Source organism: Microcaecilia unicolor, chromosome 5 (genome assembly GCF_901765095.1).
Source record: "Microcaecilia unicolor chromosome 5, aMicUni1.1, whole genome shotgun sequence".
Taxonomy (NCBI): Eukaryota; Metazoa; Chordata; class Amphibia; order Gymnophiona; family Siphonopidae; genus Microcaecilia; species Microcaecilia unicolor.
The window spans coordinates 18,827,800-18,943,913 of record NC_044035.1 but is presented as its reverse complement, the minus strand read 5'-3'; the positions used below and the strand labels follow the sequence as shown (position 1 = coordinate 18,943,913).

The window sequence follows — 116,114 nt, the reverse complement described above, 5'->3', positions numbered from 1 at the left end:
TTAGTAAAAGGAGGGTCTATATGCTTTAACTAATGGGAGTCCTGAGAGCTTCAGTGGGGTGAGGTCTCTTGAAAAAGCACAAGGCGAAACGGGTCCCCGTCGGGACCAACACTGATTCGCTCTGGTGCCTGTGTTTATGTGACGCTGTGCAGAAGAACAGCAGAGCGGTACAACGGCGTTTTGAATTCATGTGAAGATAAGTACTTTTTTCAGTGCCCCCTTAACTGATACGCTGTGGAAACCACCAGCAGAACATGGGGTTTCGAATTCACACGAAGATAACGTTTGCAGCATCTTTTTAGTGATTGTAGACGTTATGGACAATAAACACGAATATGCGATGTTTTGGGGAGGTTTTGCAGACCAGTGATTACTTTTTCAACTGAGGGCTGCAAGAATCACAATATAGTAAAGTTGTTGTCTCAGTTTGTTGAGGTCTTTTCCTCCCGTTTTTTTTTTTTGTATTTTTATACATACATTGGATAGTTACACAATTATATTGAATTTAATCTACCCAATGTTTGCTTTTTGAATTCAAAATCTAATATTTCTATTGCAAACTATAAAGTACCACACAGTCTCTTATTAAGAGGTAAGAGACTTCAGATACCCGGTGCAAATTCACTCTGTTTTGAAAAGCACCGCTCCACCTCTGGTTCGTTGATTTACCAGTGCGGCTACAGGCGGGCATCCTCATCAGTCTAAAATCCTCTTTATGTTGCTAATTCGCATACACTTTTTAAATTTTATATGCAGCTATTAGCACGTATCTTTTGGGGCATTTTCTAGTAGGTTCGCTCTACAGCGAGCTCCTGTTTCTCATTCGCCTCGTTAGGAGCTGAACCTCGGCTATTGTTGCCCTCTCGCAGTGTCTGCAGTTTTATTGCTCTCCACCGCTGTACAATTATATTGAAAAAAATCCAAACATTTAACTGTGAGGTTGATATATAAACCCTAAACCTTTTTCCAGTATTGATTTCGAATTCACTCTTTGATGTGAGGTTGTTCACCTGCTATGTTAAAGTGAAGGAGATCCTTCACGTTATGTATCGTTGCCTATACAAAGCAGCCAGGTACAGGGGGTCCTTCTAAACTTTGAGGCCTGCTGTTCCCTCCATCCCCAACCCTACGGAGGAGTAGCCTAATGGTTTATGCAGTGGGCTGCAGACTAGGGGAACTGGGCTCGATTCCTTTTGCAGTTCCTTGTGACCCCGGGCAAGTCACTTAGGGGTCCTAACCCGCAATAGGCACCTACGCTCGCCCAATGCTCGCCAGTTCAGAACTACCGCCTGGCTACCACGTGGCACCGGGCGGTAATTTCAGTTTTTACGCGTGCCAGAAAATATATTTTATTTTCCGGCGCACAGCACTAACCAGGCGGTAATCGGCATTGTATGCACACTGATGATTACCACCCGGTTAACGTGTGAGATCTTACCGTAAGTCAATGGGTGGCGGTAAGGCTCAGGCCCAAAATGGACATGCAACAATTTTGATTTTGCCGTACATCCATTTTTGCCCCCCCCCCCCCCAAAAAAAGGCCTTTTTTTTGCATGTGCGCTGAAAAATGGACCTGCGTGTGCCCAATACACGCGTCTACACCAGCGCAGGCCACTTTTTGGCGCCCCTTAGTAAAAGGACACCTAAACCTCCATTGTCCCAGGTATAAAACTTAAATTGTGAGTCCACCTAAGGACAAAGAAAGTACCTGTACACTGCTTTGGTTGTACCACAGAAAGGTGGGTTATCAATCCCCTTACCCTTTTGCCTTCTTCATTAACTGCAGTCTCATGAATTTTTAAGTGTTAAAATAGGGTAAAATTGGATTAAAGTTTAGAAAGTATTCGGAAATCTCGGAAAATGTAGGCAGTCCAGGAAAGAGCTGGTCGGTTTATGAGCGAGTTTAAAGGTGGCAGAATTGTAAGAGGAACTGGGTAGCAGAACACAGAGCCCAGTTCCCCCACCCCCAACCCCAGTAGGCTGTGGTCAGTGTGTGTGCTGGATGTACCATTGTTTCATCAGATTCATTTGGAGGAGGTTCATTCTTGTGTTTTTCTCGTGGTAGAACCTAGGTTGTAGAGTGCACTCCCTTCCGAATTGCGCCAAATTCCTTCATAAAGCTTTCTTCTGGAAGGGAGATTAGGCTATGGGAGGTCGTAGACAGGTCATCTGCTCTTGGATTTTGTATGTGTATATTTTTAGTCATGTTTGTCATAGATTTTATGACTGTTTGTTGTAACCCGCTCAGATAGTTTTAATGAGCGGGCTATAAATTTGTTAAATAAATAAATAGCACTCAGCTTTTCTTTTTCGGCGCCTGGATAACACTTATACATCCTGCTGGCTCTTTTGTGGATTAGTGTATGATTATATGCTTAAGTGCTAAAATTCTATACATTTACACATACAAATGGTGTGTAAATGCGGGCACTTAAATTAAAGAATTGCCTTTTATATGTACTGGATCGATTGATTCTTCTGTGAAGAGTATGTTGACAGTAATATGTAGAGCCATTAACTTGTTTCTTGCTCTCTAAAATCTTTCTGGTCAATATTCAGGACACCTGAAGAGTCTGAAGGTTGTCTTAAGATTTGGATCCGATTCATAGTCTGAAAGCCATCCTAAGCATCAGGTCCAGCAGAAAGAGATGTTCTCTAGCAAGAGCGTTACTGAACCCCATGGTAAAAGTCGTCACAGGGTATTTCGTATTCCCACCAAGCCCTTAGAAGTAGAGTTTGCATAGTCACATAGTAAATGACGGCAGATAAAGACCTGTACGGTCCATCCAGTTTGCCCAACAAAACAAACTCATTTTACATGGTACGTGATACTTTATATGTATACTTGAGTTTGATTTGTCCTTGCCATTTTCAGGGCACAAACCGTAAAAGTCTGCCCAGTACTGTTCCTGTACTACAAGTTCTGAAGATTCTGGAATGCTAAAGAGTTACAAGATTCCGGAATCCCAATTAGTAGCAACATTCCATGTAGAACCCCAAACAGTAACATAGTAAATGACGACAGATAAAGACCTATACGGTCCATCCAGCCTGCCCAACAAGATAAACTCATTTACATGGTATGTCATACTTTATATGTATACCCAAGTTTGATTTGTCCTTACCTTTCTCAGGGCACAGACCTTAGATGTCTACCTGGGGGGCCCTTTTACTAAGCTGCGTAGGCGCCTATGTGCGCCCAACGTGCACCAATTCAGAACTACCACCCGGCTACAGTATGACCCGGGCAGTAATTTCAATTTTTTATGCACGTCCACTACGCACACCACAAAATTTCCGGCACGCGGCGCTAACCGGGCAGTAATCGACATTGTACGCGCGCTGATGATTACCGCCCGGTGAACGAGTGAGACCTTACCGCTAAGTGAATGGGTGGCGGAAAGGTCTCAGACCCAAAATGGACGCATGCCAATTTTCATTTTGCCACACGTCCATTTTCAGCTCCCCCTCCCCCCCAAAGGCCTTTTTTTGCAGGTGCGCTGAAAAATGGACCTGACCACGCCCAATACACACGTCTACACCAGCGCAGGCCACTTTTCGGTGCATTTTAGTAAAAAGTCTGGAAAGAAGCTGTGGACTCTGTCTGGCAAGAAAAGGAAACTTGACTGTAGCTGCTTTAGTTGATTTCCAAGTAGTAAATACGTATTCTGTCTACCTCGGATAATTGCAAGTTGTGATGGACCAGCCTGGACTGATGTGATCTTTGCATCGCCTCGACTTTTGGGCCAGGAGTAGCTACATTAGTTCAACATGTTGTTGTGTTGCATAAGTATTGCCACACTGGGACAGACCAAAGGTCCATCAAGCCCAGAATCCTGTTTCCAACAGTGGCCAATCCAGGTCATAAGTACCTGGCACAAACCCAAATAGTAGCAATATTCCACTAGAACCCCAAAGAGTAGCAAGATTCTAGAATTCTCAAGAATAACAAGATTCCATGCAGAATTTCAAAGTGTAGCAACATTCCATGTAGAACTCCAAGGAGTAGCAAGATTCCATTCAGAATCCCAAGTACATAAGTATTGCCACACTGGGACAGACCAAAGGTCCATCAAGCCCAGAATCCTGTTTCCAACAGTGGCCAATCCAGGTCACAAATTTATTTATTTGTTGCATTTGTATCCCACATTTTCCCACCTGGCGAGATCCCGAAAAAGTTCAATATATTTTATGCTGCTTATCCCAGAAATAAGCAGTGGATTTTCCCCAAGTCATTTTAATAATGTATCTATGGACTTTTCCTTTAGGAAGTTGTCCAAACCTTTTTTAAACCCCGCTAAGCTAACCACCTTTACCACATTCTCTGGCACCGAATTCCAAGGTTTAAGTACAGGTTGAGTGAAGAAACATTTTCTCCAATTCATTTTAAATTTACTACTTTGCAGCTTTATCGCATGCCCCCTAGTCCTAGTATTTTTGGAAAGAGTAGACAAGAAGTAAGCTGACTTGTTTCTGCCTGTACTTAAAAAGAGAAGTTTCGGTTTGCTTAAGAGTCTCAATGTCTGTTGAGCTACTTCCTGGTGCAGCTTTCTGGCTGACCTTGCATGCATCCCAGTTTAATAACACAACAGCTGCTATTGAGTGAATACCCCTGATATAAATCACTGTGTACATTGTTAATCCTATATGCACATCAACATCCCTTCCTTCTGCTTCCATTCAATGTTGTTTTTAATTCATAGAGTTGAGTTAAATATCATTGTTCTAATATTTATTTTATTTTATTTTATTTATTTATTTAATGGGATTTATTAGCTGCCTTTACGAGCAGTTTCTCCCAAGGCGGTGTACAGCAGGAACAGTTTAACATAAAACTTACAATTTTGTTAACAACATAACAATAGTAAAATGACCAAATATAAATGTAACCCTGGTTCCACTCACTCAGTTCACAGGCACCGGCTAAGCTCCTGGGGTCAGGCAACCCTGGGACCAGGATATACAAAAACAGATTTCAAAATGTTGAGCCGGACATAGGCCGGGGCGGGCAGGGCTAAATCCTAGTAGGCTGAAGCGTACTCTTTTCTTGGCATTCTTTATTTAATTCACACACAAAACACACAACTTCCTTTTGAAAACCCCCTAGTGGTGGAGCGGGTAATTACAATAAGTAACGAAATAAATATATACCGTAGGAATGTCACAGTTTCAAATAGGGTTCCCAAATAAACTCCACGCAACCAAGGGATTTCACAAGAAAAATATTAAATATTTTATTAAATGGTAAAGTAAATAGAAACACTTGATTGTGTTCCTTAATGTTGGTACCAATTGTTAAAGTTTGCTAGTATTAAATAAAAAATAGTGCAAGGTGTTAAATACTTTGTGATAAGTTACAAAGGCAATACAAAGTAACATAGTAAATGACGGCAGATAAAGACCTGTACGGTCCATCCAGTCTGCCCAACAAGATAAACTCATTGTACACGGTATGTGATACTTTATACCCGAGTTTGATTTGTCCTTGCCTTTCTCAGGGCACAGACCGTAAAAGTCTGCCTAAGTTCTGAAGCTAATGTCGAAGCCCCTTAAAATTTACACTCCAGCCCATCCATATCTATTCAGTCACAATCAGGGTGTAGACCGTAGAAGTCTGCCCAGCTCCCGTTTTGTTTCCCAATTACCGGCATCGCCACCCAATCTCCGCTAAGATTCCACAGAACCATTCCTTCTAAACAGGATTCCCACGCAAGTTTGAATTCCATTACCGTTTTCATCTACACTGCCTCCCGCGGGAGGGCATTCCACATATCCACTACCCTCTCCGTGAAAAAATACTCCCTGACATTAGTCCTGAGTCTGCCCCCCCCTTGAACCTCAATTCATGTCCTCTAGTTCTACTGCCTTCCCGTCTCCGGAAAAGGTTCGTTTGCTGATTAATACCTTTCAAATATTTCAACGTCTGTATCTTATCACTTCTGTTTCTCCTTTCCTCCAAGGTATACATGTTCAGGTCAGCAAGTCTCTCCTCATACGGTTTGCAACGCAAATCCAATAGCATTTTCGTAGCTTTTCTTTGCACCGCTTCCAGTCTTTTTACATCTTTAGCAAGATACGGCTTCCAAAACTGAACACAATACTCCAAGCGGGGCCTCACCAACGACTTGTGGAGGGGCATCAACACCTCCTTTCTTCTGCTGGTTATGCCCCTCTCTATGCAGCCTAGCATCCTTCTGGCCATAGCCGTCGCCTTGTCGCATTGTTTCTTCACCTTTAGATCCTCAGACACCAACACCCCAAGGTCTCTCTTCTGAGTCGAGCTTACTAATCTCTCTCCTTCTATCTGGTATCTCTCTTTTGGGTTTCCGAACCCTAAGTGCATCACTCTACACTTTTTGGCATTAAATTTTAACTATGCACATTAAGACTCCAGAATTGTATCACAAATACAAATTTTATTACATCTGTGTCTTTACAAACCAAATGACACATCTATAGAACACATACCACTACACCACCATTCATTCATCATTCACACTTCACACATCTATAGAACACATACCACTACACCACCATTCATTCACCATTCACACTTCACACATCTATAGAACACATACCACTACACCACCATTCATTCACCATTCACACTTCACACATCTATGGAACACATACCACTACACCACCATTCATTCACCATTCACACTTCACACATCTATGGAACACATACCACTACACCACCATTCATTCACCATTCACACTTCACACATCTATGGAACACATACCACTACACCACCATTCATTCACCATTCACACTTCACACATCTATAGAACACATACCACTACACCACCATTCATTCACCATTCACACATCTATAGAATACATACCACTACACCACCATTCATTCACCATTCACACTTCACACATCTGTAGAATACATACCACTACACCACCATTCATTCACCATTCACACTTCACCAGCAATAACAACCAGTGCAAAATACATATAATTGAACATCATAAATGTATTTCATGTAATGTAGCTGTTACAGTGCACAAATATTCATCAACAAATGTCCATCAAAAATAAACTGGCCCTCATCTTCTTGTGTACTGTTTTTTCTATAAGCGCATTCAATAGCGCTAATCATGAGTTCATGCAGCACAAAGCCTATCCTTGCTTGTGCTCCACAGCCGGTGTGACTCACAATCGTCAACATCAACAGTTGCGTTCATTAACGCTCAAAATGAATACATCTGCTGAACTCAGATGGTACATTACCAGTTTTCAATTTTTACAACCAGTTGCAGGTCGCGGGTGAAGGGTGACTAAAACCACCATCAAGGCAGCTACTTTTCATACTTGCCACAATTCCTCAGATGTACCATCTGAGTTCAGCAGACTCCAGAGGGTGGTGGTAATTGGAGTTCGCTCGGAGGAGGGAAAGGTGAGTAGTGGAGTGCCTCAGGGATCGGTGCTGGGGCCGATTCTGTTCAATATATTGGTGAGTGACATTGCCGAAGGGTTAGAAGGTAAAGTTTGCCTTTTTGCGGATGATACCAAGATTTGTAACAGAGTGGACGCCCAGGAGGGAGTGGAAAACATGAAAAAGGATCTGCGGAAGTTAGAAGAATGGTCTAAGGTTTGGCAGTTAAAATTCAATGCGAAGAAATGCAAACTGATGCACTTAGGGAGTAGAAATCCACGGGAGACGTATGTGTTAGGCGGTGAAAGTCTGATATGTACGGACGGGGAGAGGGATCTTGAGGTGATAGTATCTGAGGATCTGAAGGCGACGAAATAGTGTGACAAGGCGGTGGCTGTAGCGAGAAGGCTGCTAGGCTGTATAGAGAGAGGTGTGACCAGCAGAAGAAAGGAGGTATTGATGCCCCTGTATAAGTCGTTGGTGAGGCCCCACCTGGAGTATTGTGTTCAATTTTGGAGGCCGTATCTTACTAAGGATATTTAAAAAATTGAAGCGGTGCAAAGAAAAGCTATAAAAATGATATTGGATTTGCGTTACAAAACGTATGAGAAGAGACTTGCTGACCTGAACATGTATACCCTGGAGGAAAGGAGAAACAGGGGTGATATGATATAGACGTTCAAATATTTGAAAGGTATTAATCTGCAAATGAACCTTTTCCGGAGATGGGAGGTTGAACGGGGGCAGACTCAGGACTAATATCAGGAAGTATTTTTTCACGGAAAGGGTGGTGGAAATGTGGAATGCCCTCCCAGCGGGAGGTGGTGGAGATGGTAACAGAATTCAAAAAGGCGTGGGATAAAGATAAAGGAATCCTGTTCAGAAGGAATGGATCCTCAGAAGCTTAGCGGAGTTTGGGTGGCAGCACCGGTGGTTAGGAGGCAGGGCTAGTGGTTGGGAGGCGGGGCTAGTACTGGGCAGACTTCTTCGGTTTGTGCCCTGAAAATGGCAGATACAAATCAAGGTCAGGTAGACATATAAAGTAGCACATATGAGTTTATCTTGTTGGGCAGACTGGATGGACCGTAGAGGTCTTTTTCTGCCGTCACCTACTATGTATGTACTATGTAATTATGAATGAGATCTATGGGTTTTCAGGACTATCACTGGGAAGTTGGCACATAGAGGTTCCAGTAGTTTATAGAAGTTAAAGAAAACTCTGCTCCCAATATCAGTTACCGTATAGTAAACTTCCAGAAGGGTGGCTACATACCCCAAGGAATGTAGGCACAAAGGACTAGGGGGCCCTTTTAGAAATGCGTGGGAGGGCTAATGCACCAAATCGAGGCTACCGCGCCCAACGTGCGCCAAAATGAAGTTACCGCCTGACTACCGCATGGCTCTTGCGGTAATTTCATTTTTGGCGCATGTCCGATACGCGCTTCTGAAAAATATTTTTTATTTTCGGACGCGCCTAGCGGACGCATGCCAAGTGGCATCTGATGGGCGTAGATCCTTACTGCCCAAATTCTTTACCACTACGTCTATGGCTGCTGCCTGTCTCGTCTTCCGCCAGGGTCGCTTTACTCATACTACCCCTCTCCTCAAGTCGCTTCGCTGGCTCCCTATCCGTTTTCGCATCCTGTTCAAACTTCTTCTACCAACCTATAAATGTACTCACTCTGCTGCTCCCCAGTATCTCTCCACACTCGTCCTTCCCTACACCCCTTCCCGTGCACTCCGCTCCATGGATAAATCCTTCTTATCTGTTCCCTTCTCCACTACTGCCAACTCCAGACTTCGCGCCTTCTGTCTCGCTGCACCCTACGCCTGGAATAAACTTCCTGAGCCCCTACGTCTTGCCCCATCCTTGGCCACCTTTAAATCTAGACTGAAAGCCCACCTCTTTAACATTGCTTTTGACTCGTAACCACTTGTAACCACTCGCCTCCACCTACCCTCCTCTCTTCCTTCCCGTTCACATTAATTGATTTGATTTGCTTACTTTATTTATTTTTTGTCTATTAGATTGTAAGCTCTTTGAGCAGGGACTGTCTTTCTTCTATGTTTGTGCAGCGCTGCGTACGCCTTGTAGTGCTATAGAAGTGATAAATAGTAGGTTAGTAGTCTCTTGTAACCAGAGCTAATGTTGTGATGTCATAATGCCTCAGGCCACCAATAAGAGCCAACCTCATCAGTGATGTCACAATGGCTTGATTGTCCTATACTTGGCTCACTTTTATTACATAGCTCTTTGAGCAGGGACTGTCTTTCTTCTATGTTTGTGCAGCGCTGCGTACGCCTTGTAGCGCTATAGAAATGCTAAATAGTAGTAGTAGTAAAATTATGGATTGATGACGATTACATGCTCATCCTATGTATTGCCTGGCTCAAGTGAATTAGCCTTGTGGATCATAGCATGTGTATCTGATGAATCCAACAACAAATTCATTAGCCTAATGTTTGCTGATGAAAAATATCTAAGAAATACACTGCCGAATCCCATTAAAACAACACATGATTTGGCAGCCTTTCGGAAACTATTAAAGACTAATCTGTTCAGAGAGACTTATCAAAAGGACCCTTCTTTAAAAACACATGACATCAGAACTGTACCAGAATTAGTTAACATTGAATTACTCTGATTTCGGATACTTTATCACATTGTCTTTATTGAATGCTTTTTACTACACTTGATTTAAACACCTGAAATGTATTGATTACCGACTTTCTTCTAATGTACTGTATATTTGCTATACTCTAACTGGAATATTACTCTGTATTTCTTATTCCGGAAACGGCGGTCGGCACTACGATATTTGTAAGCCACACTGAGCCTGCAAAGAGGTGGGAAAATGTGGGATATAAATGCGGAAAATAAATAAATAAGGAGCTGGGCTTATTAATAAAAAAAATTGCATCTCAGATTTTGGCATTAAGCCCCTAATCTAATGCCTACACCATACAGGGAAAAGGGGATTTCCTGCGTTTTCAGATGTCGAAAAAGATGGAAAAAAAGGGGAAGTTTGAAAGAATCCTGGCCACAACTCAAAGGACAGAAATCTGAACTCATTTCGAAGGGGTTTAATTGGCTACCTGTTGTGTCACTGGAAAAAACTGTTTCAGACCTATTGCACCATATTATCCCAAAAGTCGTTCTAGGGGCTTCCCCTCTTCTGTGAACCATTATTTTATGTACCTGCTGAAACAAAATTCCCTGAAAGCAATGCACCTACGGCAAAGTTTACAGCTGGCGGGTTTCCTCATACCTGAGCTTTTATTTAAACCTGCACAGAGAGGAAGTGAGACACAGTGTCCTTGAGCAGCCTGTCGTGAAAAGAACAGAGAGAGCAGCCTTGGAGCGACGAAGCTGATTTGGCCTGTAAGTGGGGTGCAGGATTGAACCGAACACTTTGCAATCTGCCATATCTATCACTGGATTTGGCATTCGCAGAGCCCCCCTCCTCTGTTCTGACAAAGCTGTAATATGATCAAAGTAATATGACCGACCTAGCTGTTATGTCTGCGGAGAGAGGGGTGGGTGGGAGGTGAATAGAGTTGTGACTTTTCGCGTGCAGTGGGACAAAATGGGCCTGACTCAGCCTGTGACCGCTTGACATGGTCACCCTTAATCAATGTTCTTTGATTCTCATTTTTTCCTGGCGCGTGTGTGCATGAGAAAACGCGCTGTGTGCGTTTTCAGACTCTCGGAGATGCCAAGTTGCACAGTTCCAGGCTGGAAAGTTTGGGGCCACTCCTGGATTTCTAACCATCTCGTCCTGGTGCAATATGGAGCTCGCAGCACTGATGTCAATGAACAGGATCAGGCACCACAAATGTATTTATCTGTTACATTTGTATCCCACATTTTCCCCACCTATTTGCAGGCTCAATGTGGCTTACATAGTACCGTAAAGACATTCGCCAAGTCCGGTAGAGAAACATATACAAGGTGATGTTGTGGTCGATTAAAGGTACATGTGTTTCAGGAATGATGGGGATCGAGGAGAGGAAAGGTTATATAGTGTCCATTACGAGCTTTGGTATTGCTGTGTTGCAGAGTGTGGGTATTTATGTTGGGTCGGTGGGATATGCCTTTTTGAACAGGGTGGTTTTTAGTCATTTCCTGAAGTTTAGGTGGTCGTAGGTTGTTTTCACAGCTTTTGGCAATACGTTCCATAGTTGTGTGCTTATACAGGAGAAGCTGGATGCATAGGTTGCTTTGTCCCACACAGCTTTGGAATGTAAATTCAAAACCAGAACTGGCTCAAAACCTCCAGCCTGGAACTGTGTAACTTGGCATCTCTGGACTCAGCTCGATGTGTGTGGTGTAGCCTATATTCACAATGAAGAAAGTCAGCAAAAATTTTGTGCGTTCGGTGGGTAGGCGTGGGCATGCACACGGACACAGCGTAGAGCAGGGCTTCTCAACCCAGTCCTTGGGACACACCAAGCCAATCTGGTTTTCAAGACAGCCACAAAGAATATACAGTAATACCTCGGTTTTCGTTGACTTCGGTTCTTGTCAATTTTTTTCCGCGAAACATTTGTCTCGGATTTCGTCGGCGTGCCCACACGTGACCTCGCTGCTAATTTTGCGAAAACAAAGGGCGACCCACGCGTTCTCCGGCTCAGGGTGGTGTTGTTTCTCGTTGCGTGAGCATCACCCCGCGCGTCTAGCCAAACAATTCCATCGCTTTCCAGTGTTGATGCATATGGAAATAATTGCCTTGGTTTTTGTCGGTTTCGGATTTCGCCGATTTGTTTTTGGACGGATTGTCGACCAAAACCGAGGTATCATTGTACTTAAGATAAATTTGCATGCGCTGCCTCCATTGTATGCAAATCTATCTCATGCATATTCGTTGTGGGTATCCTAAAAACCTGACTGGCTTGGTGTGTCCCGAGGACTGGGTTGACAACCCCTGGCTAAGAGACCACTGTCCTCAATAAAATATTGGCTTTTGAAAGGGAATGTCCTTTAACATAAGAAGCTAATCACTTCAGGAGTAGCCTAGTGGTTGGTGCAGCAGTCTTTGATCCTGGGGAATGTGGTTTTAATTCCCACTGCTGCTCCTTGTGACTCTGGGCAAGTCACTTAACCCTCCATTGCCCCTGGTACAAAATAAGTACCTGAATATATGTAAACCGCTTTGAATGTAGTTGCAAAAACCACAGAAAGGCAGTATATCAAGTCCCATTTCCCTTTCCCTATTTGAGGTTCTACATGGAATGTTGAAGTTGCTACTATTTGAGATTCTGGAATGTTGCTACTATTTGAGATTCTACATGGAATGTTAATGTTGCTATTCCACTAGGAACATTCCATGTAGAAGCCTGCCCTTGCAGATCAGCAACGCGGCCGCGCAGGCTTCTGTTTCTGTGAGTCTGAGGCTTCTACATTGAATGTTGCTAGTGGAGGAGTAGCTTAGTGGTTAGAGCAGCGGGCTCTGATTCTAGGGAACTGCGTTCAATTCCCACCGCAGCTCCCTGTGGGTCTGGGCATGTCACTTAACTCTCCATTGCCCCAGGTACAAAAATAAGTATCTGAATATATGTAAACCGCTTTGATGTAGTTGCAAAAACCACAGAAAGGCAGTATATCAAGTCCCATTTCCCTTTCCCTATTTGAGATTCTACATGGAATGTTGCTGTTGCTACTATTTGAGATTCTGGAATGTTGCTACTATTTGAGGTTCTGTTGCTACTATTTGAGATTCTACATGAAATGTTGCTAGTGGAGGAGTAGCCTAGTGGTTGGTGCAGCAGTCTTTGATCCTGGGGAACGTGGTTTTAATTCCCACTGCAGCTCCTTGTGAATCTGGGCAAATCGCTTAACCCTTCATTGCCCCAGGTACAGGTACATACTATGTAAACCTCTTTGAATGTAGTTGCAAAAAAACACAGAAAGGTGGTATATCAAGTCCCATTCCTATGTCCAGTTAAATACAAAGAAAAATAAATTTTTCATTTTCTGTGAAATATTACAGGGGAGAGGGAAGTTTAAGAGCTGGTTTAGAATAAACCAACTATATTAGAACTACATTAGAATAAACCAACTCCCAATGAGCTGGAAAACAAAAGCTGGAATACACATTATCTTTACTACATTTTCCAGGTTCTACCAGATCATAATCTAATTTAACTTTGTATTTTTCTATGTTGACAGAGGTATGATTTAAAAGAGCTTTAGAGAGATTGTTCCCTTATATGGCTGCCCCTGATTGGAACTCCCTTCCTCTGCCTCGGAGACTAAATTCTAATCATTTCACTTTTCGTACAGAGTTGAAGACATACTTATTTATTACTTTAATAATGGGTGTTTTCCATTATTAATCTGTAAGATTATACTTCCCAGTTACATCTGGTCTCTCTTTGTTGTAAACCGCCTTGATCCATGATTAAGAAGGAGTTAATGAGCTTATAAAACACCAAGATAAACGATGTTTTAGCATGATTCAAAATTTGTAACAAAATCCCTAAACCTCCTGGTAATGGTTAAACACAATAATACTATTAACCAGGGAATGAAAATCACCAATAGCAGTAACCAAATTAATAGTGAAAAGGGAGGAGTCCTCCGATATTTCTCTTTGCCCATGTCACGGTGCAAAAACTCACAACTATCTTGCATGTCTTTTCATCAGGCCATTGTCCAAAATGAGTGCAAGAGTGCAAATATGTAAATGTGATTTCTATCATAAGCTTAATTATAGTCTGTAAAAGTCTATATGAAAAATGATCTGTCACAGTCGCAAAAGCCTTAGATGCAAACTTCATTAGCACAATATAGAGAAGCAATCGGGTAACACCCTTTAATCAACGCCGTACTGTGCAAATCGAAATTTCATAAGGCCATTTTTTTACTGCAGTTTGGTAAAACGGACTCTTGCATTGAGCTCACACTGTCCTCCGTAGTTCGAGCTGAGTGACATTCAGATACATTAGATATTTCCCATCCTTGCAGGGTTGGGATCTAAGGGGTCCCTTTTACTAAAGAGTTGGTGTGTGGCAACCCGCAGGAGCCTGGCGGTAGTTCCCACCCCCAGTGTGCGCCATTTCCAGCCCTGTTACCGCTGGGTTAGCGCGGGACAGCTTACCACCACCTCAATGGGTGGTGGTAAATGCTCCCCTCCGAAATGGCTGCACAGCAAGTGGTTCATTTACTGCCAGGGGCGTAGCTACTATGGGGCCACGGGGGCCTGGGCCCCCGTAGATTTGGCCCTGGACCCCCCTGCTGTGACCCACTCGACACCCCCTTCCCGCCACCAACCCTCCCCCACCGCCGTCACGTACCTTTGCTGGTGGGGGACCCCAACTCCCGCCAGCCGAAGTTCTCTCAGCCGCGCGGCGTTGCTTGCTGAATGATCTGATCAAGTTTCTGTGCGTGCGTCTGACATCCTGCACGTGCATGCACCGAAACTTGATCAGATCATTCAGCAAGCAACGCCGTGTGGCCGAGGAGAGAACTTCGGCTGGCGGGGGTTGGGGGTCCCCCGCCAGCAAAGGTACACGGCGGGAGAGGGTTGGTGGCGGGAAGGGGGGTCGAGAGGGTTGCGGTGGTGGTGGCGGCGGCGGGGGTGTGAAAGTCGGCGGCACCGGGGGGGGGGGGTGTTGGGGCTAAAATGTGCCCCCTCACCTCGGGCTCTGGACCCCCCTCCCGTCGAAGTCTGGCTACGCCCCTGCTTACTGCATGCTTTTGAGAAAAAGACATCCTTTTACCCGCTGTGGTAAAAGGGCGCCTCGGTGCATGCCAAAAACACACGCATACGCTAGCACAGTCCACCTTTTACTGCAGCTTAAGTTTGTACCTGAGACAAAAGAAGGTTAAGTGACTTTACTATACAGTGGTGGAAATAAGTATTTGATCCCTTGCTGATTTTGTAAGTTTGCCCACTGACAAAGACATGAGCAGCCCATAATTGAAGGGTAGGTTATTGGTAACAGTGAGAGATAGCACATCACAAATTAAATCCGGAAAATCACATTGTGGAAAGTATATGAATTTATTTGCATTCTGCAGAGGGAAATAAGTATTTAATCCCTCTGGCAAACAAGACCTAATACTTGGTGGCAAAACCCTTGTTGGCAAGCACAGCGGTCAGACGTCTTCTGTAGTTGATGATGAGGTTTGCACACATGTCAGGAGGAATTTTGGTCCACTCCTCTTTGCAGATCATCTCTAAATCATTAAGAGTTCTGGGCTGTCGCTTGGCAACTCGCAGCTTCAGCTCCCTCCATAAGTTTTCAATGGGATTAAGGTCTGGTGACTGGCTAGGCCACTCCATGACCCTAATGTGCTTCTTCCTGAGCCACTCCTTTGTTGCCTTGGCTGTATGTTTTGGGTCATTGTCGTGCTGGAAGACCCAGCCACGACCCATTTTTAAGGCCCTGGCGGAGGGAAGGAGGTTGTCACTCAGAATTGTACGGTACATGGCCCCATCCATTCTCCCATTGATGCGGTGAAGTAGTCCTGTGCCCTTAGCAGAGAAACACCCCCAAAACATAACATTTCCACCTCCATGCTTGACAGTGGGGACGGTGTTCTTTGGGTCATAGGCAGCATTTCTCTTCCTCCAAACACGGCGAGTTGAGTTCATGCCAAAGAGCTCAATTTTTGTCTCATCTGACCACAGCACCTTCTCCCAATCACTCTCGGCATCATCCAGGTGTTCACTGGCAAACTTCAGACGGGCCGTCACATGTGCCTTCCGGAGCAGGGGGACCTTGCGGGCACTGCAGGATTGCAATCCGTTATGTCGTAATGTGTTACCAATGGTTTTCGTGGTGACAGTGGTCCCAGCTGCCTTGAGATCATTGACAAGTTCCCCCCTTGTAGTTGTAGGCTGATTTCTAACCTTCCTCATGATCAAGGATACCCCACGAGGTGAGATTTTGCGTGGAGCCCCAGATCTTTGTCGATTGACAGTCATTTTGTACTTCTTCCATTTTCTTACTATGGCACCAACAGTTGTCTCCTTCTCGCCCAGCGTCTTACTGATGGTTTTGTAGCCCATTCCAGCCTTGTGCAGGTGTATGATCTTGTCCCTGACATCCTTAGACAGCTCCTTGCTCTTGGCCATTTTGTAGAGGTTAGAGTCTGACTGATTCACTGAGTCTGTGGACAGGTGTCTTTCATACAGGTGACCATTGCCGACAGCTGTCTGTCATGCAGGTAACGAGTTGATTTGGAGCATCTACCTGGTCTGTAGGGGCCAGATCTCTTACTGGTTGGTGGGGGATCAAATACTTATTTCCCTCTGCAGAATGCAAATAAATTCATATACTTTCCACAATGTGATTTTCCGGATTTAATTTGTGATGTGCTATCTCTCACTGTTACCAATAACCTACCCTTCAATTATGGGCTGCTCATGTCTTTGTCAGTGGGCAAACTTACAAAATCAGCAAGGGATCAAATACTTATTTCCCCCACTGTATGTATTTATTTATCACCAGCCTATCCGCAGTTCAAGGCAAGGAACACAGCATCACAAGCATAACACAAGGAGCAGTGGGTTTCGAATGTAGTGTGTGTGTTGGGTCTCTCAGTCTGCTGCTCTAATCATTAGGCTACTCTTCCATTCAGTGGCCAGAGGGTGTGAGAACAGAGGGAAGAGACTTTGGTGAGTAATATTTTACTTGATATTTGTGTAAATTACTCTTAAAGGTATTGTGGGAATGAATGACTGCCTTCAGCAATGCTACGTTTATTGTTTTACTCATTGTGACATTTTGCAAAATGACTTAGCCAAGAATGGGCACAATATAAATGTGAAATTTGATTAATGTGGAGAGGCATAATCGAACGGGGGCGCCCATCTCTAAGGACGGCCCCGTAAATGGGTGTCCCCGACCGTATTATCGAAACAAGATGGGCACCTATCTTTCGTTTCGATAATACGGTCGGGGACGGCCAAATCTCAACATTTGGGTCGATCTTAGAGATGGCCGACCTTGGTTTTCGCCGATAATGGAAACCAAGGACGTCCATCTCAAAAACGGCCAAATCCAAGCCATTTGGTCGTGGGAGGAGCCAGCATTTGTACTGCACTGGTCCCCCTCACATGCCAGGACACCAATCGGGCACCCTAGGGGGCACTGCAGTAAACTTCACAAATTGCTCCCAGGTGCATAGCTCCCTTACCTTGGGTGTTGAGCCCCCCAACCCCACCCCACCCCAGGTCCGCCTGCCTGAAGTACATTGCACCCACTACAACTGCTCCAGGGACCTGTATACTGCTGCGATGGACCTGAGTATGGCATTTGAGGCTGGCAAAAAAGTATTTTTAACCTGTTTTTTATGGTGGGAGGGGGTTAGTGACCACTGGGGGAGTAAGGGGAGGTCATCCCCGATTCCCTCCGGTGGTCATCTGCTCAGTTCGGGCATCTTTTCACGGCTTGGTCATGAAAAAAATGGACCAAGTAAAGTTGGCCAAGTGCTCGTCAACGACGCCCTTCTTTTTTCCATTATCGGCCGAGGACACCCATCTCTTAATTACGCCCCAGTCCCGCCTTCGCTATCCTGCTAACACGCCCCCGTGAACTTTGGTCGTCGCCACGATGGAAAGCCGTCGAGGGTGTCAAAAAATCGGCTTTCAATTATGCCGATTTGGGCGGCCTTGCGTGAAGGGCGCCCATCTCCAGATTTGTGTCGAGATATGGGCGCCCTTCTCCTTCGAAAATAAGCTGGACAGTAACCTAGTAGATGAAAGCAGATGAAGGCTAAAACAGCCCATGTAGTCTACCCCATAAGGTGCTTTGTGTTCTTACCACCAGGGGCGGACTGACCACTGGAACAATAGGGCACTGCTCGAGGGTCCACAGCAAAAGGGGGGCCCACTCTCCCCTAGCTTCCTTCTAAATTAATCACTTTTGATAGGTGGTTAGGGGCAGTGGCAATCCTCCCCGGGTGCAGCATGACCTCCCCCCCCCCCCAATGCATCAAGGCCCCCCCCTTGTGCAATGACACCCCGCTCCCCGGCGCATCAAGCCCCCCCCCCCCCAGGTGCATTCTTGGCTGCTGGAGGGTGCAGAGAGCAGCCACGCGCCTGTCAGCTCCGCTGGCTCCCTGCTCCCTCTGCCCCGCCCTTCCTACGCCACTGGTTAGAGGCCCAAGACCCTTATTCCCCGAGGGCTCAGATCACTGTCAGTCTGTCCCTGCTTATTACCCTTCACTGCAGGTTACCCTGATGTCTCTGTTGAGGGTTGAAACTTCTGCTTTGTGCAGGTTACCTCCATATCTTTGTTTAGGCTCGTAACTGCTGCCTCATGTGAGTTACCCTCGATGTTTTCGTTGAGGGTTGTAACTGCTGCTCCCTGCAGGTTACTCCCCACCCCCAGTGTCTTTGTTTAAGGTGACTTGGCTTAATACACTACCCTTGGTAACACAGAGCCACCTGTCTGTGATGTGATTATAAACTGGATTATATCTGCATGTTTGATTTAGATAAAGCCTGTTTAAAAGGTCTGACTACATAATAGGTTTATGCTGCCAAATAAAGTTAGGTCTGTCGAATTTTATCAACACATGAGCAACTTTGAAATGCAGTGACCCATAGAGACGTGCACGGATTTGTTTGTTTGTTTGTTATGGGCTTTTTTGCTGTTCTTGTTGTTTAAAACACAACCAAAAAAAGTTTGGGGCCCAGGAATATTGCTCTGCCTTCATTGCAATAACTGGCCGCTAATAATCAATTGTTTGGCGCTAACCGGCAGCAATTATAATTTATACGTGCATTTTCCTAGTCGGGATTCTGTGAAGATGCGTGCGTACATTTTCTGTGTAGAGCCAAAAAGGGGGCAACGCCACGAGAGGGGGATGGGCAGATCAGGGACATTCCTCGAAATTGCCCTCTGCAGTGGCGTACCAAGGGGGGGGGGGCGGTGGGGGCGGTCCACCCCAGGTGCACGCCGCTGGGGGGTGCCGCGGTGCGCGCCTGTCAGCTGAGTTCGCTAACTTTGCTGCAGCTCCCTCTGCCCCGGAACAGGTTACTTCCTGTTCCGGCCGGGGCAGAGGAAGCTGCAGCGAAGTTAGCGAACTCAGCTGACAGGCGCGCGCCGCGGCACCCCCCCCCCAGCGGCGTGCACCCGGGGGGGTGTGTCATTTCGCCAGGGGGGGAGGTGTCATTTTGCCGGGGGGGGAGGTGTCTTTTCGCCGGGGGGGGGGAGGTGTCTTTTCGCCGGGGGGGGGGGCCATGCTGCACCTGGGGGGGTGCATCGGCGATCCGCCCCAGGTGTCATGCAGGCTAGGATCGCCACTGGCCCTCTGTATTATAGAACTAGTAAAAAAAAGCCCGTTTCTCATTGAAATGAAACGAGTGCTAGCAAGGTAATTTCCCTCCGAGGGCGGGGCAGTGAGAGCGAGTGCGATTGCCTGTGGTTGGTCCCTTCTCCTTCTGAAGTTGCGTTACCATGCAGCCTTCCCTGCCCTCGGAGAGCGGGGCACTGACAGCGATTACGATTGCCTGTGGTTGGTCCCTTCTCCTTCTGATGGCGCGTTTCTTTCCCTGGCAACTATACAGAGTTCCTTCGAGGGTGGGGCAGTGATCAGGAGTGCGATTATGAACCCTACGAACACTACACGGCTTCACTGCCATGCTGCCACGGAGTCAGCTTCAGAACGTTGGAGGTGCGAATTATTATATTAGATATGGCAGATCTGCACCTAATGTAAGCCCGAGGATTTACATCGGGTTTCAGATGGTGTAAATCCTCGGGGCCTGGATCCTAGAGCTAAGCGCTATTGCTCATGTCATTTTACAGAATCCAGTCCTAAATGGAAAATGTCACTTTGGGCAGGGAATGGGAATACCTGTTGAAAAAAACTGCAAACGGCTCAAAACATTGCAGCCAGGCTCATATCCAAAATCTCTCGTTTGGAAAGCACCTCCCCTTTATTAATCAAATTACATTGGCTTCACATCAAAGCAACAATTACCTTCAAATGATGTACCTTTATCTTTTAAATCCTGAATGGCACAGCTTCAGACTATATGGTACCATTAATAAACTTACCTCAAAGAAACACTAAATATGAGGCAAGAAACTATCTCAGACTACACCTCCCAAATTGCAAAAAAAGTGATCTACAAAACCGTCCACTCTGCAGACTTCACTTACCAAGAACTCCTTACCACCCAAAATAAGAAATATACAGGAATATAGTAGATTCCGCAAAATCCTCAAATTGTTCCTATTTAAACAAAGCCCCACAAAGAGCAACCATATCTCAAACAGCTAATTATTACCTGGATTGATTATTACACACATCTACACTAGTACAGCCCATTTTTGACACACCTTAGTAAAAGGATCCCTACGAGAGGTCTCCAATTTGACTGTGAATAAGATATCCAGCAGATTGCCAAGACCTGTCGTTTTTTTCTTTACAACATCCGTAAAATCCGCCCCTTTCTTTCCGAGCACTCTACCAAAACCCTCATCCACACCCTTGTCACCTCTCGTTTAGACTACTGCAATCTGCTTCTTGCTGGCCTCCCACTTAGTCACCTCTCCCCTCTCCAGTCGGTTCAAAACTCTGCTGCCCGTCTCATCTTCCGCCAGAGTCGCTTTACTCATACTACCCCTCTCCTCAAGACCCTTCACTGGCTCCCTATCCGTTTTCGCATCCTGTTCAAACTTCTTCTACTAACCTATAAATGTACTCACTCTGCTGCTCCCCAGTATCTCTCCACACTCGTCCTTCCCTACACCCCTTCCCGTGCACTCCGCTCCATGGATAAATCCTTCTTATCTGTTCCCTTCTCCACTACTGCCAACTCCAGACTTCGCGCCTTCTGTCTCGCTGCACCCTACGCCTGGAATAAACTTCCTGAGCCCCTACGTCTTGCCCCATCCTTAGCCACCTTTAAATCTAGACTGAAAGCCCACCTCTTTAACATTGCTTTTGACTCGTAACCACTCGCCTCCACCTACCCTCCTCTCTTCCTTCCCGTTCACATTAATTGATTTGATTTGCTTACTTTATTTATTTTTTGTCTATTAGATTGTAAGCTCTTTGAGCAGGGACTGTCTTTCTTCTATGTTTGTGCAGCGCTGCGTACGCCTTGTAGTGCTATAGAAGTGATAAATAGTAGTAGTAGTAGTAGTAGTCTCTTGTAACCAGAGCTAATGTTGTGATGTCATAATGCCTCAGGCCACCAATAAGAGCCAACCTCATCAGTGATGTCACAATGGCTTGATTGTCCTATACTTGGCTCACTTTTATTACATAGCTCTTTGAGCAGGGACTGTCTTTCTTCTATGTTTGTGCAGTGCTGCGTACGCCTTGTAGCGCTATAGAAATGCTAAATAGTAGTAGTAGTAGTAGTAGTAGTAGTAGTACTCTATTTACCATTAATTTTCTCTTTGCCTCATGTGCAATTTCTCATTCATAATAGATTTTCTAAATGTTAAACTTCCATAGCTATCCCAGTATGTTTATGACACTGTATTGTAAAATTGGATTCTTAGAACAAATTACTTTCTTATGCATAGATCTTCAAGGCCCTGAAAGGAAATGACCCTGAGTACCCGAAAAGATAATATTTAACCATCTCTCTGACCTCATATGCAACTTTCTTTAAATCAATCACCTTACTTTCTAACTCTTCCTACTTTCTTACCCTTCTATATGTTACATCTTTGCTTTACCCTATAATGTTCTATTACGTATTGTGTTGTCATTGCGAGTGGTATACCATGCCATACTTTGTATTGTTTTTGAATATTTTTACTGCTCTAATTGCCTCCTGCTCATGTTTGATCTATTCTTACTGTACACCGCCTTGTGTGAATTCCTTCATAAAGGTGGTAAATAAATCCTAATAAATAAATAAATAAATAAATAAATTCTTCTTTGTTATGTATCCTATACTGTTTATTGTAAACCACATTGAGCTCAAACTTGTTTGAGATAATTTGGGATATAAATGTCACAAATAAATAAACTAACACAGGAGATAGGTTAAGGCAGTTAACAGCACCTCAAGCACTGTTTCCTCTAAGCTGAGCGGGAGTCCTCCACCTACGGTCCTGCCAGCAGGAGGTGCTGTTTCACTATTACATTTTCAATAGTGAGGGACAGGAAATTTCTGCAGGATTCCATGGAATCTCCCAGGGCCTAGCAATTGACAACATAATATTGAAGCACCGCCTCCTACTGGTAGCAATGCAGTTGGAGGACTCCAGCTTAGAGGAAACAGTGACTGCATCATACATCATACATTTAGGGGTAGATTCTAGAAAGGGCGCTGTGACACTAAGCTCTGATTGGCCTGGAGTTTGAATTTACCCAGGAGTTACTGGTTTTGTTTCCAGTCTTAGCCAGAAAGAAAAGAGTAGGAAATCTTTGCTTAGGCTCTGTGAAACAGTTTTATGCCCTGATCTTCCCAGGTACTACTTAGATAGTATACAAATGTTTAGATAGTGTTATAATTGATCCATATTTCAGTTACCTGTTATTGTTCTGTTGATTGCACCTTTTCTGTTTCACTGTTCAAGTTCTGTGATGATAAACACTATTAGTTTGTTGACTCAGCTTGTCTAGACTGATAAGAATCCTGGTGATTTGTGTGTTGGGTCTGTGAGTGCTTTCTGGGAACTGTGGAACCACTGGGAGTGTGGCCTCCAGTAACCTAGAAATCACTGGGAATAATTTGAGAGCAGGAAACTTGCCCAGAAGCGGTTGTGACCCAGTCGGTGGGAGGAGGGTGCTACTGTACAGCACAAGTGGCAGGTGCAGGTGAGCCTGTACTGTGCTGGGGATAGACCCTCTAAGTGGCCACAGGGTAGCCCCAGGCAGGTGGCTAGGCATTTCATGACAGGCATCAAGAATTAGGTGTCAAAAACATGGGCACTAAGGGCTAGATTCTATATATGGCGCCTAAAAAATCAGTGCTGAACAAAATGCTATTTTATAAACCAGGCTTAAAGTTAGGCGCCATTTGTAGAACAGTGCTTATGCCTAGGAATTGCATCTAACTTTAGGCACAGTCATTTGCACCAGCTGAAACGTGATGCAAATCGTCATGCCTAAATTAGGTGTGTATCCCTCTTATTCTATAATTACACATAAATTCTAGGAATGCCCTTGAACTGCCCATGGCCCTCCCATTTCCGGCCCCCTTTTTGAACTCACGTGTAAAATTTAGACACAGATCCGCGCCTAAACTTATGCAAATAAATGCCAATTAAATCTAATTAGTGCCAACAATTGCTTGTTACGCTAATTATCGGCGCTAATTCGCTTGTTAATTAAATTGCACACAATTTTTAGTGCTTATTATAGAATTTGGGGGAAGTGCCAATTCTATAACAGCGATTGCATGCAAAATTTATCTTATAGAGTAGTGTCAGTCAGCATGTACATGCCGAGTTTTGGCGTGAGTATTCACACCGTGTCAAAGGCTGGTGTAAATGGTCACGCCTAAAGTTGGCAGTTGCATGCATGATAGTATTCTATAATGCAACTGCAAGATACGCCTCTGACCCACCCATGGCCACGCCCCTTTGTAGTTCTGCACTAAGGCATTTAGGCACTAACTGCCGGATTCTAGAGATCCGCAGCGAAAACCAGGCATATTCTATAACAATGCGCATAACTCAATTGGCTTGACAAGCTAACCAGCATTGATAACAGCACTTAACAAGCAATAATGAACACTAATTAGCAATAATGAGAATTTACGTGCCTAACTCACTAAGAGGAAAACAAACCAGCAGATCAGTATAACATCCCAAAAAAACTATTGAAGATACCGTGTATGAAACAAATGCCCGACACAGGCCGTGTTTCGCCCAACAATAGGGCTGCGTCAGGGGCTAGTCTATCTTTCTTAAATAAGATCGGTATCAAATTATATATCAGAACAAGGATATAAGGAACCTGTTCCGGGGCAGAGGGAGCATGGAACGAGTGAAGCAGTCAGGCACGCGGCACCCCCCCCCCCCCCAGCAGGTAAAAATGCACCCGGGGAGGTGGCCTTTCGCCGGGGGGGGGAGATGGCTTTTCACCGGGGGGTGGGGGGGTCACGCTGCACTTGGGGGGGGCGCATCGGCGATCCGCCCTGGGTGTCAGCCACTCTAGGAACGCCACTGGAAGGCTTTCATTTTCGCCGGCATACGCTCCCTACTAAAAAAATGATCAAATAGTTGCCCCGGGGTGGGTTTCCAGGATGTGCGCCAACACGCAGATACTTGCGATACCACATCTTTCCAAAATTGCTGCACTCCAGGACACTCCCAGAACATGTGGCTTAGGTGAGCTCCCCTAGATTTGCATTTTAGACAGGTGTCATCCTCTCTCAGCGTCGCCTTCCATGCTCTATGAAGAGAAATGTAGAGTCTCAGAATAAATTTGAACTGAATCTCCTGCCAGACCACATGCTCCGTGATTTTACGAACAGTTAATAATTTTGTCTCTTCAATTGGTCATTATGGAGCGTGATGCCCAGTTCAGTACTCCATTGCTGTGCCACTCCCGAGAAATCGAAATCCGGTGTATAATCTCTTAAATTAGAATGAAAATATCGCAGGGGGACTCTCAATTGGGCTTCCAAGCCCAGCAGCACATTGTAGCTCTCCCATGCCTCTGCTGTTAAAGAGTGTTTCGGCAACGATTTAACATAGTGGCTCAGCTGGAGATAAGCGAAAGTATTTTTGTTTTCTATGTGAAAGTCAGTGCATATATCATTCAAAGATTTTATCTCGCCCTGGTCCAAGTACGCCTACATTTTATAGAATAGGCTTAAAATTTCAGCACGATATACAGAATACTCTGAGTGTCTATCCATGCGACCAAATTTAGTCGTGGCCATTTACACCATGTTTTACTTGGCATATATCCCGCTACCTAAATTAGGCACAGATCAGGTGTATTCTATAACGTGCGTATATTTTAGAAATGCCCATGCCCCACCCATGGTCACGTCTGTTCTCAACTATGTAACTCAGAATTTACGTGCACCACGTTACAGAATATACTTAGCAATTTGTGCGTGTAAATCTTAACTAATGCCAATTAGTGCTGATAATTGCTTATTAACATCCAATTGACTGCGCTGATTAGCTAGTTAACCAATTAAGTTATGAACATTGTTATAGAATGTGCTTCAATTTCCACGCGGAATTAAGGCGCGATATAAAGAATCCGGCAGTATGCTCATAAAATAATGTTCTATCCTCCGACAGCCTCACACTAGTTTATAACGTGATCCTAAAATGTGTGTAATGCTTTTACTGTTATTCTCAGTTCTAAGGACTATCATTGCTGCAGTTTCTCACTGCAAAGATACATGAGCAATGCACTGTGGGTAATGTAGTTCACAGGCAGTGCAACCACACTTGCTTGGCTGTGTAAGAACTGTTACCACTGGTTGTGAGGCTGCCCAGACCTCTTCTCTCTCTCTGCCAAGCTTGGCTCTTTTGTCTTCCTGCTATCATTTCCTGGTCATTCTCACTATCTCTGTCCTGGGAGGTCAGCCAGGTATGACCTTTCCCTCCAATCGAGAGCCATCCTCTAGGACTACCCTTTGCTACCCGATGGCAGGCTCTGTCCCCGTTGGTCTCTATCTGCTCCTCCCTGAGCCTGTGTGAAGCCTTAACACCTCTTTGTCCTTTCAGCACGAGGCTTTCCGACCACCTAGCCAGAGACATGGAGCACGTACCATCTCATTCCAGACAGCTCTGTCCTGCTGAAACTTCTTGTAACGAACCTGTTTTTTTTACCTTGAAAATATCTCCTCTCTAATGAGATATTGCACATTCCAGTCACCCAGTTTTGAACCATTTCTACCTGTTCAACTATCCTTCCCCCCCCCCTGCAATATATCTACCTCTCTTCAGATCTCCACCCCCAACAGCTCTCAGATTAAGGAGTATCTGTGTCCTGGAGCAGCACCTCTGAACATCTGTCTGTGAGTAAATTATCTGTGATTTATTCAATAAAAGAGACTTCATAAAAATAATAGAGACTTCGGGTGATTGGTGTGCCAAGGTTATACTCCAAGATATTGGGGCCTCAAGTTATCACGCCTCAAGAGTCTTGACAAATAACACCTAAGTGCTGTTATCTTTCAGCGAGTATTTAATCTCGCTTCCTAATGGCGTTTTCTCTTGCCCTGATCGTTATCGGTAATTTCCAGATTTGTGTTGGTTTTAGAAGATAGTTGTCTGTGTTGTGAGTTTTGTGATATGTGAATTTATGATTACGAGTGTAAATCGTTCCCCGCTCACAATGGCTGATATCTGGGCTATAATGTTTTTAAATAATTAAATTAGCACCAATTATGCCACCCAAGGATTATTATTGGTACTTGAAGCCAATTGTGCATAATTTAACAATTAAGTTAGACACACAACTGACAACATTCTATAACTTTTGCACTAGTTGGAAATTTGAGTGCCCAACTTCACAGAATCCAGAGGTTGATACACAATAACAACTTTGTCCCTGCACTAACTACACAGCAAAAATGCTGTACATGTCCCTAACCATTAAAGAAAAGGTTTTGTACTTATTTATTTATTAGGGTTTATTTACTGTCTTTTTGAAGGAATTCACTCAAGGTAGTGTACAGTAACAATAAATCAAACATAAGCAATAGACAATTACAGCAGTAAAAATACTCAAATAACAATACAAAGTATGGCATGGAGGGGCTTAATCGAACGCGAACGCCCATCTCCATGGGTGTCTATGCCCGCGAACGGGTACATGAAGGGGCGGTTTGAACCGTATTTTCGAAAAAGATGGGCGTCCATCCTTCGTTTCGAAAATACGGGTTTTGTACGGACCAAATGCCATGAATTTGGTCCTGAGATGTGCGTTTTTGTTTTTTGCGATAATGGAAACTAAAAACGCCCAGCTCAGAAACGTCCTAATCCAAGCCATTTGGTCGTGGGAGGGACAACTGTACAACAGTACCATAGCTCTTAGGGGTGAAGGGGGCAAGTGCATGTGGGTTTTAGAGGCCTCCCATTTACCACCACAAGTGTTACAGGGAGGGGGAGATGGGCCTGGGTCTGCCTGCCTGAAGTGCAGTGCAGTACCCACTAGAAGTGCTCCAGGCACAGGACTTGTTGCTGCTGTATAACCTTGGCACAGCAGTTGACACCTGAAGACTAATCTCGCTGAAAACATCCTTTATTTGAATAAGCACCTTTACTCACAGTTAACTGCAGATCAGAGGTTGTGCCCCACTGGCAAAGAGTCTCCCTGGTACTGAGATTAGCAGTAGGTCAGAGCTAGCAGAATGGTGTACAATGCCCACTTTCAGTAACGTAGATAACACATGAAAGGGAGCTAAAACTGGCCACTACCGCATGGACTACCGGAAACACAACAGGGCACACTCTGACCCAGTAAGCAGGGGGAAAAGCACCATGGGAGTAGAGCCTACCAACTACCAACATCGTGAACATTGAACACAAGCTAGTGGAATCATGGAGCCCACTACCCTACACCCACCCACCACAATGCATTGCTGATATGACTGCAGTGCACATAACAGAAAAGGTGTCACACTCACCTGAGAGCCACATCAGAACCAGGGAAAGGCTGTTACAGGATAGAACACATTCTACTGTCATGGAGGTGGGTATGGCATTTGAGGCTGGCATACAGGCTGGGAAAAAAACTTTGTAAAGTGGGTTTTTTTTGGTGGGAGGGGGTTAGTGACCACTGGGGGAGTCAGGGGAGGTCATCCCCAATTCCCTCCGGTGGTCATCTGGGCATTTAGGGCACCTTTTTTGGGACTTGTTCGTGAAAAAATAGGGTCCAAAAAAAGTGACCCAAATTCGCGCTAAAAATGCCTTTTTTCGATTATCGGCCGAGGATGCCCATCTCTCCTCGGCCGATAACCACGCCCCAGTCCCGCCTTCACCGCGCCTCCGACACGCCCCCGTCAACTTTGGCCGTTTCCGCGACAGATTGCAGTTGAAGATGACCAAAATCGGCTTTCGATTATACCAATTTGGGCGCCACGGGAGAAAGACGCCCATCTCCCGATTTGGGTCAAAATATGGGCGTCTTTCACTTTCGATTATGAGACGGATAGTATACTACTTACAATGTCAACACACTACATAGTAACATGATGGCAGATAACAGCCAAATGGCCTATCCAGTCTGCCCTTCCTCAGTAACCACTAACTCCTCCTTTTCCTAAGAGATTCCACATGCCTCTCCCACACTTTCTTAAATTCTGACACAGTCCTTATCTCTATGACCTCCACCGGGAGGCCATTCCACACCTCCATCACCCTTTCCGTGAAAGAGTATTTTCTTAGATCCCTCCTAAGCCTATTTCCTCTTAACGTCATCCTATGCCCTGTCATTCCAGAGTTTGCCTTCATTTGAAAAAGGCTCTCCTCCTGTACATTAATGCCACTGAGATATTTAAACATCTCTATCATATCCCCCCCTCTCCTGCCTCTCTTTCAGCGTCTACATGTTGAGGTTCATGAGTCTGTCCCTATATGATTTATATCTAGAAGAATTGGGAGATTCAAAATACCAGGCATCAAAATCATTGACACAGGCTTAAATCGCTCAAAAGGTCAGAGTATTTAAACAGAGGAAAGGCCTTAAGAAGCCCCCAGCATACATTATTTTACTTCGGGGGGGCTGGACTTCTTCATCATTGGCCAGAAAACCTCTGTATTTTGATAACATGCAGACCACCGAACCCTGAGGCAGGTGTTCGAAACGACGGCCATCGTAGGTCAGGGGTCGTGAAGTAGAAAGGATCCGCACAGAGATAGTAGTGACGAACACCTGAAAAGCTAAGTAAATTTTTGGTGTGAGTTCATGAATATCGAGTGAGATTGGATAGTTATACAAACTAGAACAATCAAAATACAGAGGTTTTCTGGCCAATGATGAAGAAGTCCAGCCCCCAGAATTAAAACAATATATGTTGGGGGCTTCTTGAGAGAAGAAATCCGCTGAAACACGGAGAACTCAAACGCCCCACGGAAAAAAAGGGGGTAAAAAAAGTGGGAGAGCGACCAAGGATACCAGAAACTGGAAGATGTTCGTTAATAAACAACTTTATTAATAATTTGAAGACTCGACACAACGTCGTGTTTCGGCCGTCAGGCCTGCATCAGGAGTCTGCTTTACACAGTGCTGCGGAGCAAAAGTAATGACAAACCTTTGGAGATCCTGCAGCAGACTCTAGGGCAAAGTATTGCTGAGTAACATTGAAGATGATCCTTCAGGTGTGACGTAGTAGTCTTTAGAAAGAGTGTTTTTTAAAAAAAGAGAGAAAAGGACCATCAAAAGCACTGCACGCGCTGCTTGTAATACAGTAATACAGGCTTCTTGAGGCCTTTCCTCTGTTTAAATACTCTGACCTTTTGAGCGATTTAAGCCTGTGTCAATGATTTTGATGCCTGGTATTTTGAATCTCCCAATTCTTCTAGATATTAGTTCCATTTATAGGGAGATTACCTCTATCTATTTATAGCCCTATATGATTTATGACAGAGACTGCTGACCAATTTAGTAGCCACCCTCTATATCAACTCCATCCTGTTTATATCTTTCCATTGGTGCGGTCTCCAGAATTGCACGCAGTATTCTAAATGGAGCCTCACCAGAGACTTGTACAAGGGCACTATCACCTCCTTTTTCCTGCTGGTCATCCCTCTCCTTATGCACCCAAGCATCCTTCTGGCTTTGACCATCGCCTTTTCTACCTGTTTGGCCACCTCACATTTACATTGCATTTACAGCTTCCATCAAAGAAATAAATCTTTGAACAGGAAACAAACATTTAAAAAAGAAATAGGATATCTATTAATCAATGGTACAGAACAAATATAATATAAAAATAATAAATACGAGGGAATCTTGTTTCCTCCCTCTCCAGTTATCGCAAATAGCCTCTCCTGAATATGTTACCAGATCAAACAACCCAACTTTTTTCCTCAAGTGCACTTGACTCCTACCTGTAAATTTAATTGCCAGGATTTTGTAAGTCCAACTTTATACTGCAAAAACTAAACAATATAAAAATGACAACTATAACAATTCCATGAATAAAACAAAGCAAAAATATATACATTAATCCCCATAGATTACAATAGATATATATACACGCACACAACTGTCTAATTATTAGCATGCACGATCAAACGTAACTAAATTATTGTTTTTCACAGGTAAACGTAATCATGAAACCGTCAATGACTAGAAGAAGATCTTCCACAGGTATCAAACAGAAGCATACTGTCAAATTCACTGAACCTGTTTGTTAAGCAATTTCACTGGAGGTATTTGTTAAATTATGATCACAAAATTTAAATGTGACAAGTTGTAGGGAATATTTTGGAAAGAGTTTTATTGGAATCTTTAGGAATTCTTCATATATGAGTAAAATAAATACAGAATAAAACTAATAAATGTACAGTGGATGTTCTGCTCTCTCTCCTGATAGGCTGTCTCTACTCAGGAGATTAGCATGCAGTTAACCAGAGTATACAACATCACTATAAAGACTCGGAACTCTTGAACCAAAATCTTCTTTAATGCAAATTCAACAAAAGGAAATAAACTTACCGTTAGATATGCTGGACAGGAGTCTCTGCCTTGCAGAACTGGGAGTTTCTTCTCTAACAACTCACCCTGTATACAAAGGGAGCTAGGAGGTCTCAACACCAAGCTGAGGGCTTCTTTTACAAAGCTTCGCTACCAATTCTCAGAGCGTCAAATGAGAGAAAGCCCATTCAATTCCTGTGGGCTTCCTCTCATTTGCCACGCAGGAATTGCTAGTGCAGCTTTGTAGAAGAAGCCCTGAGAGAGTAGATGCTGTGAATACTTTTAAACTGGTAAAAACTTGGTTATTTTACAGTAGCTTGAAGGGGGCGCAAACAACAAGGTACAGCAAGTCAACTTACAGTTCTTAGAAAAACATGCTGCAGACACTCTCGCAATCTCACTGGAGCCCAATATACACAGGAACAATGACCACCCAATAGGAAAAGTCCCATAAGGCATAGGGAACAGGTACATGTGCTCAGGAAAAGCCTACCAGAGAGCTAAGATCTAAGATTTGTAGTCCAAATGCACTTCCTGCCTTTCTTAAGGGCACAAGCACTGTAAACTGATATAAACAATGTTCAACTTAAACATATAAGCAATGTGCGCCCTGCTTCCATTCAAATGGGGGCAAAACAGTGCATAAGCATAACGCCATGAACCATAAAATTGTGGGCTGAAACTTGCCCACCCCCCCTCCTCTGCGAGTACAAGCAGCCTGAAAAATGTTTGCAGTGCTGCTAAGGTTAGGGTTACCATGTTTTGTCCCCCAAAAAGGAGGACACATGCCCCACCCCCTTTCACGCCCTCGCTCCGCCCCCTGTCACATTTTCCTCTCCCCCCTGTCACACACCCCGTCACCCCCCCCTCCCCTTACCTTACAACTGCCCTTGTGGTCTAGTGACCTCTTTGGGGCAGGAAAGAGCCCCCTCTTTCCTGCCCAGAGCGCTGCCCTGCATGCCCCCTTCCTGTTGGTGATCTTGGCAAGGTCACTTCAACTCTCTGTGGGGGTTCGGGTGGAAAGGGGCCCGGTGGCGGAGGCAGGTGAGACCGTGGCGCCGGGCCCGGGGGTGGGGGTGGGGCTGGGGGCCCGGGGGCTGCCCTGTCCCGGGCCCGGCCCAGTCTCTCGGCGGCCCTGCCGAACTGGCGAATGCCTCTACGGTACTATGTAAGCCACATTGAGCCTGCAAATAGGTGGGAAAATGTGGGATACACGTGCAACAAATAAATAAATAAATAACTAAGTTATGTGCCTTGTTACAGAATATCATTTATCATTTCATTTATCATTTATTCATTTTATATACCTTTTCTTATTGCTATTGCAAAACAGAACGGTTTACATTAAAAAGAAATACTTCTCATACAAACAAATAAGAACTCCAATCATTGACAGAAAAGCACAGCAAGCCAAAAAAAACTTGCCCACATTTGCTTATTTCCGATCTGAGGAAGAAGGGCAACCTTCGAAAGCTAATCAAGAAATGTATTAAGTTATGTCCAATAAAAAAGGTATCATCTTATTTTCTTTTCCATCTTTTATTTTGTTTGATTTCTATTGATAAAAAAAACAAAGAAATACATTTCTAGTAGAATCTACTACTACTACTACTACTTATCATTTCTATAGCGCTACTAGACGTACGCAGCGCTGTACACTTGAATATGAAGAGACAGTCCCTGCTCGACAGAGCTTACAATCTAATCAGGACAGACAGATAAGGGATAAGGACAAAGAGTAGTAAGATTCCGGAATCCCAAAGAGTAGCAAGATTCCATGCAGAATCCCAAAGGGTAGCAAGATTCCGGAATCCCAAAGAGTAGCAAGATTCTGTGCGGTATCCCAAACACTACTACTACTACTACTTATCATTTCTGTAGCGCTACTAGACGTACGCAGCGCTGTACACTTGAACATGAAGAGACAGTCCCTGCTCAACAGAGTTTACAATCTAATTAGGACAGACAAACAGGACAAACAAGAGATAAGGGAATATTCAAGTGAGGATGATAAAATAAGGGTTCTGAACAAGTGAATCCTAGGCACAAAGCAAAGTAACAATGAAGTGATTCAGAAGCAAGTGAAAGTTCAAGTAACCCAGTTGTAGTTCACAGATCATCCCTAGCCAACTTGAAGAGCTTGAGTTATTCTAAAAGGAAGGATGGGCAAAAACTGTATCAACCCACTGTGCAAAATTAGTTGATACTTACCCTGAATGATTTCTGGCTACTCCAAAAAAAAAAAAACCAATTACCTATAATAAATATAATTTACCAAAACTTCTACACCTCCCCTGCTATCATAAATTCTGTTCAATACAGTTTGTAAAAAGAAAAGTTTTCAGAAGTTTTCGAAAGTGAATGTAGGAATCCTCTAATCTAATCTCTTTTGGAAGTCCATTCCAAAGAGAGGGAGACAGAAAAAAAGAACGCCGATGCACGCGTAGATTCCCATCGAGCCTTAGCTGGCGGCGGAATGACTAACCTATTATCTGTTAGTGATCTAAGAGTTCGCATAGGAGAATAGGGAATAGTCAGATTAGATAGGTAACTAGGAGTGAGTAAATGAAAAGCCTTATGTGTCAAAGTGAGTAAATTTGACTCTTGCTTCAATCGGAAGCCAATGAAGTTGGTATAATAAAGGCGTTATCCTTTGGCGCAGATCTCTAATGTTCTATAACCAGCATGCATAAATGCTTACAATTAGACGCAGCACAAAAGAAAGAAAGAAAAAAAAAAAAAAAAGAACCCCACAGAGTGCAGACAGCAGTAACAGTAGTGTGGGAATCACTAGGCAAATGAGTAGGTAATCCAAATGAAAAAGCTCCATATTCGCACACAGGATCGGATCACACGTATGCGTCAATTTAATGCATAGCAGTGGCATAGCTAGGTGGGGCCACAGGGGCCACAGGGGCCACAGGGGCCTGGCCCCCCCCCCCAAAGTTCTTCTGGGCCCCTGGCTTTGCTCAATTTCACTAAAAGGAGCGTTCAGGACGTGAGGGGAAGAGAGAGCAGGGCAGGCAACGCGGCGGCGCCAGAGACTGGCGCTGGACGAAGGTTTCAGCTGGTGGAGGTTGGGGACCCCCGCCAGCCAAGGTATTTGCAGCGGGGAGCGGCAAGGCAGTGGCAGAGGGGCGCGGTGAGGTGGCAGCACACCAAAACATGCCCTCCCACCGCAAGGTCTGGCTGCGCCCCTGATGCATAGGACTCGACACGGGCTGTGTTTTGGAGCAACTGCTTTCCTCAGGAGTCCACACAGCACGATGAAATGCTCAAATCCTTTAATTAATTAATTTATTTATTTGTGGCATTTATACCCCGCTCTTTCCCGCTCAATAGCAGGTTCAGTGCGGCTTACAAAGTGTGGTACAACGTATCAAGGAGGTAATTCAGGTTTTGGAGCAATGTATCAATGAGATGAACATAATTACATAAAGTAGGTTCAGTGCGATTTACAGAGTATATCGCATGGATGATACAAAGTATAGAACAAAGTATGGAACAAAGTGTTGTAGTGATGACATAATTACATAGAGTATCACATGGATGATACAAAGTATGGAGCAAAGTGTCGTAGAGATGACTTAATTACATAGAGTATGACAATAGTAATTGATGTGGGGAAGGGATTGGAGTGTGGATAATACTAGTGGTGTGGAATTATCTGTGGAATTATGTTTGAGAAATTAGGTCGGGTCATTTGGGTAGGCTTGTTTGAAGAGGTAAGTTTTCAGCAGTTTTCGGAAGGGTAGGTGTTCAGTGGTTTTTCGGATGTGTCGAAGTATGGCGTTTATAAACGATTGCAGAGCCTTGTCGAATAAAAGAACGACAGTTCCTCCCAAGCGCGATTCAGCAATCACAAAGTGGAATCAGCCCGTGTCGAGTCCTATGCATCAGCTGGAAGCTTACGTGCGATCAAGTCCTATGTGCGAATAAAGCTTTTTCGTTTGGATGACTTGCTCGTTTGCCTGGTGATTCCCACTCTGTTTTTGTTACAGCTGGATGCAAACATTTACACCATCCATTTGGCTGACATAAGCGCTGACTTCTAAGGTTAGGCGCAGAATTGCAGACTCGTGGTAATATTCTATAACGCAGTTCTGCATGGATCTGCTGTTGTAGAATTTGTGCTTTGCAAGCATCATCCCGGCACCTAAATTTCATTGACCTTTTGAGAGTTTACCTCTTTATGCATACACACGTTGAAATAATGAACGGCATAACAGTATGAATCTGGCAGCTTCCACATGGAAGGATCGGAATCTACAAAATGTAACTGCCCCATTTATCCAAACCCACCCATGTAAGTACAGCCAATTAACTACCGAGAAAACAGCAGGGTAACCGATCTGCAACCTCCAAGATGGAAAAAATACAAAGCAGATACGTATATGAAAAAAATAGTATTTAATGGAAATTGAAATTAGAAAGCCCGACACAGGCTGTGTTTCACCCAACTGGGCTGCATCAGGGCTATGTGTTGCACTCACAAATGCAAAGTGGAATGAAAGAACTACTTAACCGAATCATTTTTTTGTGATAGGCGTAGACCTACGGCTTTGGAGTGACTCTTCTCTTTGAAGTGCCTTAGGTTAAGTAGTTCTTTCATCATTCCACTTTGCATTTGTGAGTTCAATAAGATTGAAAGTCACCAGTTGGAGTGTGGGCTATCAAGCCAGCTATGAGAAAGCTAAGTTTATTTACTTAAGCCATGCTGTAGCTTGGAAAGTTTATCGTACTCAGTAATGTTTTGAGCAATCAGTTCTATTTGAAAATCTGTGGGAAAATATACCCTATGAAAGAGACAAGATCACAGGCACAAAAATCTTGTGTAGATATCAGTGTTCTGTTGGTCAGACCTTGGCAGAGACCTTGGTTTCTGAGGGTATTTCCCATTTGTTTGTCATTGCTGACATTTATCCTTTCCACAACCCTTTGAGATTGTGTTTGGCTGTTTTCCAGTCTGTTTTCCAGCCTGGAATAAACTTCCTGAGCCCCTACGTCTTGCCCCATCCTTGGCCACCTTTAAATCTAGACTGAAAGCCCACCTTTTTAACATTGCTTTTGACTCGTAACCACTCGCCTCCACCTACCCTCTTCTCTTCCTTCCCGTCCACATTAATTGATTTGATTTGCTTACTTTATTTATTTTTTGTCTATTAGATTGTAAGCTCTTTGAGCAGGGACTGTCTTTCTTCTATGTTTGTGCAGCGCTGCGTATGCCTTGTAGCGCTATAGAAATGCTAAATAGTAGTAGTAGTAGTAGTAGTAGTATAGTTCAACAAATAGCCCCTGATGCAGCCCAGTTGGGCGAAACACGGCCTGTGTCGGGTTTTCTAATTTCAGTTTCCATTAAATACTATTTTGTTCATACAATTAACTACCGAGGCCATAATTTTAATATGGTTACAGTTGGGAGGTGGAAATAAACTACATGAAATTAATGAATTGAATAAGCGCTAATGGATGTCTATCCCTATGAGCTGCAAAAACCAGAAGAGACTGGATAATTTCTATTACTCCCTCCAGAATGTTGAACGGAGGTCAGCTGAGGTACAGGGTTATTTGAAATGTCAGACCGCACAGACTTCCAGCCTACTTTTCACATTGTTTGCATGCAACTTGTTTCTTTAGGAAATAATTCAATGTTTTATGAGGGAAATGAAGTCTGCAAGCAGGGGCACCTCAGAAAATCACCACCCTCGAATCTTTTCAGCTCGCAGGTACTGTCACTCCATTCTTTTTTAATGTTTTTGCCTTTATGCTTTAATATATTGCCTGCGGGGGGAGGGGACTGCACTTCAGATATACATGGTAAGGTGGGGCAAAATCCCTTGGGTTATGTTGGGCAGAGGGAGAGTGAACTTGCAAAGCTGTGGGAATTTCCTTCAGGCCAGCAACACTGGCACACCTGAAAATCCATGGTCCACTCCAGTTATCCTTGGAATTAAAAGTAAATGGAACGATTTCTTCAGAATAACACAGAATCCAAAACCCAAAGTATAGCTGAGTCTTGATTCTTTCTCACCAGCTTCAGCAATTTCTCTCGCTTGTTCCTCTTTCACACTTTGCTCTCTCTTTTTTGGTTCTGGTCTCTATCTCTGGACTCCTAAAGGTGATATACAGTCACTCAAAAGTAATACCAAGGAATACCTGGAAAGCTGGATCTGGTCATTTAGTGACCTCGGTCACAATAGGTTGCATCTCAAATACTTGTTTCTATTCCACAGAGTTCCTGGAAAAAACGACTTTTTATCCTCACCAAATCCAAGCAGAACGCCTACGCTCTTCACTATTACAAAAATCAGAATTTGGAGAAACGGGGCCTCATTGAAATAAGCAAGTACGTGTGAAATGCAGACATTGCCTAGGGTTACCATATTTGCGGAGACAAAAAAGAGGACAGAAAAAATAAAAATGGTTGCTACCTTTGCTAGAGAAATATTTAATCGTAACCTTTAGTTAATGAACACACATCAAACAGTGACGTACACTTACAGTACAGCAGTAGACAATCTACTTTTCAAGAACTTCCGGATATGAGTTTGAAGGAGTCTGAGCCCAAGCGCACTTGTCAGAAGAGCGCATATCCCTTAACAAGTCTGGCTGGCTTCTGAGATACCTGTCAGTGTTGCCAGGTGGAAATTTTTTTCCCACCCAATCCAGCACAAAAACCGCCCAAAACCCGCCCAAACTCAAACCCCGCCCCTGACACCCCCACCCCCGCGTCATCACCCCCGCCCCCGCCGTCATCAACCCCGCCTCCCCCGTCACCGGCCCCGCCTCCCCCGTCACCGGCCCCGCCTCCCACGTCATCGGCCACGCCTCCCACGTCACTAACCCCGCCCAAAACATCACTAACCCCGCCCAAAAACGTCACTAACCCCGCCCCCCGCGGCCAAAAAAACCGCCCTGAAGCCCAAAAAACAGCCCAAAAAACCGCAACCCACCGCGGGCAAAAATTTCCCGCGGCGGGTCGCGGAAAACCGCCCAATTGGGCGGTAAAACCGCCCACCTGGCAACACAGATACCTGTGAAAGTCTTTGCATGACGTATGCTTAAAGTTGTGTTGCACAAACAAAATTCCTTTGAAAGAGTCAACCAACAGGGGAACAGAGAGGGGAAAAGCAATGCCTTTCTTTCTCTTTAGCACCCCCATGTGTCCAGACTGACTAATAGGTCATAAATGGTTTCTCTCATTATGTGGGTAGGTGTGTTGGTCATCTATATATATAAAACTCACCCTCAACGTTCTATTGGCTGCTGACATCACTGAAGCCAAGGTTCGTATGTTCGAAGCTCTGAAGCCTCGAAAATCACAGTCTCTGGGCCCTGCCCTCGCGTCAAACATTATGATGTTGAGGGCGGAGGCGGAGCAATTCACCGCCCTCGCGTCAAACGTTATGATGTTGAGGGCGGAGGCGGAGCAATTCACCCACATCGACGACGGGTGGGGAGGGGGCCACAGGAAAGCCTTGCTAGCGCCCGTTTCATTGGCTCCAGAAACGGGCCTTTTTTTACTAGTAAGCACATAAAAGAAAAAGAGGACATTTCCCTAAAAATTAAAAATCCTGGAGGATATATCTAAAGAAGTCCAAAAAGAGGACATGTGGTAACCCTAATTTTGCTTTATGTATCACCAACAAGAGAGGACTGAGTAGAGGGGCTGAGAGTTAACACGTGGAGGGGCATAATCGAACGGGGCACCCAAGTTTTCCTGAGAGCGTCCTCGCAGGACATCCTGGCAAAGGGGTGGGGAAACCCGTATTATCAAAACAAGATGAGCGTCCATCTTTCGTTTCGATAATACAGTCGGGGACGCCCAAATCTCAACATTTAGGTCGACCTTAGAGATGGTCGTCCTTAGAGATGGTCATCCCCGGTTTTCGACGATAATGGAAACCGAGGACGCCCATCTTAGAAACAGCCAAATCCAAGCCCTTTGGTCATGGGAGGAGCCAGCATTCGTAGTGCACTGGTCCCCCTTACATGCCAGGACACCAACCGGGCACCCTAGGGGGCACTTCAGTGGACTTCAGAAATTGTTCCCAGGTGCATAGCTCCCTTACCTTGTGTGCTGAGCCCCCCAAAACCCGCCCAAAACCCACTACCCATAACTGTACGACACTACCATAGCCCTAAGGGGTGAAGGGGGGCACCTACATGTGAGTACAGTGGGTTTCTGGTGGGTTTTGAAGGGCTCACATTTACCACCACAAGTGTAACAGGTAGGGGGGGATGGGCCTGGGTCCGCCTGCCTGAAGTGCAGTGCACCCACTAAAACTGCTCCAGGGACCTGCATACTGCTGTCAAGGAGCTGGGTATGACATTTGAGGCTGGCATAGAGGCTGGCAAAAAATGTTTTTAAAGGTTTTTTTGAGGGTGGGAGGGGGTTAGTGACCACCGGGGGAGTAAGGGGAGGTCATCTCCGATTCCCTCCGGTGGTTATCTGGTCAGTTCGGGCACCTTTTTGAAGCTTGGTCACAAGAAAAAATGGACCAAGTAAAGTCATCCAAGTGCTCGTCAGGGACGCCCTTCTTTTTTCCATTATCGGCCGAGGACGCCCATGTGTTAAGCACGCCCCAGTCTCGCCTTCGCTATGTTTCCGACACGCCCTTGGGAACTTTGGTCATCCCTGCGATGGAAAGCAGTTGACGGCGCCCAAAATCGGCTGTCGATTATACCGATTTGGGCGACCCTGGGAGAAGGACGCCCATCTCCCGATTTGTGTCGAAAGATGGGCACTCTTCTCTTTCGAAAATTAGCCCAATAGTGTATTACCATTGTAATGAGTAATAGTGTATTACTCATTTTGAATTTCTGGGCAACAAAACTCTGATCGTCGCCGGCTGACTATTGGGGCCACTGTTTATAGAATAGCGACTTGCACCTATGCACACAACTGTCAATTATTGGTGCCAGTCCCACGCATAAGCGTTTGTATTTTTTAGAAAAGATGGTAAATATCATGCCTGTGGGCGTGTTAGACTCGCATTGTGACGCAAGTGATTAGTCATCTTACAAATGTCAATGTGAAGGAGTAGCCTAATGGTCAGTGCAGTGAGCTGAGAACCTGGGGAACTGGGTTCAGTTCCCACTGCGGCTCCTTGTGACTCTGGGCAAGTCACTTAACCCTCCATTGACCCAGGTGCAAAACCTTAGATTGTTAGCCCACTAGGGACAGAGAAAGTACCTGTATATAATATACATAAAATGCTTTGGTTGTACCACAGAAAGGCGGTATATTAATAATAATATACATAGAAATTTCAGTGTAACTCTGATGTGCTGTGCTAAAAACAGGGCAATATGACATTTATAGATTGTTATACAAACAGGTGGATAGACAAATGGGCACTATACTATGTGAAATGTCCAAAAAGGGACCCATTTCACTGCTGGAAAAGGTGGTTAAGGCGGTTAACTTAGCGGACTTCAAAAAAGGGTTGGACGGCTTCCTGGAGGAAAAAGCCATAGAATGTTATTGAATGGACGGGGGAATAATACAGTATTTCTAGGATGGGCGGGACAAATTGCTTGTTCTTTTGGCCGCTGTTGGTGACAGGGTGCTGGGCTCGATGGACCCTTGGTCTGTCCCAGCATGGCGATGCTTATGTACTAAGGAGCGTTATAGGCGTTAATGGTTTACTAGGATGGGTGGGACAAATTGCTTGTTCTTTTGGCCGCTGTCAGTGACAGGGTGCTGGGCTCGATGGACCCTTGGTCTGTCCCAGCATGGCGATGCTTATGTACTTATGTCACCATAGGCACCAGGGGTGACTTTCTAAAACAGGGACCCAGAATCAGTCACAGTGCATGCAAATTCTCATGCACAGATTTACTCATGCCCCATAAAAGATGCAAAAGTTTGCGTGTACTCTACACATGGATGCAGATATGTAGTAAAAGCTACATGTACACCAACTCCACCGGGAATACCTACACCTGGTGTGTGCACAACAGGCAAAAGAGAAAGGGGAAGGGGATGGGATTTGATACACTGCCTTTCTGTGGTTACAACCAAAGCGGTTTACATATTATATACAGGTACTTATTTTGTACCTGGGGCAGTGGGGGGGTTAAGTGACTTTTGCCAAGATTGTGTCAGCACACATGCTTACATGCACTTATTTGACTTGTGCCATTTCCTGAGCCCTTTTCCTCATCTAAAACCTGCTTTACATGCAGAAAAGGTTTTTATCAAATTACCACCAAAGATGTGGGATAAACATAAAGGAATCCTGTTCAGAAGAAATGGATCCTCAGGAGCTTAGCCGCGATAGGGTGGCAGAGCTGGTGGTTTGGAGGCGGGGATAGTGCTGGGCAGACTTATACGGTCTGTGCCAGAGCCGGTGGTGGGAGGCGGGGCTGGTGGTTGGGAGGCGGGGATAGTGCTGGACAGACTTATACAGTCAGTGCCAGAGCCGGTGGTGGGAGGCGGGACTGGTGGTTGGGAGGTGGGGATAGTGCTGAGCAGACTTATACGGTCTGTGCCAGAGCCGGTGGTGGTTAGGAGGCGGGGACAGTGCTGGGCAGACTTATATGGTCTGTGCCAGAGCCGGTGGTGGGAGGCGGGACTGGTGGTTGGGAGGCGGGGATAGTGCTGGGCAGACTTATATGGTCTGTTCCAGAGCCAATGGTGGGAGGCGGGACTGGTGGTTTGGAGGTGGGGATAGTGCTGGGCAGACTTATACGGTCAGTGCCAGAGCCGGTGGTGGGAGGCGGGGCTGGTGGTTGGGAGGCGGGGACAGTGCTGGGCAGACTTATACGGTCTGTGCCAGAGCCGGTGGTGGGAGGCGGGACTGGTGGTTGGGAGGCAGGGATAGTGCTGGGCAGACTTATACGGTCTGTGCCAGAGCCGGTGGTGGGAGGCGGGGCTGGTGGTTGGGAGGCGGGGACAGTGCTGGGCAGACTTATACAGTCTGTGCCAGAGCCGGTGGTGGGAGGCGGGACTGGTGGTTGGGAGGCGGGGATAGTGCTGGGCAGACTTATACGGTCTGTGCCAGAGCCGGTGGTGGGAGGCGGGGCTGGTGGTTGGGAGGCGGGGATAGTGCTGGGCAGACTTATACGGTCTGTGCCAGAGCCGGTGGTGGGAGGCGGGGCTGGTGGTTGGGAGGCGGGGATAGTGCTGGGCAGACTTATACGGTCTGTGCCAGAGCCGGTGGTGGGAGGCGGGGCTGGTGGTTGGGAGGCGGGGATAGTGCTGGGCAGACTTATACGGTCTGTGCCAGAGCCGGTGGTGGGAGGCGGGGCTGGTGGTTGGGAGGCGGGGATAGTGCTGGGCAGACTTATACGGTCTGTGCCAGAGCCGGTGGTGGGAGGCGGGGCTGGTGGTTGGGAGGCGGGGATAGTGCTGGGCAGACTTATACGGTCTGTGCCAGAGCCGGTGGTGGGAGGCGGGGCTGGTGGTTGGGAGGCGGGGATAGTGCTGGGCAGACTTGTACAGTCTGTGCCCTGAAAATGACAGTTACAAATCAAGGTAAGATATACACAAAAAGTAGCACATATGAGTTTGTCTTGTTGGGCAGACTGGATGGACCGTACAGGTCTTTTTCTGCCATCATCTACTATATTACTATGTTACCATGAGTATATTTGTAACATGCATCTCTCGTTTCACAGAATTTTAGAAATTCAGCAAGGCATAAAAGATGACAAAAAGCGGGCAGCTGTGTCTAAGATGTTTCAGAGTGAACCAGATAAAGTCATTTCCTTAAGCACCGCGGACCGAGAATACTTCCTCATTGGCGAAGAGATGTAAGTTTCAGCACTCCTGAAACTCTTAGAGATGAGGCCTTGCTTGTGACCACTGTTTCCTCTAAGCTGAGCAGGAGTTCCTCCAACTGCATTGCTGCCGACAGGGGGTAGCACTTCACAGTTGTGTTTTCCAATTGCTGGGCACAGGCAGGTTCTCTGAAGTCCACCAGAACTTGCCTGTCCCTCAATATTGAAAATGTGATAGTGAAACAGCACCTCCCGCTGGCAGGACTGCTGGTGGACGACTCCCACTCAGCTTAGAGGGAACAGTGCTGGTTACCACTGGAAATATGACCATATATTTCTCTTATGTTCCCTGGAAAGACATTTCTTTATTCCTTCCCACCCTGCTCCCTCCATTCTAAAGGACATAAGAACATATGAATAGTCATAGTGGGTCAGACCAATCGTTCATCTAGCCCAGTATCCTGTTTCCAACAGTGGCCAAGCCAGGTCACAAGTACCTGGCAGAAACCCAAATAGTAGCAACATTCCATGCTTCCCCATTTCTGCCTCAATAGCAGGCTATGGACATTTCCTCCAAGAACTTGTCCAAACCCTTTTTAAATTCAGATACGCTAACTGCTGTTACCACATCCTCTGACAATGAGTTCCAGAGCTTAATTTTGTTATAGTTCCTTTGATATATAGGCTAAGTCAATGGATCCCAAATTTGTTCTGAGGTCCCCAAAGCCAACTGGGGTTGATATATTTGTCTGTATTAAAGACTTGGTATAGCTTCCCCTCCATGTCCTCACTATAAAAGGGGGAGGGACTTGCAGAGATGCAGATCTGCTTCAAAGCAGGGAGAAAGATGTACTGCAGCAGAGAAGGTGCATCCAAATCTCTTTCATGAATATTCATCGTAGAAATCCTGAAAACCTGACTGTCTCAGGGTTCCACCAGGACAGGTTTGAGGACAACTGATGAATGGACAGAGTAAACAGATCACTCTTCGTGCTTGAAAGTGGTGTTCCAGCATAAGAAATTTACAAAAACGCAACTTCAGTGGTAGAAATCTGACCCAAGCGCATTCACCTGAAGAATCTGCTGTTTCTATTACACAGTTCCAAGCCACCCTCTTTCACGATCCATTTGCCTTACTGCAGGATCACCTACTAAACAAGTTAGTCTGTTATTGAAATAGACATGGGGGAAGCCACTGCTTTCCCTGGTACTGGAATATTGCTACTTGTCAAGAAACAACTAGCCACCTACCTGTGGTTACCCTGCAGCCACTTAGAGGGTCTATTCCGAGCACAGCTTAGGTCCACCCTCTTCCCATTGACTAGGTCGCAACCACCTCTGGGTGAGTCTCCCACTTTCCAATTATCCCTAGTGATTTCTAGGTTAATGGAGCCACACTCCCAGTGGTCCCACAGTTCCCAGAAAACACTCACAGACCCAACACTCAAACCACCAGGATTCTTTATCAGTCCAGACAGGCAGAACAAACAAACAGATGTGTTTATTCTCAGAACTTGGAACAGTGGATTAAAAAAATGTGAAAATAGCAAACAGTAACAAGTAACTGAAAAGGTTTTCTAACTTAAACTTTTGCATACTTCCCAGAAAGTACCTGGGGAAATCAGGACATATATAGCTGTTCACCAGTTATCAAATATTAACTGTTTTTTTACAGGGTTTCAGCAAAGAGCTTTTTCTTCTCCCAGGCTGAACCTGAAGCAACAGCCAGCTTCTGCCAAAGCCCAGAAGTCAACTTTCAAATAAAAACTGGTTACATCACTACAGGCACTTCCTATTATCTGTGTGCCAACTAAAAGAAGAGAAGTCAGTCCTCAGTAACAGCTTTAAGCATAAACATGCACCATCTGTTGGCCAAATAGGAGAAATACACTTCAGAACATAGTCATAAGAACATAAGAGTAGCCATACTCTAGCCCAGTATCCTGTTTTCCAAACAGTGGCCAAGCCAGCTCACAAGTACCTGGCAGAAACCCAAATTGTAGCAACACTTCATACTACAAATCCCAGGGCAAGCAGTTGCTTCCCATGTCTGTCTCAATAGCGGACTATGGACTTTTCCTCCAGGAATTTGTCCAAACCTTTTTTAAACTCAGATACACTAACCACTGTTCCCACCTCCTCCGGCAAAGAGTTCCAGAGTTTAACTATTCATTGAGTGAAAAAAATATTTCCTCCTATTTGTTTTAAAAATATTTCCATGTAACTTCCTCAAGTGTGCCCTAGTCTTTGTACTTTTAGAACAAGTAAAAAATCGATTTACTTCTACTCGTTCTACACCACTCAGGATTTTGTAGACCTCAATCGTATCTCCCCTCATCCATCTCTTTTCCAAGCTGAAGAGCCCTAACCTCCACCCCCTTTATCATTTTAGTCGCTCTTCTTTGAACCTTTTCTAATTCCGCTATATCTTTTTTTGAGATACGGCAACCAGAACTGAACACAATACTCAAGGTGTGGACGCACCATGGAGCAATACAAGGGCATTATAGTATTTTCAGTCTTATTCTGAGAACTTTCCATGCATTTTACAGGCTTAAAACACACTGTTTCTTCACACTACTCTTTAGGATTCTGGAATGTTGCTACTATTTGGGTTTCTGCCAGGTACTGTTGGAAGCAGGATATTGGGCTAGATGGACCATTGGTGTGACCCAGTATGGCTATTCTTATGTTCTAAGTTCTGATATTCCTGTACCCCTTGCTATCTCAAATCCTGTGGCTGCACAGTTCTTCAGCACAGTGCAAAGACTAGGGGACACTCAATGAAGTTACGTGGAAATACTTTTATTTATTTATTTGTTGCATTTGTATCCCACATTTTCCCACCTTTTTGCAGGCTCAATGTGGCTTACAGTATGCCGTAGTGGCGATCGCCATTTCCAGGATGAGAAATACAAAGTGGTATTGCATTAAGTACATAGATGGTAGAGTAAATTATAGATTAAAAATTAGATAATCAGTTCATTTCGGTGTGAGAATGAAGGGGGCATGCGATGAAGCTACAATGTAGTAAATTTAAAACGAATCGGAGAAAATGTTTCTTCTCTCAACTTGTAATTAAATTCTGGAATTCGTTGCCGGAGAATGTGGTAAAGGCGGTTAGCTTAGCGGAGTTTAAAAAAGGTTTGGCCGGCTTCCTAAAGGAAAAGTCCATAGACCATTATTAAATGGACTTGGGGAAAATCCACTATTTCTGGGATAAGCAGTATAAAATGTTTTGTACATTTTTGGGATCTTGCCGGGTAGTTGTGACGTTTTGTGGGGTTTTAAGAAGGTTTGGATGGCTTCCTAAAGGAAAAGTCCATAGACCATTATTAAATGGACTCTGGGAAAATCCACTATTTCTGGGATAAGCAGTATAAAGTGTTTTGTACATTTTTGGGATCTTGCCGGGTATTTGAGACCTGGATTGGCCACTGTTGGAAACAGGATGCTGGGCTCGATGGACCTTTGGTCTTTCCCAGTATGGCAATACTTATGTACTTATATGTAGAGAAATAAGGTGGCAGTGTGTTAACGTTCGTTAGTGATAAAGTTACTGAAGCAGTCAGGTATAGAGAGTTCGGTTTTGTCTAGTTCTGGAAGAGTTAAAACAAATAGAAGGAAAACAAATTTTAAAATAAATAGGAGGAAATATATCGTATATGCTGATATTCCGGTCAATTATTCACATTCCTGACGCCTAAATATAGGAGCATTGTTATAGCATTGCCCTGTTAAGACCTGGAACTCTGCTTTTCCATTATTACATTAATCCTTCCAATATCTATCCCTACAGAAAGGATGTTGAAGAATGGTTGGAATCCATCTCTTCAGCCTGGGAAGCAACAAAGAAAGAAAAGAATTCTGACCAGGTGCGAAAACTCCATTTCAGAATAGTGGGGATTTTTCAGTGGTGAACGCCTGCCCAGATGTGCCATGAAACTAGGACGGCCTGAGTTTTGACCTGTGTAGGGAAGGGTTTACCCTCTGCGAACAGACTTCTGAGGGGAACCGTCCTAGTAGTGAGCATTTTAACAGTGCAGCCAGCTCTTATCTGTGAACAAGTGAACACACCAAAGTAAAACCACGGAATATACGCTATGACAGTGGCGTAGCGAGGGCGGCTGCCACCCGGGGCGGTTTGCCACTGTGCACTCCCCCCCTGGGTGCAATTTGACACGCCCCTCAGCGCATCAATCCCCCCCGCGGCGAATCACACAAGCCCCCCCTCCGAGTGCATTCTTGCCTGCCATGTGCACACCGCTGGGGGGGGGGGGTCGGTTCCGCTGGTTCCCTGCTCCCTCTGCCCCGGAACAGGAAGTAACTTGTTCCGGGGCAGAGGAAGCAGGGAACCAGTAGAGCCGACACCCCCCCAGTGGCATGCACCCGGGGCGGACCGCCCCCACCGCCCCGTCCTTGCTACGCCACTGCGCTATGAGGTCATATTTAAAGCGATTTAACCAACCAGTTGAATCACTTGTGTGGGGCTGTTCACTGGTATTCATTTTACTGGTCAGTGCTGCTGAATGGTAATCACTACAGCAGTGGTGTACCTAGCTTGTTTGCCACCCGGGGTGGGATCGCTGCTGCGTCACTCCCCCCCCCCCAAGGATCACCCCCACCGAAGTGCATCACACCTCTCTGAAGTGCATCACTCCACCATCTTTCCTCCCAGCAAGGGGGTGCGCAGAGCAGGCATGCGGCTGTCAGCTCTGCCAGTCCCCTGCCCCGGAACAGGAAGTAAAGTCAAAGGGAGCAGGGGACCGGCAGAGCCGACAGCTACATGCCTGCTCTGCGCACCCCCTTGCTAGACTTCTGAGTCTCTCCACTTTCACCTTCATCCTATGGCCCCTCATTCCAGAGCTTCCTTTCAACTGAAAGAGACTTGCTTTCCTGTGCATTTATGCTACAGAGTTATTTAAACATCTCTATCAAATTTCCCCTCTCCCACCTTTATTATGAAGTTCACATGTTGAAATTAAGTCTGTCCCCATACAGGGCAGCTGAGAGACAGAGCCCAGCCCCCCCTACCCCCATTTGGGAAGCAGCCGCTGCCCCCCCCCCCCCCCCCCCACATTCATTTGGGACGCAACCACCAGGCCCAACCCGGAATGCAGCTGCCGCTGCTGCCCCTCACTCTGGGGCTACCTCCAGATCCCGGCACCGGGCCCCCTTTGGAGGCCGGGGAGGAGCAGATGCACTGACGTGGAGGGGCCCCACCCCACCCCTACATAAGTGCGTCTGCTCCTCCTCAACCTCCAAGGGAGGGGTCCGGCGCTGCAGTCTGTCTCTCACTTGCTTCAGTGTGCCGGGACCAGTTCCCGATAGGAGCAGGTGAGAGACAGACCCAGGGGCCCGGTGTTGAGCCCAGGGAATTTCCCCCCTGCCCCCTCCCCTCGGCGGCCCTGTCCCCATATGTTTTATGATGAAGCCCACTGACCATTTTAGTAGCTACTTTCTGGATCGAGTCCATTGTGTTTATATCTTTTTGAAAGTGCGGGTCTCCAGAACTGTACACCGTACTGTACTCTACATGAGGTCTCACTGGACACCAGGGGCGTAGCCAGACTTCGGCGAGAGGGGAGTCCAGAGCCCGAGGTGAGGGGGCAGATTTTAGCCCCCCCCCCCCCCGGCACCGGCATCCCTCCCCCATCCCTTTCGACCCCCCTCCCGCCACTGCCAACCCTCCTCCGCCACCGCCAGGTACCTTTGCTGGCGGGGCTCCCCAACCCCTGCCAGCCGAAGTCCCCTTCAGCGCCGGTCTCCGAGTCTGGCGCGTTCGCTGATCTGGATTCTGTTTCTGTGAGTCCTCACGTCCTGCACGTTCCTACATGCAGGACGTCAGGACTCACAGAATCCAGATCAGCAACGCGCCGGAGACTGACGCTGAAGAGGACTTCGGCTGGCGGGAGTTGGGGACCCCTGCCAGTGAAGGAACCTGACAGCGGCGGCGGGGAAGGGTTGGTGGCGGTGGGATGGGGGGGGGGGGTCGAATGTGGCGGGGGAGGGTCGGTAGCGGGTGAAAGCCCTTGCTGGAGACTTATACAGAGGCGCTGTCACCTCCTTTTTCCTGATGACCATTCATGTCACTATGCACCCAAGTGTCCTTCTGGTTTTTTCCATCACCTTTTGTTCCTGTTTAGCTGCCTTAAGGTCATAAGTATATGATCACTCCCAAGTCCTGCTCCTCTTTCTGCACAGAAATACTTCACTTCCTATACTGCATCACTAACGTGGGTTTTTGCGGTCCACATGACATGCATGACCCTGCATTTTTTTAGCATTAAATCTTACCTGCCTAATTCTAGACCATTCTTCAGGCTTTGCTAGATCCCTTCTCATGTTATCCAAACCATTGCAGATTTTGGTATCATCCAAAAGAGAAACAAACCTTACCAGACAACCCTTCAGCAATATCGCTTACAAAAATGCTAAAAATTTTCACTACTTTCTGTCATCTTCCACTCAACCAGTTCCTAACCCAGTCAATCAGTTTAGGGCCCATATTGAGGGCACTCAGTTTATTTGTAAGTTGCCTATGTGTCAAAGGCTTTGCTAAAATATTAGCACCCTTTCCCACGATGCAATTCTCTAGTCACCCAGTCAATAAATTAATCAGATTTGTCTGACAACACCTACCTCTAGTAAAACCATGCTGCTTGGATCCAGGGCCGCCGAGAGACAAGACCGGGCCCGGGGGAAGGTCACTGCAGTCCGCGGTCTCACCTACCTGCCTCCACAGCTCCGGGCCCCCTGCATTCAAGGCGGCAGTCGCAGATCGCCTCTCTTCTGGCCTTCCCTCCCTGTGTCCCGTCCTCGTCTGATGTAACTTCCGGTTTCCGTGAAGGCGGGACACAGGGAGGGAAGGCCCGAAAGGAGGCGATCTGTGACTGCCGCTTCGAATGCAGGGGGCCCGGAGCTGAGGAGGCAGGTAGGTGAGACCGGGAACTGCAGCTCCGGCGGCCTGACCCTGGCGCCGGGCCCCCTCCCCTTGAAGGCCCAGGCCCAGGGAATATTGTCCCCTCTGCCCCCCCCCTCTCGGCGGCCCTGCTTGGATCCTGCAATCCACTGCATTCCAGAAACCTCACTATCTTCTATTTTAGAAGCATTTACATTAATAATCAGAGAACTGAAACTCAAAACCCATGTAGTACACCAGCCAAGATAAAGAAAGGATTTTTATTTTTATTTTTTTGAAAAGAAGAGAATATGAGCAGCTGCAGATAGTCCAGACTCCGTACCAGTTCTGGTTACTGTCAGGTTAGCACAGGAGCCCTTACCGCCATCTCAATGGGTGGCAGTAAGGGATCCCTCCTGAAATGGCCGTGCGGCAAGTTCATTTTAATTCAATTTCTGTGCTGCTTCTTGAACATCAAAGTGTAATGCATCTAGCCTTTAAGTGATAAATCCTTGGGATTTAAGCAGGGGCGTAGCCAGACTTTGGCGGGAGGGGGGTCCAGAGCCCAAGGTGAGTGGGCACATTTTAGACCCCTCCCCCGGCGTTGCTGACCCCCCCCCTGCCACTGCCACCGCCGCCACCACCAACTTTGACTACCCGTCAACGACCCTCTTGACCACCCCTCCCACCACCAACCTTCCTCCGCCGCCGCCTACCTTTGCCGGCGGGGGACCCCAATCCCCGCCAGCCAAGGTCCTCTTCTTCCCGCGAAGGCTTCATTCTGTTTCTGACGTCCTGCACGTTGTACGTGCAGGACGTCAGACTCACAGAAACAGAACGAAGCCTTGCGCGGGGAGAAAAAGGACCTCGGAGGCGGCGGGGGAGGGTTGGTGGCGGGAGGGGGAACGAGAGGGTTGTCGGCAGGGGGGTCCAGGGCCAAATCTATGGGGGCCCAGGCCTCCATGGCCCCACGTACCTACGCTACTGGATTTAAGGGATTGCCATCTGCAGCAGTATTACGTATATTGATGGTGTTGTATAGATGACACATAATACTAACAGAGTTATATTACTATTTAATTTCTAGAACCAGTCTTCTGGAGCTACAGAAGAAGCTTTTGTGATACCAGCATTCACTTTACCATTCCCTCATTTTGTGATACCGGACAACAGGGAGACAAGCAGTGTAAGCGGTGTCCAGTATACATTAAGCAGGTGCATCCACTGTTGCCTCAGGCCCACCCAGCAGCGGTGTATCATGGGATGTAGCTGGTGGGAATCCCGCCCCGGGTGTCCACCCTCCTAGGAACACCACTGGAGCCAGTGCAGTTTCAGTGGAAGAGGTGTAGCACTATCATATTTTGTTTTGTTTTGCTTGTTGTGCTGTTATCAGTGCTTATTAGCTTGTCAAATTACATACATTGTTATAGCATCTGTGCCAATTTCAGCGCCTATCTTTAGGCAGTCTATCCTGCTTATTTTCGAAGGAGAAGGGCGCCCATCTTCCGACACAAATTGGGAGATGGGCGTCCTTCTCCTAAGGTCACCCAAATCGGCATAATCGAAAGCCGATTTTGGGCGTCCTCAACTGCTTTCCGTCGCGGGGACGACCAAAGTTCAAGGGGGCGTGTCGGCAGTGTACAGAAGGCGGGATGGGGCGTGGTTAACACATGGGCGTCCTCGACCGATAATGGAAAAAAGAAGGGCGTCCCTGACGAGCACTTGACCGACTTTACTTGGTCCATATTTTTTTCACGACCAAGCCTCAAAAAGGTGCCCAAACTGACCAGATGACCACCGGAGGGAATCAGGGATGAGCTCCCCTGACTTCCCCAGTGGTCACTAACCACCTCCCACCCCGAAAAAAAAACAACTTCAAAAACTTTTGTCTTTTTTTTTTTTTTTTACAATATATCCTTCGCTATGCCTCCAGGCAGTTGAGGACGTCCAAAATGTGGATGTTTCTGTGAGAAGGACATCCATGCTTTTGCTATGCCTCTGACACCCTTTTTATTTCTTTATTTGGATTTTGGAACACAAGTAGCAGAAGTGAGATTTGAATCGGCCACTTCTGGATTGCAAGACCAGTGCTCTAACCACTAGGTCACTCTGCCACTCCACTCCCTTGAAATTTGGCCATCCCTGTGGGGGAGGTCCCTGGGGGGGGGGGGGAGGTATGTGTGTGTCAACGGAGGCATAACGAAGGCATGGACAGTGAGCAGCTCATTTGCATGCAATTTCCTTCATGCATGCCCGTTCCTTTCCGCATCAGCAAGGGAAGGGCTTTTTCCATTCAGTTAGTGGGACCAGTGCACTACGAATGCTGGCTCCTCCCACAACCAAATGGCTTGGATTTGGTCGTTTCTGAGATGGGCGTCCTTGCTTTCCATTATTGCCAAAAACCGGGGGACGACCATCTCTAAGGTCGACCTAAATTTCATGATTTGGACGTCCCCGACTGTATTATCGAAACGAAAGATGGACGTCCATCTTGTTTCGATAATACGGGTTGCCCCGCCCCTTTAGGGGCCGTCCTTAGAGATGGGCGCCCTTAGAGATGGACACCCCCGTTCGATTATCCCCCTCCCTATAGAATCCGAGGAATAATGATAGAGGCTGATATTCAGCTCGTGGGAGGCAGCCCGTCTAAGTATCATGATCAGTGCTGACCCCCAGATAGTCAAATCCGGGCCTTCCAGTGAGTGGCATTGAATTTCTGGGGGGGGGGGGGGGGGAGAGGGGGTTTGGCTGGCTCAAACTTAACCAGCTAAGTCAATATTCAGAGCTGGCCGGTTAAGTTTATAGCAGCCAAAAATAAGACTTCTATTTAGGTGGTCCGATTTGGCCGCTAAACTTAGCCAGCCAGCACTTGAATATTTGCGGAGAGCCAGCTATATCACACGATATAGCTGTTAGCTGCTATGCATTATCCGCAAATATTCATGCTCGCTGCTTAAATATATGCAGGTCCTTATAGAATTAACCCCCATAGTGTTTAATTTTTGAAATCAGACCTAAGACCTCACTAATATCATTTCTTCTTTTTTTTTTCTAGAAACCAAAGATTAAAATTGCAGAGGCTGTACAAAATCCTGGATGGCCACTACCGGACACATCTTTTATCGAAGAGAAGAAGAGACCCCCTTCAGACCCTTTCCCAAGAAGCCCTCCACACCTGGTAACTGTCGTTTATCTTATATTCAGTTATGTTGAGGAATGGTTATGCTCTCCTCTGCAGGACGTCAGAAACAGAAGGAAGCCATTTGCGGGAAGAAGAGGACCTCGGCTGGCAGGGGTTGGGGTCCCCCGCCAGCAAAGGTAGGTGACGGCGGGTTGGCGGCGGGAGGGGGGGGGTCGAGAGGGTTGTCAGCAGGGGGGGGGCAAAGTTGTTGGTGGTGGCGGTGGGGTCAGCAATTGCGGGGGGCGGGGCTAAAATGTGCCCCCTCACCTCGGGCTCTGGACCCCCCTTCCGCCGATGTCTGGCTACGCCCCTGCCACTGGGTAAGCAGAGGCGCTACAAAAATAGAAAATGCTGGAAATGGATTGTTCTGGGGTGGGAACTATCGCCGAGCTCCTGCAGCAGCCCGGCAGTAGATCCAGACTGGTGTGTGGCAAATCCCACTGCCGCGCGCCAACCCTTTAGTCAAAGGGCCCCTAATCAGGACAGAATCTCAGAGATCTTTACATTAAGATTATCATGGATTAAAATCAAAGGGGATAAATACAGCATGTCTCAACTATTTCTAGACAAAAACTGCTTACTCGGTGGTTAACTATTCTTTTTGGTTCTTCAGGATGTACTTCATTTGGGAAATGGGATGAGGCCTCATTCATGTCCTTTGCCAAACCCTCCTACAATATACAGTATGGTAAGTGACCTTTCTACAGCTTCGTGACACCTTCTCGGCCCCTTTGCTTCTTCCAGCGAAATCTGCTCACTGTTCCCTCTCGCCATAAAGTTAGGTTGGATCACACACGTCATTCCTGCATCGGTACCCTGGCCCCTCCCTCTGCAATAGCCTCCCCTTGGTCTCTCGGATACAGCCCTTTTTCAGAAAGTTAACATTTTCCTTCCAAGCCTTTCTCCCCAGCCTTCCCTCATGATTATTGAATAACTGCCCTCTTAGGGTAGCCAGTGTGTTTTTTTTCTAGCAAAAAAGGTGCTGGTACTCAAATGCTAGGCCACCCTTCAGGGGTGGGGTGATCACTGGCAGACCCACCCCACAACAGCCAGGCCCCATGAAACCAGTCACAGAATCTATGACAAGGCAGAATTGGTGTGTAGAGCCTGAGCTCTTTCATTTAAACTTGGGGTCCATGGGTCAATTTTAGCAGACAGTGGAAAAGGTGCCGGTACTCAGTACCCCCAAGTACCCCCTCAAAAAAAGCCCCGAGGGTAGCACTGTTCACCGTCACAGCTTTCGTTAACTCATCTTTCCAATACGTATCATGTGTTTTGAACATGTAATTTTTCTGCTGCTTGTTTTATTCCCATCCTTTTTCCTCACCCCCCCCCCCCCCCTCCTGGGTTTTAGCTTTCTTCCTCCCCATTTTTATTTACTCTGTAACCCGCTTAGATGGTTTTGTTGATCTATAGCAGTGTTTTCCCAAGTCCAGTCCTGGAGTGCCCTTTGCCAGTCAGGTTTTCAGGATATCCACAATGAATATGCATGAACTTGATTTGCATACACTGCCTCCATTATATGCAAATTTCTTTCTTGCATATTTATTGTGGACATCCTGAAAACCTGACTGGCAAAGGGCACTCCAGGACTGGACGGAGATGGGAAGGCGGTAGAATGAGAGGACATGAAATGAGATTGAAGGGGGGCAGACTCAAGAAAAATGTCAGGAAGTATTTCTTCACGGAGAGAGTGGTGGATACTTGGAATGCCCTCCCGTGGGAGGTGGTGGAGATTAAAACGGTGACGGAATTCAAACATGCGTGGGATAAACATAAAGGAATCCTGTTCGGAAGGAAGGGATCCTCAGGAGCTTAGCGGAGATTGGATGGCAGAGGCGGAGCTGGTGGTTGGGAGGCGGGGTTAGTGCTGGGCAGACTTATACGGTCTGTGCCCTGAAAATGACAGATACAAATCAAGGGGCTGGTGGTTGGGAGGCGGGGCTAGTGCTGGGCAGACTTATACGGTCTGTGCCCTGAAAATGACAGATACAAATCAAGGGGCTGGTGGTTGGGAGGCGGGGCTAGTGCTGGGCAGACTTATACGGTCTGTGCCAGAGCTGGTGGTGGGAGGCGGGGCTGGTGGTTGGGAGGCGGGGATAGTGCTGGGCAGACTTATACGGTCTGTGCCCTGAAAATGACAGATACAAATCAAGGTAAGGTATATACAAAAAGTAGCACATGTGAGTTTATCTTGTTGGGCAGACTGGATGGACCGTGCAGGTCTTTTTCTGCCGTCATCTACTATGTTACTATCCTGCTTATAATCCAACGAGAAAAACGCCCAAGTTCCGACCTAAATCGGGAGATGGACGTTTATTTCACAAAAACGAATAAAGCGGTATAATCGAAAGCCGATTTTGGACGTTTTCAACTGCACTCCATCGCGGATGCGGACAAAGTTGATGGGGGCGTGTCAGAGGTGTGGCGAAGGCGGAACTGGGGCGTGGTTATCTGCCGAACAAAGATGGGCGCATTTCAGCGATAATGGAAAAAAAGTATGCGTTTGTAGCTAGAATTTAGGGCACTTTTCCTGCACCCTGTTTTTTCACGAATAAGGCCCCAAAAAGTGCCCTAACTGACCAGATCACCACCAGAGGGAATCGGGGATGACCTCCCCTGACTCCCCCAGTGGTCACTAACCCCCTCCCACCACAAAAAAATGATGTTTCACAACTTTTTATTTTCACCCTCAAATGTCATACCCACCTCCCTGGCAGCAGTATGCAGGTCCCTGGAGCAGTTGTTAGGGGGTGCAGTGGACTTCAGGCAGGTGGACCCAGGCCCATCCCCCCTACCTGTTACAATTGTGCTGCTTAATGCTTATTAGTCGTCCAACCCCCCCAAACCCACTGTACCCACATGTACTACTACTACTACTACTTAACATTTCTAGAGCGCTACTAGGGTTACGCAGCGCACCCCTTAGGGCTACAGTAATGGTGTAGACTTGTGGGCAGTGGGTTTTGAGGGGGATTCGGGGGGCTCAACACACAAGGGAAGGGTGCTATGCACCTGGGAGCTCTTTTACCTGTTTTTTTGTTTTTGTAAAAGTGCCCCCTAGGGTGCCCGGTTGGTGTCCTGGCATGTGAGGGGGACCAGTGCACTACGAATCCTGGCCCCTTCCACAAACAAATGCCTTGGATGTATTCGTTTTTGAGCTGGGCGCTTTCATTTTCCATTATCGCTGAAAAACAAAAACGCCCAGCTCACAAATTGTCGAATAAAACATGGGCGTCTATTTTTTCCCAAAATACGGTTCGGTCCACCCCTTCACGGACCCGTTCTCGGAGATAAACGCCCATGGAGATAGGCGTTTTTGTTCGATTTGCCCCTCTATGTATAGTATGTCAAATAAAACTGAATTATGAACATTATTTATGTATTTATTTATTGCTATTTATTAACCACCTTTATGAACACATTCACCGAAGGCGGTGTGAAAATGTGGCAAAATGACTTAACTCTGAAGACAGTGGAGGCATATAAGTACATAAGTAGTGCCATACTGGGAAAGACCAAAGGTCCATCTAGCCCAGCATCCTGTCACCGACAGTGGCCAATCCAGGTCAAGGGCACCTGGCACGCTCCCCAAACGTAAAAACATTCCAGACAAGTTATACCTAAAAATGCGGAATTTTTCCAAGTCCATTTAATAGCGGTCTATGGACTTGTCCTTTAGGAATCTATCTAACCCCTTTTTAAACTCCGTCAAGCTAACCGCCCGTACCACGTTCTCCGGCAACGAATTCCAGAGTCTAATTACACGTTGGGTGAAGAAAATTTTTCTCCGATTCGTTTTAAATTTACCACACTGTAGCTTCAACTCATGCCCTCTAGTCCTAGTATTTTTGGATAGCGTGAACAGTCGCTTCACATCCACCCGATCCATTCCACTCATTATTTTATACACTTCTATCATATCTCCCCTCAGCCGTCTCTTCTCCAAGCTGAAAAGCCCTAGACTTCTCAGCCTCTCTTCATTGAGGCAATTTTGCAATGTTCTCTTAACATCAGCAGAAACCAAAGTGAGGAAGGAAAAAAGAGAAATAGCTCTCAACAGCTTCCTGTAATAAATTAACATATTGTTCCATTGGCTCAAGGCCTGGAATCCAAAAACAGGTCACGAAACATATGATGCTGATTTTAGGAAGCATTCTTATCCAAGTTTACATTCAAATAGTTTTAATAAAACCAGTGCGTTTTTTTCTAGCGGAAAAAGGTGCCGCTACTCAAATTCCAGGCCACCCTTCAGGGGTGGGGTGATCACTGAGGGACCCACCCCACAATAGCCAGGCCCCCTGCAACCAGTCACAGAATCGATGACAAGCAGTGGCGTTGATGCAGGAATTACCACTATTGTTAGCAGAATCTGTGGTACTTCAGGAGTCAAACACCACACACCAGAATGAGAGAGAAATCTTCTTTATTTGCCAGCAAACAAAGTAGGACATCAGCTCTAGCTCTCTCCTTCTCTTAGCTCTCTGTGTCTTGTGTCTTGTCTCTCTTGTCTCTTCTTCTGAGCTCTCTCTGGGTCCTGCGTCTCCTGTCTGTTCTATAAGCTGCTTCTGTTCTCATTTATATATGGTCCTAAACCCCTCTAGCCCCTCTTTCTCACCAGATGGTAAGGAATAGATTGATTACCCTATCTTGAACTAATTATCTCTACACATTTACTCAAAATATCAGTTACATAGGTTTCAGATATTTCCTAAACTGACCTACGACCTGGGGCCTCTCAAACTAGACAATGTGGCACCTATCTCCTGCATTTTATTATTATTAAATTCTCAGATTCTAACCGGGCTCTGGCATTCATTAAGGGGCCAAGGGGCCAGTCCTACACTTAGCTATAATCCATCAAGGAAAAGAGCTGGCTTTTCCTGACCTCTTTCACCTTTTAGCTTCATACACAGAACTAGCTAGGACTGTGGATAATTCAAACCAGATGACCTCTTAAACTGCAGACAAATCTCACTTGAAAAGTCAGACAATGTAAACACTGAATTGAAAAGATATTCTACATAGAGAAATAGAACTTATTAAGTAAACAGAATAAAACATATTTTAAAATAAGCAGAAATCAGAATTCCTTATAAGACAAAATCTAAATTATCAAGAAGTTATTTAAATCTAAACTATCTCCTTCTAAACAGCATTTAGCCTAATCTTTTAAAACTGCCTGCTTGCTGATCCCCTCGAGACTGTCCAGTATGCCTTGCTTAGAATGGCATCCAGATGTGGTTTATTATTATGAACTAGCCTTAACAATCCATCACTCAAAAAGAGACAAAGAAAGTTTTATTTCTCGCTGACCTTTCTAACCTCTAATCTAGCAAAAGCTAGGCATTTGAGTAATTAAACCCAGATGGCATTCTACCACTTGCAGGCCTGAACCAAAGTTAAACAGAATTAGCAAATTAATATGATTTCTCTGTTCAGGCTGCCTCAGCGTAGCCAAGGGTGGGCCCGGGCCCACCCACTTTGGGCTCAGGCCCACCCAGTAGCAGCACACCTATGATGTGGCTGGCAGGGATCTCCAAGCCCCACCAGCCAAAAACTCCCAACAACTGTCCCTCCTGCATACCTTGTCAATAGCAGATCTTCGCCTGCGGTGAGCAGCGACTGATACAGACTGTTTACACTGGCCCCACAGCCTTCACTCTGATGTATTCCTGCCTATGAGGAAACAGGAAGTTGCATCGGAGGGAAGGCTGTGGGGCCAACATGAGCAGTGTGTATTCACAGCCAGATTTTTGTGAAAATCTGCGATTTAAAAAGTATGCAGGGGAGGGGTTATGTTTGAGAACCATATTTTATGCAGGTGAAAGACCAAATCACTTGTGGGACAAGGTGGAGTTCTTCTGGCCACCCATCTTGGGCCCAGGCCCACCCAAGAGTGGGTGTCTGGCTACGCCCCTGATGACAAGGCAGAATTGGTGTGTAGAGCTGAGCTCATTCATTAAAAATTGGGGATCATGGGTCAGTTTTAGCAGACAATGGAAAATGTGCCGGTACTCGGTACCCCCTCAAAAACAAAAAGCCCCGAATAAAACCAAATATCATAATTAGTAATCGACACAGATGGCACAGAAGTGGGACAATTTCTATGTATAGGGGAAATTGGCGTGGTAGCCGTGTTGGTCCACTTTTAAAAGTAATAAATAGAAAATAAAACAGATGAAAATAGAAATAAAATGATGCATTCTTTATTGAACTAACAATACATTTTTGGATTAGCTTTCAAAGGCAATACCACCTTCGTCTTATTTTCATTTTTGGTTCTGTTTTATTTCTATTTATTAGATATAAGAGAAAACAGGGCATTTCCCCTAAAGCATTAAGTGTCCAAGTAGCTATGTTCCAGGTTTATTTATAAACAAACTCCTCCAAATTGAAGTGGAAGCATTACTCTAGACTGTCCCAATTTGATTGCACTTTTTGTCCATTAGATTGTAAGCTCCTTTGAGCAGGGACTGTCCTTCTTTGTTAAATTGTACAGCGCTGTGTAACCCTGGTAGCGCTTTATAAATGTTAAGTAGTAGTAGTAGTAGTACTCCATCTCAGGGCCGCTGAGACGGGAGCCGGGGGGTGGGGGGGGGATGGAAGATTCCCTGGACCCAGCCTCCAAGGGATGCCCGGTGCTGGCAAGACTTCCAGAGGCAGGCAGAAGGTTCTGCTCCCTCGGTCTGTCTCTCTCCTGCATTAACGTGATAACCCGGGTCCCGGCACCCAGGAGAAGGAAAGTGAGACCGAAGGAGGAGCAGACGCAGGAAGGTAAGGGAGCCGGAGCAGCAGTGGCAACCAGAGGGGAGGGGGCAGCGGAGGCGACCCGAGTGGAAGGGGGTTGGTGGCTGCAGCTCGAGTGTAGGGAGGGTGGGGCGGCTCTGCCCTGGGCCCAACTCTGTCTCTCGGCAGCCCTGCTCCATCTAAACAGTGTCATTCTAATTAATGTATTATGTAATACTTTGCTACTGTATTTTGACAGATGTTGTAAGGTGTTTTGAACATGAGGTTGAAAATGGCTTGTAATTAAACATATTATTAACGATTATCGCTGGCTGTACACTCACCTACCCCCACCCCCTTTTTTGGCCAGTTCATACATTTTCTGATAAAGCATAAAAGAGAGATCGTGTTCCATAAAGTAAGAACGTTAAATTCTGGACTGTTGTTTATTTCAGTCCAAACCAGAGATGGGCCATGTGCAAACCTTGGACAATCCCTATTCACAGCAAGAAATGAAAGGAGACGAAATTTATGATGTCCCAAGGAAGTGGGAGAATTCGGTAACTTAAGCTGATTTTTAGTACGGTGATGCTTTAATTATGTCCTGCTCAGAGATTCCAGCCGTCCACTACAATGTGACTCAAGTAAGAAATTTCATAAGGCTGAACATCACTACTACAGATAACCGAACACGAGTTCCCATACAGAGCAGGGCCACATCCAGTCAGGCTTTCAGGATATCCCCAATACATATACAATAATTAATCTTAAACCTGAGCTCCCTATTTTTGTTACATTTGTACCCCGCGCTATCCCACTCATGGTAGGCAATGGAGGGTTAAGTGATTTGCCCAGAGTCATAGGGAGCTGCCTGTGCTGGGAATCGAACTCAGTTCCCCAAGACCAAAGTCCACCACCCTAACCACTAGGCCACTCCTCCCTCGATAATGCAAATGCTCTAAAATAATATTACACATTGACTGCACTTTTTTCACCTTTTTCAAGACTATTTTATTGCTTTTTTATTTAAACATAAATTTACTATACCCTTCAAAAGGATGTATAATATTCAAAATGCATTTTCTTCATTCACACACTTTTCTTGTTCATATGCATTTAAAATTGTTGAGAGTACAATGTTGTGAACGGTCAAGTTCCTCTGAGAAGAATGATTGAGGGACGAAAACTATTTAAGCTTCATGTCAAAACCTTGATGTTTGAGCATATTGTACTAGATTTAAGGGAATGGTGTATGCAAGTGTGTGAATGAAGAAAATGCATTTTGAATATTATACATCCTTTTGAAGGGTATAGTAAATTTATGTTTAAATAAAAAAGCAATAAAATAGTATTGAAAAAGGTGAAAAAAGTGTAGTCAATGTGTAATATTAATACATATACAAGAGATACATACATCAGTCAGACTGCCCCGGTGCTGTTCCTCTGCCGCCTCCGCGTTCCAAACAGGAAGCTGCAGCAGAAGGGGGTGGAACGTGGCAAAGGAACAACACCGGGGCAGTCACGGGCAGCATTTCAGAATCCACAGCGTTTCAGAATGCCACAGAGACGATCTCCTGTCAACAAGAACGGGATGTAAGGTAGACAGGGAAGGAAGGGAGACCTCAGATGGGTGGCAAGAAGGGGGACTGCGGGGGTCCCTGGAGCTGTGGGAACCAGGGCAACTGCCCTGTGTGCCCCCCACTAGCGCCAGCCCTGGAAAAGGGCAACCAAAATTATTAAAGAGAGAAACTCTCAGTTATGTTGAGGAATGGTTATGCTCTCCTCTGCGGTTTCCATGCTTTCTCACCTGCTCATCTCTTGAAACTTTCTATCATTTATCCAGAAGTCCCATGTTGACCAAGGCAGCCATCATAGGAACCAGCTCTGTGGGTGCTTACGCACCCTTGATATTGGGCAAACTCCTTGACTGTGTCCAGGGAGGGGTAATTTCCATTGGTTTTGGAACCCCCAGTCATTTTGAAAAGTTGACTCCTATGACAGCCATCTTGCTACTACTACTATAAATCATTTCTATAGCGCTACCAGTCGTACGCAGCGCTTCACAAATGAACATGAAGAAAAGACAGTCCCTGCTCAAAAGATCTTACAATCTAAATCAGGACAGACAGGACCAATCAGGATAAGGGTAAGACAGACAGAAGGACACATAGGGAAAGGGACTATTGAAGAGAGGAGGACAATATTGATTTCAAGGTTATCTGATCTAACAGTAGGGAACACCACGGCAGCCATATTGATTTAACAGTTAGCAGCAGCAGAGACCTTGATGATGAGAAAAGGGGGACGATAGGACCGGCATTGGGGGGGGGGCCCCACAGCTCCAGGGGGACCCCGCGGTCTGCCACCTATTCCCATTTTTGCCACCCCCATTTGAGGTCTCCCTCCCTTCCCTGTCTTCCTTACATCGAGGTTAGGGCTCTTCAGCTTGGAGAACAGACTGCTGAGGGAAGATACGATAAAGGTCTATAAAATTCTGAATGGAGTGGAACGAGTAAACACGAATCGATTTGTTTAGTTTTTTTTTTTTTAAACACAGAGACTAGGGGACAACCTACGAAGTTACATAGTAGCACATTTAAAACAAATAGGAGAAAATATTTTTTTTTTCACTGAATGCATAGTTAAGCTCTGGAACTCATTGCCAGAGCACGTGGTAAAAGCAGTTAATGTAGCTAGGTTTAAAAAAAAACATTTGGACAAACTCCTGGAGGAAAAGTCCAGAAACCATTATTAAGGTAGAATTGGGGAAAGCAATTGCTTGTCTCTTGGATCAGTAGCATGGAATCTTGCTGCTATCTGAGATTCTGCCAGGTACTTGTGACCTGAATTGGCCACTGTTGGAAGCTGGCTACTGGGCTAGATGGACCCTTGGTCTGACCCAGTATGACTATCCTTTCTCATGTTCTTAAGTTGCTTAATGTACAGGTCACCTTCACTGTCAGAATAGACAGAGACTTAATTAAAGACATTCACAAGATATCTAGGTGTTACATCTGTGCTTTCCTCGCCCTCAGGTGGCCAGAACGGGTGGCTGCTATGGACCATCACCCGTTCCAGATTTCTGCTCAGTCCGGTCCGGATCTTCCAGGCTGCCAGGTTTGCTTGTGTTGTTTGAGCCTGCACAGCACCCTTAGCTGCCTGGTGATTGCAGCAGCTGAGTTCCAGGTGCTGCTGGGCTTATTAGCCATTTTGTTACTCTCAGCCCTTGCCTTTGCATCGTCTAAGGCCCTGGTATGTTGGTGCTTGCTGCACTTATGCCCAGTCTGGTTTCTTGCCTGTTATTCCTGCCTGGTTTTAGTTAGTCTGCGAGTCTTAGCCCAGAGTCCTGTCTTTTGAACCATTGCCTCAACCTGGACTTTGCCTTTGCTTGCCGCCTGCCTTTTGAACCTTTGCCTGAACCTGGACTTTGCTTTGCTTGCCACCTGCCTTTTGCTTGCTGGCTGACTGCCTAGAGACCTAGCCTGGATTTGCCGGTACGTCTGTTCTGCCTTCCTTCTGGGGTGGGGTGGTTTTGCCTGCTACTGCCGCTCCTCGGCAGTGGTCCAAGGGCTCACAAACCGAGTTTCCTGTTTGAAAACGTGACACTAGAAAAGGGGAAGTACTACTGATAGGTGATTTTAATATGCCAGACATCGATTGGAGCATCCCTGCTGCACAGTCGTCTAGAAGCAAAGGGATCTTGGCTTCTCTACAGGAAGAATTGTTCCAGCAGTGGATAACAGAACCAATGTGGGATGGAGCTATTCTAGACCTGGAGCTTACAAACGGGGAGAATGTTTCTGATGTTATGGTGTGGTTCAATATTAAGACACAGGAGGAGAGGGCATTTTCAAGATTGAAGGTTCTAGATTTCAAAAGAACTAACTTTGCCAAGATGAGGGAATATCTCAAGGAAGAGTCCGTTGGATGGGAATGGCTGAAGGAAGTAGAACATCAGTGGGCAAAACTGGAAAGTAGCTATTTTAAAAATTACAAATCTTTATGTTAGAAAATTACATAAACGTAAGAAGAAAAGAAAGCCGCTCCGGTTCTCAAACGCTACTAAGGTGAAAAGGCAAGGGAAAGAAGGTTAGCCTTCATACGTTGCAAGATAAACTCAGAAAGAGGAAGTCGGGCAAAAATACTTGGAAAAGCTAAGAGAAGCTGGAAAAGCTGTCAGGAAAGCAAAGAGGCAAATGGAAGAAAAGGTAACCGATACGATAAAATTGGGAGACGAGACATTTTTCAAATATGTAAGTGACAGGAGGAAGTGCCATGATAGCATTGCGAGGCTCGAAGCTGAGGAATAGGAGCACGTGGATGAGAATAAAGCTGAACTGCTTAGCAGTTATTTCCGTTCTGTGCTCACGGATGAAAGGCCAGGGGGGAGGACCACAGAAAACAAATGCTAATGGGGGTGGCTATCCTGCTTATAATCGAACGAGAAAAACGCCCAAGTTCCGACCTAAATCGGGAGATGGACGTTTATCTCACAAAAACGAATAACACGGTATAATCGAAAGCCGAACTTGGACGTTTTCAACTGCACTTCATCGCGGAAGCGTACAAAGTTGACGGGGGCGTGTCAGAGGCGTGGTGAAGGCGGGACTGGGGCATGGTTATCACCCGAACAGAGATGGGCGCCTTTCGCCGATAATGGAAAAAAAGTATGCGTTTGTAGCTAGAATTTAGGACACTTTTCCTGGACCCTGTTTTTTCACGAATAAGGCCCCAAAAAGTGCCCTAAATGACCAGATTACCCCCAGAGGGAATCGGGGATGACCTCTCCTGACTCCCCCAGTGGTCACTAACCCCCTCCCACCACAAAAAAATGATGTTTCACAACTTTTTATTTTCACCCTCAAATGTCATACCCACCTCCCTGGCAGCAGTATGCAGGTCCCTGGAGCAGTTGTTAGGGGGTGCAGTGGACTTCAGGCAGTTGGACCCAGGCCCATCCCCCCCCCCACCTGTTACAATTGTGCTGCTTAATGCTTAGTCGTCCAACCCCCCCAAACCCACTGTACCCACATGTAGGTGCCCCCCTTCACCCCTTAGGGCTACAGTAATGGTGCAGACTTGTGGGCAGTGGGTTTTGAGGGGGATTTGGGGGGCTCAACACACAAGGGAAGGGTGTTATGCACCTGGGAGCTCTTTTACCTTTTTTTTTGTTTTTGTAAAAGTGCCCCCTAGGGTGCCCGGTTGGTGTCCAGGCTTGTGAGGGGGACCAGTGCACTACGAATCCTGGCCCCTCCCACGAACAAATGCCTTGGATTTATTCGTTTTTGAGCTGGGCGCTTTCATTTTCCATTATCGCTGAAAAACAAAAATGCCCAGCTCACAAATTGTCGAATAAAACATGGACGTCTATTTTTTTCGAAAATACGGTTCGGTCCGCCCCTTCACGGACCCGTTCTCGGAGATAAACGCCCATGGAGATAGACGTTTTCGTTCGATTATGCCCCTCTATTTGTTAGACCAGGAGGACCGATTCTCAGACGACTGTGTTCGTGAAGAGTTAGCTAAACTTGTTGTTTATCTAAGCTTCAAATGTTCTTTAATGATGTGCTATTATTGTTCTTTGGATGTGAACACTGTAATAAAAATTGAATTATAAAAAACAAAAAAGCTAGCTAAACTAAAAGTAGACAAAGTGATGGGGCTTGATGGAATACATCTGAGAGTACGCCGGGAACTCGGAGAAGTTCTGGTGGCTCCGCTGACCTCCTCAATGCTTCCTTAGAGTCTAGAGTGGTCCCGGAGGACTGGAGAAGGGCGGATGTGGTCCCTCCGCACAATAGCAAAAGTAAGGAAGTGGTCGGGAATTATAGACCTGTCAGTCTGACTTCAGTGGTGAGTAAACTAATGGAAGCACTTCTAAAGCAGAGGATTGTGCGGTTTCTCCAGTTGAATGGACTGCAGGATCCGAGGCAGCATGGTTTCACTGGAGGCAGGTCATGTCAGACAAATCTGATTGATTTCTTTGACTGGGTGACCAAACAGTTGGATGTGGGAGGGGCACTAGATGTAGTGTACTTGGATTTTATCAAAGCCTTTGACATGGTTCCGCACAGGCGACTGATAAACAAACTGAGTGCCCTCGGTATGGGACCTAAAGTGACTGACTGGGTCAAAAACTGGCTAAATGGAAGGAGACAGAGGATAGTGGTAAATGGAGGGATGTTATCAATGGTGTACCGCAGGGATCAATCCTTGGGCTGGCTCTTTTTAACATCTTTGTGAGTGATATTGGAGAAGGACTATCTGGTAAGGTGTGTCTCTTTGCCTGGAGGGTGTGGATAGCATTTATTTATTTATTTATTTGCTGCATTTGTATCCCACATTTCCCCACCTCTTTGCAGGCTCAATGTGGCTTACATTATGCTGAAATGGCGGTATCCATGAGCATGAGCATGAGGAAGGATCTAGCGAAGCTTGAAGAATGGTCCATAATTGTCAACTAAGATTTAATGCTAAGAAATACAGGGTCATACACTTGGGTTACAAGAATCCAAGGGAACAGTACAACATAGGGGGTGAAGTGCTTCGGTGAACGAAAGAAGAGCGGGACTTGGAAGTGATTGTGTCTGATGATCTTAAGGTGGCCAAAGAGGTAGAAAAAGTGACAGTCAAAGCCAGAAGGATGCTCAGGTGCATAAAGAGAGGGATGACCAGCAGGAAAAAAAGAGGTGATACTGCCCTTGTATAGGTCTTTGATGAGACCCCAGTTAGAGAACTGTGTGCCATTCTGGAGACCACACCTATGGAAATATGTAAACAGGATGGAGTCTGTCCAGAGGGTGGCTACTAAATTGGTAAGCGGTCTCAGTCATAAAACATAGAGGGACAGGCTCATGAACCTCAACATGTATACGCTGAAAGAGAGGCAGGAGAGGGGGGGGGGATATGATAGAGATGTTTAAATATCTCAGTGGCATTAATGTACAGGAGGTGAGCCTTTTTCAAATGAAGGAAGATTCTGGAATGAGAGGGCATAGGATGACGTTAAGAGGAGATAGGCTTAGGAGGAATCTAAGAAAATATTCTTTCATGGGAAGGGTGGTGGATGCATGGAATGGCCTCCCGGTGGAGGTCGTGGAGACAAGGACTGTGTCAGAATTTAAGAAAGCGTGGGACAGGCACGTGAGATCTCTTCGGAAAAGGAAGAGTTAGTGGTTACTGAGGATGGGCAGACTGGATGGGCCATTTGTCCCTTATCTGCCGTCATGTTTCTATGCTTGAAAATCTTGATACTTCTTGGGATTCTGACAGGTAATTGTAACTTGGACTGGCTACTGCTGAAAACAGGATTCTGGACTAGATGGACCCTTGGTCTGACCCAGTACAGCAAATCTGATGTCTCTATGTTCATTAGATGGCTCTCACTTCCAAGGGCTCACAGAACATTTATTATTTTTTCTCCCGGTCTTCTCACCTCAGTTCACTCAGCAAGAGAGTAAGTTCTTTTGGGGGGGGGGGGGGGGGGGGGGGAGGGATTTCCCTGCAAGACCCAGGTCTAATTCTCCTGCCTGACCACAAATACACAGATAGATAAGGGATGCTCCCACTTACTTTATTGATGATGTGTAAAACATGTGGAGGTCATTCTGTAAAGGGGTGTCTATTCAGATGCCTGTTCTATAAAGGAAAGTAGGTGTCTTTACCTTTATCGAATACTAGTGTAGCAGGTGCCAATGACTAACAACCACTTATATCAGTAACAGAGCTGTGTAAATGCTTGCACCTAGATTGGTAAAAATAGCAGGTAAATTATACTGTTCTATAATTTATACATGTAACTCTGTGCCCCACCCAAATTCTATCCATATGTATGCCTACCTTCAAACTATGTGCCACTGCTCTTTTGCTACCTCCTTATACAATACCAGGGGCGTAGCTACGGGTGGGCCTGGGTGGGCCCAGGCCCACCCAATTTCAGCCCAGGCCCACCCAGCGCCAGCGCCAGCCCCCATTGCCGGCCACTGCTGCTTTTCCTGTTGAGCAGCAAGGCCGGCGCTACAAAAAAAGAAGAAGCGCTAACGGCGCTAAGGACGAGAAATGTTTTAAAAAAAAAAAAAAGCGAGGCACCGGCAGGCACTGTCTCGGCAGCCTTAAGGCATGGGCTGCTGAGGCATTGGCTGCTGGCTCGCAGGCTCCTCCCATCTGCCGAGACAGTGCCTGCCGGTGCCGCGCTTTTTTTTTTTTTAAACATTTCTCGTCCTTAGCGCCGTTAGCGCTTCTTCTTTTTTGTAGCGCCGGCCCTGCTGCTCAACAGGAAAAGCAGCAGTGGCCGGCAATGGGGGCTGGCGCTGGCATGCAGGGCGGGCCTCGTCGAAGAAAAGAGGGAAAACATGGAAGGATGGGGAGAAAAAGAGGGAAAACAGATGGAAGGATGGGGAGAAAGAGGGAAAACATGGAAGGATGGGGAGAAAAGAGGGAAAACAGATGGAAGGATGGCAGAGAATGAGGGGAAAACATGGAAGGATGGGGAGAAAGAGGGAAAACTTGGAAGGATGGGGAGAAAAGAGGGAAAACAGATGGAAGGATGGCAGAGAATGAGGGAAAACATGGAAGGATGGGGAGAAAGAGGGAAACATGGAAGGATGGGGAGAATGAGGGAAAACATGGAAGGATGGGGAGAAAGAGGGAAAACTTGGAAGGATGGGGAGAAAAGAGGGAAAACAGATGGAAGGATGGCAGAGAATGAGGGAAACATGGAAGGATGGGGAGAAAGAGGGAAACATGGAAGGATGGGGAGAATGAGGGAAAACATGGAAGGATGGGGAGAAAGAGGGAAAACTTGGAAGGATGGGGAGAAAAGAGGGAAAACAGATGGAAGGATGGCAGAGAATGAGGGGAAACATGGAAGGATGGGGAGAAAGAGAGAAACATGGAAGGATGGGGAGAATGAGGGAAAACATGGAAGGATGGGGAGAAAGAGGGAAAACTTGGAAGGATGGGGAGAAAAGATAGAAAACAGATGGAAGGATGGGGAGAGAAAGAGGGAAAACGGATGGATGGGGAGAAAGACTGGATGGAAGGATGGGGAGAGAAAGGGGAAAGACTGGAAGGATGCAGAGAAAGGTGAGAGACTGGAAGGATGTGGAGAGAGAAGGGACACTGAACAGAAAAGGGTAGAGTGATACAGAGACACTGGTTAGAAAGAGGGAGAGAGACATTAGATGGAAGGATCAGGAGAGAGGATAGATGGATGGAAGGATGGGGAGAGAAAGAGGGAAGACGCTGAATGGAAGGGTAGGGAGAAAGAGGTGACACTGGACGGAAGGATGCAGAAAGAAAGAGGGGAGACTACTGGAAGGATGGGGAGAGAGAGGGGAAACTGGAAGGATGGGGAGAGAAAGAAGAGAGCTGCTGGATGGAAAAGGGGAGTAGTGAAAGACTGGAGAATAAGAGGAAGGGGCATGGGGAGAACAAGGGTGAGAAAAAGATGAAAAGCCATAAGTAGATGAAGGAAATTAAAGAATGGATAGTAAGAATGAATTAAATCAGGACAGAGAGAGAGAGGCAGAAAAATATTGAAGAAAGCAAAGAAAAAGGAGAGAAAAATGACAAATGGCCAGGAAAACCTGGCAGAAGAGTTAAGCGAATACAAAGGAAAGCAGAATCTAGAGACTGGGAGCGACACAATGAGAAAAAGTAAATGGCCATACAAGAAAGGTAAAGAAAATAATTTTATTTTTAATTTAGGATAAAGTAATATGGTACCTGTGTTAATGAAGTTTCAGAGACCAATACTTCCTTCCTTAGGTCAGGCGAGGATACCGTAACAGCATTATACTGACCTGAGGCAGGAGGTTTTGGCCTCTGAAAGCTCACTGAAAAGGGTGTTAGGCTATTAAATACATTTTCTGAAATCTGATGCACTGAAAAGCAGCACTTTACCCTGTGTGACAAATGCATCTGATTAGCGTGACTAAATTTTGCTGGGGGAGGGGGGTAGAGAGAAAATTTTGTGCCCACCCACTTTGGGTTCAGGCCCATCCAAAATTGGCAGTCTGGCTACGCCACTGCAATAGCCTGTAGTTAGAATATTGGTATTTATATACATTTGCATACACATACCCGCTTATATGCTGGTATTACATAAGAACATGAGAATAACCATACTGGGTCAGACCAATAGTCCACCTAGTCCAGTATCCTGCTTCCAGAAGTGGCCTATCCAGGTCACAAGTACCTGGCAGAAACCCAAAGAGTAACAGGATTCTGGAACCCCAGAGAGTGGCAAGATTCCAGAACCCCAAAGAGTAGCAAGATTCTGGAACCCCAGAGAGTAGCAACATTCCAGAACCCCAAAGAGTAGCAAGATTCCATGCTACCAATCCTATGGACAAGCAGTGACTTCCCCATGTTTGTCTTGCATGTTCCTGGCACCCTGTTTATAGAATTACCCCCAAACTGCTTTAAGATAGTGTCCGCCCTGAGAATGTGCATTATTAGCTTAACACTGTATAGTCATACATCACACCTTTTTGTTTGGGGCTAAGGGTTTTCTGAGTGCTGGGCAATCCTATCCTACTTGACCAAACTGCACAGGAGCTGGAAATTTACCATCTCATGTAGTAAAGCTCCAGGTTAGGGCAAATTTTGGGCTAGCTTGAGGGCCCACAGCAAATGCCCTGTTTGCACTCCCCTAACACTGTCCATGCCTGAAGTTGGGCAGATGGGTGGGAAAACCCCTGGCATTCACATGCACTTTGCAAAAGGACAGTAGCTTAAAACTCAAGGGAGACTTCACACTAGACTTAATTAAGCCCAAAGGCTAAGCTCTAAATGAAAGAATCCACTACTCAGAAATCCACACCACATCCTCAAGGTCTCTGGTTTTTATTGGCTTAGGCGGAACTATCACAGACATTCCAGCAGGGGGTGCTGTAGAAGAATGGTATATACCTCTGCACTGAACTAAGATGGTATGGTCCTGAAACTAGGCGCATCCTGGGACTAGCGAGGGTCCTGAAAGGATCATTACATCAAAATCAGAAAATGCTTTTTAACATATGTCACATTTGTTATTTAAAGGTGTCTGAAGAACCAGAGGAATGCGATGACCTTCCAGAATCTGGAAATGAAACTCAGGAGTCTGGTGATGAAGTGGACTCCCAACCTCATTATATGAAGATGAACTCGTAAGTGACGCACAGCCCAACATCTAGATGTATCAAATGATAAGAACCACGCTTCAAAGATATATACAATTTTGTGATAAAATGTGCTCATTCATGACTGGAGACCAGTATGATCACAATGTCATCACGGACAAAGAATGACCCATTCAGTTTAATCATCGCACATTTAAACTTTGGTGAAATGAAGTTTATGGCATTTTCAAAACTGCCAGTGCATATCAGAACAATCAGTGGATAAAGGCGCTTCTAATTTGTTTTATATATACAGTGAAACCTCGGTTTTCGTTGACTTCGGATTTCATCGTTTTCGGTTTTTGTCGAATTTATTAGCAAAACATTTGTCTCGGTTTTCGTCGGTTGCTTCGGATTTCGTCGGCGTGCCCATGCTGCTAATTTTGCGTTCTCCTGCAGCGTTGTTTCTCGTTGTGTGATCACTGCCTGCTCTCAGACAACAGATTGCAAATAAGAATTTTGTCGTTTGTCCCACACTGCGTTGTTTCTCATTGTGTGATCACTGCCTTCTCTCAGACAACAGATTGCAAATAAGAATTTCGTCATTTGTCCCACACTCCAGGTTTGGAAGATGAATTGTTGGAGCAGTTCAGTTTTATCACTGTGAAGTTCTTGCCCCCTAATACCACACCACTCATCCAGCCCATGGGCCAGAATGTCATTTCCAATTTCAAGAAACTGTCCACAAAAGCATTGTTTCAAAGGTGCTTTGAGGTGACATCAGACCCAGAATTGTCCTTAAGAGAGTTCTGGAAAAACCATTTCAACATTCTCAACTGCATTAGCCTCATAGATAAGGCTTGGCAGGGAGTGACATCCAGGACGATGAACTGGCTGGAAGAAATTATGGCCAGGATGTGTGCATGAGAGAGATTTAGAAGGGTTAGGTCTTTCACCTGATGACCCTACACATGTTGTGCAGTCAATTGTTTATTTGGGGAAGTCCATGGGTTTGGAGGTGAGTGGTGAGGATGTGGAAGAGTTGGTGGATGACCACAGTGAAGAACTCACCACTGAAGAGCTGCAAGACCTTCACCTAGAAGTGCAACAGACGGCAGATGAAGAAGTTGCTTCAGATGAGGAGGAAGAGACAGGGGAGAATGTGCCTTCCTCAGAGATTAAGGACATCTTCTCCATGTGGAGTAAAGTACAGGTGTTTGTGGAGAAACATCACCCAGACAAAGCAGTTGCAGGCCGTGTCTGCAACTTGTTTAATGATAATGTCTTGCCCCATTTTAGGCAAATCTTAAAGAGGCGGCAGAAACAGACCTCTTTGGATAGATTTCTTGTGCGACATGGGTCCACTGACTCTGAAGCTGGTCCAAGTGCCAAAAGACCAAGAAGGGAAGTGACCCCCCCCCCCCCCCCCCCCCAGATAGTGCCTTGATACCTACTGTACTTATGGATGGGGATCCCCCTTCCAAACAATAATATCTGCAACTCTCTCTCCCTCTTCCAAACGCCAAGAAGAGTCTTCAGAAAGGTAAATGCCATGTTAAATGTTCATTTATTCTATACATTTGTCTTTTTTTATTCATGTAAAGAAAAAATTTCTTATTGCCTCGGTTTTCGTTGGTTTCGGTTTTCGCCGATTATTTTCGGACGGATTAGCGACGAAAACCGAGGTTTCACTGTAACTGTAAAAATCCACTTTGCTTGCAGCTTCCAGAGTCCCTGACGTAAACTATGTTTCGATTCCTAGTTCTCCGATATCAGTCATAAAGCCTTATAAGCAGTTCTTTTCTCTAGTCATGTATGAGCAGATTTTATCACAAAGTCTTTCAAACGTGGTTCTTCTCATTTGATGTTGATTGATTTCTACCCTTCTATTTGGACATCCTCCGGCTTGTGACATTTTGCCCTTTAACATCTAGGTGCAGGCGTTTGCATAGCTGTAGGCCTCAACCTCTGCGCATTTTCAGCGCTTTGCCTTAGCGTTCTGTAAAGAAATGTAGGCATCTACTTTTCTGTATAGAATAGGCTTATAATAAGCACCATAACCACCCCCTATAGTGGACACCCTGTTGAAGAATCGCCCTCCTTTATATTACTGCATTCTGACGCTCTCATTTTGCCTGTTTCCAGAATTATAGATTCTCTACCAAAAGGGAGAGCGAGCGCCACAGACACTCAGAGGTATGGGTCTAGATGTTACTTTTTTGGTATGTTCGGCCTGGCATATTATGCATTTGAAAATACTGCTTGTTTGGATCACCTAAAGGGCCTGGATGTTATTATTATTATTATTAATTACATTTGTACCCCGCACTTTCCCACACATAGCAGGTTCAATGTGGCTTACACAGTAAATAGAATTACAAAGTCTTGAAGGAGAATGTTACAAGTTGTAGTAAACATAGTAGTAGTGGGGTTTTGAGGATATGTAAATTGATCATGGAGAGGTAAACAAAGATAGGATCAGGGCCGGTCCTAGGGTCTCTGGCGCCCCCCTGCAGAGTATGAGTTGGTGCCCGTGCCCCCCCCCCCCCCAGCATCTCCTTTCTCTCTTCTCCTTCGCCCCCATCCCCCGCCATACCGTGCCGCCCTTGGTGCTTTAAATCTTTAATTTACCTCTGTTCCAGCAGCCGCATCATTTGAAAGCCCTGCCCCATCTCTAGCCTTCCCTCCCTTCATGAGTTCATTCTGCAGCCCCGCCCTCAAGGAAATGACGTCAGAAGGCGGGACTGCAGAACGAACTCATGAAGGGAGGGAAGGCTAGAGATGGGGCAGGGCTTTCAAATGATGCGGCTGCTGGAACGGAGGTAAATTAAAGATTTAAAGCACCAAGGGCGGTGCAGTATGGCGGCGCAATGCCGCAGGGGCACCCTTGAAGGCAGGCGCCCCCCTGCGGTGCTTACCCTGCTTACCGGGTTTGACCGGCCCTGGATAGGATGAGCAAAAGGAGAAGAGATTGGGAGGGGTAAGGAGTAGGAAGGGTGGAGAGGAAGAGATTGAGGAATGAGCATAAGGAGATTGTGAGACATGGTCAAAGGTATAATAATCGTCGGGGCAGGGATCATGTGGGTGGGCTTAAAAAGTTAAGTTGGGTCATGTTATTGTTTGGTATAATTGTGCAGGGCTTTTATTGAGGGGGTACTTGGGGGTACTGAGTACTGGCATCTTTTCCATTGTCTGCTAAAATTGACCCATAGAACCCAAGTTTTAATGAAAGAGCTCTGGCTCTACACACCAATTCTGCCTTGTCATAGATTCTGTGATTGGTTGCAGGGGGCCTGGTTATTGTGGGGTGGATCCCCCAATGATCACCCCCACCCCTGAAGGGTGGCCTGGCATTTGAGTACCGGCACCTTTTTTGCTAGAAAACAAAATGTACTGCAAATTGTGTATCATGTTATTGTGTATTTACATGATTTTATGTATGTATTTTTGTATGTCACCTTGGACAAAGGCGGATTAAAAAATAATAAATTCAAATCCAAATTACAACTAATTTCAGAAATATTTCTGTATAATCACGTCTCCAGATTACATGCTAGATCTGATTATCACCAAGAAATGTAAACCCAGGAACTACTTCACCTGCCCAACTGCAAAAATATAGTCTACAAATCCATCTACACGGCAGAATTTAGCTACCTGGGCTTCAAATGGCAGAACTCAATCCCCAAGGCCATAAGAAGCATCACAAACTACCTCCAGTTTAGAAAAAAAACTATTTCTTCAAGAAATGTCACGAATAACCTAAAAGACAATCATTCCGCAACAACACTGATCCACACAACTTTGTAATAAACACTGTTCCAATAACCTGTAACTGGAGTGAATCAACACAATCTCTAACAACTGTATAAATGTGAGCCGCATTGAACTAAAACTCGTTTTTGGATAATTGTGGGTTACAAGCGTAATAAATAAATAAAATGTATAGGTCGATATTCAGAAAGGTTTAATCGAGGAGAGGCTCCTGACAGGTTGAAGCCCACTGAGCTAACCAGCTGCCAGTTTTCATTGGCAGTTCACCAGGCGGTCTGCTGAATATCACTGCTAACTGACCATCCCCTTACTGATTAGGGGGTCCTTTTACTAAGGTAAAAATGGCCCATGGTAGTATAGGCGCAGGTTTTGGGTGTGCGCAGATCCGTTTTTCAGTGCGCCTGTAAAAAAATGCCTTTTTAAAATTTTTCCCAAAAATGGATATGCGGCAAAATAAAAATTGGCTCGTGTCCATAGGTGCCGACTCCGTGGGTGCTCAAGCACCCCCAATGTTTCACTCACCGGAAGTTCGTTCCCTCCCTCCCTCCAAGTTCCAGGGTCGTCATCCCTCCATCCCTCCCTTCGAGTTCCAGGCCCCCTCCCTCCGAATTTTAAAAGTCATCTTGACTTACCTCGTCGGGGTTACAGCGGCTGGCAGCAGCGGTAAAGAGCATGCAGGCTCGGCCCTTAGTTCAGTTTTCCCTTCTTTCTCTCTCAGCTCTGGTCCTGCCCTTGCAGAAACAGGAAATGAGGGCGGGACCAGAGCTGAGAGAGAGAGAAGGGAAAACTGAAGTAAGCGCCGAGCCTGCACGCTTTTTAACGCTGCTGCCGGCCACCGTAATCCCAACGAGGTAAGTCAAGATGACTTTTAAAATTCGGAGGGAGGGGGCCTGGAACTCGAATGGAGGAAGGGAGGGACGACAACCCTGCAACTCGGAGGGAGGGAGGGGGGACCCTGGAACTCGGAGGGAGGGGGACCCTGGAACTCGGAGGGAGAAAGGAAGGGGGGACCCTGGAACTGGGAGGGAGGGAAGGGGACCCTGGAACTTGGAGGGAGGGAACCCTGGAACTGGGAGGGAGGGAGGGACCCTGGAACTCAGAGGGAGGGAGGACCCTGGGGACCCTGGAACTCGTAGGGAGGGAAAGGAGAGAGAGAGGGGAGGGAGGGGGGCCTGGAACTCGGAGGGAGGTGGAGGGGAGACAAGGGAGGGGGATGAGGGGAGAGGGAGGGGGATGAGGGGGGAAGAGGGGGAGGGGGAATGCACTACCTGTAAAAAAAAAAAATTCAGCACCCCAAATCATTTTGAAAAGTTGGCTCCTATGCTCATGTCACAGCCTGGCAGAGTTGGCCCCGAAATTGTGGCACCCAGCTATAGAACTGCCCTGTTTCTACAACTATAATCAAGTTATTGGCCTTGGTGGTTGTGTTCTCTGAAAATCTGAGAACATTAAAAGAATCGTATAAACTAAATATTATATGAGGAAGAGAATCAGAAATATTCACAAAATTACAAATTAGACAGGATTCTCTATAAAATGCTAAGTGAGTGATAGATAAATTGTATTGAAAAATAAGAAGGAAAAAGCCTCAAGAAGCTCCCGGCTAGATGCCTCGGGAGCAGGAATGCTTCATCGATGGCAAAAAAAACCTCCTTCAAACGAAAAGTACAAAATACAGCAATACTCCAAATTAATTTCCAATAATAATCCCTTAAAGAATTTGACAACCTAAAGCAGCTCATGGTACTTAGCTGAACAATTTTTCGTCCTCCACATGCAGACCTTGACCTACGTTGGCCAGCGTTTCGTCTAGCTGCGTCAGGGTCAGACGGTCATTATTTTAACATCGTTCACGATTAACGGAACTCAGGGAGAAAAAATTATTCAGCTAAGTACCATGAGCTGCTTTAGGTTGTCAAATTCTTTAAGGGATTATTATTGGAAATTAATTTGGAGTATTGCTGTATTTTGTACTTTTCGTTTGAAGGAGGTTTTTTTTGCCGATCCTGAAGCATTCCTGCTCCCGATGCATCTAGTCGGGAGCTTCTTGAGGCTTTTTCCTCCTTATTTTTCAATACAATGTATCTATCGCTCACTTAGCATTTTATAGAGAATCCTGTCCAATTTGTAATTTTGTGAACATTAAAAGATTCACAGTATAAGTACCTCTGAAGAGGTCGTGGGTAAATTTCTAAAGCATCATAATTGTATGACTACAACGCTCACCGTGATTTAATGCTTAATATAAATACAAATTAGTAGATCTGGAATTCTTACAACAAACATATTTTTGTTGCAAATTTAGCTCTGCCAAAAACCACGACGAAAAAGAGTCATGTAGAAAGTGTTCTGCGCACGCAGACGGCGGGAGGAGCCAGAGCGTGTCCAACCATTGTCGGCATTCTGATGAGCCAAACTTTGACAAGAAACGGAATGGACATTCGGAATTCAAGCTGACGATACTGCTCACGTAAGGAAACGCACTTTTCTCTAAGTGTTACAACCAATCAAGGGACCTGTTTCGGTGAAGGAGAACGTTGGAGCTCCATTGCCTTAGAAATCCACAAGGAACAGAAGGCACTCCTTAGGAAGTTTACAGTAGTGGGAAAGAAATAGTAGCATAGTAAATGATGGCAGATAAAGACCTGAACAGTCCATCCAGTCTGCCCAACAAGATAAACTCATTCTACACGGTATGTGATACTTTTATACCAGAGTTTGATTTTTCCTTGCCTTTCTAAGGGCGTAGACCGTAGAAGTCTGCCCAGCACTGTTCTTGTCCTAAACGTTCTGAAGATTCTGGAATCCTAAAGAGTTACAAGATTCCGGAATCCCAATTAGTAGCACCATTCCATGTAGAACCCCAAAGAGAAACATAGTAACATATCGCAACATAGTAAATGATGGTGGATAAAGACCTGAACGGTCCATCCAGTCTGCCCAACAAGATAAACTCATTCTGCACGGTATGTGATACTTTTATACCAGAGTTTGATTTTTCCTTGCCTTTCTAAGGGCGTAGACCGTAAAAGTCTGCCCAGCACTGTTCTTGTCCTAAACGTTCTGAAGATTCTGGAATCCTAAAGAGTTACAAGATTCCGGAATCCCAATTAGTAGCACCATTCCATGTAGAACCCCAAAGAGAAACATAGTAACATATCGCAACATAGTAAATGATGGTGGATAAAGACCTGAATGGTCCATCCAGTCTGCCCAACAAGATAAACTCATTCTACACGGTATGTGATACTTTTATACCAGAGTTTGATTTTTCCTTGCCTTTCTAAGGGCGTAGACCGTAAAAGTCTGCCCAGCACTGTTCTTGTCCTAAACGTTCTGAAGATTCTGGAATCCTAAAGAGTTACAAGATTCCGGAATCCCAATTAGTAGCACCATTCCATGTAGAACCCCAAAGAGAAACATAGTAACATATCGCAACATAGTAAATGATGGTGGATAAAGACCTGAACGGTCCATCCAGTCTGCCCAACAAGATAAACTCATTCTACACGGTATGTGATACTTTTATACCAAAGTTTGATTTTTCCTTGCCTTTCTAAGGGCGTAGACTGTAAAAGTCTGCCCAGCACTGTTCTTGTCCTAAACGTTCTGAAGATTCTGGAATCCTAAAGAGTTACAAGATTCCGGAATCCCAATTAGTAGCACCATTCCATGTAGAACCCCAAAGAGAAACATAGTAACATATCGCAACATAGTAAATGATGGTGGATAAAGACCTGTAGGGTCCATCCAGTCTGCCCAACAAGATAAACTCATTTTACATGGTATGTGATACTTTATGCCCGAGGTTGATTTGTCCTTGCCATTCTCAGGGCACAGACTGTAAAAGTCTGCCCAGCACTGTTCTTGTACTAAAAGTTCTGAAGCTAATGTCGAAGCCCCTTAAAATTTACACTCCAGCCCATCCCTATCTATTCAGTCACAATTAGGACGCAGACCGTAGAAGTCCGCCCAGCACTGGTTTTACTCTCCAATTACCGGCGTTGCCACCCAATCTCCGCTAAGATTCTATGGAACCATTCCTTCTAAACAGGATTCCTTTGTGTTTATCCCACGCATGTTTAAATTCCATTAACGTTTTCATCTCCACCACCTCCCGCAGGAGGGCATTCCACATATCCACCACCCTCTCTGTGAAAAAATACTTCCTGACATTACTCCTGAGTCTGCCCCCCTTCAACCTCAATTCATGTCCTCTAGTTCTACCACTTTCCCATCTCCAGAAAAGGTTCATTTGTGGATTAATATATTTCAAATATTTGAACGTCTGTATCATGTCACCCCTGTTTCTCCTTTCCTCCAATGTATCTAATGTTCACGGGTGAATCCAGCTCCCCCATCCTTTTGGTCATGGCGTTCCTGCATCCACAGTCTAGCACCGTGGATGCTAGAAACGCAAAAATATCTGCAAAAGAGAAACAAATTCTCTTTCTGTTTGGAACCCTAATTTCAAATCTATATCGCCTGCAGCAGAGTTTGGTACTGATCCACTTAACAGAGTAACATAGTAGATGACGGCATGGTCCATCCAGTCTGCCCAAGATAAACTTATGTGTATACCTTACCTTGATTTGTACCTGTCTTTCTCAGGGCACAGACCGTATAAGTCTGCCCAGCAGTTTTTCCCGCCTCCCAACCACCTGTCCCGCCTCCCATCACCGGCTCTGGCACAGACCATATAAGTCTGCCCTCCCCTATTCTCGCCTCCGAACCACCAACCCCCTCTTCCCCCACCTGCTCCGCCACCCAATTTTAGCTAAGCTTCTGAGGATCCATTCCTTCTGCACAGGATTCCTTTATGCATATCCCACGCATGTTTGAATTCCGTTACCGTTTTCATCTCCACCACCTCCCGCGGGAGGGCATTCCAAGCATCCACCACCCTCTCCGTGAAAAAATACTTCCTGACATCTTTCCTGAGTCTGCCCCCCTTCAATCTCATTTCATGTCCTCTCGTTCTACCACCTTCCCATCTCCGGAAAAGATTCGTTTGCGGATTAATACCTTTCAAATATTTAAACGTCTGTATCATATCACCCCTGTTCCTCCTTTCCTCCAGGGTATACATGTTCAGGTCAGCAAGTCTCTCCTCATACGTCTTGGAACGCAAATCCCATACCATTCTCGTAGCTTTTCTTTGCACTGCTTCCATTATATTCCTCTAGTAGTTATTAGGGGTTTCAGAGTTACCAGGGCCGCCAAAAGACTGAGTCGAGCCCGGGGCAGGGCCACTGCTGCCAGAACTCCCCCCAGGGCTGCCACTGCTGCCCTCCCACCACTACCACATAGCCAGACTACAAACATTTTGCCCCACCTCCCTGCCCTCGCTACAACTCCACATACCTTGGCTGGCATTGCCTGCCCTGCGGCTGCTTTTCCTCTCACGTCACGCATGAGGGGAAAAGCAGCTGTAGGGCAGGCGATGTGGCGGAGAACAGCGCAGGAGAAAGGCTTCTGCTGGCGGGCTTGGGGACCCTCACCACCCAAACCAGAGGCCCTCGAAGCCCTGTGTCTGCTCCTCCCCAGCCTCTAAGGGGGGGGCCCAGCGCCGGAGTTTTCTCTCTCCTGCTCCTGTCGGGACGCGATTGCCCACATCCCGTCAGGAGCAGAAGAGAGACAGACCCTGGCGCCAGGCCCCCCTTGGAGGTCGGGCCTGGGGAAATCTTGCCACCCCTGCCCTCTTCCCTCTCGGCAGCCCTGATAGTTACCTAATTGCTTCCATTTAATCAGTATTGTTAAAGACTTGGGTTATTATTGGGGGGTGGGGAGGGGACAAGGTTTGCTGGGGTAAGTGTTGAACTTTGTTCGTAATCCTAGTAAGGAGCTATAAGAAACCAAGCTCTCTGCGGATTCAGTTCTCTAATATTGTTTCAATAAAAAGATTTTTAAATATAGAAATGTATTTATTTATTTGTTGCATTTGTATCCCACATTTTCCCACCTATTTGCAGGCTCAATGTGGCTTACAATGCTCCGTTATGGCATTCGCCATTCCAGAGTAGGAGTTACAATAGTTGCTACATAGAGAGTAGGTTGACATGATAAGATTAAGCATACAGGCATTGAAAGAAATCAATCAGAATGGGGGTCGAGTGGTAAGGTGTTGTGGTTATAGTTATTAGACGTTGTGGTATGCTTTGTTGAAGAGATATCTCCTTCCAGTTTTATTGTCTACGGAGACGGGAAGACCAAGTATAATTCTCAGTGTCTGAATAAGTCTCTCTTACAGTGAACATGTAGACCAAGATCAGTTGGAAAAGCTGAATATTGACCTGTCCAAGGAAGATATCAAGTACCTCACGCTCACTGAAATCGGAAATCGAGTCTGGTGAGTGCTGCAGTGTTCAGACCGATCTCCCAGAAGCTATTCCATCCAGGTCATTTTATCTGCCTTATACCACACAGATATTTAGTACCATTTTTGAAGTCTTGCAAACAAAACTAATCAAGGTTAATTGAATGTGAGTGATATATCTCTGTGCCAAAGTTGTACCAAAATGGATGATTTCAAAATTGATCAGCCCAGATGCTTGAATTGTTTGCTCTTTAGAATTGCTTTCGCCATATTTAGGGTTCCGTTTACAAAGCGCTGCAACCCATTAGTGGCCCATGAGGTTCCCATGAGGTTCTTCACATCACGCTAATTGGTAGCGCTGCTTTATAAAAGGAGCCCTTAATTTGACTAGTTCAGCTTTAATTGATAGAAAGTCTTGCACATAGTTACAAAAGAACAGCAGAGGTTTGCCGTTAATATCAAAGCAACCATCCAGGAGTCCTTTGCTTACCCCAAAGTGATAACTTTTCTGACGCACGCAGAAAATCACCTTTATCTTGCGTTAGGATAAGAAACGTGGATAAGAAATGCACTGATGAGGCATGAGATCCCGTGGCATGTTATAGTACAGTACAGTCTCGAATATCCAACCTTCGCTAATCCGACCATCTGGTGTATCCAACTGCCCGGTGACATCATCGCATTTATTTCTATTAAAAATCTTTGTTTTAGAACAATTTTGAAAATTGGAAACTCTAGTCCTGTGTTTACATAGTGTTTTCCATGTTATCTGACTTCATTTATCTGACAATGGGTCAGTCCCGTTCACGTCAGATAATCGAGACTACTGTATATCGTATCAATGATCAATGTTCCGTTTCTCTCTTGTAGTGTCTCCGACTGGCAAGGTCCAAGCTGTGTCTTTAACTACGGGGATCAGATAACATCTATTAATGACTTGGGAGTACAGTGCAAAGCTGATGTGCTCGAGGATATTGACAGAGCCATAAAAAAGAGTGTAAGATAAAACATTAGGAGAATATGGCCTTTTGCGTAGCTCGGTAAATTACGGGCCAAATATTCAAAGACACTTATTTATTGATTGATTGCATTTGTATCCCGCATTATCCCACCTTCTGGTAGGTTCAATGCGGCTTCCATGGAACAAAGGGGGTGGTTACAAGTTATCAAGCAGGTTAACAATTCGATAGATAATGTGAGTCTATGGTGTTGTCTCATGGAGATTATAGAGCTAGGTTGCGGTCATAGGGAATTCAATGGTGACTATTTGACTATTGGTAGAAAGTTACAAAAAAATGAGTTGAATAGGATCACAACATAGTCTAATAGGGTTGAAACATTGATCTGGCAGGGTTCAGTACAGGTGAGGGGAGGGCACATAGTACGTAGGGTAGTTAGACTGTAGGTCTTGGGAGGGGGTGATTAACGGTTTGGGGCGGGTTGGTCGTGAAGCTTGTGCCTTTTCCATTTGAACTGTCGAGTGTGTGGGTAGGAAGGTTAGGTAGTTGTCTTTCAGTTTTAGGAAGTGTATTCCATATTTTGGTGCAGATATAGGTCAAGCTGGTGGCGAGAACTGGGAAGTGGAAGGTGAGGTAGGATCTTCCTAACTTGTTTGTAGTTCCAGATTGGTAAGTCTATTAGATTGATCATGGAGAGAGGCCGTAGATTATTCTGTATACCATCTAACAGATCTTGAAGGTTATGCGGTCCTATCGGTAGCCAGTGAAGTTTCAGGAGGAGGGGTTTGGCGCTGTCAAATTTTGTTTTTCCGAATATGAGTCTCGCTGCTGTGTTTCCTGTTGATTGTAGCTTTTTTAGAATTTGCTCTGTGCAACCTGCGTAAATTCCATTGCAGTAGTCCACATGACTTAGGATCATGGCCTGGATCAGGTTGCGGAATATGTCTTGTGGGAAATATTGACTGATATATTAAATATTATCTGTGTAGCAGAGGGTGCTATGAGGGCCATTATAAAGCAATGCCTATAATTAGGTGCCTATAGGGTGCTTCTTGGAGCTTATCCGATTAAGGAAAGTAGGTACCTCCTTTCCTTTAGAGCAGGGTGGTCCAACCTCGGTCCTCGAGGGCCGAAATTCATTCGGGTTTTCAGAATTTCCCCAATGAATTTCCATGAGATCTATTTCCATGCACTGCCTCCATTGTATGCAAATAGATCTCTTGCATATTCATTGGGGGAAAATCCTGAAAACCCGACTTGGCAAGGTTGGACACCCCTGCTTTAGAGAATGCTACTATAACCTAGTGGCGTAGCTACATGGGGCCTGGGGAGCCTGGACCCCCGTAGATTTGGCCCTGGACCCACCTGCCGACAACCCTCTCGACCCCCCCTCCCGCTGCCAACCTGCCGTTGCCTGCCTTTGCTGGCGGGGGACCCCAAACCCCGCCAGCCGAGGTCCTCTTCTTCCCGCAAAAGTCTTCTTTCTGTTTCTGACGTCTTGCACGTTGTATGTGTAGGACGTCAGACTCACAGAAACAGAACGAAGCCTTGCAGATCAGCCAGCAACACTGGCTGATCTGCAAGGCTTTGTTCTGTTTCTCTGAGTCTGACGTCCATTGCTGGCTGATCCGCAAGGCTTCGTTCTGTTTCTGTGAGTCTGACGTCCGTTGCTGGCTGATCCGCAAGGCTTCGTTCTGTTTCTGTGTGTCTGACGTCCGTTGCTGGCTGATCCGCAAGGCTTCGTTCTGTTTCTGTGTGTCTGACGTCCGTTGCTGGCTGATCCGCAAGGCTTCGTTCTGTTTCTGTGTGTCTGACATCCGTTGCTGGCTGATCCGCAAGGCTTCGTTCTGTTTCTGTGAGTCTGACGGCCGTTGCTGGCTGATCCGCAAGGCTTCGTTCTGTTTCTGTGAGTCTGACGGCCGTTGCTGGCTGATCTGCAAGGCTTAGTTCTGTGAGTCTGACATCCTGGGAAGGGGGTCGAGAGGGTTGTCAGCGGGGGGGGGGGGGGGGGCAAAGTTGGTGGTGGCGGCAGTGTGGTTGGCAATGGCGAGGGGGATCCGGTGGTGCCAGGGTGGGGGGCTAAAATGTGCCCCCTCACCTAGGGCTCTGGACCCCCCTCCCGCCGAAGTCTGGCTATGCCCCTGCTATAACCATATCTATATGCTGCCTTAGAGCTGGTGTAAATGCTGATGGCAGAGAGAACCAACGACACAGTGAAACGAAGCACATCAAAAAGAGCGCAGTGGGCCTCAAGAAGGGATATTGGAAGCAAGTTTTATTGTGGACCCGACACAGGCCTTGTTTCGGCAGTATGCCTTTGTCAAGGGACATACATGTATAACTTATAGTATTCTATCAGTGCACATAAAGTGACAGTATTCTATAAGTTGTTCACGTTTGGCAACACGCCCATGTGTACGCGTCCCCTGGATTCTATATGGAGTATCTAGAGGGCCGCGTCGAAATCCAAGCGTATTCTGTAACAACATGCGTAACTTAATTGACAACAAGCCAATCAGCATTGTTAACAGCACTTAACAAAACAATAATGAGCACTAATTGGCAATAATTAGAATTTACACGCACAACTCCCTGAGCGTATTCTGCAAAGCACTATGCCGAAATTTTAATGCATGCAGGCAAAAAGGGGCATAGCTATGAGTGGGGAAATGGGTGTTTCAAAATTTACACGCTCTGCACCTAAATCTACGTGCCGGGATTCATGCCATATTTTCACTGGTGTAAATGGAGGCGCATAGTTTTAAGCACCAGGGTATCAACTGAGCATATTCTATATACCGCACCTAAATCTAGGCACCACTTATAGAATACGCTCAGGTGGAAATGTTTTCCGTGCAGATTTTCTGGGCACCATATATAGAATCTGGCCCTAGCGTTATTGGCGCCGATGACATGCACAAGTGGAGCGTACTTCTAGGCTTCCGTTTATAGAATTGCCCCAATTTATGTTGGAGGAGTAGCCTAGTGGTTAGTGCAGTGGACTTTGATCCTGCGGAACTGAGTTCAATTCCCACTGCAGCTCCTTGTGACTCTGGGCAAGTCACTTAACCCTCCATTGGCCCTGGTACAAAATAAGTACCTGAATATATGTAAACCGCTTTGAATGTAGTTGCAAAAACCTCGGAAAGGCGGTATATAAGTCCCATTCCCTTTCCCTATTTGAAGATTCTACATGGAACGTTGCTAGTATTGGAGATTCTAGATGGAATGTTGCTACTATTGAGATTCTGTTGCTACTATTTGAGATTCTGGAATGTTGCTACTATTTGAGGTTCTTTTGCTACTATTTCAGATTCTAGATAGAATGTTGCTAGTGGAGGAGTAGCCTAGTGGTTAGTGCAGTGGACTTTGATCCTGCAGAACTGAGTTCAATTCCCACTGCAGCTCCTTGTGACTCTGGCCAAGTTACTTAACCCTCCATTGCCCCTGGTACAAAATAAGTACCTGAATATATGTAAACCGCTTTGAATGTAGTTGCAAAAACCTTGGAAAGGCGGTATATCAAGTCCCATTTCTCTTTCCCTATTTGAAGATTCTACATGGAACGTTGCTAGTATTGGAGATTCTAGATGGAATGTTGCTACTATTGAGATTCTGTTGCTACTATTTGAGATTCTGGAATGTTGCTACTATTTGAGGTTCTTTTGCTACTATTTCAGATTCTAGATAGAATGTTGCTAGTGGAGGAGTAGCCTAGTGGTTAGTGCAGTGGACTTTGATCCTGCAGAACTGAGTTCAATTCCCACTGCAGCTCCTTGTGACTCTGGGCAAGTCACTTAACCCTCCATTGCCCCTGGTACAAAATAAGTACCTGAATATATGTAAAATGCTTTGAATGCAGTTGCAAAAACCACAGAAAGGCAGTATATCAAGTCCCATTTCCCTTTCCCTATTTGAGATTCTACATGGAATGTTGCTGTTGCTACTATTTGAGATTCTGTTGCTGCTATTTAAGATTCTACATGGACTGTTGCTAGTGGAGGAGTAGCCTAGTGGTTAGTGTAGTGGACTTTTTGATCCTGGGAAACTGGATTTGATTCCCACTGCAGCTCCTTGTGACTCTGAGCAAGTCACTTAACCCTCCATTGCCCCAGGTACAAAATAAGTACCTGAATACGGTATATGCAAACTGCTTTGAATATAGTTGCAAAAATCTCAGAAAGGCGGTATATCAAGTCCCATTTCCACTTCCCTTTAAGTAAATTGAACATTGACGAGATGCTGCAAATTCAAATTTATACCAAGCAGCTCATTAGCATTCTGGTTTGCGAAAATGGGCTTAGAAAAAGCTTTGCAGGCCAGTTTTTGCAAAATAATAATAATAATTACAGCTCAAAGAGCTGTAGGTTTATTTGTTTATGGAACATGTCCTCTGGCCCCCTTCATGCAGCTATGCCAAATGCTTAAAGGGGCTGTTGAACCCATGACTGAGGCTCTCCAAGAGAGACATCAGATCCTTGGCAGGCCAGTAACCTTAGAGCAAATTTGGTCCTCTCTACCCCCTCCAAGGGTGCCCATTTGAGCAGGGGATCTCACCCACTTTCTACTGGAAACAACACCTCTGGGGTGAACCATGGAGTGGGGGAGGAGACAGAGTTGGTCTTTCTTTCTTCCCTATCCACTCTAGCCTCCTCCCCCCTCCCCTGCATATTGTCTGAGAGGAGAGGAGCTGGAGCAGGAAACAGAGGACTCTTCGCTGCTTTATGAGATGGGGGATATTGGTGAATAGAGATATAAAGAAGTGGCGTAGCCAAGGGTGGGCCTGGATGGGCCCAGGCCCACCCAGTAGCAGCACACCTATGATGTGGCTGGCAGGGATCCCCAAGCCTCACCAGCCGAAAACTCCCAACAACTGCCCTCCTGCATAACAGTCTTCCTTCTGATGTATTCCCGCCTATGTGGAAACAGGAGGTTGCATCAGAGCAGAACCGTAGTGAGGGGAGCTGACACCCGAGGCAGGTCGCCGCTGCGCACCCCCCCCCCCCGGGTGCAGCACAGTGCACCCTCCTCCCGCTGGAGCGCAGCCCCCCCGGAGTGCATACCTGCGGCGAGGGACGGGCGGGAGGGCCGATCCGCCCCGACTGCACGTTGCTGGGGTGTGTCGGCTCCGCGCTAGTTCACTGCTCTCTCTGTCCCGGAACAGGAAGTAACCTGTTCCGGGGCAGAGAGGGCAGTGCACCAGCGCGGAGCCGACACCCCCCAGCGGCGTGCACCTGGGGCGGACCGCCCCCCGCCCCCCTTCCTACGCTACCGCATCAGAGGGAAGATTGTGGGGCCAACATGAGCAGTGTGTATTAGTTGCTGCTCGCTGCTGGTGAAAATCTGCTATTTAAAAGGTATGCGGGGTAGGGGGGATGTTTGAGAGACCATATAGCATGCAGGCAAGAGAGTGAAAGACCAAATCACTTGTGGGACAGGGCGGAGTTCTTCTGCCCACCCATCTTGGGCCCAGGCCCACCCAAATGTGGGTGTCTGGCTACGCCCCTGATATAAAGGCATAGCCTTGTGGTCATGTACTGGGAGCCACACGGTGACACCCCTAAAATTGCTGTGCTCTGGGCAATCTCCTAGTCTGTGTAAAGGAAGGACCAGCTATGGCCGTGAGCATGTTTGCATTTGGGCCACCACTAGATGTCAGCAAAAGCTAAATAACGAGAAACTCCTGCAAACATGAAACATTTTAAAGGAAAATAACAGAAACAGAGAAGAAAGACAGCAGGTAAAGTTCATCTGGCCTATCCAGTCTGTCCATCCACACCAACAACAGTAGCAAATATAGTGGTCAACTGTTTTCTCTTTTTTTTAGGCTTCTAAAATGTATTTTGTTGTTGTTTTTTAAAGGTGACACTTTCCATTCTGCGAATTCCCAATTCAAAAGTGTTTCATAGTGAAAAGTGTTTGTGCTCCCGGCACCATTAGGTAAGAGACTGTTTTACAATTCCTGCATCAACATTTTTTTTGTGTGTGTGTATGAAGTGAATTGATCGACCTTCTGACCTTGCTAAATATCCCCCACCCTACTGTAGGTACTAAAGTCTGATGCCATTTTCCAAAAGTGTGCTTCATGTGAAAAATAGACGAGAAAGCTGTAAAAATGACAAATGCTGGGCTTTTTGCATTTTGCAAAAACGAGCTTTGTGGTCATGTGAACATTTATTTACATTTTTCACTATTGCAAAATCAAGCAAAGCAGCTCATTAATGCCAAAAATTGTGAAAATGAACACACAAAGATGGCTTCATGGCCCATTTTTGTGAAAATAAACAAAAGCAAATGATACCTTTGCAAGTGTAACTATTTTTCAAGAGCTGTATATAAAAAGGCTCATTGCACAGTGGAAGTGCGAATAATTAAAGGGGCCAAAACTGCTCTGATCCCTGGTAGGCCTGAAATCGCTCCCCCTCCCACAGACATATAAAAATAGGTAAAGGATATAAATGATTGTAGGCCTCATTTGGTTCATATAGCTAAGTACTTTACAAACTGTAGGAACCTATTTGTTTATTTCTTTATTTTCCAAATTTGTATCCCGCTCAATTTGACATCCTTGACGGGTTACAATGAAACATAAGTATCATTCAACCATTGGTACATACAACAGACAGCATTCAGTAAAAAAATTAAAACCAATACTAACATCAAAAATGCATAATAAAACATAACATCTACAATTTTCCCCGACCAACAGTGATTCTGCAAATCTAAGCATCATCCTTGTATAAACAAGTTCCTTTATAACAGGGGTCCTCAAATCCAGTGCTCGAGGGCCACAACCCAGCCTGGTTTTCAGGATTTCCACAATGAATATTTATGAGATCCAGGGGTGGCCCAATGCCAGTGGTGTGCTGGAGCAGGCTCTCACAGGCTCGCAAGAGCCGGTTGTTAAGTTTTTAAGAATTTTGGGATCCGGTTGTTAAAGTAGGGCCCTCCATGGCTACTTTAACAACTGGCTCCCAAAATGTGGGCTTGGGCCCCCTGCTGAATTCTCTTTTACTTTGCTGGTGGGGATGCTGAGCCCTGCCAGCCAAGTAAATAGTCTGCTCCTGCTCCCCGCTCCTTGTTTCCAGCTCCGGGCAGCAGGCTGGGACTTCTCGAGCATGTGAGAGAAGTTCCAGCATGCTGCTCAGAGCAAGACCTTGGGAGTGGTGGCTGCCAGCAAAGGTATGCCTAGCGTGCCCGCTCGAAGGGAGGGAGGAGAGAGAGGCAAGTGTTGCTCCCCCCCCCCCCTTGGCCCTTCCAACTGCAGAGCTGGCTATGTCCGGAGAAAGAGCCTGTTGTTAAAATTTTACCAGCACACCCCTGCCCAATGCAATCTTCCACCTGAGGCAGGGATGAGATGCCGCCCCCGCCCGGTCTGGCATCTCTCCCCTTCCGTCCTCAACCCTCTTCCCTGCATTTACCTTATTTTTTTCTTTTCCACTGACACCGGACTCTTCACGCTACTGCGTCCTGCCTCTGAGCAAACAGGAAGTTATGTCAAAGGGCAGGCTGCAGTAGGAAGAAGAGGCTGGTGCCAGTGGCAGGGCAGCCTATGGGAATCGCTGCCATGCCACCTTTTGGAAAAGAAAAAAAAATAAGGAAAACGCGGGGAAGAGGGTTGAGGAGGGAAGGGGAGAGTGCCATTCCTGAAGAGTGCCGCCTGAGGCCCCCGCCTCAGTTGGGCTAATGGTAGGGCCCTACAATCAATAGGAAGAGTCATAGTAACATAGTAACATAGTAGATGACGGCAGAAAAAGACCTGCATGGTCCATCTAGTCTGCCCAAGATAAACTCATATCTTGAATTTGTACCTGTCTTTTTCAGGGCACAGACCGTATAAGTCTGCCCAGCAGTATTTCCCGCCTCCCAACCACCAGTCCCGTCTCCCATCACCGGCTCTGGTACAGACCGTATAAGTCTGCCCTCCCCTATCCTAGCCTCCCAACCACCAACCCCTCTTCCCCCCACCTGCTCCTAATTTTTGTAAGGACAAGGAAAAGACCTCAAAACACCCTACTGCTTACTTATGATTTTTCAGCGGCTTTAACCAGGGGCGTGGTGTTCATCACTGGTCAAAAAAACCTCATTTTTTAAATCAATATTTGAATTTTTATTTGTCTTTTTTCTAAGATATATTTCAACTTTTATTTTTTGATAATTTTAAGAACTACAATGCTTCATTCTTTTAAGAGCTTCAATGCTTTCGTGAATTTCAATGATTTCTATTACATTCCGAAACCATTCTTTCATTTGTTTCTAATTTTGGACAATTTTTGTCTTATGTACTATGAGCAGTACTTTTCAAGCAAAACAAAGTCGAGCACTTATCTGTTGCCCGACGGCGGCCACATCCGTTTCGCTTTATAAGCTTTCTCAAGGGCTGTGCGTGGACAAGGATGGCAAACAGGATACAATGTAATCAAAAAATCAATGCCATCCTTGTCGATGCGGAATGTAATAAAAATCATTGAAATTCACGAAAGTGAAAGCATTGACGCTCTTAAAAGAATGAAGCATTGTAGTTCTTAAAATTATCACAAAATAAAAGTTGAAATATAGTTTAGAAAAAAAAATAGAAATTCAAATAATGATTTTAAAAAATGAGGTTTTTTGACCAGTGATGAACACCACGCCCCTGGTTAAAGCCGCTAAAAAATCATAAGTAAGCGGAAGGGCATTTTGAGGTCTTTTCCTCGTCCTTACAAAAATTAGGTCAGAAAAAAAGTGTATTTCCATATACAAAATCACTGGAATCTACCTATTGATTGTAGGGTAACCTTGAGATTTACAGTTTTTGTGTTTTTTTCCTCTTATGAGATCTATTTGTATTCACTGCTTCCATTGCGCACATTCATTGTGGAAATTCTGAAAACCAGGCTGGGTTGTGGCCCTCGAGGACTGGATTTCAGGACCCCTACTCCACACAACACTAGTGTAACCTGGTATCAATATGCCTTACATTTACGCCTTGTAGTTATAGAGCTGTAACAGAGCCCCACCCAAATTGTGCATGCATCTTAATTGATTAATTAGCCAATTAGCACCAATTAACTTTTTAACAAGCTATTTTTGCTGCTAATTGGAATCAATTAAGATGTATGCACGATAATTAGGCACGAAATCCACACCTAAATTTTATGTGCATCCCAAAAAAGGGGGCTCGGAAATGGGAAGGTCATGGGCAGGGCCGCTGAGAGACTGGGCTGGGCCCGGGGCAAAGCCGCCCCGCCCCCAAGGTCGTCGCTGCCGCTGCTGCCCTGCTCCGTCCACCACCGGGCCGGGCCCCCCTGAATTCAAATCATAGCACCTCACCTCAACCTCGCTCCTTGTGAAAGAAGCGCAGCAGCGGCAGTCTGCAGATCGCCTCCCTTTGGGCCTTCCCTCCCTGTGTCCCGCCCGCGACAAGGGCAGCGCACACTGTTACCGCTGAGTTAGCGTGGGAGCCCTTACCGCCATCCCATTGTTATATTCCTAATGATAATCGCATGTCTCACACAACTCTGCACAATGTATTCCATATTCAAGTTGTTACAAATGTATTTCTACTATTCTTATCTTATTGTAAGCCACACTGAGCCCGCAAAGAGGTGGGAAAATGTGGGATACAAATGCAATAAATAAATAAATAAAATCTCTGTGGGTGGCAGTAAGGGCTCCCCACTGAAATGGGGTCGCTTACCACACGGCCATTTCTTTTCCCCAGAAATAGACAGCCTGTTACCCGCTGCAGTAAAAGCTGGCCTCGGCGCATGTCAAAAACACACACTGACGCTAGCGCAGGCCCCCCCTTTATCACGGCTTAGTAAAAGGACCCCTTTATGAGTTCTACTTTGTCTGATCTTAAGAAGCTCACTTTACCTTTCTGTGCCCTGGCTTTCCCATAGAGCAACGGATGGTTTATGGCGATCCCTTCCTTTTCCCTTGAGAAGCCGCGTTATGCGAAGAAGCCATGTCTACCGGTCTTCACGTGTTCCTTGTGTATTCCTGAAATAAGCTGGACTGAAAGCACTTTAAGGGTCTCTCTCTTTGGATAAAAGAAACTTTATTAGCCGTTCCTTACTTAAGGAGTAGTAAGGAATCACGTTTGCAGTTTTGCTGCACCGAACATTTGAAGAATATTGGGCAAAAGTGCTCCAACTGCTTTGTATGTACTTATGTACCACTGCTGTTTTATTTCAAACGTATGATGTTATACATTTTCAGTAAGTAATTTCTTACTTTCGGTTTATTGTATTGAATACAAAATAAATGACTTCAAGTTTACACACACTGCCGTCATTTTCTTTTCCTCAGACCTCTTTTGGAGTGTTATAACCGTCCTGCTTATTTTCGAAGGAGAAGGGCGGCCATCTTCCGACACAAATCGGGAGATGGCCGCCAGCCTTCTCCTAAGGCCGGCCAAATCGGTATAATCGAAAGCCGATTTTGGCCGGCTTCAACTGCCTTCCGTCGCAGGGCCGGCCAAAGTTCAAGGGGGCGTGTCGGCAGTGTACCGAAGGCGGGAGGGGGCGTGGTTAAGAGATGGTCGTCCTCGGCCGATAATGGAAAAAAGAAGGCCGGCCCTGACGAGCATTTGGCTGACTTTACTTGGCCCCCTTTTGTTCACGACTAAGCCTTGAAAAGGTGCCCGAACTGACCAGATGACCACCGGAGGGAATCAGGGATCATCTGCCCTTACTCCCCCAGTGGTCATTAACCCCCTCCCACCCAAAAAAACATTAAAAACATTTTTTTTTGCCAGCCTCTATGCCAGCTTCAAATGTCATACCCAGCTCCATCACAGCACTATGCAGGTCCCTGGAGCAGTTTTTAGTGGGTACTGCATTGCACTTCAGGCTGGCGGACCTAGGCCCATCCCCCCCCCCCACCTGTTACACTTGTGGTGGTAAATGGGAGCCCTCCAAAACCCACTACAAAGCACTGTACCCACATCTAGGTGCCCCCCGTTACCCTTTAAGGGCTAACGTAGTGTTGTACAGTTGTGGAGAGTGGGTTTTGGGGGGCTCAGCACCCAAAGTAAGGGAGCTATGCATCTGGGATCAATTTGTGAAGTCCACTGCAGTGCCCCCTAGGGTGCCCGGTTGGTGTCCTGGCATGTGAGAGGGGATCAGTTCACTAGGAATGCTGGCTCTTCCCACGACCAAATTGCTTGGATTTGGCCGGGTTTGAGATGGCTGCCATTAGTTTCCATTATCGGCGAAAACCAATGGCGGCCATCTCTAATACTGGTGATCTCTAAGGGCTGACCGTATTATCGAAACAAAAGATGGCCGGCCATCTTGTTTTGATAATACAGTCGGATATGCCACTTAACGGGGCCATCATTAGAGATGGCCGCCCTTATAGATGGGCACCCCCGTTCGATTATGCCCCTCTGTGTCACCTGTCTGCCCCATCGCTCCTGTCTTCACTGGTGAAGCACCGTTTATTACTTTTCCTTGTTGTTATCAACCCCCACTAGGCAAAGAAGATGGACCAGCTCTTTGCAGCTTCGACTTAAAAAATATGGTGATTTCCTACTCCCCAGCAGAAGAGTGTACACAAAATTAATTTCTAATTTCTACAAAGTTTTGGTTAAAAACACTGTAAAGAGTTTTGCTAAAATGGATTGCAGATGGATGCGGGACTCTGTCCTAGAGAAATTACATATAAACTGGCCGGAAGCAAACAGGAACGGGTGATTTTCTATGTGGTCCAACAGGACAAAAAGGAAAACCGCACACTTCCATCAAAACAACAAAAGCAGTTGGGGGGGGGGGGGAAAGAGGGAGGAAGTGACCACAATAAGACCTTTACAGGGTAAGATAAAAAGGTTTATTCACAAGTTCAAAATGAGTGCATTCATTATTGATGGATTATGCCATTGGATTGTCGAGGTGCACAATATTTCATAAGTACAAAAGTACATACATAATTATTGCCATACTGGGAAAGACCAAAGGTCCATCGAGCCCAGCATCCTGTTTCCAACAGTGGCCAATCCAGGTCACAAATACCCAGCAAGATCCCAAATACGTACAAAACATTTTATACTGCTTAGCCCAGACATAGTGGATTTTCCCCAAGTCCATTTAATAACAGTCTATGGACTTTTCCTTTAGGAAGCCGTCCAACCCTTTTTTAAACTCCGCTAAGCTAACCGCCTTTACCACATTCTCTGGTAACAAATTCCAGAAAAGTTGTTTTAACTACCTGAGCTCTTTTTACCCTAGGTAGTTTTGTTTCTACTGTCCTCTTTTTTTTACTAACAATCTGTACCAGACAAAAAAGGATTCTTGAGGAAGGCATATTTGCCCGAAATGCAGCCTTTGTAGGGTCCATCCGTATTGCACATGAGTTATAACAGTAAGACTCGGTGTCTGCTTGTAAGTCTGAGCACGTTTGGGTTTGTACTACAAGATGTGATTTGCACATCAATAATGAATGAACTTGTTTTCAACTTGTGGATAAACCTTTCTTTCGCCAGGGTAGATGCACTCTTCACGTTCCAGGTGGCCACAGGATTAACCTCAGGTAGGTGCTAGGGGTAGCGCTAAGGTGTTACGTGAACATATGGACATAAGCGTTGATATACTGGGACACAATGAAGGTCCGTCAAGCCCAGCATCCTGTTTCCAACAGTGGCCAATCCAGGTCACAAGTACCTGGCAGAAACCTAAATAGTAGCAACATTCCACTAGAACCCCAAAGAGTAGCAAGATTCTAGAATTTTAAAGAATAACAAGATTCCATGCAGAATTTCAAAGTGTAGCAACATTCCATGTAGAACCCCAAAGAGTCGCAAGATTCCATTCAGAATGCCAAGTACATAAGTGCATAAGTGTTGCCACACTGGGACAGACTGAAGGTCCATCAAGCCCAGTATCCTGTCTCCAGCAGTGGCCAATCCAGGTCACAAGTACCTGGCAAGATCCCAAAAGAGTAAAGCAGATTTTATGCAGCTTATCCTAGAAATAAGCAATGAATTTTCCCAAGTCCATCTTTCTTTCTTTTTTATTTTTCATACTGGGTCAGACCAATGGTCCATCTAGCCCAGTATCCTGTTTCCAACAGTGGCAAATCCAGGACTCAAGTACCTGGCACACACCCAATTTGTACCAACATTCCATGCTACCAACCAGGGCCGGTCTTAGGCAGGGGTGACAGGTGCGGTCACACAGGGCCTCGCGCCTCCAGGGACCCAGCGGTACTTCCTGTCGCTCCCTGCCATTGATCCTCAGCTGCTTTCCTTCCAGCCGCCCTGCGTTTTAAAAGTCGTGGCAGCGGTAGCGAAAAAGCAGGCTCGCCTCTAGCCTTTAAGCCTTCCCCTTCTCTCTCAGCGTACACTGTGCTGCCTTCGCGGAAACCAGAAACAGGAAATTGCATCAGAGAAAGGCGGCACAGTGTACGCTGAGAGAGAAGGGAAGGCTTAAAGGCTAGAGGCGAGCCTGCTTTTTCGCTGATGCTGCCGCCGCTGCGACTTTTTAAACGCAGGGAAGCTGGAAGGAAAGGAGGGCTGTGGGAAAACTGAGGGCACAGGTGGGGCTGGGGTTGGGAACTGAAACTCGGGGGCTGAAAAGGGGGGTAAGTTGAGGGCTGGAGTGAATCACTGGACATGGAGGGGAGGGCAGAGGAAAATCGATGGACATGGATGGGATGGGAGGGGAGGACAGGGGACAGAGGAGAATCACTGGATGTGGATGAAAGGGGAGGGCAGAGGATAATTGCTGGGCATGGATGGGTGAGGAGGGCAGGGGAGAGAGGAGAGTTGTTATGGATGGATGAAGGCAGTGGCGCTCCTAGGGCGGCTGACACCCGGGGCGGATCGCCAATGCGCCCCCCCTGGCGAAACGACACCCCCCGGGTGCATTTTTACCTGCTGGGGGGGGATTGCCGCACGCCTGTCGGCTTCGCTCGTTCCATGCTCTCTCTGCCCCGGAACAGGAAGTAACCTGTTCCGGGGCAGAGGGAGCACGGAACAAGTGGCGCCGACAGGCGCATGGCACCCCTCCAGTGGCATGCACCCGGGGCAGGCCGCACCCACCGCCCCCCCTAGGAACGCCACTGGATGGAGGGAAGGGCAGGAGAAATGCTGGACATGGATGGAGGTGAGGGAAGACAGGAAGGAGATGCACATGGATGGAGGGGAGAGGGGAATTTCTTGACATGGATGGAGGAGCGGGGAGAGTTGAAATGCTGGATATGGAGGGAAGAGAGAGTTCATGAGATGAAGTGAGATGAACATGGATGGAGGGGAGGAGAGAGAAGAGAAATGCTGGACATGGATGGAGGAGAGGAAGGAGATGCATACTGATGGAGATGAGGGAAAAGGAACAGAGGAGAAAAACTGCACTTGACTGGAGAAAATAGGCAAAAGCTGGATCCACTCTATACCTCCTTCAGTCAAGTCCGCGGAGGACCCAGCTTTTACCTATGGATGTAGGGCAAGAAATGAAGAAAGGAGGAAAGTAAAGAAATAAATGGAAAGGAAGCCCTGGACGTGGAGTTAAGGGAGCAGATAGAGAGCAGCAGAATCAGAGACTCGGACCAACATGATCAGAAAAACAAAGTCACCAGACAACAAAGGTAGAAAAAATCATTTTATTTTCATTTTAGTGTCTAAAATGCTGCCGATTCAAAGATAAGTGCTGGTATGATTCTCTAACCAAACTGAGAAAACTGTAAAAAAATTCTTTTGAAAAAAAGTTGAATCTAACATTAGAAGCAAAAGAAAAAAAAAGTTAAGTGGGTTGATCAATGACGATTTGCACCTCGACCATTTTTCATTTGTTTGAACACTGTGTTCATATGGTGAGAGCAGCAGGATTATCTGATGATCCCCGAAAAAAGTGAGAAAAAGAGAGGGAAAAAAAAGTAAAAAAATGTTTGAATGTGGTTGGTAGATGGATTAAATATTGTTTACCACAGAGAGTTATGCTATTCAAGCGAATTAACAGATATAAGGAGAACTATACATATGAGATAGTTTGATGTTTGGGACACGATATAGATGATTATCCTAGAAACAAGCAGTGGATTTTCCCCAAGTCCATTTCAATAATGGTCTATGGACTTTTCCTTTAGGAAGCCATCCAAACTCTTTTTTAAACCCTGCTAAGCTAACTGCTTCTCTGACATTCTATTGCTAACCTGGCAGATAATAGCATGCTCTTGCTTAGCACCCAGCCTTTTGCTACCAATTTGGTGACTATTTTTCAGCAACCAATACTGAATTGACCCCATAAGGTCTTCATCATCCAGATAGCACTCTTGTGTTCATTTACCTAGTTAGCAATCTGGACATTCTCCAGGTTAACAAACTTTCGGGCTGTTATTTTATTTTTCCACTGAGGGCTTACCGTAAAGCCTTCCATGTCCACCCTGCAGTATTTGCAATGCTCTTTACTTCTTTCTTTAAGAGTGCTTGGTTGTTTTTAAGTGACTTTTGTAAATTTAGACTTCTGATGTGCGGTTTTGGCTCTTCCTCAACCCTCTACGTGATTTCAATAGATATGCTGAATGCATGCATTGTTGGTTGTTGGTATCTGTCCCAGGTTTGAAGGTAATAACGTTATATTATTTTTGGCTATTCTCCTAAGAAACAACACAGTCTAGTACACAAATCAAGACTCCAGGTACCATTTGCAATATTTTCTCATTGGAAACAGCTCCCCAATACCTGAGGTGGGATTAATACTTAGAGAACTGCAAGCCCCAGAGGGGAACTACCGTGGGCCTCTCTTAACACCCCATGCCATCATTTCAAGGTACAGGACAGGAAATGGGAAAGTATTACACAGTCCCAGGTGCAGACAGCCAAAGACTGGAAAGACATTAGGTGTATATATTATAACAATTATTCAGGTTTACGCCGAATCAATGTGTTTCTCAGCAGCTCTCTACATCACAGAGAGGGACATTTTCGATAGTGCGTCTAAGTCAGACTTTGGACATGTTTCACTTAGCATACCAAATCTGAATAGGAAATATACCCATTTTCCAAAAAAGACAAAAAAAGTCTTATCTTTTTTTTTTTTCAAAAATACCATTTTTTTCAAGGTTTTATGCTTTGTGCATTTATCTTTTCCGGCCATTTTCGGAAAAAAACCCTGCACAAGTTAAAACTGCACAAAATCAAGCCATTGCGATGTAGGAGGGGCCAGCATTTTTAGCATGCTGGTTCCCCAGACATCCCAGGAGAGCAGTGGGCACTCTAGGGGGCATTGCTATGGACTTCATAAAAATGCTCCCAGGTACACATCTCACCGTTTCTCCCTTACCTTGGGCCAGATGCACTAAACTTAACGAGCCATTAATGAGCAAGTAGTAAACCGTGGCATGCAGATGAGCAAATTAGTACCCCAATGTGTATAAATCGTATTGTAATGAGATGCACTACCATTTTCCCATTGCCACGTTGGGGCTGCACAGCCTCTAAAAACTTCTATAAATGTAAAAAAAACAAAATCGGGAAAAAAAAACGTCCAAGTGCTCGTCAGGGCCGTCTTTCTAAAGCGCCTAACATGGACGCCCTTCACTGAAACATTAAAAAAATAAAAAAGGACGGCCCTGACAAGCACTTGTTAGAGCTGCGGGCCGGAGCACAAGCTGCAGCCGCCGGTACAGCCGGCGATCCCTGCCACTCCACTCTCGGAAGAAGGGGGTGGATTGCGGCTGACCATGCAGACCCTCCTCCCCGTGAACTCGTGGCTCTGGGGGCAATGGGGGGGGTGAGAGTTGCACCAAATTACCACCACCAGCATTGGGACGTGCGAGGATGCCTAACATGGACATCCTTCACTGAAACATACAAAAAAGGACGGCCCTGACGAGCAATTGGACGTTTTTCCCCAAATTTTTTGTGATGGGTGTTCTTCTACGAGAACGTTCAAATAAAAACAACTATTTGGACGTCCCTTTCGATTATGCCCCCCTCCAGGTCTCTTTCCGCCAATCACAGTGCGTTTAGCTGTCACCGGTGTCTACTTGTCTACTGAACCCTGCAAAATCCACCCAAAGCCCACTACCCCCAACTGTACACCACTACAATAGCCCTTATGGGTGAAGGATGCACCTACATGTGGGTACAGTGGATTTCTGGTGAGTTTTGGAGGGCTCACAGCTTCCACCACAAGTGTAACAGGCAGGAGGAGTCTTCCTGGCTACAGTGCACTGCACCCACCACTACACTAGTCCGGGGAACTGCATGCTGCTCTAATGGACCTGGCTGTAACATATGAGGCTGTCATAGAGGCTTGTGAGCACTATTTTTATTCACATTTTGGGGGGGAGGGTTGGCAGAGGGTCAGTGACAACTGGGGGACAGTGTTGCCAGGGCTACGGGTTTCCCGCACAATTGGGCGGCTTCCCGTGACCGGCTGCGGGCAATTTTTGACGGCTGCGGGTTGTGGGAAATTGGGCAGCTTTTTCACTGCCGCGTTGCGGGTTGGGCGGTTTTTTATTGGTCCAATTTGGACCAATAGAAGCCCCATGGAGGCGGGCTGCTGATGCTGGAGGCAACGTTGGAGGCGACGTTGGAAGCGGGGTTAATGACGTCAGAGGCGGGGTTTGACTTTGTGCGGTTTGGGGCTGGTTTTGGGAGGGGAAAATTTTTTCCATCTGGCAACCCTGCTGAGGGAGTAAGGGGGCATCCTGGAATCCCTCTAGTGGTCATCTGGTCATTTAGGACACCTTTTTCTGCCTTATTCGTTGAAAAAAACAGGTCTAGACCAAAACGTTGAAGTTTTCCCCCTAGACGTTTTGGTTTTGTTCCATTATGGCTGTAAAATGTCCAAGTGTTAGGCACACCATAATCCCACCTTTATAATGTCCCCCTTGGGATTTGGATGCACCGCAAACGACGTACATAGATAGACATCTGCAAAACAGGTTTCAAAAATACCAATTTAGATGTTTTGAGAAGAAATCCATCCAAATGGTGCTGTATGACACTTCCTGGACATTTTTCTCATTTAAAGCAACACACCGATATCACTGCCATCGTGGTGTTTCACAGTTGCACATTTTGACATTGCATAATGTGCTTTAGCTAGGAGAAAAGGCAGCTGAGAGGAGATATGATAGAGGTCTATAAAATAATGAGAGAACGGGTAGATGTGAAGCGTCTGTTTACGCTTTCCAAAAATACTAGGACTAGGGGGCATGCGATGACGCTACAATGTAGTAAATTTAAAACGAATCGGAGAAAATTTTTCTTCACTTAACGTGTAATTAAACTTTGGAATTCGTTGCCAGAGAATGTGGTAAAGGTGGTTAGCTTAGCGGAGTTTTAAAAAGGTTTGGACTGCTTCTTAAATGAAAAGTCCATAGACAGTTATTAAATGGACTTGGGGGCATGCGATGACGCTACAATGTAGTAAATTTAAAACGAATCGGAGAAAATTTTTCTTCACTTAACGTGTAATTAAACTTTGGAATTCGTTGCCAAAGAATGTGGTAAAGGTGGTTAGCTTAGCGGAGTTTTAAAAAGGTTTGGACTGCTTCTTAAAGGAAAAGTCCATAGACAGTTATTAAATGGACTTGGGAAAATCCACTATTTCTGGGATAAGCAGTATAAAATGTTTTGTACTTTTTTGGGATCTTGCCAGGTATTTGTGACCTGGATTGGCCACTGTTGAAAACAGGATGCTGGGCTCGATGGACCTTTGGTCTCTCCCACTATGGCAATACTTATGTACTTGGGATTCTGAAAGGAATCTTGTTTCTCTTTGAGGCTCTAAATGAAATGTTGCTACACTTTGAAATTCTGCATGGAATCTTGTTATTCTTTAGAATTCTAGAATCTTGCTATTCTTTGCAGTTCTACATGGAATGTTGCTACTCTTTGGGTTTCTGCCAGGTACTTATGACCTGGATTGGCCACTGTTGGAAACAGGATGCTGGGCTTGATGGACCTTTGGTCTTTCCCAGTATGGCAATACTTATGTACTTATGTACTTTTTTTTTATCCTTTGCAATAACCTATTACATACTTGAATCCTTCCTACAAGTTCTCTGCACTTGGGGGGTCCTTTTACTAAGGTGCGCCAAAAAATGTCCTGCGCTGTTGTAGGCATGTATATTGGACACATGCAGATCCATTTTTCAGCATGCCTGCAAAAAAGGCCTTATTTGGGGGGAGGGGCAAAAATGGAAGTGTGGCCAAATAAAAATTGGCGCACGTCCATTTTGAGCCTGAGACCTTACCACCACCCATTGACTTAGCGGTAAGGTTTCACGCGTTAACTGGGCAGTAATCATCGGCGCGTATACATTTCTGATTACTACCCAGTTAGCATCACGTGGCAAAAAATAAAAAACATTTTCATACACGCTTATCAGGCGCGCATAAAAATGGAATTATTGCTCGGGGTACATGGTAGCCAGGCGGTAGTTCCAAACTGATGCGCATTGGATTCGCGTAGGCACCTACATGCCTTAGTCAAAGGGCCCCTTGGTCTGTAATAGGGGTGTTCCTAAGCCCATAAGATTTGTGTTTCTTTTCTGCATATGGAGTAGGGTATCCAATGGCACTTTCAACACAAAACCAGAACACTTGGTTCAAAACGATTTATTGTAGATGTGGAGGGGCATAATCGAAAGGGACGCCCAAGTTTTGCTGAGGATGTCCTCGCAAAACGCCACGATGGAGGGGCAGGGATACCCGTATTATCGAAACAAGATGGACGTCCATCTTTCGTTTCAATAATACAGTCGGAGACGCCCAAATCTTGAAATTTAGGTCGTCCTTAGAGATGGTCATCCCTAGACTTGGCTGTTTCTGATTTTCGGCAATAATGGAAACCAAGGACGCCCATCTCAAAAACGACCAAATGCAAGCCCTTTGGTCATGGGAGGAACCAGCATTTGTAGTGCACTGGTCCCCCTGACATGCCAGGACACCAACCGGGCACCCTAGAGGGCACTGCAGTGGACTTCACAAATTGCTCCCAGGTACATAGCTTCCTTACCTTGTGCGCTGAGCCCCCCAAAACCCACTACCTACAACTGTACATCACTACCATAGCCCTTACAGGTGAAGGGGGCATCTAGATGTGGGTACAGTGGGTTTGTGGTGGGTTTTGGAGGGCTCACATTTACCACCACAAGTGTAACAGGTGGGGGGGGGGGGGGTGGGCCTGGGTCCGCCTGCCTGAAGTGCACTGCACCCACTAAAACTGCTCCAGGGACCTGCATACTGCTGAGTATGACATCTGAGGCTGCCATAGAGGCTGGCAAAAAATATTTTTAAAGATGGTTTTTAGGGGTGGGAGGGGATTAGTGACCACTGGGAGAGTAAGGGGAGGTCATCCCCGATTCTCTCCAGTGGTCATCTGGTCATTTCAGCCACCATTTTGTGCCTTGGTCGTAAGAAAAAGAGGACCAGGTAAAGTCGTCCAAGTGCTCGTCAGGGATGCCCTTTTTTCCATTATGGGTCGAGGACGTCCATGTGTTAGGCACGCCTAAGTCCCGCCTTTGCTACGCTTCCGATACGCCTCCGATACGCCCTCTTGAACTTTGGCTGTCCCTGCGACGGAAAGCAGTTGGGGACGTCCAAAATCGGCTTTCGATTATACCAATTTGGACGACCCTGTGAGAAGGACGCCCATCTTACAATTTGTGTTGAAAGATGGGCGTCCTTCTCTTTCGAAAATGAGCCTGAAAATGTCACAAAACGCTACTTGACAACATTGTGCTGTGTTTTGGTGCATCCGCCTGCGTCAGGAGTCTATGAGAATGCGTGTACATAAATATTAAGCACAAAGAAATATTCAAAACAGGGGAATTATATAATAAATTAAGAATAAAAAGATATACTGTAAAAATATATATATTATAAAAAGCATATCAAAAGGTACATAAATAATATATAAACAATGTATGAAAATCTGCACAGAGGGACATTGTGAATAAACAGAAAACATAATATCATAGAGTATCAGACATAAATCATAGCCATGAATTAGTAAACAATAACCTGAGGTAAAACTGACCTTTAAAACAAGGAACCATGAAAAACAAACATAAGAGATTACATTTGAAATATCTGACATAATTTTAAGCAAAAGTGAAGTAGTGACCATACCTTTTAAACAGCAAATAAGCTGAAGTAGTGACAAAGTAAGTGCATATAACACAGTCAAAAAGTCTGAGATCACCTTTGTACCTCTGTTATGTGTGGTTGAACCCTTGTAGCTTTAATTCCCATGAAATTTGACAATCGAGTTCTTTGCAGGGTTTATAGAGTTATTTGTATGCATGGCCACTAGGTGGCAACATTACCATATTTTCCTAAACTACTATTTCAGGAAGGTAAAGGCTAAATTTCCATTTGATCCTAAGGGAAGGGAAATGGGACTTAATATACTGCCTTTCTGAGATTTTTGCAACTACATTCAAAGCGGTTTGCATATATTCAGGTACTTATTTTGTACCCAGTGGCGTTCCTAGGGTGGCTGACACCCGGGGCGGATCGCCGATGCGCCCCCCCCCCCGGCGAAAGGACACCCCCCCGGGTGCATTTTTACCTGCTGGGGGGGTGCCGCGCGCCTGTCGGCTTCGCTCGTTCCATGCTCCCTCTGCCCCGGAACGAGCGGAGCCGACAGGTGCGTGGCATCCCCCCCAGCAGCGTGCACCCAGGGCAGACCGCACTCACTGCCCCCCCCTAGGAATGCCACTGTTTGTACCAGGGGCAATGGAGGGTTAAGTGACTTGCCCAGAGTCACAAGGAGCTGCAGTGGGAATCGAACTCAGTTCCCCAGGCTCAAAGGCCACACTTATCCCATGATTCATAGGGATTAAGAGGAGAAGAACAGGACATCATACTGGAACATGATATATTTTTTACATACACCGAGATCATGCAAAGTTACCCAGTTCCGGGCTGGAGACTTTTTAGCCAGTCCTGGTTTTAAACTTATACCCAGGGGACAGAGACAGACACCTAGAAATCCTGGCTGCATCCTTCAAACATAAAGGCTGCTATCCCAAAATAATCTCCAAGAAAATTGCCTCCTCCTTCAAAACATCCAGGGAAAATCTACTACAGTACAAAGAAAAAAAAGCCACAGACAGAATTCCCCTTATAGTGACATACAACCCAGAGCTGGAAAAATTAAGAAGAATCATAAAAGACCTACAGCCTCTACTCCAGGAGGATGAATTACTGAAAGAGATATTCCCATCCCAACCGGTGCTAGCTTTCAGACAGCTACCCAATTAAAAACACAAGCTAATTAGAAGTAAGCTCCCAACACAGACTCAAAAAGAAGAGAATGGCACACATCCTTGCAATATATCGAGCTGCAAACTATGCCAAAACATCTCACAGGACCCCACAGTCATTCACAAAGGAAAAACATTCAACATAAAGAAATCCTTCACATGCTCATCTTCCAATGTGGTATACATCATCCAGTGTAAAAAATGTGACCAAGGATGCTATATTGGAGAAACAAGCCAGATGCTAAAAACAAGATTTAACTTACATAGACATCACATGAAAAACGCCATTGCCAGCCAGGGCAACACTTCACAAAAACAGAACACTGTACTAGTGATTTCATAGTAAAAATCCTGAAAGGTAACTTTAAAACAATACAGGAACGTAAGACCTTTGAAGTCAGAATGATTAAATATTTTGACACCCACCAGACAGGACTTAACAGGAATCTGGACTTTCTAGCCCATTATAAGCCATAAATTGTAAATTGCACTGCTTTGTTTGTCACTCTCCTGTCTCCATGCATATCCCCCTGTCTCACCCATCCACCTCCATCCCCACCCTACTACTACTACTTAACATTTCTAGAGCACTACTAGGGTTACGCAGCGCTGTACAGTTTAACAAAGAAGGACAGTCCCTGCTCGAAGGAGCTCACAATCTAAAGGACAAAATGTCTAGTTGGGGCAGTCAAAGATTTCCTGAATAGAGGTGTAGTGGTTAGGTGCCAAAGACGACATTGAAGAGGTGGGCTTTGAGCAAGGATTTGAAGATGGGCAGGGAGGGGGCCTGGCGTATGGGCTCAGGGAGTTTATTCCAAGCATGGGGTGAGGCGAGGCAGAAAGGGCGGAGCCTGGAGTTGGCGGTGGTGGAGAAGGGTACTGAGAGGAGGGATTTGTCTTGCGAGCGGAGGTTACGGGTAAGGGGTAGAGAGGTAAGGAGGGGCTGCAGATCGAGTGCATTTGTAGGTTAGTAGGAGAAGCTTGAACTGTATGTGGTACCTGATCGGAAGCCAGTGAAGTGACTTGAGGAGAGGGGTGATATGAGTATATCGGTCCAGGCGGAAGATAAGACACGCAGCCGAGTTCTGAATGGACTGAAGGGGGGATAGATGGCTAAGTGGGAGGCCAGTGAGGAGTAGGTTGCAGTAGTCAAGGCGAGAGGTAATGAGAGAGTGGACGAGAGTTCGGTTTGTGTGCTCAGAGAGGAAAGGGCGAATCTAACCCTGTTAGATTGTCACTGAAATGCTTTGATGTCTCACTTATATATACTGTCATCTACCAAGATTTGCTTATTTCCGATCTGACGAAGAAGGGCAACCTTCAAAAGCTAATCAAGAAATGTACTAAGTTATGTCCAATAAGAAAGGTATCATCTTATTTTCTTTTTCATGTTTTATTTTGTTTTATTTCTATTGATTACCTTTAAAAGTGGACTAACACGGCTACCACACCTCTCTAAACTTATACCCCAAAGCAGTGTGGGATTTGTAGTGCCTGATCCTGTCCATTGAAATCAGTTCTGCAGGTCCCATGGATAGGGGGTCAGAAAACCAGGACTGTTCCCAAATCTCCAATCTGGATCTAGATAACTTAGCATCTATCAACCTGCTTCTAATTCTAGACCACAGGTGAAATGCTTTTGAACTACATCTATACGATATCTGAGTGTTGGACCAAAAAAATGGGGGAGGGGGGAGCAAAGTGGGGTAGGGGCTTCTTGGTGTCACAGCTTTTGTGGGAAGGGGGTATTTTAGCCCAGTCCTCGGGGCACACCCAGCCAGTCGGGTTTTCAGGATATCCACAATCTTGCTCTCCCCCCCCCCCCCTCTTCTTGGCAGCCCTGCTCCTGCCCCAACTAAGCCACTAGGGACTGTGAGGTAGGCTCATGGGGAGGGAGTGGGGACTGCCTTTGTTCGGGGAGGGGGAAGAGAAACTATATTTTGGGAAGGGTGAGTGGGAGGAAGCTGTGGGGGTTGCTACTCTTTAAGGACAGGGCAGGGCAGCCAGATTCAGCCAAAACCGAACGGTGAGTTTTGGCCGAAGATTCTGTTTGAGCTGAAACTGAAAAAAAAAAGCAGTTTTGTTTGCCCTCTAAAATGTTTCGATAAGTTCCTGGAGGAAAAGTCTATCAACTGTTATTAAGGTAGACCCAGGGAAAGTCAGTATTAGCACTTTGAAGCTTGCTATTCTTTGGGTCTCTGCCAGGTACTTGTGACCTGTAGCTGTTAGAAACGGGAGGCTGGGCTAGCTGGACCTTTGGTCTGACCTAGTAGAGCAACTCTCACGTTTTTTAAGTTCTTATTTTGTCTCAGACTGTAACCATGCATCAGTGAAAAAGGTCTCGCTGCAGTGCTTTGAACATGCACTTTTCAAGTTGCTGGTTTTGACCTTTATTTCCACTCTTGAGTTATTTTAATTGTACAATGCTGGGAAAATGCTACCAAACTGATAAAAAAAACCAAACTATCAAAGTTTACAGTTCTGGGCGCGATGTGTTGGCATTAATAGTACATAACGAAAGAGAACAAGACTGCAGGCGATACACAGAGTGCTTTCTGTAGAAAGATGGAGACTGAGGTTGTGTTCGTCGAGATGAGGGTCTCGAAAATACCAGACTTGACTGAAATGGTAGAGGGTGTAGAGCTGTGCATAATTTATTTCACTACATGGAACTTCTCTATTAAACAATTCTGAATAATATCAAAAAGCCAAGATGCTTGAAGGATCTAATTAGCATGCCAGTCAAGCTCTTCTGGCATAGTGTAAAAGAATTTCCAAACCCATATCTGGGCTTTGACAAAAGGGTTGGGGAGAGGAAGATATCGCTGCAGTAGGAGAGGTAGAGGGCGAAGTCTGTCACTTAATTTATTTTTGATTTGTTTTGTTGGACTGACCTCTTCTAGTTTAGGGGAAAATGCTTTCAATAGTCATAAACATTAAAATAAGGTATCTGCTTGCTGGGATGGGGATGGGGCACAGGTAACAAACTTAGGGGAAGAAAACACAACAACGGGGGCGTGTCAAGATGGCGGTGTGATTTGGCGGTGAGTGAAACGCTGCGTTCCTGCTGGATGTTAATTTGGATTCCTCATGCAATATGCCTCATTCACAGAGAAAAGGGACGGTGAGGTTTTGTCCCCAGCCCACCTCGACACCCTTTTCAAACCAGCAAAGCCTAGACCGCTTCCTCACCGGGGCCTCGTTAAATGAATTGAGGGTGGCAATTCCCGTTGAGGAAGTCACCGGAGGAGCGGTTCCTCTGCAGGGACTGGAAACACCTTTATCTCCCCCCTCCGATTCCAACATTCCTCCGTGCCCGGCGTTAACAACGACGTTGGGAGATAGTTTCCACACTACCAGAAGTGCAGTGGGTGAACTTTCTGGCGAGGGCCCAGCGCCGCGGCAGAAACGCTTGGAGATTGAGGCCCGTGACTTAGTTGGAGCCCCAGAAACAACTATGGAGGTTAGTCTTGAAAAATTTGGTTAAAGCTTAATGAAATGGATGCGACTCTTGAAAAATCTTCAGGTGAGATACCTGCTTTGTCTCTAAAATTTGAAGATGTGGTAAAGACAGTGGAAGTAGTGAAGGAAGAACTATCCACTCGGATTAATTTGATTCAAAATGATATGAAATTATTACAAGAATTTAACGCTACAACAGTTAAAGATAAATTGGCTCTTCACAGAAAAATTGAGCAGATAGAAAACTATAATAGGCGTTTGAATCTGCGCCTCCTGAATTTCCCAAAAGTACCGGGGTTTTTACCTATTGATTTATTTAAAAGGTACTTGCTTGAAATTTTGAAAATTCCTCAAGACGCTATTCCCCCGATTAACAAGATTTACTATATTCCTAAAAAAAGCCTGGGAAAATGAGGAAGATTTCAGAGGTGGGGGAGAAAATATCACAATTATGGAAAGAACAATTACAAATGTAAAAAAAAACCAAAACAATCCCAGCAGATCGTAAAAAGGATTAAAGATCAAAAAGCCCAAATTTAGCTATAAAACTATAAAGTGCAATATGTTCAGGGTCTGATTTTCAAAGCACTTAGACTTAGCTCCATAGGTTACCCTGGAAGTTTGTAAGTCTAAGTGCTTTGAAAATAGGCCTCATGACGTATAACTTGTTGGAGTTTCCTCCGTAGTACATTGGTTTGACGATTTACTGAACCTATAGGTGACGGTGTGACACACTGCAGACCGATAGGCTGAAACATGGTCTAGTGTGATCTACGGCACTTCCAGCAATATACAGTATGGTTTGTATCAGCTCCGCTGATTTTTGTTGCTCAGACTTGAGAGTTGTGGGGGTTTGTTCTTCCGTTTTTCCCTTTGCCCAAATCTGAGCACTATTTACTGAAAAGGGTTTTGCACAGGAGCTGACTCCGAGGAGGCATAGAAAGTGCACCTCATTCTTCTACGGTAGCTGCCTATGCCGATCAGAATCTAATGTTCTCCCCTGGTACAGCCCTCTGATCACCCAAGCAAGGCAACTGATCAGATTTCTCTGACAAAACCTACCTCTGGTAAAACCATGCTGCCTCATATCTTGTAAGCCATTTTTTTAAATTTTGATTTAGATCCCACTTTTTTTCAGAGATGAGTTGTACCCCACATTTTCCCACCTCTTTGCAGGCTCAATGTGGCTTACATAGTACTGGAGAGGCGTTAGCCACCTCCGGTGATGAAACCAATACAGACTGATGTTGTTACAGAACATTGGAGAATCATTGTTGTTGTTCATTGCAGGTTATGGCTTTGTTGTGTTGCTGAGTTTATTTATTTATTTGTTGCATTTGTACCCCACATTTTCTCACCTATTTGCAGGCTCAATGTGGCTTACATAGTACTGGAGAGGCGTTAGCCACCTCCGGTGATGAAACAAATACAGAGTGATGTTGTTACAGAACATTGGAGAATCATTGTTGTTGTTCATTGCAGGTTATGGCTTTGTTGTGTTGCTGAGTTTATTTATTTATTTGTTGCATTTGTACCCCACATTTTCTCACCTATTTGCAGGCTCAATGTGGCTTACATAGTACTGGAGAGGCGTTAGCCACCTCCGGTGATGAAACAAATACAGAGTGATGTTGTTACAGAACATTGGAGAATCATTGTTGTTGTTCATTGCAGGTTATGGCTTCGTTGTGTTGCTGAGTTTATTTATTTATTTGTTGCATTTGTACCCCACATTTTCTCACCTATTTGCAGGCTCAATGTGGCTTACATAGTACTGGAGAGGCGTTAGCCACCTCCGGTGATGAAACAAATACAGAGTGATGTTGTTACAGAACATTGGAGAATCATTGTTGTTGTTCATTGCAGGTTATGGCTTTGTTGTGTTGCTGAGTTTATTTATTTATTTGTTGCATTTGTACCCCACATTTTCTCACCTATTTGCAGGCTCAATGTGGCTTACATAGTACTGGAGAGGCGTTAGCCACCTCCGGTGATGAAACAAATACAGAGTGATGTTGTTACAGAACATTGGAGAATCATTGTTGTTGTTCATTGCAGGTTATGGCTTCGTTGTGTTGCTGAGTTTATTTATTTATTTGTTGCATTTGTACCCCACATTTTCTCACCTATTTGCAGGCTCAATGTGGCTTACATAGTACTGGAGAGGCGTTAGCCACCTCCGGTGATGAAACAAATACAGAGTGATGTTGTTACAGAACATTGGAGAATCATTGTTGTTGTTCATTGCAGGTTATGGCTTTGTTGTGTTGCTGAGTTTATTTATTTATTTGTTGCATTTGTACCCCACATTTTCTCACCTATTTGCAGGCTCAATGTGGCTTACATAGTACTGGAGAGGCGTTAGCCACCTCCGGTGATGAAACAAATACAGAGTGATGTTGTTACAGAACATTGGAGAATCATTGTTGTTGTTCATTGCAGGTTATGGCTTTGTTGTGTTGCTGAGTTTATTTATTTATTTGTTGCATTTGTACCCCACATTTTCTCACCTATTTGCAGGCTCAATGTGGCTTACATAGTACTGGAGAGGCGTTAGCCACCTCCGGTGATGAAACAAATACAGAGTGATGTTGTTACAGAACATTGGAGAATCATTGTTGTTGTTCATTGCAGGTTATGGCTTCGTTGTGTTGCTGAGTTTATTTATTATTTATTTGTTACATTTGTATCCCACATTTTCCCACCTATTTGCAGGCTCAATGTGGCTTACATAGTGCCGTAAGGCGTTAGCCAGTCCAGCAGAGTTCAGTTACTTAACTTGGATCAGTAGGGTATGCCTTTTTGAACAGATCGGTCTTTAGTGATTTCCAGAAATTGAGGCGATCCTGTGTTGGCTTTATGGCTTTCAGTAGTGCATTCCATAGTTGCATGCTTATATAGGATAAGCTGGATCCGTAAATTGATTTGTTACATTCAGGTGCACTAGATCATAGGAGCTGGCTCTGGGGATGCTGTGGGTCCTTGAGCACCCACAATATTGAGAAAATTCCTTGTATGTGTCCAGGGAGGGGTTATTTCCATTGGGCTTAGCACCCCCAATAATTTTGAAAAGTTGGTTCCTTTGCACTAGATACTTCCCTGGCCCCAAAAGAAAATACTCTCTCATAGAAAGGGTGGTGGATGTGTGCAGTGGTTTCCCGGTGGAGGTCGTGGAGATAAGGACTGTGTCAGAATTTAAGAAAGTGTGGAACAAGCACATGGGGTCCCTTAGGAAAAGGAGCAGATAGTGGTTATTTATTTATAAACATAAAGGAATCCTGTTCAGAAAAAATGGATCCTCAGGAGCTTAGCCGAGATTGGGTGGCAGAGCCAGTGGTGGGAGGCGGGGATAGTGCTGGGCAGACTTATACGGTCTGTGCCAGAGCTGGTGGTGGGAGGTGGGGCTGGTGGTTGGGAGGCGGGGATAGTGCTGGGCAGACTTATACGGTCTGTGCCAGAGCCGGTGGTGGGAGGCGGGGCTGGTGGTTGGAAGGCGGGGAATAGTGCTGGGCAGACTTATACGGTCTGTGCCAGAGCCGGTGGTGGGAGGTGGGGCTGGTGGTTGGGAGGCGGGGAATAGTGCTGGGCAGACTTATACGGTTCAAGCAGCCCCTGTTTATTACGCAGGGCAGGATACCCTTTCACCCCACAAGTCCTGGCAGGGGTGTGGGCAACGAAAGACCTTGTGCACGCAAAAGCAGACACTTATTTCTCCCTCCCCCCCCATGACATCTCCTGTCAATCACTTCACCATTAATATTTTCCACTCACACTAATCCACCCAATTGCATTATTTCAGCCACTGTCGCTATTCCTCCTAGCCCCTGGCTAGGAGCCAGGCACATATAGTAATCCCCAGGGTCCTGTCTGTCTGTCCTGATGTAGATTGTAAGCTCTTTTGAGCAGGGACTGTCTTTTCTTCATGTTCAATTGTGAAGCGTTGCGTATGACTGGTAGCGCTATAGAAATGATTTATAGTAGTAGTAGTAGTAGTAGAAGCCTGCCCTTGCAGATCAGCAACGCGGCCGCGCAGGGTTCTGTTTCTGTGCAGGACATCAGACTCACAGAAACAGCAGCCTGCGCGGCCGCGTTGCTGATCTGCAAGGGCAGGCTTCTACATGGAATGCTGCTAGCAGAATAGCAACATTAACATTCCATGTAGAATCTCTAATAGTAGCAATAGAATCTCCAATAGTAGCAACATTCCATTTAGAATCATTCCTATGTGTCCTATCTGTCTGTCCTACCCTTATCCCTTATTGGTCCTGTCTGTCTGTCCTGCTTTAGATTGTAAGCTCTTTTGAGCAGGGACTGTCTTTTCTTCATGTTCAATTGTGAAGTGTTGCGTACGACTGGTAGCGCTATAGAAATGATTTATAGTAGTAACCTCGATATTCTAGGGGATTATATGTAGTACAAACTGAATTTTGATTAGAGGGAATCTTGTTCTATTTTATTACAGGTGATGGAGGTTAAAAGGTTAGACAATCAATTTTAAGTCAACAGCTGTTGACACAGGTTCCCATTTTGAAATTCAGCTGCTAGGATGACCTTTGCACGGAAAGGTTATGTTATATCCCTTTTACAGGAGAAATATTAACAGCAGCTTTTTTTCCATTTTTATTTTTCTAATATTTATCCAGCCATAAATCAAAAGGAAATAACATTATGCCTGTTTCTAAGGGAGGGTGTTAAGTTTCACTCCAGACCAAATGCTTTGTTTTATAACTTCCTACTTGCAAATGGGTCTCTAGCAGTAAATGGGGAAACTGGAAGCGCTGGTTGTTTGGAAAGCAGTCATCACTTTTCTTGATTTTGCACATTTTGTGATGCTATTAGCTTAAAACAATTTTGCACCTGGTTAAAAAAAAAAACCATGAGGGACGTTTCTTGTCTGTTTACATTAGGAGCCTGAAGCATCTGTAACGAAGGGGCTGCTTCTACTCATCTCCTCTTAGGCTTCTCCTTTCAAAACTGCCTTTAGAAGATATTTAACAATAGGGTAACCTGCATGGAACAGTGGCTCGGCCCAAAAAGGATGCAGGAAACTGGCAGGGAATGGCTGTTACAACCAGAAACAGAACAGTTATGAGCCTGAACTAGAGAGCTGCACGGGAATGGGGATTGTGGGAATCTCGCGAGTATGGAAGATGTTCCAGGGGATTCCTGTGGGGATGGAAGTTGTCGTCGTGGGATTCCCGCGGGAGTGTAGTAAAAATCTCTGGTGCCTCCAGAATGAGGCTTGGAATGCCCAGAGAGGGAGCTTGAACACCAGACAGAGGCTTGGTTTAATGGTGAATACCATCCAAAACACTATGGGAGGCTGTTGGGGATGGGAGGAAACAGAGGGCTGTGAGCAAGTGTACAGGTGGGGCTGGAGGAGATTAATTGTGGGGATCTTAGTGGGTACGGGTAGGTATGGGTAGATTCCACTGGGGATGGGTGAGGATGTGTGAAACGTCTGTCCCCGTGCAGCTCTCTACCCTGCATACCTTGCTGGACTGGAAGAGGCTTTATCTGCCATCATTTATTATGCTACTATGGAACAAATTTGCTAGCCAATCAGAGGCCAGATTTAGTGGGTTTTAACAATGAAAGAAGAAACTATGACATTTTAAAAAATTGGTCAGTATTGGGGAGGGGGGAAGGGGGGATTTGATTGGGAGGGAAGGGAGGGGGGAGGGGGGAGAAATTTGGAACAACAAAATTTGAAAATGTTGAAATATGGAAATGTTAACCTACATGGTTGTAAATTGAAGATTTGTTGTAAATCTTGTTTTGAAGATTAAAATATGATTATATAAAAAAAATTGGTCAATATTCAGTTCTGGCTGTGGCATAAAAAAAAAAAACAACAACCATATATTCAGGGATAGTTCAGATGCATACCTGATCTTGATTCATATCACATCATACTTTATGCTATGAGTTTGTCTTGTTGGGCAGAGCAGGTCTTTACCTGCCGTCATTTACTATGTTACTATTAACAGCAGCACCGAATAGGTGTAGAAATTATTCACCACTGGTAGCTACATATTACTAAGGGGTTTAAGCGGCAACAGTTTCTTTCATAGGCCTGTTTATTAAAGGGCATTGGCCCTTAATCGACACGACTGTGTTGAGTAGCTTTGCAGTAGTCTTGCCTGTTTTTGTGCTTTAAACTGTGCATTACTGAATTTTTCAAAAGTTTTCATTCAGGGAACATGGCATGAGCAGAGCGTGGAAGTGTTAGCCAGCGAGCGTGTTATAATGACCGCATTGACCCAGTATTTTGGATGGGCCCGTTTACGGCACGACACTTCACAGCTCCCTCCCTCCCCCCCCCCCCTCCCGGCAGTATTAAAAAAATTATAGATTTTTATTTTTCACCTACCCCACATCAACATCTCTCCTCCTCCATGGCATCCCAGCATCTGACCACCCGTCGCTGAACCACATCCCTCCCTGGTGTACCTTTAAACACATCCCCGCCACCTGCAGTGATTCAATTATTACTGCCTGCGCCGACTCCTCAGGTTTCCATCGGCCGGGTCCTGTCCTTGCTTTCATCATTTCCTGTCTGTCAGGACCCGGCCGATGGAAACCTGAGGAGTCGGCGCAGGCAGTAATAATTGAATCACTGCAGGCGCCAGGGACGCCTTTCAGGTATACCAGGGAGGGACAGGGTCCAGCGATGGGCAGAGGAGGGGAGATGTTGATGTGGGGTGCTGCCGCTGGGTAGACCTGTGCCCACCCAGACCCACCTGTAGCTGTGCCACTGCTGGGTTGCAACTGGCTAAAGCATTGTTAGAACATAAGAACACGAGACTAGCCATACTGGGTCAGACCAATGGTCCATCTAGCTCAGTATCCTGCTTCCAGTGATGGCCAATCCACATCACAAGTTACCTGGCAGAATCCAATGCTACTGATCCCTGGGACAAGCACCTCCTAAGGAGACAGTAAGTGGTCCCATATTAACTTGGAGCAGGTAGCGCGCACTAATGCAAATATTAATGCACAACCTGCAGTACAAAATTGTGCAAACGCCCCTTCTTGATGCATTGTTTTGGGCTTGCCGTGCATTAAAATTCAGTGTTATAGCGGGTTAAGCCCAAAATGTACCACATTTTAATACAAGATCCCCTAAAGTGCTTAGCTATATGGAGAAGAGAGAGGATAGGAATATGCGGGACTACAAGTGTGGCTGGAGAGAGAGAAAATGTGGACATGCTGGGCTACAAGGGTATAAGGAGAAGAAGCATAGTTAGGTTTTTAAATTGGGGGAACAGTGTAAAAAATAAGCACCAGCACAAATAGATTTATAAAATTGCATAGGCGCCTTTTTCATTGGAAGTCCATTTGGGGGAGCCCCCCCCCCCCCCCCCACAACTACACCTCTGGTAAGAGGGAAGATGCCAAGCCTGGTGGAACCAGATGGAAGAGGCCATGGTGGCTGTTAAGGAGATGAGAGAGGAAGATGGTAAGTACAGAGGGTAGAAGTGTAGTAATGGGGAGTGGGTAGAAGAGAACAGAATACGCCAGTTGAAGGAGTGAGACAGGAGAAATGGGAGAACTAGGGTGTGATAAGAATAGTTGGAAAGTTGATAGGTAGATGAAATGTAGAATGTAAATGGAAAGAAAGAGAAAATACATCAGAGACAGATGTAATGAGAGGATGGAAGAAGACAGGAAATTCAAGAAAGGACAAATGGACAGCACCCACTGGAAAGAGATCAGAAGACAGGAAAGCAGAAAAGAAACTGGGGCCAACATGCTTGGAAAACTAAAATTACCAAATGCAAAGGTAGACGAAAGTGTTTTATTTTGAATTTATCAGGTACATTAGGCTTTGGGAAACATATGTCATGGATGATTTTGTATTTTATTCAGCAGAAGAGGAAATGCATTTATGTTTCTTTTCTTCTTCCACGTTGAATCCGTTACCCTTACCTTTTCTTCGAGACTTGGTAGACATATCAGACTGCTGTTCATGCAAATATCTGTTCATCCAACATCTAATTCATAGCAACTGCCCCAGACTGAAAAAAACTTGTTATTAAGAGGGGAGGCAACAGGATTTTTGGGTGGTTTCAGAAGCACCAGAAATACACATCTTCCTATGCTCAACGCGTCACTTGATCTAATCCCAAGATATTTCTAGAAAAGATGTTACCCCGACCTTTAGGGTATGGGGATTCATAAAACAAGTTGGTAGCATTTGTGTAAACTTACAAAAACAGGGCAGGACAGAAGCACAATACAGGGAAACAAACAATTTAATCCTTGGATTCCCTCCATTTATTTCAGTGCCAGAATAAATATTTCATCATCACAGAAGAAACACATGGACAGTGTTTTGATAGATTAAGGAGTTGAGTCAAAAAAACAAGAAAAGCAACCTTGTTAATAGGGGATCCAGATGATTGGCAAAGACCCCCTTCCTACTAACATTCACTTAATTGCCTGAGCATCTCAACATAGTATTTAATTTTTGCTTAAGATTTGGAAGCCTGCAATTCTTTGTCAAGCACGGGCCATGACTCTTAAGGCTCCGTTGGTATTAAGCATTTCTAACAACTGACTACGGTTCTTTTCATAATAAGTTTGCTTGGCTCTGGCACTGCCCCTTGAGAACAGCTGTTCAAATCCATTTTAAAACACAGCCCTGCTGCCAGAACCAACACCAAGTTATTCATCAATAGACTTCTAGTCTACTCACTTTAGCTTATTGTAAGCATCTTCCATTTTGACCTCTAGAAATTCAAAAAATAAAATCATAAACCCTGAGCATCAAAATTAATACACCAAACTTTTATGAATTCTAGAGAACTGCTTCTATTCTGTTTT

The 116,114-nt window shown here is 45.6% G+C and overlaps 1 protein-coding gene across 4 annotated transcripts; it reads left to right on the top strand.

The window, feature by feature from the left end:
• The first annotated feature begins 10,702 nt into the window (after positions 1 to 10,702).
• PLEKHS1 (pleckstrin homology domain containing S1) lies at positions 10,703 to 91,853 on the top strand. Of its 4 annotated transcripts, XM_030204762.1 has the most exons (18): positions 10,703 to 10,768; positions 16,846 to 17,012; positions 30,556 to 30,604; positions 36,569 to 36,657; positions 37,165 to 37,277; positions 42,557 to 42,691; positions 46,458 to 46,533; positions 50,647 to 50,745; positions 52,615 to 52,737; positions 53,354 to 53,428; positions 59,925 to 60,029; positions 70,513 to 70,619; positions 72,717 to 72,767; positions 76,651 to 76,815; positions 80,596 to 80,694; positions 81,532 to 81,658; positions 87,483 to 87,560; positions 91,505 to 91,853. In XM_030204762.1, exons 3-17 carry the CDS (start codon positions 30,568 to 30,570, stop codon positions 87,558 to 87,560), a joined length of 1,479 nt encoding a protein of 492 aa, XP_030060622.1. In that variant the 5' UTR covers positions 10,703 to 10,768; positions 16,846 to 17,012; positions 30,556 to 30,567; the 3' UTR covers positions 91,505 to 91,853. The 4 variants fall into 4 exon arrangements, with proteins under 4 accessions (XP_030060622.1, XP_030060624.1, XP_030060621.1 ...); XM_030204761.1 differs by lacking the exon at positions 16,846 to 17,012 and having other exon boundaries at positions 10,719 to 10,768; XM_030204764.1 differs by lacking the exons at positions 16,846 to 17,012; positions 30,556 to 30,604 and having other exon boundaries at positions 10,716 to 10,768.
• Positions 91,854 to 116,114: the final 24,261 nt, after the last annotated feature.

What these genes read in the sequence shown, in the direction of transcription:
- PLEKHS1 (XM_030204762.1), top strand. Translation starts at nt 30,568, where the DNA reads ATGAAACCGTCAATGACTAGAAGAAGATCTTCCACAG. An exon ending in TAGAAGAAGATCTTCCACAG is followed by an intron (nt 30,605 to 36,568) that starts GTATCAAACAGA and finishes TTGTTTCTTTAG; the next exon opens with GAAATAATTCAATGTTTTAT. An exon ending in CAAGGAAGTGGGAGAATTCG is followed by an intron (nt 60,030 to 70,512) that starts GTAACTTAAGCT and finishes TGTTATTTAAAG; the next exon opens with GTGTCTGAAGAACCAGAGGA.